At 44.0% G+C, this 144,179-nt stretch overlaps 2 protein-coding genes and 1 long non-coding RNA gene across 3 annotated transcripts; all 3 read right to left on the reverse strand.

The window, feature by feature from the left end:
- Positions 1–30,249: 30,249 nt before the first annotated feature.
- col12a1a (collagen, type XII, alpha 1a) lies at positions 30,250–92,590 on the reverse strand. Its single transcript, XM_062522576.1, has 67 exons — positions 92,459–92,590; positions 91,336–91,439; positions 87,897–88,013; positions 87,331–87,474; positions 87,086–87,136; positions 85,893–86,156; positions 85,626–85,790; positions 85,225–85,398; positions 84,676–84,966; positions 83,774–84,376; positions 82,319–82,597; positions 81,865–82,140; positions 81,043–81,315; positions 74,977–75,246; positions 73,022–73,288; positions 72,558–72,750; positions 72,340–72,461; positions 69,829–69,978; positions 69,591–69,710; positions 69,054–69,218; positions 68,749–68,895; positions 68,080–68,219; positions 67,260–67,389; positions 65,760–65,917; positions 65,218–65,226; positions 64,844–64,967; positions 64,535–64,671; positions 63,202–63,331; positions 62,806–62,945; positions 62,387–62,519; positions 61,991–62,014; positions 61,755–61,894; positions 59,614–59,743; positions 59,296–59,435; positions 58,412–58,541; positions 57,162–57,304; positions 55,509–55,638; positions 55,037–55,179; positions 54,701–54,830; positions 53,794–53,913; positions 53,453–53,599; positions 52,800–52,916; positions 51,590–51,742; positions 51,345–51,419; positions 51,110–51,249; positions 50,888–51,011; positions 50,406–50,549; positions 49,841–50,005; positions 49,714–49,752; positions 49,335–49,473; positions 47,735–47,877; positions 47,183–47,292; positions 41,919–42,077; positions 41,513–41,590; positions 39,611–39,697; positions 38,590–38,643; positions 37,938–38,033; positions 37,436–37,489; positions 36,845–36,898; positions 36,553–36,606; positions 35,972–36,043; positions 35,600–35,635; positions 35,432–35,498; positions 35,001–35,183; positions 34,258–34,335; positions 32,539–32,709; positions 30,250–31,158 (listed from the first exon to the last, which is right to left on the reverse strand). Exons 2-67 carry the CDS (start codon positions 91,403–91,405, stop codon positions 31,016–31,018), a joined length of 9,354 nt encoding a protein of 3,117 aa, XP_062378560.1. The 5' UTR covers positions 91,406–91,439; positions 92,459–92,590; the 3' UTR covers positions 30,250–31,015.
- A 2,858-nt stretch (positions 92,591–95,448) lies between these two features.
- Positions 95,449–96,980, reverse strand: LOC134067574 (uncharacterized). The gene is made up of 2 exons (XR_009936521.1): positions 96,733–96,980; positions 95,449–96,067 (listed from the first exon to the last, which is right to left on the reverse strand). It is a non-coding gene; the product is annotated as an uncharacterized LOC134067574 (long non-coding RNA).
- Positions 96,981–98,324: 1,344 nt separating this feature from the next.
- Positions 98,325–101,368, reverse strand: LOC134068075 (cytochrome c oxidase subunit 7A2, mitochondrial-like). The gene is made up of 4 exons (XM_062523581.1): positions 101,239–101,368; positions 100,145–100,234; positions 98,952–99,036; positions 98,325–98,547 (listed from the first exon to the last, which is right to left on the reverse strand). Exons 1-4 carry the CDS (start codon positions 101,260–101,262, stop codon positions 98,492–98,494), a joined length of 255 nt encoding a protein of 84 aa, XP_062379565.1. The 5' UTR covers positions 101,263–101,368; the 3' UTR covers positions 98,325–98,491.
- Positions 101,369–144,179: the final 42,811 nt, after the last annotated feature.

The raw sequence follows: 144,179 nt of genomic DNA on the forward strand, positions 1-144,179 counted from the left end.
ATGAGTGTGGGGTAAATGGATGTACAGTAAATGTGGGAAGGAATACAGCAGTTTTCTAGATTTTATTAATTTGATAGATCAGTCCTTTTACCATTAACAGTCCTTCCCTGCTTAGCTACTTATTGAAGTACTTAGCTTCAGGCCTTTCCTGTGGTCTAACTTCTACCCAGCCACAGTATAGATCTTGATTAGGGAAGGTAAACAGCAATCAAGAGCTTTTACAGTGACAGCAAAAAAAGGCTTAAACCACAGAAATGCAGGACAATGTTTGTGTTTCCTGCAACAGAGAAATGATTTAATGGCAAAAGAACATACAAGCAGAAGTGTTTCCTTTACGTTGATTTTGCCATCAGAATGATCAGGAATATCTGTATCAGAATTAGGGCAGATTCACAGTGTAGTAGCAGTTGCCTTCTAAATGATCCTACTGATGTGTCCTTATACCTCTCGCTGCCGCTAACAATGCAACTGCCAACAAAGTAGAACTAGTCTGAGGTTATTATTAGGGCCAATCCAGATTCACTCCATATATTGATTGGAGAGGACTGGCCTGCCCCCACTGCTAAAAAAAAAAACAAGTCTAGAGGAAACACTGGACAGTGCACTATTGTTTTCAAAGAGTTGGAAGGGCAGGAGAGTTTGCTCACAGACAAGCCTCTGCAGCTGTGGATGTCGGGGGAGATGGTGTGACAGTGAGGATTGTGAAAATATGAATTGTAGTCTGCTGTTGTGTGCAACATCAAACGACGCAAAAGACACAAAAGCAAAGTTGTCTTCATATTATTTGTTCCTCTGAATAGCCTGATTTATTAGTTGTTTGGCTCTTTCTGCTCGTTCAGATTTTTGAAAATTTGAAAGCAAACGCCTTGTAAACACTACCAAGTCATGTCCCGGGAAGTTAAACTAAAACACATTTCGCAACTGTTTTGCAACGCAGCCTTAATGTTTAAAGATTATGATTTATTGTTATCCCTCCAGAACTGTTACAAGTTTTCCATGTGAAATACTACATTGCCAGATCCTCAAGGTTCATTTGAGAGAAACAGAAAGCAATCTATAAATACATCTTTGGCTGCCACCTCCTGCCACTCTAACAATGTAGGCACAGCACGTAAACTATTCTATGGTAGTGAGGTAAAACCACAACAAACAAAAAAAAAGTTGAAGGAATAACTTATTATAACTTAAAATATTCTGTTAAAATCATGTCGCCTGAACTTTAAATTAACACCACGTCAAGAACCCTTTTGGAAAATTGTGCTTGACGTTTCAGCCACCGAATCTTATATTCTATATCCCATTGACAATCATAAATATACGTGAAACAGTAACACTATTGTAATGTTGTCAACAACGGATAGCGAGGGAGCTGGCTAAGTCGCTCACATGCTGTCAACAACCACTAATGTAGAACAGCACACTGTTCTCAGAGCACACAACGAACAATACTACTATTGAATATTTAAGACTGTGAGAAGCACATGTTCTCAATACATGAAGGGGTATTGTACGCCATGAACACCTTACTTTTGAATGTACTGCCATTGTGCGGTTTTCTTTCCCTGATTGTTTAAACAGATTCACCAGATTTAAAAGTCATCCAAACCATCTTCAATATCACTTCTCTTTGCACAAAAGAAACTCATGTTGCAAATCTGTAAACACATTTTAGTTGATTTCATGCTTTTATGTAACACGGAACAATATGCACTCAAATCCAGATATATTATTCAGTGAAGCATGAATAATGCTTCGTAAACAGATACCGAATTTGCTCAAACATATGAGTCATTACTCTGAAAAGTCCACTCGATGAATGATGGTGCGTTAGCCACTGTTTCCTCAAATCAATTAATGAGGGACAATAAAGAATGATTATTTGGATCCTCACCTGTGTTACCTCATCTTCTTTAAATGGCACCTGACACCAACTTGGCTGACTGTCAGAGTTAGAAAAATGGCAGTGCTGACCAATATCACAGGCTTTCCCAGTTTCCACACTTGTTTGTGTGTGTGTGTGTGTATGTGAGTGAGAGAGAGAGAGAGAGAGAGAGAGAGAGAGAGAGAGAGAGAGTGTGTTTGTGTGCGTTTGTGTATGTGTGTGTGTGTGTGTGTGTGTGTGTGTGTTTTTTTTTGTTGTATGTCTTGTCGATGGATGCTTTTCAGTTCCTCTGCGTTGGCTGCTTAAGCACTACAAGTGCTGACAGAAACTCCAGTGCTGAATCTGACCAGTTTTGTGTTGAACCATTGCTTTTTAACCTCTGCTTGGAAGAGCTCGGAACTTGAATTTCATTTATGGCTCGGCAGTGAGGTGAATCCGGTGGTTTACTCTGGAAGACTGAATGTCAGAGGGAATGATGCTCCTCTGCTGACTCTGTTGACAAATGATTCTGATTGGCCAGTCACAACTAAGGCCTGTCTGGGAAAAGCAGCAGGCTTTCTACGAACAGCTCAGACGGGAAAGAGGTGATCCAGAATTTTGACGTGTGAACAAAGCAGACATGAACTGAGCATGGCTTCTACATTCGGTTTTGATAAACAGTTTTCTGTGGGGAGGCATATGGAGGGCATGGTGATTTTTGGTCAATTATGGTGTGACAGACATGAAAAGTCGTGTCCAAACGGTAACTTATACATCAGCAGCCACACACTCTACACTCTACTGCGTGTGAAATGCTGGCGGCTATATCACATGGGGGTGCCATGGGGTCTGCATTTCATGCAAAGACACCCCGCTTGTTCACCGCTGACAACTTTTGCAGAGTAAGTTTCTTGGTTTCAGGTTGCGTGCGCCTGGCCAGATAACAGCTTCAGTTTTTCTTTTTTTTTTTATCTGAAAGAGCTAATACGTCAAAGAGGGTGAGGAAAATATGAGCAATAGAACCTCATAATGACACTTATAATGCATAAATCATACAAGTCAAAGAGCAGACCCTGGCACACATTTTCCATCTGAAGATGAGATTCCTTCCTGGTACGCTAAAACAATCAGCAATGTCTAAAATAACAAAAACTGTCTGTTTTCGTTCTGTTGGTGAGCCCTAAAAGGCAATGCCATACCTTGACTTCAGTCTATCACAGGAAGTAGATAATAAGAAGATAAGATCGCCTGGACAGAATCAGACAGCAGAATTGAAGACTATTCCGTCCTGACTCTTGAGCGTTTGCTTACTACAGTATTATACTGTACAACAGATGTCAATGATGATGTACATGGCAATGAGAATTTAATGTAAATGTCTTTAGGATGAAGTTCCATTTGAGTGGCTTTAAGAAGCACGCAACCGCCATTATTTACATCTGCAGTCAATCATGGAGTTACATTTGAGGCTCGCTCGCCTTCCATCAGAATCCGGAAATCACACCAGGTGCAAACTAAACTTATACAAACAGCTTGAAATAATGAAGTAATACAATCATAAAAAAAAATCAGGCCAGAAGGATTCTTGACATAAAAAGTTGTGCCTAATATGTTTTACGGAACTGATAATTAATACAGATATGCAATGCTGGCTGAAATGGCAATTACAAATATACTTTATCTAAAAAGCTATTACTTTATACAAGCTTTAATTATAAACGGGTTCATGGCAACACCACATTATGAATCATTCAGATTTAGTCATGTATGACAATTTTGCCAGTGACATCACTCATTGGGGCCGAGAAATACGATGACAATGAAACTGGATGGAAGTGGTGACTCTTCAGAGTCTCAGATTGATTTGTGGCGCTGTCACTGCATTCTGTAAGTTAACATTAGAGCTGAAAGCAAACAAACAACAAAAAAAAGAAACTCATTTAATTTACTGCTACTCATATGGATGTAGTTTATCCACATGTGTGTACAAAAGGACTCCAGATGGGAAGGCGCAGCAGCATATGTTGATAAAAGTCCAAGAAAACAAAAAGGCCCAACCATTAAACAAAGTCTTTTACTACGCTACTGAAATGAAAAGAAGAGAATGAGTATATCAACTGTCTTTTATAGGCTCTACATGATTGAGGCTTTGGAGGGACAAATGTGTTTTTTTCCTGTTTGGAACAAATCCTGAAATCTGCTACTCCCTGAAGGCACTCCTGGTGTGCTCACTTGCCGATTTGTGGCTTGATGAAATGAAAAGTGTTCCACATAAGGATGGAAGAATGGGTCATATTTACCGTATGAGCTATTCTGGACATTTGTGTAAACTCTTTGTAATGGCTACATGGGGAAAATTTATAATTAGGTAAGGCATGACTTAGTTCACCAGATTTTCACTTTCTTCCTATCAGAACACTACTCTCTGTACAACTTGATTGAAACATTGGCTTTCAAACTGATTCTTAATAAATGTAAACAATGTATAGTTAAATTATGATATCATTAATAACTATGATATAATACATGGAGGTCCATTCCCCGATTTGGAAAATAAACCGGCCATAAAGTCAACATTTTGAGTCAATAAGTGCAATGAGATGCAAGTATCTCAACATTTTGACCTTTTATCTCAAAATTCTGACGCTCACATGTCTTTGACTTACAGTATATCTCAAAATTTGACTTTGGAACTCAGTAATCTCTCCCAAAGAACTGACATAGCATCTCAAAATTTGATCTAATATCTCAACATCAACTAAAATGCAGTTATTACCTGATATTGCAATAATCTTCTCATGTTCCTAAAAAGAACTGGAGAACTGAAATTTGCAGTGGTTGCCAGGAAAACACTTTTAAATGCTTTTTCTGTTTGACAACAGAGACAATTCCTTTTAAATTCCTTTCTCTACAGGACATAAATAGCTGGGCCATTGGTGTTAATCCAAACAAATACAGGTTTTAATGTAGGTTTTATCCGTTCACTACAACTAAATAGATACACATCAGAGGTTGTGTGAGGTTTCATAACATTTTGTTTCAGTACTTCATCTTCTGTGTTTTCTTAAAAGATTACCCAAGTGACCTTTGGCTTTACCTCAGGTTGCTGTGCTCCTAAGTGATTCGGCTCTACCTGGGAAAATCATTAAAGCGTGATGCTGTTCTTGAAATATTTCTGAAGAACTTTCTGATCTTTCCCACCAGTCTGGCACTCGGGTAATCAGAGTCTAGCCACAGTCTAAGGCACAGATGTCGCTTGACAATCTAAACACCCATGGTCCCCCTCCATTAAATATCATGTTCTGGGGAACTAGGGGCATCCCACTCCATTAAACGCCTTCACTATTTTAAACCACACAGAAAATATTTACCATGTGTCTGATCTTAAGACACAGTTTTTGATTTAGGGTCCAATTCCAAGATCTTAATGTGTAATACAGATGTTCAGAAAGATGTGTTAGTGTTAGGTGATGTTAGATAAGGTTAATGGTGTTCTTCTAAAGTTAATGATTGCCATAAAAAGAAGGCTTTTGGGATCCTCAGCCATGACCCTCCGACACTAATCTTTCTTTAAGATCAGCTGTCTTTTTACTCGGTTTTATCCACTGTGTTTTATGTCATCCTGATGGAATGTTTTATCTCTTAACCTCGGATGTGTTCCAGAGATGGCATGACCAACATGATCTCAAAAGGAACTGGAAGAACCTCTGGAAGAGTCTATTTTACATCCACTGTCCTATAAAAATCCCCCTCCTTAGTTAGTTACGAGATGCATGTCTAAAAAGCTGATGTTTTGAATGAACGCTTTTAGTAGTGTGATGCAATGTGTTGATAGAGGTAACAAGCAAGAAACCTTATAAGCCATTATGAAGGGTGATGCTTGATGCATCAGCATTCCTGCGTGTAAGATACTACCATGTGTAAAGAGTACAAAAAGAAATAATCAAAAGCTCATTCGACCAGACTCTGGTAAGGGTTCTCTGGAGTCAGCACTGCACAAGGCCCACCACTGTTCTTGGACTATGATGAAAGAACTACTTGATAGCGTACTTTATGATATGCCATAACCACTTCCCTTGCACTGCCTGATTTGTATGCGCCGGTCGGTGCATGCCTGTCTTCGCATGCATATTCAAATCAGCATGTAGATGAAGAGGGAAATGGTAGCGCTGGAGCTCCCCCATTAGTAGGTAATGAAAACGTGAGTCAGCACGATCGTTTAACGAGGGGACACCCCATGCAGACATGAAAGTCCGTGGGGATTCTCGGCATCTGCTTTGTGGAAAATCAATTAAAGCCAAATCTTGTTAAAGTACCTGTTTTAAAGCACCATTTCCTCAGCAGACAATTCACAGCCCCTGAACACTCAACGTTTGTGGTTACTTTACAGGGACACAAGTGTGCTTGCGCTTTTTTTTTATTTGTTCCTGTGTCCCTGTCTGCAATCTATTTACACCTAAAACCTTAAATAACCCCTATCCCTGGCAACACACGGCAAAAGTATGTAGAAATACACTGGATCCTGATCCTGATCCTGGGAAAGGGTTGCCTTCTGTCTGGGATGGCTGGAGATGTCTTCACCAAACATACCCTAAGGTGTGCCATAAACACTGCTTCCGTATAAAAGACTCAGTTCAGACGCACATTGGGATCCTTGTTGATGACTGAGTTTCCCCAGCATTCCTAAGAATAAAGAAAGCAAGAAAACAAACTAGGAAATGGAAATGGAAAGCCGGGGTACGGGAAGGCCCATGAATTAGCCAGTGCTGGGAATCAGCTGTGGAGTATAGTCACTCGTTCCTCATTCCCCCTGGCAATGTTAAAACTCTTCTCTACGAGAGAGTGAATCAATCCATTACAGTTTGGACAAGAGTAAACCTCTGATTTGCACAATTAAACCACCACTTATTTCACCATTTAATCTCAATTCACATAAAAGCCACAGCTTTTAATGACAAAGTAAACGGGCCAGCATTGTGCTAAGTTTTTTTGTCAATGTTATGGCCTGTGCTGTCAAACTAAACTTTCTCTAAGGGCAGCTCGTTCTGGGCATTTGTCCAATGCTGTTGCTTTTGGGTGTCATGGCATCTTGACATGCGTGGGGGGGGGAAGACGCTGAGTATGGCATGCAGATAAGTAAGGGTGACTCAGTACTCTGTATCTGATGCATGTAACCTAAAGAACATCTGCGCCGAGTTGCCCCTGGTACTTGGCCAGCTGTCTAGGCCAGCGGGTCAGCCGACAAGAGCCACAGATGTGCGGCATGTGTAGTTAGCTCAGACTGACCAGTCAGTAATTTAATTCATGATGAGAGGGTGAGCTTACAGTGGCGGGTCAGCTTTTCTCTTATATCAGCAGCCAGTGTTCAGCTACAGTGCAGTCATCCAATTAATTAACTCTGAGTGTTATTAATATTTCTTGCATTTTATATTCTTTCTTTCCATAAAAAGGCTAATATCCTCCGTACAGCATGCTTCAGACGGATACTTAAAAGTCTACTTATTCTGCAGGCGGCTTTTTGAAATAGTGAACGAACAGACTCTAAGAATAAGATGTCGGTGCAGACACAACAGTGAATCCAAGACTTCACACATAAACATCGAGCCGCCCTGAGCAACTCTGGCAATACAGGATGAGGAAGATACCTGAGCAGCACAGACGCGGTCTCATTTCAGGGGCTGGATGCTTCAGAGCATTCGTGCTACCTAGCACTGGTCTTCTGTGACCACACAGACCCGACCTAGCTGGACCAACGTTTTTTAAATGGGACGGTCTAGCCCAAAAGAACGGCTCTGTTGCGTCATGAGTCCGAGCTTGGCCTACTGAAAAATGCTGTGTCTCATTCCAGGGGCTGCATGGTTCTAAGGCTGGATTCGTAGACCGGTTGCATCATAGTGGCGCGCCTAGTACTGTCCCATTCCGTGGGCTCCTTCGAATAAATGTTTTTTAATGCAATGATGTACAGCAAAGGACTAATGACCTCTCTGGTGATATTTGGAACGTGAAAACCTGGCCTTGGTTCCAACTATTACACCTACTGTGGTAAGGGCTGCGAAATCACAAATATACTATAAGTAGGAGCTTCCAGAAGCCCAAAAGCTATTGTTCACTTAATGTACAGTAATCTACTGTACATTTTCAACCATATGGTGCACTTAGTGTAGTACTTTGATCTTAATACACCGGAATGGAAGGGGGAGGGGGAGGGGTGGGGTTCTGTTACTTTTAAAATGAGTATATTACATATGAAGAACGACTGCAGAGAACCATAATGTTTTGTACTCTGTCTCTTAATGACATGTTGGCCTAGCATAAGCATACTTTTTATTTTAGGTGAACTCAACCTTTAAAATCGTACACAGTAGCGTAACAGATGGAAAACATTAGTTCACCTAAATCTAATATACAGTGATTTCAGAGTTCCCCCCACCAACAAAAGCACCAGACCAAACATTTCCCTCTGCAGGTTTCTTCCATAGCCTGTCATGAGGAATGTTGATTTCATCCATGATGCACAGACTCGTTTTTTTTTCCTTTTTTTATGCATGTATGTTAGAAGCTGCTGCCAGTCTTTACGTCTGCACCATATTGTCTTGAAAAGGAAGCTGGAAAGAACAAGTAGTGAAAGACGTAATGCATACACTTGCATTCTTGGTCTGCTGACAAAGACTTTCGTAGTGGGATCCAGTGCTACTGTGAATGAATTATTAGTGAAGCCAGACACACCAGACAGAGACAGTGCAAGCCACCCTGAAGAATAAATTACTTCACCTTCAAGAAAAACAAACCGTTGTTGTCAGGACATCCCAGTTTAGGCTACTAATAGTGGAGATCAAATAATACTCATACTCCTTAGAGTGATTGAAACCTCAGAGTCAATTCACTGTTGTGTCAACAATGGGTTTCAGGATATAAATATTGGCTCTTAAAATGGATAGCCTCTGATTAATCCTTTCCAAAACCACAATGTAACCTAAAACTAGATAATGACTACAAAGTGAAAAAGCTTTTTCTGCAAGAGAGTGTGAGTGTGATTGCGTATGTAGCATCAGGGCACAGTGATTTTTCTTACTCTATGCAAGCTAAGCAAGGATGGTATGGCACAACTACCCTTTGTTGGACCAGGTACAGTATGTTTCAGACTGCAGCGTGATGCAGTGGTAGAGTAGAGGCTAAGGAGCTGGGCAAGCATTCAGTAGCCTGACAAGTTGGGGATTCAATTCCCTCCTTCCATCATTGCGCCCTTGAGCAAGGCACTTAACCACCAGTTGTTCTGGGGGAATGGCCTTCCTAATATATTTTACATATGCAACTTTTTGTTTTGTTTTATGGGATGTCTTTTTCTCCCTTGTAATAGGCCTCCTGTATGTCTTTTTAGCCTTTCAGAGTGTGTTATCTTCTTGTCTATATGTCTTGTCTATTTGTCTGCTTTGTTTCCTGTGTGTAACACCAAGGACCGCGCTAGAAATAAGTACTTTACTTTAGCATGTCATCCTTTGGATATACGGTCTTGTCTTAATCCAGAAATAAATCAATCAATCAATCAATCAATCAATCAATCAATCAGTCAATCAAAAAATCAATCAATCAATCAATCAACTCGCTTCAGATAAAAGTGTCTGCTAAATGAATTAACATAAACATACTGTAAAAGTATCCAAGCTACTATATCTAGGTATCAACAGTTTGGGTTTGATTTGCTACTCACTGGTGGGTAAGCAACACAAACAGTATAGCATCTGAAAGGCATAGGACAGTAATTCAAAACAAATAATATGGGAAACACTTTCACCTCTAAAAAGTCTATCAGGGAAAACATGGTTGTGATGCTGGCAGCGATGTACATGAAAACTGGGTACTATGGAAATGATGGCTTTGCCCAATGCCCATTCCTGACTGTACATAATAGGACTTTTAAACACTAGTGAGGATTCATACCCTAACTCTGAATAATGACTGCAATTTTAGAAACCTAGTTTGGCAACTCTGAACAGCTCTCAACAACTCTTGAGTCAGAGCCGCTCACAAATTTATTGGGCTCTTCATTGTCTCATGCTAACTTGTTTCTAACAATACCCTGAGAATAAGGGAAATGGTTGCTTGCTTGCTCACAGAGAAACAAATGGACCAACGGACTAACCGCACCAAAAACATAACCTCCTTGGTGGTGACTGACCAATTGTACCACACAACATTACATACTTGTACTGTCCTAGAGGAATGAACAACTGTTCAGAACAAACTACTAATAGTAAGGAGTGTGTATGCAGCTATCGTGGACTTAAGAGCTACTCCTGTCCCCTTATATCCCAAAACTAAATTCTATGCATATGCAGCTCTATGCTGTTGAAGGCTGCATAAGGCTGAAAACTCATTGAAGTTTTCATGTTATTTGGCTTTGAAAAAGTAATGTTTGACACAATTACAGTAATTCAATGTATAGGCAATAAACATCCTCAGGATTCTACACAATATGGTTCAAGAAGCTATCAAAGATACTCAGTGTCTGCATTCTACTAATTGAAGTAGTATTAAATGCAGTAGCTGTAGCGCTGTGGTGTTTTTTTGTCAGCTTCACAGGCTTCCTGCCCCCCTACCCCCACCCCTCCTCGCCCCTACCCCCAGCACATGTGTTCTGAATTAGAGTTTTGGCAATGGGTAGAATCTGGAATCTTCCTTGAATGGATGTGGCCCAGGCAGACTTTTACTCATCCACCGCTGACAGACCTTAGTGGAAAATCTGTGTCCAGTTATGCTGTGAAAATACTCAAGTCTAAACCTGGTCAATTCAAAAGTAAGAAAAACAGCTCGGTGACAAGGTTGCCACTATGACCCATCATAAGACAATCGACCCATTGCTAGTCAACTACAACATCATACAGTAGATGGCAAAATCACAAATTCACCCGTTTTTTTTTTTTTTTTTAAAAGACCAATATTTTTCCCCCGGAGTTGCTTGGGCTCTAGTTAATTTTGTGTCCAAAAAATAATTCCATCACTCACAGGGTTTTTCTGTTGTCCTCCCACATGTCAAGATACAATGGATGAGACCGTAAATTTATAGAAGAGCACCTTGAGTGAATATTCACAAGCCTGTGTATAAAGACGTGGAGCGTAATCAGCTACACTGCCAATCAGCAGAAACCACACACTCTGGCTCCTATTGTTTTTACATTCCAATTACCAAACCTGAAGCTCATGGCGTATAGTCAGCGCCTTTCTCCACCCCTCTAACATAACTTGCCATGTCTAAAACTGAAGGGTATCATTCACACACACACACACACACAGCTGAAATGAATCAACCGCGGAGGACATTCAACATTTGATAAACATTTGAGTGATTAGGAAATAAAACAACACATGCTAATGAGATGGCAACATACCGAGGAAATGCAGGACGGCAGTTCTAACTCCACTATAACACAGCTGAGCCGTGTGTGTGGCCCAGCTTGGGTGCATCTATGTTACATACGTATAGGGAAGCGGTTGGTGTGAAAAGCGAAAGTAAGATATTTAAAGTTTAACACAAAGTAAAGCTTGCGTTTGACATGGTACAAACAAGCAAATCTGGTCGGGATTTCTCCTGTTAATGCATTTAGCTGCGGTCTGGATTACCCCTGCTTATGTTCTGACAGGCAACCGGTACCAGAATATGACCCATAACCATTCCAAAAGGTACAAGTTCCGGAAACCGTTCCAAGAAGCAACCGCTACCAGAACATGCTTTTTTTCACCGCAACAAAGACGTGTGGTGTCACCCGTACCTTTGATACTGTATGTACTGTACTTCGGAATACCTAACCTGTTGCATTAACATTTCTCCTCCTATGGTTTTGAGCGAAACCTCCCACTTTTCCCTCGACCTTCCCATGAATGCAAGTGCATGACTGAGAAAAGTGCAGCTTGCCATAGATTGTTCCTGTGGCTGGCAAAAGCGCTTGTATTCCTATGTGGTCACTTTGTAGATATCATGCCATGTTTCAAGGCGCAAATAGCAAAGAAATGACATCTGAATAGGCGGTAATTATTTTGTACATCTGGCCCTTAGTGTAATAATGATGCCATTTCTGGCTTTCATTTGAGATTTTGAACTATTGGAAAAGCTGTGAAGCTGAGAGGATATCTCTACAACATTACTTATAAACCGTGAGGCTTTTCCTTCAATAATCAGGTGCCACAGTGAGGATTTCTATTCCATTTTCATGTCAGGGTGTGACATTCCATGAGTTCCAAGATTTGTTTTTTTAACTAAAGATTAACAAATAATCAATCATTCAAACAAGTGCATTTCATAATTTGTATGATTTCATATCCTGTGCGCCCTGTGCATGTCACTTCCCTGCCGGTTTAGTTCAGTGTAACTGTCAAGAGCTTCATCAAATCCAAATGTGATATGAAGCATAAAAAATGATACGCTGCCTTTTTAGCCAAAGGTTGCACTCTCAAAAAGTCAGACGTACATTACTTTTGACATTCTGCTTATAGATAAGCAGACAACCCCCCAAAAAAGTCATTCATAGTTCCAGAAATATCAAACTCTTTGTTGGCCTCTTTGTTCTTTTGGTCATAACCTTATGAACTTTCAGCAATTGCTGCTAAGATGGAATGGTAATCGAACAGGGACTGAGAAGGGTAGAATGGTCTAAGAATGGCTGTGATGTGAAGCATTTCTCCTGTCACTGAGCATGTCCACTACCTCACATTTACACTGACATGTGGCAATACTTACAGTGAATGGAAGAGTTGTTTCCATCTGCACTGAGGTCTGCCTAGCGTTTTTAGCTCAAGCTTTACTTTCATGCAAGCCCTCTTATCGCAACCCACATCTAAAATGAATGCAAACCCCAGACGGATGGTAACCTCAAACTGGCTTGTTGTAAAATCAAAGGCGGCAAATCTATGCCTTTTAATGGTTGTGCTCATTAAATTCCAGTGGTAGAATTTATGATGATATTTGAAATAAGTCATATAAACAACTGATTGGAATTTCAGTCTATAATACAAAATAACTTCAACAGTTCTAAATTAATGAAGAGAATGATAAGCCATCAAATGCTGCAGTTGTGATAAAACACTGATACATAATTTGAGGTTACCTGGTTAAGAGAACAATATAATTTGAAAAATAAGAATCAAAGCACATTCTTCACTCTATTGAAACTTATGTTACATCATCCTGAAGTTCTCTTGTTTTCAAACTTCTCAAACTGATTTTCTGTCACATGAGATAGTAATCTATAGCCAGAGAGGGTTAAAGCGGAGCAATAATAGTAGTAGTAGTAGATAGTAATGAAGGATCTTTGCTATAGCTTTGATAGATCAGACATGGATGAGAAACTATTAAACACTGAAATGTTTAGAATGTGTCCTGATGTGAAAACAGGGAGCCTGTCTGGTGTTCTAGTTCAAACAGCTAGTTCTCATCTGCCACACGTACAGATCAAAGCATTTCATTTGTGTCAAAGGCCTAACATTAGAGGATGCATCCTGGGGCCACTTCCGAAAGAGATTAATGTCAGCAAGTTATTGGCAGGAAAGACACTGCACTATCATTACTGAGGCTTTTATGACGAGCCCATGGGAAAGTCATATTTCAAATAGTTAAGGCCTATGTCAAAAGGCCCTACAGATGCCCTTGAAAAGTGAGCTATCTCTTTGACTGAAGTCTGAAAATGTATTATATAAACAACAGTCACATCATAGCAACACAGCAACAACATCAAAATCATTAAAAATCACTGCTATATGTTGTGCAGAAAAACTGCAAGATGATGTGATGACACCATAAGAGTGCAAAGCAATGAATGTAGCCTCTGACTGATGCTGCCGACATAGTTATTTGCCCAGAGTTGATTCAGGAAGATGATCCAATGCAAGGTGAGCAACGTGTAGGCTGCTCCCACACACAATACACTCGCCTCTCGCACCAATTTCAAGTTTCTTGAGAACTTTACCCATCAGTTTCTTAAGAACTTTAATCAGTGGAACACATACAGTATGGGTTTTTTCCATACTCAACTTGACTCCACTCTACTCGATTTTGGCGAATTCCCAGGTGTTCGCTTTCCACTGTAACAAAGTACCCCCGAGCTATAAGCTAGCCGATTGCCATAGCAACCCTGAAGAAAACTACTGTAAAGTCACTAACGTCACCTTTTGGTATCACCTCAGCTCGCTTGGAACCTCAACGGAGGTGAGCTAACAGCTATCAGTTTTTGCTAATGGGAAACCAAAAAAAGCCGAGTCGAGTTGAGCTGATGTCATACAATGGAAAAGCCCCTGCAACATTGCTAAAAAAAAGTTGCCTGATGCAATATGCACATCCATATGCCCACTAGTGCCAATATAACAACATTTTAGCGCTTAGACCAACACAGTACCCAGCTTAAGCTTAAAAGTTAGTTAAAAGAACACAACTAAAAGGATCATGATCCTACCTGATCATCAGCTTTACACAGTGCAGTATCATTCTGGGCATGTAGGCTACTGTATATTGGCAATGTCAGAGACTTCATTCTCTGTATAATGTCGATACCATGAGTTTGAAGCCGTTATTTTTAGGTAATAGAACTGCACTGAGTTGCTTTAAGCCCACATTGTGTGGCTCTCAGTATGTTCAGTGGTTAGCTTGTACCACTTGACAAGTTCAGTTGTGACTTCTTGAGTGAATCTGTTGACTGTTTACAAATGTATGGCATGTCTCCTAGGCAGAGAAAAGCTGTTGCTCTCAAACACTGTCCGTTTGATCCACAGTCAGTATAGCGATGAATGACTAGATTTTCAAAGTGAAGTCATGCCAGTATTTTCAAAACACATAAATATTTTAAAATACAATTATTTTGATACATGCCATGGCTATTGTCTATTTTGTAATTTATTTTGATACATTTAAATATTTTAAATGACTTTTAAATATTTGAAATGACTTTTTGCAGGTTGGGATGCCTGACATCACACAAAGATTATTTCATCCCCAGAGACAAGACATACTATTTTCCAATTGGCTGACTGAGAGCAATTAATTCTGTATATTGCCACACCTATGAAGTAGATCAGGTATCGGGACACCACAGAGGCTGTTATAATCACTGATATAATCTATCATCTACAGTAGGGACATACCTTTTTACCAGATGTCTTAGGTTCTTCTTGCTGACCTCTCCTGACTTCATCCAAAAGTTTTTCATTAGCTGAACCCCTGGAACACTTCTGCCAAAAACAAAATCTACATCACCACATCTGAACAACTGCCATGCCTGATTTCACCATCTCATGGTACAACTCAGAACAGATAAAATACTGGAGAGGTAGGGATGTTTAAGCATGGGATTAATTATTGTAAATGAAAAAAGCCAGTTGCTTTGTCCTTGATCAACGACTAATGAAAACACTGCACTCAGTTTCTTTTCTTCTTAGCCTACTAGCATGATAGAGATGAAAAAAAAAAAAGATGAAACAGGTTGAAATAGTTAAACAGGACCCAAGACATTAGCATAATTTTACATGTACTATTGGGAATAACTAGAAAGTAGTGTTGGAACTGTGAGCCAAAATAGTTGTGTCCATAAAATGTCTGTAGAAATGGTCCAATTAGATCCATATTTGACCTGCAATGAACCAAGTTAGTTAGCTGCTAGCCCATGCTTCTCACCATTGGATTTCTGTAGGCCCTCTGGATTCTGGTTTATTTTAATTTTCTTTAGGCTACTAATTAAGTAAGAACTACACTTAAGAAGCTATTTAAGACCTGTCCAGGTACTGACTAGACTACATTATCTTACATTATAACACTTGGTAAGATATCACTTTTTGCAGTGTTAGAGAATCACTAACGAATCACCAGGTGCATCTGGGTCGTTGGTCTAGCTAGCAGCTACCTCTGATGACAACAGGAAACGTTTTAGCTGGATATACTTTCAGGAGAGGGAGAAGTTGGATAGCTGTGTGTTTGCAGTGTAAGTGTAGGCCTAAGTGATTTGTTTTGATTCCATTCCCTATGTGCTACATTACTGCAAATATTCACGTTTACGTACTGTACCTTATCCGTCTTCTGAAGAGTTGTTGGGTGAGTTGTTGGCTGTAGCGTCTGTTAGAGCTAGCCTTCTCCTTCGGTTTTGAGTGGCAGTCCGCCTTCTCATCCTGTGTAATAGCAACACATTTTCACGGCGTAGTCCTGAATCACGTTCAAATTGTACATTTTGTTGATATGTAGTGCACTGGTATGCCAGCCAAATGATTGCTACCAAAGCTATTAACAGGTGGATCGGTTGGTAAACCATTCTGTCAAACTAGGCTAACAAGGCCGCTGTAAAAATGTGACCAATCAGAGAACGTATCGCGTGAGGGTTTGTTTGTAGAGAAAAGCTCACGTGTGCGTGTTTACATCATGTTCAGCGCTTCAAATGTTGGCATTGTGAACATGAAACCAAAGATCCAAAAATCCTTTATTAAGCTTTTTCAACCGTCTCTGATTAAACGAACCGAACCGAATCCATTGTGAATAGTAAATATTCATTTTTCAGAAAACAGGTAGGCTACCAGTCTTCTTCATAGTATTGTGCATTATTAGCCTACCAGAGTGAGTGTGTGTGGATAACAACATTTGACTGCAGACTTCTGCTCTGCACATTCTTAGACCTAAAAATAGTAAATCTTGGATGTCCATAAATGTGTCAGACACGGGCTGTTCCATGACCCTTCTGCATTCATTGAATAGGCCTACTTTTTAGCTGGTGAGGGAATGGTAAGTCAAAACTAGTCACAAAAGCAGGGTTCTCAGACTGTAAATGTGAACTTGCCCTTGAGGTTACGTCAGTTTATTGTGGGTTTGCAATGTAAAAGATAGATGTATGATAATATGAACAGGTCTTTTTTCAGTCACCTGGGCCTTTATGGTCCAATATGAAAAATATGATCGCAGCAAGCGTGTTAAAGCTTCAAAATGACAACTTTCCCAGTCTCTATTTGAGGGTAGGCCTACCTACTATTTGAATATATAAAAAATGCAATATATAAAAAAACATCTACATCTGTGCTACAGTGCACCCAACCAACTCTTGCAAGTGATTTTATAACATAATATGGTAGGCTATTATTTTTTCCAATGTCCAATGGCCCCAGTGGGAAACTGCAAATGCCTTCTTGACATTGCCCCTTGTGAACCCACTATGAAATGTCATTCTAAGAATTATGGGCCATTTACGCTAATCCAAGAAGTTAACAGACCAGCATTTCCCCTATAAATTTCATAGCAATTTCCTCCTGGCATCAAGAGATCAAAAATAGTCTTTCCTTTTCATCATATCCCGATAAAAATGAGGACTCAGAAATAATTTAAATATGGGAGTCATATCATACTGGAAAAGTCTTGGGTCTTAGAGAAGGGCAGTAAAAGTCATCATACTGCATTTATGTACTGCACACTGAGTGAAGTAATCCAGCAGCATGCATGCACAGAGTGTTGCAAGTTGTTTTGGTTTTACATAGCATTGCATGCTTTAAAAGTATGGTATGCTACAGAGAATGCATAGCCTGCTGTAGCTACAATATACTGTAGGCTACATCTGATTCTGATGCATCAGAATTCAATTTATTCAAATATTCAGCTATTATCTATTATTCTTTTATAAATGTAATGAAGCCTCTGCATGCATGTGTAACGGATACCATCCAGCTTAGCTGTGCGTGTGGAATGTTAATGTAATACAAATATATGACATCTAACACATACACACTTAAACTTGACCAGTTCCTGAGAGATCTTTGCTGTCAGTACATTGCTGTCGGATCAAAATATTTCCTACCATCAAATATGCACAATGATATTTGATCCTCTTCATGCCATGATCCTAAAATCTAAAACAGTCCTTTGATATTAACCTCCTTTTTCACAGGGCCACCCTCCATCATCAGTTAAGCGTTCCCTCCCTAGCTGGGCTACATTCCTCCTCCCCACCCCACCCACCTCCCATCCCCATCTGCTTTCTCTTGCTCCAACATCCTGGTGCTTGGCTTTAGTCGTTCATGCACTGTTCCAGCAGCAGGTACTCCCTAACAGCAGGTGTAAAGCAGGCCATGGAAATGACTGCAAACTTTCAGAATATTCAGAATATTCTGTCAGTCACTGCCAATCACTCAATGAGTTGCTAAATTACACCCTCCAGCATCCAGAAATACTTTCCACCCTCCTGCATACAGCCATTCAGCTCAGGTTTTTTGGAACTGTTGATCGTGTGGTGGCGACATCAAAGGGTGTCACAACTCCATCTTTCTACTGTACAGTATGTAATGGCTGTATATTTCCAATCCAATTCCAATAATCTTGGTGTGTTCAAATTCCCAAACAAAGGTGAACGTTTGCAATTACAATACAATTTTCAGTTCGCAACAGGTCAGACTCGTCAACAAAAATGTCTGGCCGCACTTAACAGCGTACCAGTCAGTATTTAGTGAGTAACACGCATACGCCTCTCAAGTTTCTAAATTGTTGAGTCTTACTCATTCTACTACAACTGAGATGAGACCAAAACAGACTCAGGCTTGCTTTGTTTACATTATTTGAGTTCAGAATGACCTGACCTGACATATTTGTAACGGTCTATTTCTAGACTTGTTTACAGCAGTCTTTTTTTGCACTGATGATCACATAAGAGCTTGTGGTTTTATTTCCCGTTCAAAATACACCACAACGTCTTAGTAGAAATGACTGAAAATGATGAGAAAATCAAATCATCTGACACCTGAGAAATCGGAAACCTCCGGCTGATTAAAGATGAATTACCCTGATCTAAACCCTGATGATTCACGCTCGTGTTTGCACATTCTTTCCGTGTGAAAGCTAGGGAGCACGAACTGCAGGGAGTCTGATAGGAGGGTCTGCTTTTCCCACAAGTAAAAAGCCAGGATCAAGGAAATCCTCCACCACGGCCACAAAACAGCGCTGCCAAATCCACAAACGATGAAAGCATGTGTATCTCCGTCTGGCATTGCACACACAGTGATAAAAAACTGATAGCCAAAGACATGCTCACTTCTTGACTATTTTTAGGCCTCTGAAATGATTTGCTGTAGTGACTGGAAAATGACAGGAGGGTATCTGAACCGACTCCAAGCGATAATTAACACCGCAATGAGGTAAAGACTAAATGACTAATAAAAGGGAATTAAGAGGTGTTTAAATTATAAAACTGTGAATACAAGCTGTTCCATTCTTTTATAGTAAAGTTCATTACCGTTTTCGGAATGCAATGAACATGAGGACATGTAGGAGAAAATTAGCTTAGTTTAGACCAGATCTGGGCTTTTGTCTAGTAGCACAGTAGCATTGTAGGATAGCATGGAATGGCACAGGCAAATTCAAGTTGGGGGTCATTGTTTCCAATGTGATCTTGAGCTGTCGCAACACTGCTTTCATTATGTGGCCAAATTTCCTGTAATATATTTCTAATTTGACCTCACAACATACTTCAAACATGAGTGTAGTTTTAAAAGAGGGATGTTTGAGACCATTAAATAAACATTTTAACTTCAAAGGTTGATGGAAAATGTGTGTGTCAAACACAGTCCCATTTGGTATAACAGCAATTGTTTTAAGAATAGGCCTACTGTTGTGGATTAGCCTGACCAGCCATACTTCTAGGCTAGTTGTGAATAGCAGTTAGATTCAAATGTTAGTACACAAAGTGTTTTTTCTCCGCTGCTACTGTATACAGCGTGCATCTATTTCATGACTAGACATTAATATCAATATCTAAAGACTCTGTAAACCAAAAATGAAAGTTTTGTGGTTTCACACCTCAGACAGTACTGGATAAATGAAAAAAGTACTGCAAAGTAAATTATTGTAAATTAGGTTTCAAATCATTGAAAAAATCCGCAGCATACTGGTTTCAAATGCTGTGTGCAGGTCCGCTGACTGTGTGGAAGTCCAGTCGGAGCAAAGGTTCTGCCCCTCTCAACTTTCATACCTCATAGCACCAATCAGAGTGGTAGAGAAAAGAGTGGTGACAGTCCCATAAGAAACTGCTTCTCCTTGCCAGTTTCCGGGTTACATAGAGACAGTTTTGGAACTGAAAACTGTCAGTCACTGCCAATCACTCAATGAGTTGCTAAATTACACCCTCCAGCATCCAGAAATACTTTCCACCCTCCTGCATACAGCCATTCAGCTCAGGTTTTTTGGAACTGTTGATCGTGTGGTGGCGACATCAAAGAGTGTCACAACTCCATCTATTTATGTAATGGCTGTACTGTATATTTCCAATTCAATTCCAATAATCTTTATACCAGAGGTGTGTTCAAATAGTTTGATACGGGACCTTCTGATAGGCTCTATCACGTCGCCATCAGCGTAGGCCAGATGAAGTAGATCAAATAGTTACACTACTATTGCATTTTAAAAAGGGTAACTAACACATTACACTTCTAAAGTAACCTTCCCAACACATACAAACATATTCGCCGTGAATGTTCCTCTCAGTTCAAGGAATTTGTGGCAACACACTGTAGCTGATTCTAATTATCACAGTACTTCAGGAAGATAGATTAGCTAATTAGTGAAAGCACCTGTGTTTACAGGATCTGGCTGCAACATCAGTACCACCTTGGGTCCAGGTGGAGTGGAGTTCGAGTTCAACACGGGTCACTAGAGCGGTGTGATGCTGACATACGCCCTGTGGTTCCGTGCATTGCTCCAATCAGTTCAGTTCTGTTAGTTAGTTGCCTGCCGTAAATAGCCGTTGCATCTTGTCATGTGTTATGCTAAGCATCAATACTTTACTTTTTTGGCCTACCTAAACAGCACCATGTGACATAAAGCAAAGTTTACATCCTGTTCATTATGAAAAGGTTAAAGAAGCTTTATTATACATTCTGATACTTACAGTAAGGGCTTTTACTAAAACATCATAACACTTGATGCCAATCATTATGTACATTTACTGAATAATTTATAACCTTTTATGAATGTGTTTTTGATGTTTTATGAATACAAAACATGGTTTACATAAATTGTTGCCAAAAATTGTGAATTCAGTGGAATTCAGTGAGTTCATGTTTGGAGTGGTGATCCTCCATTGCTAAACTTGGCTCCAGTGGTCAGTTTACGACTACAACTGTGCACTTTCAGCTGAGACTACTGTTACGCTTGCAGTCAGTTGCAGAGTGCAGGGAAGGGAAGGGGAGAGCATGACACACTGACTCATCTCCAGCCGCTTCCACTCAAGTGATTGAACGTTTTTGCTTTTAAACGTGTCGCTGGGAGGCAGCACAGCAGCGCTGTTTCATCAGCGTACGTCCTCGCTCCCAAAAATTCATCCAGTTGTAAACTTGGCCTTGACCGAGCGAGCGCCATGGCAACGGTCCAGGAGATCCCGTTCTCAGAAGGCAGCCCTCCTGATTTTTGCTGCTGAGTCACTGATGACATCGCACACAAAACAGTTGGGAGTCATTCACGGCAGGGGGGCTTGTAGTGCAGATAAGCCTTAACCTGAACTACCACCACAGTAAAGTGATTAAAGCAGCTGTCCTGTGACTGCAGACAGAGCGCAAGGGCTTGCTTGCAGCTGCTGGCTAATTTTGGCATCTTGCAAAGGAACAAAAAGTAGGCTATTGTGGAAAAAGGAGCAAGGTTTTACTGGCATATTACAACGTGACTCAAATATTCACACTCTCGCTGTGAAAATCATCAGCCATTTTTAAAAAAATTTTGATGTTTTCTAAAGTCTGACTAATATGACGTGATGGAAAAGTGACATTCCTACTATGGGTGAGTGGCGGGTGGGGGGGGGGTGTAGGTTGGGGGACAAGACGTAGACATACAGATTTTGAATTGTCAGACGGCTTCTGACTGCTCTCTACTTTTACCGTTTACAAGATCACCCCTAGTGTTTCACAGGCTGAGATCAGACGCACACACCTTTGTGGTCCAACAGCTTTAACTGGCCGTGTGTTTACTGTACCTGTTTATGGTTGGGAAGAGTGCCTGAACTTCAGCAGTTTACAAGCCCAGGTTGCCATCTTATAAAGAGATGAATGGATCTAGAGGGGGCACTGCAAATCTATACATCCTGTTCACACAGTCTAATGGAGAGTCAAACAGCCACCGACTCAGACTACCGGCTAAATCAATTATACTGGTTAGAACTGCCATCGACTACAGTCTTCAAAAATGGAGGTAGTTATTCTATGTGAAGCCTTATTCACTGCATAGGGAAATCAGATTAATCTAAAACACATTTTCCGACCCCCTAAGGCTCAGTAGTGCTATTTTCAGACATAAGCTGAATTACATGTGGGGTAGTCATGTCATTTCCTGGTTGGAGACTGTCTGACGCATCTTATATAATGCTTGTTAATCAAGCTCACATGGGACATACAGAAACTAGTTTGACAGAAGATGGTGTCAGAAATGACATTACCAAACTGTTCCTATCTGATTGACAAAGTACAAATTTACACTTGTGCTTGTTTTTAAAAAAAAACATGTTACGTTGGCCCCATTCAAAAAAGGTCAGAGCCACCCAGAGAAACATTGCAGCAACATCTCCAGGTGCACATCATGAGACAGGAAGACAACACACGCTGCTCTCGGAGTATTTCCACACTGTGCCATAAATATCCTCTCTACCTACTGACCCGCACACTGCTCCCCCTGAATGTGACTGCTGGGTTATTGCAGGGCCTAGTTTCCTCCCTATCCCCACGACCCCCGGCTCGCTGAAGGACAGTTGGAAATGTAAAATAAAATCAGCATGGGTCCTTTTCTGTTTCATGAGCGTTGATTACTTTTCATGCTTTTGGGCTCCAGGTCAGTGGGAACCGCTCTGGTGTGTGTGTATGTGTGTGTGTGTGTGTGTGTGTGTGTGTGTGTGTGTGTGTGTGTGTGTGTGTGTGTGTGTGTGTGTGTGTGTGTGTGTGTGTGTGTGTGTGTGTGTGTGTGTGTGTGTGTGTGTGTGTGTGTGTGTGTGTGTGTGTGTGTGTGGGGGGCGGAGTAGGAGGGGAGGCAGCTGAAGTCATAAGTGTTAAAATGGGAGATACCAACGAGTCACATTTGGCAAATGGACTATACCAATGAAGAATGTAGTCTCTCAACTGTTTTCACAACAAATGTTTATGTGGAGGTGGTTTGGTAAACGTTTTTAAAGGGTCATTTGTTTTGTACACAACAACACAAAAGCTTCCTGTGACAAATTATTTTTCCATACCAGCATCCAGAGAATCTATTCACTGCTGCAGAGAACTTATTATATTTTTGTGAAGCAGTTAACTCTTTGGTAGCAGGATTAGCAGGTGGAGGATTATCATGCATTCATACATGAATTAATTCATTGGTTTATGTATTACTTCATTCCTTTATACCTTATGAATCATCAGAAATGTACATGAGTTCATAGCCTCTCATTCATGATCTCATGAACAACACATCAACTAAAGCATTAGGTACGGTCAGTACATCATTAGCATTTATGATTTCTTAAATTAATTTAAGGTTAAATGCTTATGAGTTCATGTCTGTGGCCCCTTAACAAAAGTTGTCAATGATCGCATGTGTTTAGAGAACTTCTAAGTTGTGTTTAAATCAAAATGTGGGTAGTGATGACCACAATTTTGGAAAAGGAAAAGAAATCGTCCTGATCATTCTTAATAAATCATAATGATGTGCCCACTGTACCACCTCATGCGTTAATGTGTTCATGTTTGAGATCACAAATGACAGACTATGAACTCATGTCAATTCCTGATGATTCATGAGATATTAAGGAATGAAGGGATACATAAATCAAGAAATCATGATAACTCATACCTACCCTTACCATATAAGTGTTTCCAAATAGATTTTCTACATCCTCAGGAAAGGTCAACCAGTAATAGCGTATATGTGACGTGAAAACAGCACATTCCATCTGACCTCATTTATAATCTGAGCAGGACAAATAATTACACAGCATTCTTTCTAGCTTGAATACCAAAAGATGTCAAAAGGTCATGGAACAAACTAATGGTATTAATGATAATAAATGTAATTTTATAGTGTTTTTCGCTTAGCACACTCAAAGTCACCGAGTTTTATTGTCTTGGGTATGGTCCATTAACAATGATTGATTGTCGGTTGTATTGGCTGGCATGATTTAGGTCTGATTACATGAGAGGTCAGCAAAGGGTTTGTTTGTATTACATTTTAATAATGAAATTAAATTATTCCTAAACTACCACAAACTATTCAAATCTCTCAGGGGTTCAATTGTTCTGAAATACTTATAGCCAACAATAACATTGACAAGGAAACTGCTATTTTCTGGTTTGCATCAGTGTTTGGGTTGATGACACAGTAGCCAGTCACTAACATTTACTTAATTGATATTTTAATTTTATTCAATAAAGTGTATGAAGTGTCTGATTGTATTTTTTCAGAGCTATTGACAGTGACATGTAAAATGGTCCCTGGTTCAAGATGATCGCTAAATAACACACCACTTTATAGTCTGCATTTTGCTCCTGCCTGTGGTTTTATTTTTCCACCTCTATCATGACTTTAGTGTCAAGCTACTTTCATTTCCTGGTCTGTTTTATCAGTTTAATCTTAATCATGGGGGTTAGATTGTATCGTTTGTTTGTAATGTGCACTTATTGGAGGTGTTATGTCAGATGCCTCTTTTGCCAAGGTGTATGTGTCTTGAAATAACAGTAGGGTCATATTTCTTGGTTTAGCTGAACAGTTCAGTCAGAAACACCTGAGGCCTAAACATTATTTAAAAAATCTTGACATTAGTTTGTTCGTCAGGTTTTGAGTTCTCAATGACAACGTTTGCTATACCCACACATAAGAGCTTTTAACAAGATTAGGGAAATATTCTTGAAAGATTGGAGTCTTTTAACAAATGCCCTCCCCATTCAAGCTTTACTCAAAGGACTACAATTTTCAAGAATCTTTCTCAAATCTTGTCAAAGTCCTCTGGTGTAAGGACGGCCTCAGTCGCCGTCAACGCAAGTGAGCTGACCAGCATCCAAACCACATCTCACCACTCTCCGTTGAGTTATTGCACGCCACTTTTTTCCATTATCCAGGCGTGAGGCATTGCTTATGGAGACTTTTACGAACTGCGTGCCAGTCTGGTCAGAGGCAAATAGTTGGCAGCGAGTTTTTGATTTGAGATCATGATCCACTGAAGTCTCCAGAGACAGGATGGGAAAAGGATTAAAAGTGCAAACAGACAACATCCCATACTCCTCCATTGCCTGTCATTCCCAAAGTTAACAATATGTCACAATATGCCTTTTTCAAATGAGGCACTCGAGGAGTGAATACAAATCTGATTTATATTACAGCCTGCCACAGATGTAGAAAAGGGGCATTGAGTTTCCATTTCATTGTAATCCATAAAGACAAAAGCTATGTCTTCCTTTAGTTCCCTTTGGTAGAACTTTAATGATTAGTCCTACAGGCTCAGAGGAGGCCATTAACAAGTTTCCCAATATTCGACATAAAACATACTGTACTCCAGCTCTTTCATCTCAGCATGGAGAACCGGCTTTTACGCAGAGCCTGCACGACATGCAGCCGGCTGCAGCAGAGGCAGCCTCACGTGTAAAGCGCTCTGGTTTACATTAAGACAATGTGCTGAATTCTCCATAAGCCTCACATGTAAGTCAACGCCATCACTTATGTTGCCCGTCATACACGACCCAGGCAGGGTGCGGCATCTACATACAGCCCTGAATGGATGGAATGCTTTAGGCGAGAGATGACATTGGCCATGGAGGGGTTCTCATGCTCCAGGGGCCCTCTGCTTTGAGCGCTCACATCACATGGAGGTGCAGAAGACATTAGGCAGGAGGAGGCAGAAAAGCCATCTGCAAAGTCCATCACTGATAAAAATGGGACCATCATTGAGCAATATCATCCCCTTGGAATGCCTTGTGCCTGCCGTTTCTGGACTAATTTACCTTTGTTTTGCTGACATTTCATTACATAGGTGTATATGGAAAATGATTCCAAAGTCGTCAGTTACTGTATGTCTAGTGGTACGATAACAATGTGTTAATCCTTTTATGTTTTCAAAATAATAGGTGGACAAATGGCATTCAGATACGTTTCATGGTCCATTTTTATAAAATAATGTGACTGAGTATCTGTTACTGTAGTTGAGAGTATCATTGAGAATCCATTATTTATCAGAGATTACAGACTATCACATACATTATGTACATTATGTGCACCAACGCATGAAACTAAAATGTCTCTTCAGAAGGTCCCTCGATACTGACCATGGCTGAGCACCTCAGGACCTGTGAACTGTATATAAATTATAAACTAGAAAGGCACTCAGAGAGTGTAGACCTCCGCCAATCGAAAACATAACCGCCTCCTGGATCCAGACGGTGATATGGATCACTCCCAAAATGATTTATTGTCGCTTCCTTGGGTCATATAAGACTTTCCCTGAAAATGTCATGGAAATCCATTCATAACTTTTTGAGTTATCAACAAACAAACAGACAGACAAACAAACAAACCCTGATGAAAACATATTTGGTGGAGGTTATGACTAAAATGTCTCTTCAGAATGTCCCTTGATACTGACCATGACTGAGCACCTCAGGACCTGTGAACTGTATATATAAATAAAAATTACTTGACTTGACCATGTGGACATACAGTATAGGCTACTGTATTATATTTTTGACCTAGTTTCAATTTTGTTCCAATATTTGAGTTCTTTGAATTCAACGTGGAATTTAACAATCTTGAATTGTTGTTGAATGGGATGCTTAGTTAGAATGTTCATCAACTCACAGCATGGATAGTATGATCAATTCTGAAGTAGCAGAGGATTAACATCAGTTGCTTGTTTTAAATGATACAGGAATGACTTTTCTATGCCAAGTCTGACAAAATAATCGTTTGGGGAATGGGGAATACGGTTAGCTCTCACTTTCTGGTTTAGACTAGCTGGGACAGGAAGATAAACACCAACATTTACTCCTCCAGCATCCGATTAGCACTGACTTAGTCACAGCCCATCTGTTTAGCAGAGGTCCTACTCCTCTTACTCATGCAGTCCCTCGGGCTTTACTTGTACGGCAGGGTGTCTTGGTACCGGACACAACCTCTGACCCTTTGTTACATTGGGGAAGGCTTCCGCGCCGATTTCTCATCGGCAGATTCTCAAGTGTTTGCAGGACGTCCTCTTGCTTTCCTCCTTGTAAGGGCCGTGCTGATTCACTTGGCTGAACACTCAGCCTCCAGACCCCCCCACCACCCACAGAGCCAGTCGGCTGAGAAGCGAGGTGGGTTAACGACAACCACAGATCTTTCCCCTACTCCATCAACAATTACCCAAACAGAGGGACTCACCTATTCTGAGACCATTTTTGGTTGTGAATTAAACAGAAATTAAATACTGACTTCTAAGGAAATGCAGGGGGTTTCAGGCCAAGATGCTATTACTGTACTCATAGTGTTTATGGAAGATAAATAACCACTCATTTCAGGAACAGCAACAGCATTCGAAATTAATGAGAAGTCCTTCCATGAGATTTAACAAATAGAGTGAGATTTATTGAACCGTCTGAGACATAAGCATATGTGGCAGAATATACACAGACAAGAATGATATAAGCTGGTTTTAAGTTATTAAAATGATATATTGCACTGACCACAAAGAAAAACAATGCTCAAACACCTACGTATATGAACTGTGTTCCTATTTCAAAGGGATGGACCTGCAGTATATTCCACTCTGAAACAACTTTACAATCATAAAATCCATTCTTTGTTTGAGTTACCGGACACATCCAGGGCTCTCAAGTCGTCCCATGTTGTTTGTAACAGCACTGGAATGACCCTGTGCTAGTCCCGACTCAATCCATCTTCTGGGCTGTGGCCCATAACAGCAGACATTTCCTTTTCACTTCAGAGCTAAGGTTACAGGTCCAAATTAAAACTCCTCTGGGACATATGAATGTGTTAATGTGATAGGACTGCATTTTACAAGTCCCAAGAGGCCTGTTAACTCCTGGCAAATACTACTAGACAGTGTTATTCTTAAAAAACTGGGTTAGAATGGAACAACATAACACATACTACAGTAAAACTGTTTAGAGTTGTTTGTATCATATGCTAATTGACAGTAGCCTTGTAGTCTACATTACGTTTAAGCCAGTAGCTATATCATACTGTACATAATAATGAAGGAAGTAATGTTTCGAAATGATGAGTCTTAAAAAAAAAAAAACATTATTCTCATGATTTCTCTCACTGACATCTATCAAATGAAAGCCACCAGAGTATTAATTTCCCATAATGCAGTTCCACTAGTATTATGTAGAGCAAGTATAGGCTCTTTTCAGAGAGCAAAGGCTCCAAACCAATCAAAAGTGAGACCTGTACGAAGGTCATCCTCTCAAAGACTGCTCATCTTTTATTCTGAGCCCTGGGACAAGATAGTTGCTCCAAATGGTTCCAAGAACCTTCATTACGAAAGGTCATTAACAAGCTTTCTTCCAGGAAACTGAAAACATTTATGCTCAATTTAAGTTTCCCTCATAGGCTCCCAAGCCATTAGAACAATTTCTGAAAAAAAATGTACGATTGACGAAAAACAGACAATTATTGCATACCATTGTAGGCTGTTACCTGATTATTTTAGGTAAATGAGATGAAAAACACTTAGGTCAGTGTGGTATTACACAACCAGACCAGCTAATCGACTTAGCACCTCTCAAGAATCAAAAACAAACCTCCCTGTGCTGTCCTGCTCGCCGTCATGATGCTCTGATGATCTCATATCACGTGTTTACAATGTTTAGACTGCGGACCCGGTGGCCCACTCACTGATTCAGAGTTCCTCTGCAGCTTCTTCTTGGTGAAAAGTGCAGACACACTCCAAGAGAATGGGAGAGTTCACAGCGGAGTCTCTTTGTAATGCAAAGCAGACTGTTCAGGTCAACTTTATGTAACTTTAGGGAACTGTCCAAATGAAGATATGTGTTTGGGCCCATCCCAAAATACTGTATATCTTATTCCCTCATAGTATTTTGATAAATGTTGATATCTCCAGATTTCAGTCCACTTTGATATGTCATGATAACAAAAGGAGGACTAGAGGACAGGAAATGGCAATGTATCTGTCAATCAGACCAAAAAGCCAAAAATTAGACAATTTAGTGGACTCTTTATTAAAAGAAAATCAAAAGTAAATTAACTGATCCCAGGAAATGATAGATAGTTAGCTAGATAGACAGTTTGACACCAACTCATTACAGCCCTTTGATAAATGTGTTTGGGCCTGTCCAACTAAATTAGGACCACATGCCTATTGGATAACTCTACATTTGAAATTCAGAACAATTCTACTTAGAATTGATTGCAGTTGTTGCAGTCAAACACCATCAGGGTTTTAAAAATATATGCATGCAGACTCTTCAACCAAGGATGACTTAAATTGATGACAACATGAAAAATGTTTGAAGAAAGCTTATGCAAAACACTGTATTTAGAGAAGTTTGAAAGGGATTGGGGAGAGTTGTGTTTGTTATGAATGGCCTCTAATAAAAGTCAGACAGCAGAACTGTAGCATAAAAATAGATTATCATCAGCTATGTACTGCTTTATGCTGTATTAATAATGTCATATATTTTATGTGCATAGGTTTAAAAGGGTCGTTTGGAAAATGTTCAACACATCTGTCAAAGCAATTGTGCAATCAAACAAAATAGCACATTTTGTCTTGCGCTCCACATTCAGAGAATGTTATGTAACGTTACATTCCAGACTACAGGCTTCGAGGCCCAAGCGGACTCCTTCAATAGTTTTCTTCTCCACTTTTTTTTCTCCTGACAAATTCCTTTGATCGACAACTCAAGAGAGTGTTCAAAGATGACTTTAAGGGCACAGCTTCAAGGACAAGCATCAGTGACCTTGTTGAATGTTTCTTTTTTATATATAGATCAAAGACTGCATAAATGTCTTCAGTTAGATGTCGTGCACAAAATGTTGGATACTGGTATCTTTCCTTTTAACAACAGGTTTCATGATAGAGGTTGAGGTTAAAGTGATAAACATGAACTCCACTCTTTTTTTACAAACATGCTATAGTGTCTATATACTGTAGATATTGCCCAGAAAGCCTATTCAAGTTTTGAAATTAAATGTGCTCCCAGCCCCCTCCTCCTCCCTCTCCTGGGACTAACCCCCAAGCCCCCCACCCTTACACCCCGGTCTGTCATGTTCTTCCGTTGTCCTGTCTTATACAGTATGTTATGTTGTGTCTAGTATATGTCAATATGCCTGCATGAAGAAATTGTCCCTCGGGGATAAATAACTTTTTTTTTCAAGCTTTCTACTTGAACTTACTACAGAAAGAGTATGAATTAACACAGATGACCAATTTTCAGTAGTTTTATTGAAAAATGCCTCCTGTGGTCCAGAAATAAATAAGAAAAATAAGGCTGTGGAATTCACAATATGCAGTTAAAACAACTGAAGCAATCCTATGTCTATAGTCCTGCACACAACTTTCAACTGCATTGGTATTGATATATAAAAAAAACTATATTCTGGTTTAAAAAAAAAAAGAATCCTTACTAAATATACAACACAGACATGCAATTCCCCCATTGGTAAGAGTCTGCTGTGAGTTGGTATAATAAAACGGGTAAATAATATTTTGACAGAAAGAATGAAATAAAGCCACGTTTTGTAGACAATGAACTGCAGGTGAACATGAACCGACAACCCTCTTTACTTAAAATGGACAACAAAAACAATGGATGAGAACACTTCCGCATTTCAAAATACGATTTATCAAATGGACACGTGGAGACTAGTGGTTAGTTTCACACAAACAGGTGAAGTTTGATGTTAACATCCTTAGTGCATTTAACTATGGCCTTAAATGATCACAGATGAAGACATGTTAGAGGCAGCAACACTTGACAGGACATTTGGCACACACACATAGGGCTTTTGGATGAAGTTATGATAAAAGTAAGAAATGTGAGGAGAATGACAAGCTTTTGTTACTGAATCTCATGTTTTATAGTGCTGTGACTCTTTACTATACATCTATCCACATGATCTTTTGAAAACAACCAGAATTTTAAACAACTTCCAAGATTCAGAGAAAACAGTCTTCTTGGCTGATTACGATTCTATATCCTCTCGGTTTCCTCTCTTGATAGAGATCTCTTTCCGCGCTGGTTTTGTAAATAACCGGGAGACTGTATTTCTGTATCGTCCGTCGCCCCCTCTGGTACGGAGGCTACACGGTTGTTGGGCGCAGGCTGGTAGCCGTCTGGTTGGAGATATTGGGTTGTCCAATTGAACAGAAACTTAGTTTTGGATGTTTTTTGCATGCATGAACTGTCAATGTTTTGTATACTGTAAACATACCTCAAGTGTATGGAGAAACATTCATCTTTTCATATCACTACAAATATAAAACTTACAAAAAAAAGGATTCATGCTCACTTACAAACCATACTTATCTCAATCTAAGAGACATTTCCTAAAATAATCTTACTAAAAAAAGAATAGTTTTACTTGTAGTGAAAAAACATAGAATAATTAAAAATCTTGTAAAGATTTACCACCAGCCATTGATTCCCTAAGAGCCATCAAGGCCCTCATCCTCATATCATATTGAGGTATAACATGAACAAATTAATTAATACAAAATAAAACAAGAGTAAACACAATCGAAACAAAAAAAGTGACAAGATGTGACCTACTGTGCACCAGTTATGCAAATACAAAGATGTCATGGTTACATGTACAGATGGGCACATGCTACATTGGGAACCTGAGCAAAGGTTGTGTACATCACTCAAGGCAAAAATAACAAACAGAGGTTATGTTGGCAGTCAGCAAGCAGCGCGTTAAAAGGCACAAGCTCTGGATGAGGGGTTAACTCATGGTTTCCCTTTTTTTTATTATTATTCAAACATCATTTACAAGGCACAATTAGTTTATTTACAGATATGTCTTCCAGGCTGAAGATGTTTGGTCTCTGAGGGGAATGCAATCATGCATTTTAACCACTAAATATCACAAAGCAGATTCGGAGATTTAGCAGCTAAAGTTGAACACTCCCCTTGTCTCAGCTACAACATCCACTTGGTTAGTAGTTGGACATGCTCTTATGTCAAGAGAAGCCCTGTAACACTGTTTCCTACAGTTTGGGATGCAAACAGGCCACCGTATGTTTGCCAACTCTGCCGTTTCATAAAAAAGAGTAGCTGTGAGATGATGTTAGTGCCAGTCCACTTCTCTCTGGGGTTTTGTTTTGCTTGATGCTTTGTTTGTTTGTTTGTTTGGCTTGGATTTTAACGTCGCTCAGCAAATGTTCATTCATCATGTCCATGGTGGTTATCCTTAAGGATTCATCAGCGCGTGCGCTACTATCTCAGAAACAGGACTTTTTGTTCAGGTTTTCAAACTGTAAGCAGCACAGGCGGCTCTAGAAAGCTTACTATGCTGTACCTGCAAACAGGTTAAAATTGGGGTGTTAATTGCTTTTAATGGGATCAGACTCATTATTGTCTTCATGCCATATTCAAATAACATCACTCAACATAACACCAATCTGTTAGCTCCGTCTCCATAAAATACATGCATTCATTCATCACTCTAGCAGACAGACCCCCCTAGCCTCATGTAAGACTTGGTGACTCACCCTGGTACCCTTGTCCGTTGTAAGGAATACCGACACACTGGGAAGAATCACAGTACCCTGGGGGTCCCGGGGGTCCTCTAACTCCTGGGGATCCTTGCCGACCAGACTGACCACGTTCCCCAGATGAGCCAGGAGGACCAGGGGGGCCGGTCTGCGATAGGCCTTGTGGTCCTGGAAGAAAGAGAGACAGGGAGTTGGAGGGGATAGGGTGGTGTGTGGTGTGTGTGTGTGTGTGTGTGTGTGTGTGTGTGTGTGTGTGTGTGTGTGTGTGTGTGTGTGTGTACAGGGGGTGGAGGGGGCTTAAGACGTGCCGTCAGCAGCTTGCTGACATCACTCTCGCACCGTCCCGAGTGGTCGTGATGCGGGGGGAAAACTGGTCTCCTGCACTGTAATTTAAATGTTTAGATGGCTCAATTAAAAACACGGCAGGGGAAAGCATTCCGTGCTCGGCGGAGTTACCCCCTGCCCCCTCCGTCTAGACAGCATAAAGCAAGTTTGGGATCTCCCCCCGCCGCCCCCCTCTCTCTCCCCCTGTCTGCCCAGACTCGCTCCCTTAAATCAGCACATGTGCTGTCGATGAAAAGCTCCAGAGAGCAGGCGCTCGTTGAAGGAACAATCTGATTATCCGCCCCCACCTCCAGCCTAAGCCCACCCCCCCTCCCCACCCCCCCACCCCCCGAACCCTCAACCCCGACTTCTTAAACAATGAGTCATCGGTCGTAAGCTTCCTCCTACTGTACCGCATTCACACACATTTTGCCATCAGTTCATTCACAGAAACAAGACTTTGGCAGTGTCTGTGCGAGCGAGAGTGGACTTAAGCTGCCTCCGCTTCTGCGCTCCTCTGCATTATAGATGACATCTCTGGGACTGCGGAGGGCTCAGAGCAACACGCTGAATAGTCATTTGTACGTGGGTGATGGTCATAAATGCTGATTTGAAAAATGTCTCTTTTTTTTCGGCCAAAATACTCAGCAGACGTCATGCAGGAGCTGTTGAAAACCTCATCTATATCTCCTCTCATTTGAAATCCCACGGAGAGTCAGGAGTCATCATCTCCATGACAGAAACAGTGTTGGACTTGACATTATTAGGGGCTCAATTGGGTGAGATCAGTCTTCTGAGTTGTGTTTTCTCTAGCCTCCTTGACCGATAAGGGACAGCGTGCGCGTCAGCTGTGCGTGTCCATACACGGCGATTGATGACACCCTTGATTTGCTCAAACGTCTGCCCTCGGGTCACTCAGTGGCGAGAGCGACATAAATTCAGGATTAGAGAAGTGTGGCTGGCAACGCATCTGACCAACTCAGACTAATTTATGACACACAGCTGCCCAAAAGCAGGGTTCAAGAAATACACAAAGGTAAATCTCGACCGCCCCCCCCCTCTCCACCTCTCTCTACCACAACGAGACAGTTTCAACTGTAATGTTTTGCTTTCCTGCGCTTTTTTTCCCTCTCTGGTCCGCGCGCGTTACACAACTCTAACGTCTGGGTTGGGGAATGTTGCTGTGGGGGAGAGACAGAGCTCTTAGCCTCTCAGCCTCTCAGCAGGGGGGAGACACACGGAGACTCCTCATGCTGTTGTTTAAGTTGTTAAAGAAAAGTGGCACCACACACAACGCAAAATGGCGTTAAGTGTGAAGGACTAGCTTGTTGGCGTGAATGGATGTGTGGGGAGAGGGGTGGTGTGGAGGGGTTTGCGGGGGTTGCGTCGTACCAGGTGAACCAGCTGGTCCTCTCTGTCCTCGCTGTCCGACTCCTGAACTTCCTCTCTCACCCTTCTCTCCGGGCATTCCTGTGTGATGGACAAGAGGAAGAAGAAGAAGAAGAAGCCAAAAACACTCATTAGTGCCGAAGAGACCTGAGCAAATGACTGTCATGTGATCCTATAGCTCCACCAGAGCATGTCCTCCCTCAGACACTAGTCTCGTTCTCTTATCTTCCACAGTGACTAATGCACTGAGATTTACTGTTTGTAGATATTCAAGAAATGCATCAGTGAAATTGTGCTTTTACAGCCAAATTGTGCAAGAAGTTACAGTACAGTCCATGCCAACACGTCTAATTCGTATTTTGCAATGCCTGTACTGTAGATCTCACTTCCTCTCAAAGAGAATCCAACAGTTTTGTTGGATGTGAAATCCAAAAAAAGATTCTCTTAAGGTATTTCAAATCATACATTAAAGCTCTTTAGAATCTTGAATGAAGATTTCAAGGATTGAGATGTTATTCAGTGACTCTCAGTGAATCTGAACAGGTCTTTTACAACTTTACAGCCGTAAAAAGCTGGTCGGTTACTTTTCAGTGGATTGCACCAAAGACAACAGATTTTAGGAATACCTCATAAACATAATTATCCCAAAAGGGAGATATCCAGTTTAAATGCATCATAGTTCTTTTAAAGGCCAAAACTTTAGGCCAAAACCCTCAAATAAGCAGCCTTGTGGACGAGCTCCTCACCTCTCTCGCCCTGTGGTCCTGGTAAACCGGGGTTTCCAGGGAAACCGCTGCGCCCACCCTGGCCCGGCTCTCCGCGTGCACCCTGGTTGCCGGTCGGTCCGGGAGGTCCGGGAGGACCGGCCACGCTGCTACGGTAACCGCTCGGGATCTGGTTCAGCATCATGTCGATTCTGCTCATTTGTCCTGTGAACAGTTTACACATTTACATTCATTCCTTTAAACAGGCGCTTTTGTGCAAAGCCACTTACAGATGTCAATGATATTACGGGGTTATTGTGCCCTGAGTACCGGTAATTGGGTTAAGATCCTTGCTCAAGGGCGCTACAGTGGGTATTGAACCCTCAAACCGCTTTAGATGTACACATAATACACAATGTGGCCTGTCTTTGATGAACGCACGCTTGAGAGGTATACAATGAGGGGGCACTCACGGTTGACCAGTTGCTCACACACTTGTCTGGCGACGTTGCGCATCATGTTTTGGGATGCGGTGTCTCCCTGACGGCGAAAAAAAGAGAGTTTACTCTCCGCACTTTGATCACTTTCAAGCTATTTTCAAAAGCATGCAACAGCAGACACATGGTGCGTGTTTTACTCACTTTCTCTCCCTTCTCTCCTTTCCCACCCAGCGGGCCCTGAAATGTGAACCAACATGAACCAAATGAGGAACAGGGTTCCACAAAAACTTCCCCGTTCAGTTCATTTTATGGTCTTTTTCAATGTGAAACGAATCAACACCACAGTTTCTAATTAAGAACGGTTGCGATTCCTCAAGAGACTTCAAATGGCATGGAACGTTTTATGCCATGTAATGACTGCTAGTTAACACAACATTTCTCATGACTGCTGTTAATAGAGTCCTCCGTTCTTGCGCAGCTCAACTCAAATCTATGGCTTTCAATGCATTAACGTGTACAGTATCCATAGGTCTGATTACACCAAAGAATCGCGTGACCCAAGCGTAAACATACAGGAAGTCCTGGTTCTCCTAGTTTTCCTGTATTTCCTTGCGCCCCCGGCATTCCGGGTGATCCCGGGCTTCCCTGGAAGAGAAAGAGAAAGAATACACTCATCAGCTGTCACTTTGTTAGTCACGCTGGGTAAAGTCAACCATCACAAACCCTCCAAGCTAACAACTGGGGCTCTGTAAGCATTAACATATGATGGAGAGGGGGGGGGCGGGGGGGGACAAAACCACAATGCTGGTGGTGCAGGAGAATACAGAGACAGCACATAGTATAGCCATGCGAATACAGGGGCTGGCGAGCCGCCTATTGACATTGAGGGGCCATTAACTGGAGGCTGGAGGAAACCACAGCACAGAAAATGAGATGCACGCTTTATTCTCATCATGGGAATGCTGCTACAGGCGTGCAGACTTCGCCTCCCGAAAAAAAAAAAAAACGCCGAAAAAAGAGAGCTAAGCTCTGGAGCCGAAGGGGTAATTGCTAAGCATCCATCAGAGAGGAAAGTGCACTTGTTTTGCATAAGGACAGGGGAAAAGAGGAGTGGGGGGGGAGGAAAAGTGGGGAAGGGGGAGCGTGGCACTCACCATTGGTCCAGGAGAGCCTCTGGGTCCGGATGGGCCCTCGGGGCCGGCTTGTCCCTATAGAGGCAGAGACACAGAACCAATCACACACCGCACACAAAATGGACTCCGCTTGAGTGGTTAAATTAAGGGGCGACAGGACACGAGAGGAAGTTTTGGTTTGGTTGCAGGCATCTCAATTTGGGCATTGCTTTGTTGTTGTTGTTGTTGTTTGGTTGGGAGTTAAGAGTGTCTGAAGCTGAATGTGGAAAACTGCCGCTGTGGGTGGGCACGTCCCATGTGCTGTGAGTCTTACCCTTGCTCCACCAGGCCCAGGAGGACCAGTCGGACCAGTAGGCCCAGGAATACCCTGTGAGGAGAGAGACCAGCTGCTGTCAACACTCAAAACACTACTGTACATGTACAGTATATTCATCAACAGCAATGCAGCAGCTTCTTCCACTTATCACCTTCAATCTCAAAGACACAACCATTTAAAGCAGCCGAGCTGAACATGTTCAATTTGTCGACATGGCCTCGAGGGGTGACCTTGACATATGTGCTACTAATAAGCTATGAGTGATTCCATTAGCGCCACAAGCGTCTTCATAAATCAGGATTCATGTATGTCTGAGACAGCAGTGAGCATAAATCAAATCACTGAAAAATGTCGCTACATCAGAGAAGAAAGCAAATGTACACATAGGACTGCTCCCCTTTCATCATGCTCATTTAAATGAAATATATGAATGTAATTCTTCTCAAGAGCTTGCAGAGCACTGAAATAAGATTGTTTTTGATTCATAAATTCAAGTGTGTTCTGCACAGAACATGACAGTATGTTGGAATGTGTGAGAATCTAGAACAGAGCAGAACATTCTGCCCAGCCAAACTGCCCTGTCCTTACCTGACGTCCCATGATTCCAGCATCACCAGCATCTCCTTTTGGTCCGGGACGACCCTGTGGTACGAGAGACAGCTGTGAGGTGAACGTTCTCATCGCAGCCCCAACATCTACAAAAGCTACTACACACAATCTATTTCACCACAATCGCTTTATTCATCTCCCCCCCCCCCCGTTTTCAGGCATCACCTCAAGGAAAAGGGAGTGACTGGGCGACATAACTCAACATAACTCAACATAACTCAGCTGAAATATATGGGCTCGAGAGCTCTGAGCCGCCGCGCTGTAAATCAGAGCCCTGCAGAGCTTTCTCCTCCACAGCATCTCCCACGGAGCGCCAATGGATTAGGAAACGCTAATAAACGTCATTGACTGTGTTGCAGACTGAGAGAGAGCGAGAGAGAGAGAGAGAGAGAGAGAGAGAGAGAGAGAGAGAGAGAGAGAGAGAGAGAGAGGGGTCCGATAATGTTTACATTTTCCCAGCCGGGGGTGTTGCATGACTTACGGGCTCTCCTGGCAGGGACAGTCCGGTGGGTCCTTGTGGGCCAGGAGGCCCCATTGGACCGAGCAGTCCTTGCTCTCCTCGTGGACCGACAGGACCCTGAGCAGAACAGAGATATAAATATATCACACTGCTGGAAATATGAAACAGGAGGCAGTAAAGCCATCACCGCGCAAAGCCCTCCTGACAACTGCCTCCCCAAAGAAGCACAATGGTGTCCTATCTTGAGTAATGGCAAATTAAAGACACCTTGTTTCTCATTAGATCTAGGCATCTTGGTGTATTTGAAACACAAGGAAGAAGAATGCACTCTGTGATTGAGTAGATTAAGTGAGTTCAGATGTGTGTGTGTGTCTATGTGTTTGTGTATGTGAGTGTGTGTGTTTATGAGTGTGAGTGTGTGTGCGTGTGTGAGTGTGTATGTGTGTGTGTGTGTGTGTGTGTATATGTTTGTGTGTGTGTGTGTGTGTGTGTGTGTGTGTGTGTGTGTGTGTGTGTGTGTGTGTGTGTGTGTGTGTGCATGTATGTGTGTGTTGAGTACACTTGATGCAGGCTTCGTGCAACACTTGGTGGCCATTGTTCCACAGCTGTGCATGGGCTCTGGCCTGCTCGGAAGGGAGTACAGTACAGGAAGTGATTTAATGGGGTTACTCACCGGAGGGCCAGACTCGCCTCGGTCTCCTCGCGGGCCTTTGGTACCGGGGGCTCCCTGAAAAAGCCAGCGCAGAAAAGCAGTCAGCCCTGTACTGCCCACCCCCCCTGGAGACAGCTCCACAACGTTCAGCTGAGACCCTCAGAGCAGAGCCCTCGGGGATTAGAAGGTCATGGACCATGTGCGTGGACATGCATGCTCAGTCCAAGGCCCCTTTGAGTCTCTCCTTGCCATCCATATCTCCTGCTCTGCCTCTGTTAGCATTTTCTCTGGCATGGATCTGTAAAACTTTGCCTGCTCCAGATACCTAGGGTGCTTGCAATTATAATGCTCACTTTCTCCAGATACCTAGGGTGCTTGCAATTATAATGCTCACTTTCTCCAGATACCTAGGGTGCTTGCAATTATAATGCTCACTTTCTTAAGATACCTAGGGTGCTTGCAATTATAACGCTCACTTCTAACGCTCACCTTCTCCAGATACGAGTGGTGTTATTCACTAACGCAACGTTCACTTTTCTTGGTCAAAATGCAGGTGTAGTGAGCTGAGAGGAGGTGTCCCCTCGTTACTTACTAAATCTAAGATACCTAGAGTGCTTGCAATTATAATACTCACTTTCTCCAGATACGTGTGATGTTATTCACTAACGCAACGTTCACTTTTCTTGGTCAAAATGCAGGAGTAGTGAGCTGAGAGGAGGTGTCCCCTCGTTACTTGCTAAATCTAAGATACCTAGAGTGCTTGCAATTATAATACTCACTTTCCCCAGATACGTGTGGTGTTATTCACTAACGCAACGTTCACTTTTCATGGTCAAAATGCAGGAGTAGTGAGCTGAGAGGAGGTGTCCCCTCGTTACTTGCTAAATCTAAAGAGCAGGCGTGCGTTAATGGCCAGAGGGATAAAATGGCCCTCCATCCCTGTAACAGAACACCTTTCCACATCATCACAAACAGCATGCTGAGTGGGCCTGTGATGACTTCGGGGCCCTGACGACTGACAAGAGAGCTTTAATGGATTTACCTGAGGGCCGGAGGGCCCCTGAGGACCAATGCTATCCTGTGCACAAGTGCAGGAGTGGGGCAGAGCCGGACATTTAGCCTCATCTCTCTGGGAGGGGAGACAGTGGGGGGGGGGAGGGGAGACGGGGGGGGGGGGGGGGGGACAGGAAGAGAGGGGTGGTGAGGGGAGGGGAGAGAAGGGGCAGAAGAAGACAAAGAGAGTGAGAGATGAGAGTCGGAGAACAAAAAAAACACACATTTTGTGGGCGGTGGAACTCCTTGAGGCTCTCCCTCTGGTAGCCGAACAGAGGGATCAACTGACCCATGGGCCCGGGGTTGGATTGGTTGCTTCAGACGTCGGAGCGCCACATCACTGGTCAGAGGGAGGCAGGAAATGACATTCCGCCACCCCACTTGAGTTTACGGGAAAAGATCCCAGAAACTGTTCAAAGACATTAAGCTGAAGGAAGCACAGAGAGGTTCTGCTCATTGAAAAGAGCCAGGAGTGTTGCCATACAGTGAAATGGTTCACTGACTGACAGGATTTAAAGATCACAACATATGCTTCCTTTACATAGAGGAGCATTGTCAACGAGGTAGTTAAATAAGAATAACACATTTGTGTTATTAGTACGGAATTAAAGAATGTTATTATATTGCCCTGTAAGGGAATGTCAAGTGATTGAGAGCAATGCTGAATCCAATTGAGACTTCTCTTCCAAACTGGCACTCTTTTAATCCAAACATCTAGTTAAATTCACATGCAACCAAGAACTACATGAATGAATAGAAGTACTGTGTAAAATGTAACTAGGAAACACAAAATAAGCTGGACCCATTCATTTATCTTCTTTATGCCTGACTGGCTTTGCAAATATGGATGTCAAGACTTTTGTTGTTGAACCTTGATCAATTTGGTAGCTTTGCAGAACAGCTGGACTCAATCATCTCTGTGACACTGGAAATACATCGAACCACATTACATGCCCTAGACTTTAAAACATGGCCGCTACAGCTGCATTACGCTTCATGCAAATTACATAATCTGAAACGAGTCAAGGAAGCCAGCAACTGTAACTTTGTATACTTTCTGAATAAATTAGCAATGGCAACCTGACTGCATGACTTAAAACAAACTGTAAAGATCATTACACCTAACTTCTTAACGTGGCTTCATGTCAAAACCACAGATTTAAAATGCTAACCTAAAGAAATCCTCATAGTCATAACTTAATATGAAACACTTTCTATGAAACATGATCATTTAGAAAATGATGATCATACACATTGACTAGCTATCACTTAGATGCTCCTGGTTGTAACCACACTGACACACATAAACCTGCTATGTCATCCAGACCCTCTCATACAGCTTTCATAGGCTAACCTAAAGAAATTCTCATGGTCATCCCTTAACGTGAAACAGTGTCTATGAAACATGATAGTTTACAAAATGATGATCATACACCTTGACCAGTCATCACTTAGATGCTCCTGGTTGTAACTACACTGACACACCTGCAGCATCATCCAGACCCCTCCAGACAGTTGGATGCTACTGTACATCTGCATGGGAATATACACAGGCACGTGCACGTATGCAATTCATGTGTGCACGTAATAACATGCTGCAAAGCACAAGAAGACACCGAGGACACTTCATCTATCATTCTTTTGTCTCTCCACAGGCAAGCTGCCCATTCCTCTCTGACAAGCCTCCTTTGATGTAGAGCAGGCCTGGTGACACCCCTAACAGCTTCATCTGTGGGGATGGCAATGCTGAGAGAAGATTTAGCTCTCCCCCTGCCAGGGTTAAGTGATCCGACTGCACAACGACAAAGCAAAACTCTCTCCACTCTCTCTCTCTCTCTCTCTCTCTCTCCCCCCCCCCAGCAAGACTCTCTGCAGCAAAAGCATCACTTACCATAGCTGGCAGGTCACAACATCTGTCTCTGGTGGTCCAACCCAAGCTGCAGACAATATCAAACATCTGGAGCTGGAACTGCACAAAGAGAGGGGGGAAAAAAAGAAGCACAAACGGATGTTACAGATGGCTTCCATTGACTCCAAGCGATGGGGAATGCAAAAACATGGCCACATGCGCAGGCAGAACCCACGGTGCATGGGGCAGGTAATAAACGAGTGTCCTGCGCAACTATCCGTCCAGCGTTGGGCATTCTGCAGTGCCGCGGCTGGACTCGCCAAGATTTAATAGCCCATCGACGGACAAAACGCTAAAGCATAACAATGGAGTTCTTGATTCGTTCAGATAGCTCTCTGCTCTTCCTTGGAGATCGCTTAGAGCCTTTTTCCAACAATCTTTCACTTACTGTTGCAGACTCCCTCTTGCCGCCACCACCAGACTTCATCCTGCCGAGCACCTCGTAGCCATCTGTGGAGACATTCTTTGCCTCCTTGATTTCTTTTTCGGCAACCTCCTGACAGTCCACGTTCAGCTTAACACTCTTCGGGGTGACTGTGACATGGAGCTGGAAAACAGCAAGACATAAACAAGAGCGGTTTTCATTTTTTCAATCCAAACGGTACAAAAATAATTGGGACTGTACTTAGTCCCTTCTCAGAAAACCATTCATGAGACTGAAAGAGAGAACAAAAAAAAAATCCCTTCAGAGCGCAAACTAGATTGAAAATGAACTTATTCAACCCATCTCAGAGTACCATTTTATTGCAAACTATATATAGAAAGACTTTGCAATTAACAATAATGCTCGTAGAGACTTAGGCCTACAATTAGATAAATTATACATTATTATTACACTATGCAAGCCAGCGGTTAAATGTGAAGGGAAATCATGCGTCAGCTGTTTTCTGATCAATGATGCATGGCGAAAAAAAAAAAACCCTCTGAATCCTTCTGCTTGTTTGCATTTTCATGTAACATTTGGGCCACACAAGAGGTGCAACCTTCCAACTAATTCTTTCCGTGCTGTTCTGGAGAACCAAAAGGATTTTTTTGTTGCCATTTCCTGTCAAGAACAGCTTCACCACATCTTGGTATTATGTCATTTTGTGGTATGCCATCAAAAGTACTCTTGTTTCCATACTTTCCTACGCCGTAGCAATTCTTGGTCTACCCATCTGACAAACAGTCTCTTAACACAACTGACTTTCTTACTTTGCAGTGAATGGTACCAACCCACAGACTGTAGGTCATCTCTTTTGGCAATTAGCTGAGGACTAATCAACTTCCTTGGCAAGAGAACCCAGTTGTTGACTGGCCACAAGTGAAAAGTTGGTCCAGGGCTGTGGCGTGGATTACAGTAGATAGCCAACCACCATGTTCTTTGAAGCTTATTTCTCTTAATGATAGAGAGTTTAAAAAGAGGGTCTGTACAGTTTCAGATACTGATTATGACATAATTATGTCTAGGAAAACCATACCGAGTTGGATAGTATCATTTTCTGCAACATATCTCATTTCCATCCTGGTATTAAGAAGTAAGAGTGAGAATCCCTCCGATGCGCAGAAACGCATCCAACATTTTGCAGAGATTCGCAATCAGTAATGTCGGGAATATGGAGAAAACCCTCTTTGGAGAATAGGAAAATATAACACGAGAGGAGAGTAATGATCTAACCATCGAAAGGGCCACAAGTCACACACCCTCTCTAACCCCCACAAGCTTTCGGCTTTCTGGCTCGGCTGACATGTTCCGTTCTCACACTCAGTCAGATTCTCCTGACTGGCTTCTGTGGGTGTCTGTGAACACCCAGCATGTGGTTCTGTTTTGGGCTTCTCCTGTCAGGCTTCCACCGGGCCTGTCTGTCTGTCTCTCTCCATTTCATACTCTCTTGGCCTGGCGAGCCAGCTCTTTTCCTCCATTTTCTCGCTGCCTTCGTTCTCGCTCAGTGACAATTACTATTCTCCACCGCCCCGGCGCTTATCACCACCGCAGTCTCCGTTAAACTTTAACGAGAGCGCGAAATCAGGTCTAATTTAAATCCTGGTTAATATTAACATCCATCAGCCCCCCCTCCCCATTTTCTTTGTTGACAGCATGATTCACTGGTTGATGGTAACAAATAAAGTTGAAATATATAGGTCAATTTGTTTTACTGCAGTTCAATAGTATAAATTATAATGGTCAATGGGGACATGTTTTTTGACTAGCCCGGAGATCGGAAAAGGTTTCCCAAGTGTAACAAGGGCCCCAATTCCATTCACAGTTACTGCTTTGATTGCTAAAGCAGTTTCACGATTCATTAAGTCTTCTTGTATACTTCACTAAACATTGGGATTTCTTTAAAGAGCGCTGGATAAAGGGGCTGCAGTATTAAAACCTCGATGTGAGAACAAAAGACAAGGCCAAGATGTGGTACGGCAGCGTATGGGTGGACTGACCGAAGCGAGCGCCTTTAAGAGCTGCTTTGATTTCTAGGAGCCCTCTCCCCGCTCTCATTAACTACATGGGAATACTGGCGCCCGTTCATCTCGGATACACCAACGGAAAGTTTGAGAGTCTGGAGTCTTTAGGGATAATAATACAGCAATTGTAGAGTTTTTGAATCCTGAATAACATCGAGATAATAAAGTGTGAACGTTGTTATTTATTGTTGTTGTTAACACCTTTTGTTCCAACAAATGTGATCATCTAGTTGTCTGCTCAAGCCACTAAACTACAGGTAAGTATTCCAAGAAAAGGACTGAGGCAAAGTTTTTCTTGGCAAACCTCCAAAAAAGTAAACCAAGGGGGCCCTGACAAACCCCTAAGTATTTGGGATCCCCAGAGGGTCAAGTCCCTATTTACAGAGGCCATGATTTTGGGGTTTCCTCCGATGATCGTCAGGCTGAAATGGATACAACTCCAGGCCTCCACCGTTAAGCAGGACTTAAAGTAGTCACCGAAATACTAAAGCTGTCTGTGAAAATACACAGTAACCGCATGATATAAGACACTGGCCATAACCAGAGACACTCATCAGCAGACCTCAGCAGTCAGCAGATAAGGCCGTCTGTAAGGAGAGAAATCCTGCTTGTCAGACAGATGCCAGTATGTCTCTCCAATCCATACACTGTCAATGTTATGGCTTCCAAGTTACCATAGCTCCATGGCTTCAGTGTTCTGTTTGACTTCTTTTTTCTCTCTCTCTCTCATGTTGGTTAAAGCAGCCTGTAATCTTGTGACCTCTGTGGTGAGTTTAGCTCTCCCATAGGCCTGGGTGGCTGGAGCCAGTTGAGGTCTCTTTGCGAGGCCCAGTGGTGACTGAGGAGGAAGCCACTGAACACACAAAAGACCACTGCAGCACACCAATGGTTTCTGGACCCAGAGTACGACAACTGCAGCCCAATAAACCGACTGGCCGGGGCTCAACTGCAGCCCAGGCCCTGCAGCAACAGTGGGGACTAATAGTGTTCCACCAGCCCTCTTTCTGATGTTCTTTAAAAGACTCTTTAATTACTTTTCTGTCTGCTGTGGATGGCATGTTATGTTCAGTGTACAAGGTCACCGAGAGAGTAACAATGAAGCAAAAAACAAGAACAAGAGAAAAAAAACAAACAAAAACAAGCAAGAAAAGGTTAGAATCACGCAAAGGATAGTAAACATTTCCTGCCATCATTAGTCTTAACTGCCATTTGATGGTTGTTGTTCTCTGAACAAGCACTGCTGGCATGATGGACTCAAACAAAGAAGTGTGGGCTCAGCAGAGCATTCTAAAGCACTGTTTCCCTTGTAAGCGTTACATCATCATGATCATGGGTGAACTGAACTTTATTTCGACAAGGCCCTCTGCAGAATTCAAAAATTCGACCAAGAGAGGAACTATAACTCTTTTACAAGTTCTTCTCTAAACACTGTCAGAAGAATGAAATGAGTGATAGATGGTTCCTAGCCTCATGCAGTTTCCCCATACCTAAGCCATGATGCTTTCCTGCTCTTGGGAACCATGCACAGGGAAAGGGCAACTGATCCCATATATTTCTAAAGTTTTCCAAGTGCATTTCAAACTATGTGGTGAATGAGTCACGACGCCACATTACTCTATGGCATGTTTATGTGAGTGAGCCTGAGGTTTCCTGACCTTTGAGGCATGTCTTCATGTGATATGACATACAGAGTTCCACACGGTTCTAGTGTTTCTATTCTGAGGAATATCTACCAGCGCAAAAAAAATAAAAATGCTTTTATCCATAAAGGTTGGACATTAGAATCATGTAACTTATAAACATACTGATGCAAGAACGAAGCCTGAAATATCTGATGGTGGCAAGCCATAGGCCTTGGTGTGTGGGCGCTAACATCATGACAAGGTGAAAATCCAAGTCAGCAAATACAAGCAGAAGCAGTGGCAGAAGCCTTCAATGTCCACAGATGCCAATACTATCTATCACTGGCTTCTGTTCTCTGTACGTTTTTGCTTGCTTTGCAACCGCAATGTACTTTCCACCAATCATTATATTGCTGACATGAAAAAAAGAAAAGTGTGATTAACATTTTTTGGATGACCAGTGGCCAATTCAGTTAGAAATCTGTTTCCAACCACAGAGGAAGAACAACAAATAGGGGTAATTTATAGCCTTTACTAAACAGCCTTATTAATAATCCCAAGTGATCATGTCAAAACATCTTGCGTCCACACAGAGGGGGTATAACACACACACACACACACACACACACACACACACACACACACACACACACACACACACACACACACACACACACACACACACACACACACACACACACACACACACAGACACAGACACAGACACAGACACACACAAAAAAAAAAAAAAAACCCTAAATGATTGTAAAGAATTCCCACTGTTTCCAGTGGTGAATGATTAAGAATGCTGAAACAAGATACTGCTTGTCTAAACATGCACTGATCCATTGGATCCCAGTGCCATTAGTCCAGTGCAGGGCAGCCACTGGGAGTGTGGTGAGCAGCTCTACGAGGCCCAATTACTGAAGTGTTTACAGCTCGCGACAGGTCACGGGGGTCAGCAAAAGCCTGCTGACAAACAACTGTGTATTTACAGACTCTCTGTCCTATTCATCAACATGACTCCACAGAAACAGGACTCGTGTAAACCAAGTGGCCAAAGAATTTGTTCTGACTTTTTTTTTTTTAAAAGAAAAAAGAACAACTGTTATGGATGCAGTCACTTAGTGACCAACAAATATTAATGTTGGCAGATTTGCATTGTCCTGGCACGAACAGACAAACTAAGCACGAAACAGACCAACAGAAATAGAAGGGCAGAGACCCTTCGGAATGCCCGAGGTCCTTCGAATGTTCCTGAGTGCCAGCGACATATTTGAATACTTCAAGGTGCTGAACGTGATAACATTTCTGGAGCGCTTAAGCTAGCAGGGTTCACTCTCTGATGACTATCATGAAAATAGATGCACTGATTAAAACGCTGGCTCCGTAATCAGGAACAACAATTTCAACATGGCCCAGCTACGCTGACCAGTAAGGAAACTTTGAGAGACGGGCGCCACTGCCCGTTCATTTTTTGTGAGCTGCATAATGGAAGGTAGGGAAAAGACTGCTTGAGTCTGGTAGCAGTTATCAAGAAATCGCTGGTCAAAGCTCCTTCGAGGTCAGTTTTAATGGCGCTTACCTTGTGGAAGCTCCCATGGAAGATCTTCTTCACGGGGTCACTATCAAATGAAACTGTCTGGAGCTGACCTCTGGTGTCCTTGTTGTAAAACGAGAGCACCTTGCTGGATGCTAAAAGGAAGGGAAAGAAGGCCTTAAGATCAGCAAAATGTTTCCAACATGCATTCACAACTACAGTAGGCGCGGCAACGGTAACATTAACAGAAAAGCAATGCAACGTTGGCATTTTCCTAAACATTGCCAAGTTTGACACGGAAAGTGTCAGGAAAAATGCGGCAGGCACAGCAGAAACCGCTCGGCACTGACAGTCAAATTGTGCCAGTGTTAGATACAGATGCTCACTCTGAGGTTTGGGCCTCCTCCTCTAAGCAATTAGTGTGGAAGATCAATGCAGCGCTGCAGCCTGGGACCCATTAAAATGGCCCAACTTTCTACACACTGTTATTTGGTACAGAGTCAGGGGGGGGGGATCAGAGACTAGTCTACAGTGGGTACAGATGGGGGCCATGTTAGTGATACGCTGCGCACTAGCCACAGAAAAGGGGGGACTCACGGTTCAGGGTGAGTCCGACTTCAGGGTTGTTGTTTCCATCTGCCAGCTGCCATACGTCAAACGCTTGAGTCGGGGTGTCGGGCAGGAGACGGAGGAGCATGATGATGGTGAACGATGGTGGCAGTCCGTCTGGGTGAATCTCCCTAGAAGAAACAGCAAATAAAAACAGCGTTAGGTCTCTACTCTTTTCTTTCTCAGATGTTGTTTTGAGTGGTTTCACTTTGTTCGCTGGAAGGACTACAGATACTGCGGGGGGATGTAGTATTAAAATTTGGCACAAACAATTCTTTTTTTACTAAATCCAGAGTGCCACTTCAGTGTGACTGCCTTCCAAATACATATGCTGGTGTCATGCTGCTCACTACAATAAACAAAAACATTACGCACACATTTCTCAGCCCACAACATAACATCCAAAGCTGAACATCTACTCCAGAGTCCTTTACTCAGACAGGAGACCACGAGGAGCCACCATTTCTGCTATATAAAAAAGCCTTGTGAGGCTAGCCATTAGTTTCTCTAACTCAACCGTAAACAAGCCATTGAAACCTCCATGGTATTATTTTCAAGGGTACCAAGACAGGTCACGGATGTCCTCTACTTACACTAGTACGTGACCTTATGATTGGCACATGCTCACATGATTACAGGCCAGCGCTAAATGCTAGTGACATATTTGAAGCATGCTGCACCATAGCAGCTACAAGTTGACCACAGCAAAAGGCTGAAAAATAATCACAGCTGTTGGTGGGCGGTGTCAAGAGAGGGATCCCCTGCCCAGAGTCAGCACTGGAGAGCAATGGCAAAGCCCTTGTTCACATATGGTCTTTGGGGTCAACCTCCCCTCGGTCTCTTTCTTCTTCTTTTTTTTTTTTTTTGGGGGGGGGGATAAGTGATATTTTCTCAGTTGTATCATCATCATCAACCCTGGTGTATTCCAGGATCTCCACTGAGTCATCTCCAAGACGTTCAAATCAGACAGGGGTGACCAGACGGAATCCCACCGTCCCCACAAACCCAAATAGACACCAAATTGCTCCCAGGTTTAAAAAAAAAAGAAATTACAGCACATTACAAGAATTTTCTCCCTTCTTTCCCCTCTCCTCCCCTCCCCTCCCCTCCCCTCTGGTGTGAGAAATGTTTCCATTTGTGGAGTTTCCTATAGCACGCACAAAACAGAAATCATTAAGGACAAATTAACTAGAGACCACTTTGGCCAGGAAGGCAGGAAGGCTTCGGCGGGATTCTTGAGTGAGACTGCAATTGCCTGAGGACATTATTTTTTTCTTTCACAGTTACAGTAAAGGCAAGGTCCTGACCTCGGGGTGCTAGGACTGCTTTCAGTATGACATGTGTGGGAGTGCACATCGTGGGACCATTGTTATCCCGAGAACAAATCCTTTTTCTCACAGTCACACTTCAGGTCGGCGAAGCTGCGGCAACAAACACGCTTGGCCAAGCGCGTTGCTAATGTGAGTCAGGAGGACTGCGGTCTTTGTTGCTTTTCAAAGGCCATTAAAAATAATGGCAAACATTACAAGACAAGGGAGAGCCCAACGGTCTACCACAGGAGATTTGGAGAGAACAAAACGCCACCTACTTTGTAGGCCCGGAGATGAATGCATCCTTGTGAAGTCTGTAGGTGATGAAGCTGTTGAACGTGCCGGGCTCCATGGAAATCCCGTTCGTGGCAGCGAATGTCTTATCAGTTACGTTGAAGGCCTCCAGCATTCTGAAACCTGCCAATAACATTTCATTCAGTTGGACTCCCATAACCCACGCTACAATGGACAGATGTCTTGATACAAACAAAACATGTTTTACTTCACAGTCATTTACATGTTATCTGGCATGCATGTCCAATAATGCACAACCTGCTCTAAGTCACAGGTAAAGAGAACCTATAGATTCATAAACTGAAAAAAGGTTTTGGTTTTTGACCATCAAAAAACAGGAATACTTTCTGTCCTCATTCTTACCAGGTGTTGTGAAGCCATCCAGGTAAATCAACGGGCAAGCTGCAGGACAGAGGAAAACATGGTATGAAATAATTCCATGCTTTCAGCGGTGATTATCTTTCTATAATGACCTATGATAGGGTCTTACTTGATGTTGCAGTTTCGCAGATAAAGGTGATGAGATTGTCCTGGATCTTTGTGAAAGCATCAAAGTCATCAACCACAAAGACATGTCTGTCACTTGGCTTGCTTCCAATGTTTCTCAATTCTACAACATCCACATCTGCAACTCCGATGACAAACACGCTGTAACCTAGAGACAAAGACAACGTATTTAATGTAAGACACTTATCACTGAAATACAATCACACCACTAACACCTTTTCATAAATTATGTCACTCTATGGGCATAATACCAATAAATCAAAGACTTAAGAACAAAGCTGATAATCTCATTATCAGCATTTGTCAGAGGTACCATGGACCTATACCAATTTTACACTCTTAAAACAAATGTGTTGTCCCTATCTGGACACAGAGATGTGTTAAAAACAAACACAAGTCACATTCATTTTAAGAGTGTAGTCTTGGTGTGGTGGTTGTGGTGTGTGTGTGTGTGTGTGGGGGGGGGGGGGGGGGGGGTGTTCTGCATTGTTGATCAGTGACCAATAATCATTCATCAATACAGCAGGTTTGAGCCTCAGCTCACTTACCAGAGGTCTGGAGTTTCATGGCGCTCTTTTTCACGTCATCTTGAGCACGTCCGTCCGTCACCACCACCAGGACCTTGGGCACGTTCCTCCTCATGCCGCTGTCGGAGGTGAAGACCTTCTCGCCAACGTACTTCAGAGCAGCACCTGATCCACACATGGACATTTACTGACTGGTATGATATCACTATCTAAGGCAAATGAAACAAAACCTAGTTGGAGCAGCTCAGTAAAGCATTATACCACTCTGGTAATGGGAATGGACGATCAAAACTACATATTCAGCAAGACTACATCTCACTGTCTATCTCTCTCTCTCTCACACTCTCTCTTTCTGTGTGTGTGTGTATATATACATATTTATATACGTGTGTTTGTGTGTGAGTGTGCAGCCTATACATAATTACATATATTCAAATAACAAGGTAGTATTTGCATGCAATATACCTTAGTTATTAAACAATGGGTCGTGATTCGGAACAAACCTGTTTTGGTATTGCCTCCTCTGTAGCGAACCAGCTGAAGAGCAGCCAAGGCCTTCCCTTTGTCCTGGTACGTGTTCAGCTTGAATTCGGTCTTGGCCTCGTCACTGTACTGCACGAAGGACACCTGTATCCACAAAGCAACAGTCAGCACACCTGATACCTGATGGTGCAGAGAGGAGGTATTTTTTGGCTGAAGTGTGAATGAGGGGTTCTGTGGCGCACCTGCATGCCGTTATTGTTGATGACATCAAAGGAGCCGATCATGCTGAAGACAAACTGGATGACTTTAACGAAACTCTCGTCGCCAATACTCCAAGAGCCGTCGATGAGGAAGACCAGGTCAGCTTTGGCACCTTTGCAGACTGTGGCAGACAGAAGCACATTTTGAGCGTGCTGTGTCAATACCAATACACGGATAAGCGGCTTACATTAAACACACGGTGGTTTAAAACCTTACCCTCCAGGGCTCCAGGGATGGTGGGTGGTGGTGGGACAGTCGGAGGCTCAGTTGGTGCCTCTGTAGGCTTAACCACTGAGAAAAGAGACAACAAAACCGTTATTGTACCAAACCACATCCAATTTAGCGTAGAGTAGAAGTCAAAAAATCACTTCATCACTTCATCATCACTTCATCATCAATTCATCATCACTTCATCATCACTTCAATCACTTCAATCACTTCATGCATCCCAAAGTCCTTACGAGTTCTCTCCTTGACGCTGACTCCAGGGCCCTCCAGGCTGGGCGTCTGGGTGAAGACGGTGGTGTTGTACAGAGCGTCCGGCGTCAGCCCGTCGAAACAGTACTGGCTCTCCGCTGCCGTGATGGTCACCTCCTGGGCGCCGCGGTTTGCAGCTGTGAGAGAAGTATAAGTATAAGTTTAAGTATATATCCCTTTTTTGATCCCGTGATCGAACCGGCAACCCCCCGGTTACAAGCCCGAAGCCCCTAACCAGTAGGCCACAGCTGCCCCTGAAAGGAGACACACCGAGAAGCTTCTGTCAGGGGACACAGTGGACCAGACCAGACCAGACCAGACGCACCGCACGAGTCCAGGACACTTTTGCACGAGTACGGAAAAAATGCCGTCGCGCTGACTCACGCTGGTTCGTGGGGTAAAAGCGCCTGATGAAAACGAGCTCTTAATCATGCAGCTGCATGGCTTCATATCGCATTTTGGTTCATTAAGAGCGCACTAACGACCTCAAGCGCTCTGGCTTTGCTCAGCCTAACGATCATTTATCCAGAAAGAATCACACCAGAGCATACGGAGGATACAGAAAGCGCACCACTGGTAAATGGTGTATATCTTCTACAAATGACTTCTCGGCAGAATCGACAGGCGGATGATGAACAGGTACGCTACGGGGACGGAGCCCATGGCGCTCTTCATTTGAAGCAGCAGCCTCCCTCTAACACACACAAGACTGCCTCGGCTTGGCAAGCCGCTGCACTTCCATCTGTAATTGCTACCATATACAGACTTAAATATTCCAGCATAGCTCGTTTTTTTTTTTTTTTTACAATCCTCCCCCAGTCTGCGAGGCTAATAAGAACCAGGGGGATCGGAGCGCAGTTCAAATGAGCATAATGTATTATTGTTAGACTTTATAACAGCTGAACCTTGAAGTTATTAGCTCCTCGATTATCTGGGCATGCAAACCAAGAACTACAGTAAACAACTCCGAGGTTTGCGGATTACTTCTGATCCTTGGGCACGGTACATGTCAATAAACATTATATACGCCTGGCCATGAGTTGTGCAAGTCGTAGACTGAGAGATGTTGTGTGGAAGAGCTAATTACGGAATCAGCTAGACACATAAATCAAAGATCGCATTACAGATCTAATAGCGCAAATTAGCTTTGTATATTTGATGAGGATGTGTAAGGATGTGTTGCCATGGACTCACGGTCGAATGGGTTGACTTTGAGGCGGTAAGAGGTGGCAGCTCTGTGAGGCGTCCATTTGACGCAGTAGGAGTCGTAACCAACGTTGTATGTCGTCAGGTCAGTCACGTTCAGATAAACTGTAGAGAGAGAGATGGGACAGTTTTATGTCTTGTGCTATAAATAGCTCTCTATGCACATCAGTGATACATTACATATGTTAGCAAACTCTACAGGTAAAATCAATTCTAAATCAGAGAGGTTTCAATGGAAAAGAGCTTTATGAGAGGTTGGTATGGAAAATAGCTATGTAGAGGTTGGTACGGAAAATAGCTATATGTAGAGGTTGGTATGGAACAGAGCTACTGTATATGTAGAGGTTGGTATGGAAAAGAGTTGTATATAGAGGTTGGTATGGAAAAGAGTTGTATGGAAAAGAGCTGAATGTAGAGGTTGGTATGGAAACTAGCAATATGTAGAGGTTGGTATGGAAAATAGTTGTACTGTATGTAAAGATTGGTATGGAAAAGAGCTACAGTATATGTAGAGGTTAGTATGGGAAAGAGCTGTACTGTATGTAAAGATTGGTATGGAAAAGAGCTACTGTGTAGAGGTTGGTATGGAAAAGAGTTGTATGTAGAGGTTGGTATGGGAGAGCTGAATGAGAGGCACGTACGAGTGGTTCCTTGGCCGGGCAGAACTCCGCTCAGGCCGGCGTCGTACTGAGCGTACAGCTTCAGATCGTAAGTGGTGCCTGGCTTCAGGTTGTGCAGGTGGTGGGTGGTCACATCTCCCACGTTGGTCTCTATAACTTCATCAGTTCCTACAGCAAACAGAAATATTGCATCAGTTTATGACCATTCTTGCAAGATGTGAACTAGAGACTGGTATATGGATACTGTTCTCAGTGGAACATGACGCAATCATACCTCCTTCAAAACACACTGTTGTTATTTTATGTATCATTTTCTGCTTTTGTACCCAAAAAGCGAGCGGCATTACGAAGCACTCACTCACCTTCTGGCTGATAGACCAGTTTGTATCCATTAACCTTGGCAGGGGCGGCGTCCCAGGACACCCTGAAGCGGGTGTACCACTCATCCGACACACGCAGGTTTCGGGGCGCCAGCAAACCCACTGTGCGTGGAGCAACAGAGCAACAGACAGGAAAAAACAGGTTGAGAAATTGCATACAAGTAATTCACTGCCATTACAATGGGCTCTGGCTCAGGGGCTTTTTTTTTTTTTTTGGAGAGTGCCTGCGACTTGATAGAGCTCATCCAGGGTCTTTAAGCTTGGCAAATCAGATAAATGGGGGGGAGGGGGGGGGGGAGAGAGAGAGAGAGAGAGAGAAAGAGGGAGTGGGGGCTGAGAGAGAGACAGAGAGAGAGAGTGAGAGAGGAGGATGAGAGATGAGGGCGTACTTAGAGAGACAGACAGAGAGAGAGAGAGAGAGAGAGAGATGAGGGCGTACTTAGAGAGACAGACAGAGAGAGCAAGAGAGAGAGGGAGGGGCTGTGCTGGCACACCTAAAGAAGAGTCTCTGGGTCTGGAGGACAGCCAGTTCAGATGGTCTGGCAGAGCGTACTCCTGACCCAGGGCCAAGACCAGAGCCTGCTATTGTTTCAGTAATCCGCTCTGAAGCCGCCTGCCTCTTGGTCTAACCGGGGAGTCAAATTAGAGCCGCAGAACCCCACAGGGGCAACAAAGTGGCCAGAGAGAGAGATGGAGCTCCATGCATCACAGACACATACTGTACTGTCGACTGATTTACAATGCAGATGCTCTACATAAAGTATGTCCACATGTGCGTATGTAGTGTGTACACAACACATGTATGTACATTAGGCATGCAAGGTCAAATGCTTGTATGTATGTATGTATGTACTGTATGTATGTATGTATGTATGCATGTAGTTCGTACATGTGTGACCGTCGCCGGCCAGCTCTCCTCCAGGTCCATCTGGGTAGATGGCAACCACGTTGATCTTGTAAGGGGTGTCAGGCTGAAGGTTGGGCAGGATTACGCTGTTCTGATTCCCAGGTACAGTTGTCTACACAAAAACAACAACAAAAACAAGACAACTCAAAACGTAAAAAGAATATACCTGGCAATATTTCTACGCATACACAGTACATGACACATCTACTATTGTGAGAACTATAAGACAGCATTCTATCTAACTGGTTTGTGTGTGCTGGTGTTAACTTGGCAGGTGTACTGTAGAAAAGCTGTGTGTTAACCCTGGAGGCCACTTACGAATTCCTCGATGGGATCGCCGGTGGTGGGGGCGTAGCCAATGCGGTACTGCTGCACGGGGCCCTCGGCGTGCTCCCAGCTGACCGTCAGGCTGCTGGTGGTGGGATCGTACACACGGAGGTTCCTGGGCCCACTGCGTGGCACTGACCCACACATGTGAGAACAAAACAAAACATTAAAAAAAACAAAAACAACAACAACAATCATAGTTGAGCCTCTTAATCCACTCAGTGGACCATGATGCAATCATACCTAGTAAAAACACACTGTTGCTATTTAATGTATCATCGCTTTGGACAAAGGCGTCTGCTAAATAACCATAACCATAACCATAACCATAACCATTTTCAGCTTTTATACCCAAAACTCGGCCAGCATTAGTTTCACATTACTGCTCTACTGCTTTACACTACTACATGCTTTACTGTTTATTGACTGTCTCAGTGGTTGGTACACAAGGGCTGTTCCTTACGCGTCTTGCCGTCGTCGGTCACGGAGGGGCCCTCCCCGTCAGCGTAGAGGGCCACCACGGCGACCGAGTAGGCCGTGTCCGGGGAGAGCTGCTCCAGCAGCGTGGTCTGGACGTTCCCTGGCACCAGGACCTACAGCAGGAGGAGGAGGAGATGCCAGGGATGAGTCAAAGGCACTTCACTTCGCCACACTCCACACAGTTCTTCAAAACATGCTTAAACACAGGACAGGGCCCTGATGTACTTGGCAGGCTTGAGATCAGTTCACTACTCTGTTCTTGACGGAAGGCTGTCACACGTCACGATACAAAAATGTGCTGAAGACTTTGAATATCCGACGAGACTTGGCATGTCTGAGTTCAAGGGAGGTTTCCTGTGTGAGAGATCCACGGGTGGATTAAAGGAAGCAGGACCCTTGTTGAGGCCATCCACTGCGCTCTGCAGCTGACCTTTGATCTCCCCGAGTCGCCGACATCTGTTTGCGTTGCCTCTCGGAGACATAGCTCTCGTGCCAAACGACTTGGCCTCCGCTAACAGCCACTTGCGTTGCCGTTGCAAAAGTGAAAGGGAGCCCAAGCATGCCTTTGATGATGTGCCTCGGGACTGAGCATGGCTGTGCCGAGGAACAAGTGACGAGGTGGCGCTCGCCAAAAGCCCTCAGCATGTTTTTTCTTCCCCTTTTTCTTTTTACCCAGCAGCAGGCCATGTCCAAGTCTAAACAGGACCACTCTTGCCTTGTTGACAGGAGGTGAAAGCGAGGCAACCTCTTCTGCCTTCTTCTTATCCTGCCTTTGTCTCCCACATTCAATGTGTCACGGCTGAGATGAAGCAGCTCGGGATCACTTCTCATTTGGCCTGCGTGGAGTTTGACCCCGTGGCCTGTTGCATAAGGCTCAAATAAGCCCCCTTGTCCCTTAACCGTTACCTCTAAATGCTAGTAGTGTCCTTGAGCGCGCACGCTTTTAGTGATGTGTTGCAGACTTGCAGCATACACCCTCATGCATTAGCGAGACTCGGGCTACATTGCGAAAGATGTGGAAAACTGGCCGGTTTGTCGGAAAAAGCCAACTCCAGAGTCTATCTTTTCCCCTCACGCAAAATGCTACGGCCTTGGAAGACGCAGCATCATGGCTAATAACGTAAAGTAAAAAAAAAAAAGCACACCAATGGTCTATAATGTAATGTTCTTGCGCCTTCAAATAAAAAAAAAAAGCACGGCCTTTTGTTCCAAATGTTTCCGACAGATGTTGCTTTTCACGCAGTGTTAATCTGCGCAGTTATGGCTGCCTGTCGGCCAGTCTGCCTCCGCGAGCGCTTTACACCCCTCTCTCCGTGGGTCACATGTCACCAGCGAGGCCTTAACGACCGCAAACAACTCAACTAAAACAAGCACAACGTCGTTAACAGTGTCCACCCCACAAACAGAGGGTCCTTTTTTTTCTTTTTTTGTTTTTTGCTCGATGTCCAACATATGTGCAGGGCATCTAGCGCCAATTTATGAGTTGAATAATGGGAGCTGTAACAATCCTTCTAGGGAGCTTCTTGTAAACCACTGCTCTTTGACCCTTACTCTTTGACCCCTGCTGGTGGGCTTAATTAGAGAGCGCGGGGTGGGGGGGGGGAGGTCTGGGGGGGGGGGGGGGGTGGTGACTCACCGACTCGGAGGGACGGTCTCCTCTCAGTGGGGCATAGACCACGCGGTACTGCAGCACCTCACCAGAGGCCGGCTCCCAGCGCGCATTCAGGGTGTTTGTGGTGGGGTTGTAAACCTGCAGGTTTCTGGGAGGGTAGCGCTCCACTAAAACACAAAGAGAGATAGAGAGAGAGGGAGGAAGAGGGAGGGAGAGGGAGGGAGAGGGAGGGAGAGAGAGAAAGAGAGGGGGAGGGTTGAGGAAAGTGAGAGTTGTCATGCCCCATCAATCACACATGCATACAACCCTCCTGAGAACAACAATAAACAGTTATAGCTCAGAGCCAATAAGCTCTGGGTTCTAAAGGCAAAGGTTCTAACCTAAAAGTTACCTGGTATGCGCAGACTGTATCTTTCACCACAAAATATAATAACAAAACATTTTACCACCGTTGGTGAAAATTGCCTTTAAACTATAACAGACTAGCAAAACTTAAGGTTCACTGCCATGCAATAAACTCATAAAATACACAATGGAGCACAAGAGTTTTCTTTTCTTTTTTTCAACCTCATCAGGCACTTAAAGGCTCTGGCGTAAGTGATAGAGAATGGCTCATTGTTTACCAGCATTGGCAATGGCAAGACGCCAAGAAGAAAGCCTACACAGTTGAGTAATAAGTCCATAAAACTGTTAAAATAGCAGCGGCCTGTTCTTTTACCACGGGGCTCTCTACATGAGAGGCCATTCAAGATGACACACGTACAACACAGACATATTGCTAACAGAGACATCGACAAGGGAAAAAGTGACCCTCACTACATCACAGACCGAGCCAAAGAGTGCTAAAATGAAATGGCTCTTTGTTGTTTCCATCAATGGGAGCAGTGGGTCAAACGCAATAAAAAAAAAGGGCCCCCTGTCACGACTCTCCCAAAATGGAAGCCAGTTTCTCACATCTGCCTCTGACGGCGATGGCATCACTAGCAGTCATTACACCCAATAAACGGAGCTCATTAACTCCAGCCTGGAGACACTTTTATAGGGCTGCTAACGCGTAGGCATGGCATCCTGAGTAATCAATCCACTGGGTCTGAGTCGTCTGACTCATGCTGAGATACAGGCACAGACTTAGCCCCTACTGAGGCCAGCCCAGCAGGCTGCTATGGATACAGGCTGCATGTTTGGAACTCCTGACAAACCAATCGTCCACAGGATCACTGTACATGTTTATCTGGATGAGGTGCCATTGTGTGTGTTTGGGAATGTGGACGTACGTGTCTTTCCGTTCTCAGACATGCGCTTGCCCTCGCCCTGGGGGTACACGGGCGCCACGGTGACGGTGTAGACGGTGTCGGACATGAGGTTCTTCAGAACTGTGGTGGTGGTGTTCCCACCCACCTGAGCCTTTAGGAAGAGACAAGAAAACAAGCGCTGTGTCATGAGTCTCCTGCCACACAGTGTCTGAGTTAAAAAATAATCTCATGTTATCTATCAGAGACAGGCATCATCAAAAAGCTGTGCCAGTAAAACACCACCTGACAGTTTCACATACATGGATTACGCCTAGTCCTAGACTAAAAGGTTTATGTTAGTGGAGATTTTCATTGAAGTTTTATTTGAGTCTTGGACTAGGCTTAACCCATTCTACAGGCCCCTTGCTCTACAAGTCAGATATCAACAATAACCATCACAATAACTATGTTGAATGTTTCATTGTATCACATGTGTATCACAAGACGACAGTTGAAAATTAGCCGGCTGGCTAACACTGGAACATTTTACAGAAGTATATAAGTATAAAGTATAAGTATTTATCCTTTTTTGATCCCGTGAGAGAAATTCCTTCTCTGCATTTATCCAAAATTTAATCGAATTAGTGAACACACACAGCACACAGTCAACACACAGTGAGGTGAATCACACACTAACCAGTGAGCTGCCTGCCCAACCAGCGGCGCTCGGGGAGCAGTGAGGGGTTAGGTGCCTTGCTCAAGGGCACTTCAGCCGTGGACTGGTCGGGGATCGAACCGGCAACCCTCCGGGGTTACAAGCCCGAAGCCCCAAACCAGTAGGCCACGGCTGGCCACAAGTGTAAATGAATGTGAACACAAAATCAAAAATGTTAATTTAATTTCACACTAAATGATCAGCGTCATACCGTCTCCTCCACGCCACCTGCTGCAGGCGCGTAGTAGAGCTTGTACTGGCGGACGTTGCCCTCGGCCGCCTCCCAGGTCACCTTCAGAGTGCTGGTGGTGGGGTCTGTGACCTGGAGGTTCCTCACGCCACCCAGAGGCTCTGCGGGAGCAAGACGTTCAGCACATAAACACCATCGCTCAGACACTCAGACACTCAGACACTCAGACACTCAGACACTCAGCAGTGGCGAAATCGGGGGAGATAAATAACAAATAAAGGAATGGTGAGACTGATTAGCATGCCATTCTGAGGACTCATGGGCTGGCTGGCCACTCACTTGTGGTGCCTTCGCCATTTAAGTCCAGGGCTTCTCCGGTGCCGTAAACAGCCGTCACGGTGAGGGAGTATGTGGTCTCCGGAGTGAGTTTCTGAAGATTCACTGTGTTCTTCTTGCCACCAATTTGAGTCTAGGGGGAGAGAAAATCAAAATGTTAGTCCTCTCTCGGACTCGAAGATGACCTAATGTTGGACATCATATTTCATAACAACAACACTAACCGGTTGGCATAACTATAACTAATCAGGCCATAGTTTGGAGAATAGGTCAATCTATTATCATGCCACTCAGTCAATCTACATTAAGCTGGGTAAATATGACATGGGCTCATTCAAACTAAAGCCCCATTACATACACAAAGGAACATGATGCTTTGAACATGACCTCTGTCTGATAAACAGCTCCATCACACAAAGCTTTCCATGTTTATTTAACTGAATGTTTGGGGAAACACACTTGTTATTCCACATAAATTCCGTAGTAAGACGGAAAGCACTTTTTATGTAGAAGATATCAACGTCTATATATGTATGTACCAAAAACAATTTTCTAAAAAATAAATGGCTGTGTGTTTAAAAAGTGTTAAAACGTCTTATTCTGATTTGCAGGTAAAGGCCCCAAACTATTCCACTACGTCCCAGAGGTGAATATAACTCAAACAGCAACTGTGACAAAGGAAACTTCAAATGGACTCCACGGGCTGCTTCCGTTGATGATAAAACGCTTGAATTACTAAAGAATGCGGGCTTGGCTTTGCCACGGTGACCTCTTTGAAAATGGAATTCATTGGGCAGCAAAAAAGAAGAAGAGGGGAAAAAAGACGGGAAAAAAAACACAGTGAACATTCTGAGATCTTTTTTTCAAAAAAAAAATAATCTGCTGCCCAAGGATGCAAAGAACACTGTTGCATTTTTGTTGTTCTATTAAGAGAAGGGACCTCGGTCCACTAATGGCCAAAACAGTCGGAAGAATTGTCAAGAACTTTAGAGCTGGATTTACTGCCCAGCCCCTGGCTGCAGGACAGACACTGTTAAAAAAATAAAGAACACAAGGTCGCTGCTATACACAGATGTCTGGCCTAGAAAAAGAGAAATAGGCTGACTGTCTATTATGAGTGTGTGTGTGTGTGTGTGTGTGTGTGTGTGTGTGAGTGAGTGTGTGTGTGTGTGTGTGTGTGTGCACGCAGACATGAGGGTATGCCTGCATGTGTGTGTTCAGGAGTCAAAAGTGACTCTTTGCCAACTCTGTGGTGAGGCAGTCTGAAAATCGGTGGAGACTTTAACTTGGGTGAGACAGTGAGAATCTTATCAGCAGACACTGGCAAGCTCTGAAATGGTGTCAAATCTTTCCAGTCGGCGTTAACCGGATTTTCATCGCCTGATGCACAAGGGCTGTGCGTGGAAGAATGTGTCTGTATGTATGAGTGTGTGTGTGTGTGTGTGTGTGTGTGTGTGTGTGTCCTGTCAAGTAGACCTTTTCCGACAAATTGGAGATAGCAATAGCTCCCAAAGCGCCGTATATGTGATGAAAGGAACGCTGAAAGAGCAGAGAACTTGGCGCGCTGCTAGGAGACAGCCTCCAGCTTTCCAGCGGTGTCTGAGTGTTTAGCAAGCAATTTCATCAAGCCAGTCTGCTGATGGCTATCATGACAAAAAGGGTTTCCTCTCATTTCAATGGGAAAACATTCCGCTTGCAAAACACCATGGAAATACGCCATCAACAAATAACTAACTTAAGCACTGAACACTATACGAGGCACTTTTTTTTACGGTGACAGCATGCAATGAAAACATCATTGAGAGGGAAAACATGCCTACTTTTATGGCGAAAAAAGCTGTTATCAAAGTTGTTATCAAAATATCAAAATTTGATAATGGAGCATAAAACCTTAATGTAGCTAGTGTAAAACCACAGTGGAAAGAATAATAATAAAAAAATCTTTTGAAATGACCCAAGACCAATATATCTCAGATAAAGGCAAAGCCAAATGGATTCCTCCCAGGCCATTTACCATTTAGCCGAAGGAGATAACACAGCCTTGTGCAAGGCTCTACTGAGATAACAGCCTTGTGCAAGGCTCTATTTTTAAAAACCACCTCTTCTAGAAAGTTCTGGGAGACTTGTGGTGAACTGACACTCACCATTTGAGTTCTGCCGCCTGCAGCCGGTACATATGTGATCTTGTAGTTCTGAACACGGCCTGGGGCGTGGTCCCATTTTAGGGTCATAGTGGTGGTGGTCTCATTGAACACCAGCAGGTTGGTGGGAGGTCCAGTGGGGGCTAGATGAGGAAGTAAATTAGACCGATCAGTTACATCTTTACCACTCTCTCCGCACTGAATCCAACACCTCATCTATTCATGACAAAAACACTTACCAGGAGTGATGACAATCTTGGGAACTATATGGGGAATGAGAGGAAAGAAAGAGCCACAAGACCACAATTACTGATGCTTACACACACAGGCTTGAAGACACCGTTTAAGCTATTCAGTTAAATGTTGGGGTTTCTTACAGTGAGCTATTCAGTTAATTCAGTTAAATGTTCTATTCAGTTAAATTGCTCTACTCAGTTCAATGTTGGGGTTTCCCACAGCGAGCTACTCAGTCAGTTCAGTTAAATGCTCTATTTAGCTCAATGTTCTATTCAGTTACATGTTCTAAGCAGTTAGAGGTTCCATTCAGTTCAATGTTCTAAGCAGTTAAATGTTCTATTGCTCTCTTCAGTTCAATGTTCTATTGCTCTCTTCAGTGCACTGTTGGGGGTTCTTACGTGTAGGCTGGGTCCCCATCAGGTCCTCGCTCTCCGACTCGTCTGGGTAGATGGCCGTCACAGACACGTCGTACGGCGTGTCCGGCTCCAGGCCCTCCAGTACTGTGGTGGTGTCCTCAGCATTCAGGATGTCCTGAAACAGGAGAGGGAGAGATGAGTGACCAGACCTATCAAACCTAAGGCCAGACACGAAGGTCTTTGGCATTATTTGCCCTCAATGGTGCCTTCCAGGCAGCGCTGCCTTCAAGGCACTACTCCCCTCAGTTTAGGGGTAGGATGAGGGTTGAGGGGGTTAGGGTTAGGAATAGGGTAAAGGTAGTGCCTTTTAGGCTGTGGAAGGTGCCGTTGGGGGCAAAAAACACCATTGAGCCAGACAGAACAGCCAGCCAGCACTCTACTTTAAAACTCCGGTTGCTTACGTATTGGAAGTTGGCCTCGCCCTTCTTCGTCCAGCCGATGCGGTAGAGAGCAACATCAGGCGCTCCGTGCTCCCAGTGGGCCCTGAAGCTGGTCTGGGTCACCTCCGAGAAGCGCAGGTTTTTAGGTGCAGGGACAACATCTGTCGAGGAGGAGGTCAGTTAAAATGTGTGAGGTGATTGATCTATCCGCCCCGATAACAGAAACATCTAGCGCCTCCACCAGACACACTGATACACTTTACACATCTTTATCCAGTCATTCATGTACAGTCTTGTCTTGTTTAAGTAAGGTATTGTGTGTATCTGACTGATAGATGTGAGATAAATCTCAACACAGGGCTAATGTGAAATGTGAAGCCTCACGGTAGCTCTTCACGAGGAAAACATAGCCCTCACCTGTGACGGCTCGGTTCTGCATGGGACTGCCAGTTCTGGAGTCGTACACCGGTGTAACCGTAACATCATACTCCGTCTGGGAGATCAGGTTATCCAGAACCCGTGTTGTCACATCCCCTCCAACCTCGAGCTGAAAGGAAAGAAATAGTCAATATTGTGGCAAAACCCAAAAGCCCTTCAATATCCTTTCCACTGGGTGCTGAGTAACACACTCTAAAACTATCTAAGACATTTTCATTAACACCAGGAAAAGCAATCAGCTTGATGAGTGATATTACACTGGAGGGGACCTTGCTCATTTTGAGAGAAGGGAAATAAATTGTCTAGGTCAAAAACAAACATCCCTTTAAAACGCAAAATGGCAAAGGAAATATGTAATGGGGGGTTTTAAAGGCCCATACGTGTCCCAGAAAATGTGCCATACCCGTCTGTGTCAAGGCTCTAGGCACATGGAGCTGGACAAAAAGCTGGAGTAAATAGTAATGCAATCTGCTTGCAGTAGTAAATCCTCAGGTGTGGCCTCTCCGGACTGAAGAGGAGCTTCCTGTTTCCACAGCGAGCGGAGGCCGTGAGCCATCGGCCCAATGGCACATCATCATCCATCAGGTAACGGGAGACTTCGCCACTTTTTGGGCAGTCAGCGACTATTCAGGATTGTCTTGAAGCCTCAATCCACCCGGGTCTCCCCGCGTACGTGCGTGTGTGTGTTTAGCTCATCTCCAGCGCTCCAACAAATAAGACTTCCAGCCGCAACCGCGCGCCATGATTTATACCTCAGGATGCGATACAGGGCCCGAGCCAAGTCTGCCATGGCCAGCAAACTTCAAAAATGGCCGAAGCTCTCAAAACACAAGATATATGTCCACGCAAAAATGGCTATTGGGATGGAAAGGAGGACGACGCGACTAGCGCATTTCATTTGAACAACACTCGGAAAAAATCTCTGCGCCGCACACATTCAGGTCACGTCTGCTGTCTCCATCTCCATCTCAATTGTTTCCCACCAGCCCCTCCGTCTGTCTCCCTGCACAGGAGTCTCGGAGCGCTGCCGGCACAGTCTCCGTCTCCCCACCAGCTGCTCCTCCGATCCAGCCGCTCGCCGCAGAAGCTGCATCGCTCGCTCGCGCGCGCGCGCGCGTGCGGAATCCATGTCAATCAGCGCTGCGTCTCCGCCTTGGAAGGCGGCCCAGCGTGTTACGTGCACGAGACGAGACGAGACGAGATGCGCAGCAACGCTTTTTTCCCAGAGCATCTCCCACCCAAAAAAAAAGGTTGTCAACCTCCCTGCAGTGAATTTGGAGAGGGCACTGAGAGCCCAGCGGGGGGGTCTTACCTCTTTGGCGTCGGCGTCCTCGTGCTTGTAGCTGATGATGTACTTTTGCACGGGTGCGGGCGCCGCGTCCCAGTCCAGGAGCATGGAGCTGTGGGTGACGTCGGTGATCCGGAGCTCTCCGGCCGGCGGCATGGGCACTGCGGAGCAGAGAGAGATAGAGCGATAGAGAGAGAGAGCGAAAGAGAGAGGGAGGGAAGGAAGGAGGGAGGAAAGACAGGACGAATGCAAGAGAGATTAGAATCGACAAAGTGGAGGAGGGAGCCCAGTCTCGGCGGGGATGTTACGTCACATTGACCTATCTCCACGCACATGACCTATCCCCGCGGGTTACACCCGTATCTGTCAGGGGGTCGCTGGCTGCTTGGCCGTGCATGGCGAAGACCGACAGCGTGTAGGCCGTGTTGGGGATCAGCTTCTTCAGTTGGATGTCCGTCTTTTTGGTCCGGATCTGGGGGGAGGCAACAAGGAGAGAAAAGCGCTTTAGGGCGAATGCCGGATGTCAGGCAAGTCAGGAAGCAAGCGCAGCGCAGCACAGTGCTGCGTGCTGAGTTTTTGTTCCACAGCGCAGTATTTTCCATAACAGTGGGTGGGCAACAGTCAGGCGCAGTGGACAGACATGGAGGCTGTTCTCAAACACCTGTTTTCCCAGGGCTAATGAACCCCTCGGCCCGTGGCCAGTGGACAGGAGTCGGCTGCCAGCGCTGGCTTTGACACTTAGCTCGCTGAAATGTAGTGTATCTCATGTCTCTGTTTTAGCATAAGACATGACTTTTTGAGTGGAAAAATCGGACACCAGCAGGCTGGAATGAGCTAATTACTTGGTCCCTTTTGGGGTGGCCTTGAGAGGAGCCTCCAAATCATGACACTACACATAAACATGCATAAATTCTGCAAATGTTTGGCAAGAGACACGACCACAACAACAGCAGACAAATTCAAAGCTAAATACGGATTAAGATCAAACTCGAATAAGCAACTAAACATTGACTAGCAGTGTCTAGCATACTTTTACTTTGAAGATCTTAGTCCAGATATGTCAACAAACCCCTTAACGGCATTAACAACATTTGCAAGTATGATCTCAGCATATGATCTTGAGAGTATGATGTCAGTTTCCACCTCCACGCCCTCCACCCCCTCCACCCCTTCTGCCTAGTCCCGCCCTCTGTTCCCTGAGGATGCGTGGCATGCATGTATGTATGGACGGACGGACGGACGGACGGACGGACGGACGTACCTCTGCCTCGCGCGTTGGTCGGGTGGCGTTCAGGGCACTGTAGAGCAGCATGTAGCCCGTGGCACCGGGGGCAGGCTCCCACTTCACCCTCATGGTGGTGGTGCGCTCGTCGTAGACGGTCATCTTACGCACGGCGCTAAGAGGCACTGCAGAGGGGGGTCAGGGGGGGGACAGTCTTTTGTTTCTCTCGTGCTCGTTCTCCGCAGACTTTTCTAGATGGACACCCTCGGGTAAGAGCGCAGGCTCCGAGGGACAAGACGACGCTGTGCCATTCACAGGACGGGTGGCAGCCACATGGGGAATGGATGGCACATGGTGGAGGTGGTGGAGGTGGTGGTGGTGGTGGGACACGGCGGATGCCACAGTGATGGAGCAAATGCAACATGGAGGACGTGGATGGAAAGCATGGTGGGAGTTGATGGACAAACAACAGCGTGATGAACGACATGGGGGGGGCATGGGGGGGTGGGGTGGGGGGGGACAGATGAGAAGCATGATGATGATGAACAAGCACATGGACAGTGGATGGGGTGGCGCTACTCCAGAGCACCTGCCTCATGTCATGCATCACATCCATGTCCAGTGAATGAATAACTGATTGAATAACTGAATGAATGGATGGATGAATGAATGAATGAATGAATGAATTGATGAGTGGATGAAGAAGCTCGTCATGACTCGTCATGTCCAGTTACGACTGCACCGCACAGAGCATCGCATCACATCAATGCAGACCATCCTTGGGCATGAACGCCATGCCCTAGAGACAGACTGCAACATCCATGCAGCAGTGTCATGCACAACACAAACACATTTCCACAAATGTATTTTTCTTTTTCTGTTATGATCCAAAAAAAGCTGCAAGACGTCATGTTAGGTTTGGGACGTAAGTGCAAATATCCATGTTTGACAAAAGCACAAATTAAAAGCTCAAGCACACACACACACACACACATAACATACTGCCAAATGACAACACAGGTTATTATTCAATTCAATTTCACAGACATTTACACAACATGGTAGAAGTGGGAACAGCTAAAAACCCTATGGAATAAGGCTACACTACAAAGAAACTTAACTACAGTGTTCATTAAGAAATCACTGGGTCTCTTGAGTGAGCGCCAGTAATTGCTACAGTTATGCATCCTATAAAAGCCCAGCCCAACGTTTGCTGCCATTACTCTGTATGACAAAAACTATATTTTCTGGCGATCCAGCACTCGTCATGCTACCATATGTTCTAGTTTTCCTCCAACAGTTGCCAATTGTAATGAAGCCAATGGATCTGCTATACGGAACTGAACAAGGACATGTATATTTGAACACTGCACTTGAGTTCATTTAAGAACATCAGTAAACAGCTTGTGAATGGATTGGAATTTCTCACTGTCTCATCATTCCACTCCTGGAGTGGATAGGAGCTGGATGCAACACACTGGAAGACAGCTGCTTCGACGCGGCGTGAGAGCGGAGGAGATTACTTACGAGTGGTCTCGGTGCCCTTGAGGGGTTCGCTGCTCTCCTCCCCGACGACGGCGTACACCATGACCACGTACTCGGTCAGTGGGTCCAGGTTCTCAAGAACAAGTGTGGTCACCGCACCGTCCACAAACACCTACAGATGGCAGACGAGGGCAGATGAGTCATTCATTTTAACTGTGGGTGAGACCGCATCGAGGCCACAGTGGAGAAGTTTCTCTTCGCTGGGGCACTTCACTGACCGCTGTGGGATGGATTTCCTGTCCCTCAGTGATTACACAAAAAAACATTCCTCGCCAAAATGCAAATCCAGCACAAAGGGAGCCTTTTAATCATGCACAAGTGTTTTTCATTAGTGCTTACAGTGAGCACTGATCATGTACAGCATACTCCATGTTTCTTTCCTCATGTTACTCTCTCATGTTTAAACAAGGATGAAACATCATACAAACCGCATAGGATCTACACACTTAATAAAGAAAGCTACATCTTGGCCTCTTTTAGTTATAACATTGACAAAGCCAAGAGGGTTCAAGTCCAAAAGGCTTGTGCTCGCTAGCAATTTTGGTGGTCTGGTCAGCTAACCATTGGTGGAGCCTAAAAAAGAACGAGGAGTTCCACATTCCCCAAAGCAGTTGGAAATCCCAAATACGTCCCTAATAAATCTGCTCATAGCGACTCAAAATGATTACTTTGGCCCAGGTGGGCCGTGCGCAGCAAACACGAAAATGAAAGACGACTGTGTTCTCACATCCTTGGAAAACCGACTGCGGCGTGCGGCGTGCGGCCTGCCTGACTCTGACGTGCCTGACTCTGAGGTGCCTACCTGCTGCGCTTGGGTTCCGGCCACGGTCATGTACTCGACGCGGTACTTCTCCACAGGGCCGTCAGGGGCGGTCCAGGTGGCGCGGAAAGAGTAGTGTGTCACCTCCGAGGTCACCAGGTCAGTAGGCCCCGCCAGTCCTCCTGAGGGGGTGGGGGGAGGGGGAGAGGGAGGGGGGAGGGGGGATCATGAGGTAAGTGAGAGTTTGCATGCCAAAAGGTGTACTGCAGGCTTAAATTGCAGGGTTTAGACTTCACTTAAAGTGAAACCATTGCGTCTCTGTGAGAAAGTAACCTTTAATCATCACAAAAGTACAAGACAGAAATAAAGGGTCCGTTCAGTGGCTGACATCTAAACGTCTTATTAACATATTTCAGTGGCTGACATCAACATGGTTACCTCCGTATAGTGCTACTGAATTATTTTCTATTGTTATTCAATCACACCAGCATGAAAAATATCTGATAGATGAGGGTACTATCTAACTGCCTGAGAGACCCATCTCATCCCATAGCATAGCATGTGTTTGCATACTCTAAATACAGAAACAAAGGCACTAAATATCATTATTATTATCATCATTATTTAACACACCCAACCAGTAAAGAATCAGGTGAACAGGTATGGGGAAAAAAAGGAGAAAAGGAGAAAAAATGGTGACGTAGACTTTACCTGGACCTTTCACGCTGTTGCAAAGATTGACGGTAAGGTCATCGACAATGTCCAGCAGGAATGAGAAGTCATTGACATTGTACATGTGGATCTCTTCAGGATCAGAGGCGATGGACCGCAGCTCATTCTCGTCAGCATTCTTCACACCTTTGAATCGGGACAGCATATATACATCAGCCATGCATCATTGCTCACAGTAATAACCCATCACTCTTAACTACAGATCACATCTGTGGCTTTTTTTCAGTGAGTTTTTTAATGTAAGAAACATGGTGTGGTATTTCTCATTACAAAAAATTGCTTACCAATAGCATATAACTCAATGTTCTGATCACGCAGATTCTGAGAGTTGACAATGATGTCGTCCTGGGACTTGCCGTCAGTGACCAGCACTCCAATTTTACGGGATGCTTCACGCATTCCAACGCTGGCTTTGAAATTGTTCTGGAGGATGTAGTTCAAGGCCAGCCCTGTGGGGAGACAGAAGATATATGTCTGCAGTGATTCATCGTCTCTGGTCCGGGACGTTTTTACGCCGTGGAATTCACCTCTGTGGCTGTAATAGCCGTAAACGTCAGAATGCATTTCAGGTGAATTCTACCGAGCTTATATAACATCTTTATGTTGTTGTTGTTTTTTTTTAAAGATATTTTTTTGGGCTTTTATGCCTTTAATCAGATAGGACAGTGTGACAGGAAACGAGTGGGAGAGAGAGTAGGGTGGGATCCGGAAAGGACCACGGGGCGGGAATCGAACCCGGGTCGCCGGCGTGCGGTGCAGGTGCCCCAGCCAGTCGCGCCACGACTGGGGCCATATGTTGTTGTTGTTGAGCCACCATGTACCTGTCAGGGTGTTGCCTCCCTTGTATGGCAGGTTGGCCACAGCATCCAGAAGTTCAGCTCGGGTCTTGTGTGTGTTCAAGTGCCACTCGGTTTTTGGGTCTCCACTGTACTGAACCAGACCTGGGAACGGATCAAGGGTAAGTAGTTAAAATTGCATGGATTCATCTACGCATTGGCAGTCCATCACAGAATGCGGAGGCCATCAGTACGTAAATCCATTGATCTGTGAGAACCTTACCAATCTGGACGCGGTCCGGGCTAATGTCAAAGACGCCGACCATACGGGCGATGAAGGCACGGATCGTTTTGAAGTTCAGGCGTCCGATACTCCAGGAGCCATCCACCAGCAGGAGGATGTCAGCCTGAGCAGTGGTCTTGCAAGTCACATCTGTGTGGTCAGAGGATATTCAATTAGAATGGCCCCCAGACAGAGACGGACAGGACATCTATTGGGCAGCATGTAAGGAATTGATTGATTGATTGAAATATGACCAACGGAATTTAGAGGAAGTAGAGGAGTATGAAAAGGGTCAGGGGAACAGACTGGGGTGAAAAAAAGAAAGATATTTTTTTCAAGGATAAAAGTCAAGGCAAAGCATCAAACACTTGTGACACACGACACTTCAGGGGCCATTTTATTTCAAGATTGAGACAGTTTCAGTTCAGTTTACATAATTTTTCCTACAAAATCCACAGCGCATTCATTTCAGGCATGACGTCAAATATTTAATTAGGCTTTTGTCTGATCCCTTTGAATGATCTTCCAGCTCTGTTGCACGAGAAAAGAAGCCCCCGTGACATGTGATATATGAGGGTCTTTATGCGAATTATAGAGCATTCCTTCATCCAACGCTTGCCCCAGTTTTTCCAGACACCTGCACGAAGAGAGAGGGGGGGGGGGGGGGGGGGGCAAACAGCACCCGGCAATAAGGCAGCAGATGTGCAGCCATGCAGCCGTTGCATAACCTGTCGCTGTCCTGTAACTGAAAACAGGGTTACATGACATTTGATTTACCGCCTCTCACTGGTTTGAGAAAAGAGAGGCAAAGGCGAATTATAAACATATGGAGAGTGAAAAAATCACAACACAACAACCCCTGTTGAGTCCTTGAAGTGTGTAAAACATATGTCTGTAGGACAGGCTTCTGATTGAACTGCTGAGATGCTGTAAAGCACTGAGGCTATTTGAGACGCGGAGCAAGATTTATGGAGCAAAACAGATGCTTGTCCCATGCAACAGCATGTAGCCTCTTCAAAAAGCTAGGCTTGCTCATGTGTGTTTAACTGTAATAGTTCCTGCAAATTGTGCCACTGGTGCAGTTCACTGCTTTCTCTAGCAATTATCTGGCGAAGATGAGGTACTCTTGTGACTGAGTCTGCTAATACAGTAGTATTCTGGTGATGAATGGAATGCCACAAATCAAGACTGGCTTTATTTTTTAATAAGCAGAGCCCCCATCCAAGCGCCATGAATTTTGGGGTTTGAACGCTGCTTGGCGGCTATGAACAGGAGTAGGAGAGGAACATTATTAAGGTGTTTTGGTAACCTGAAGTAATGATTTACTCAACCCATAAAAAATCATGAAACACCTGTTTCAGCACTGAGGGGTGGTGGACATCTTTCCAAATATTCACTCTGGTAGAGAGCCACCCTTCTTAACTAACAAGTAAATGTCAGACGAAAACTAAGACAACAAATTAGACTTTATCAAAGGCCCATTACAATGTTTTGTAATGAAAATGAGAAATGTTACTGATGAAACCTTCCGTTTGAAGCTCTAGACCGCCTTCTGTCCACATCTGTCCAGGGCAGACAAGCCTGGCCACTGAACCTGTTCCCAATTAGCGACGGCATTCCTGCCCCGCGATCCCTTTTGCTGTCCTCTGTCGGACATGTCACATTTTCCCCACCTCACGCTACGCCTCTTCTGTGTGCTCGATCGCACCGGTTGTAAAACGTTAGTAATTGTGAGCAGACCACTGAGCTCTTAAGACTGAAGGTCTCACGCCTCAAGTCTCATGCCTGATTAAATATTGGACTCGCAATGTGGATTGTCCATTAAGACCACTTGTCCGTGACATCGTCAGCTCTGAGGAAAGCCTTTCAAACACTCATCTGTTTATCTGTGTAGGAAGACAATTTCCTGGTTCAAAACTCGGTTTGAGTTCTGTTTAACAATGTGACTCAGAAGAACTCACTCACATGGGAACTTCACTGTGGTTATCCTACACAGAGCATGATCATAGCACTAGGAGGAGGAGCATACACTTAGGCCACAGGATCTAAGTGGGCGTGAGCAGGACAAACGAAAACACCTGCACACTATCTTACTGTACATGCTCCCGATTCAATGGAAAAGTACGACGTTTCGACCACATCAGGTATGACGAAGACCTGAGTGGTCGAAACGTTGTGCTTTGCCATTAAACTGGGAGCATGTAAGACAGTGTGCGGATATTTTTCCTTTGACTACCGTGATTTTCCGACTATTAGCCGCGGCTTATACATTGATTTTGCACAATTTCTTCATTTATGAGGTTAATTGGGGGGCAGTTAATATGGTGTTAATATGGTTTTGTTTCTCTTAACTTGCATAAAACACTGTCCTGCGGCTTATACACAATGCGGTTTATATGCTGGAAATTGCTGTACGTTTGTGCCCATATCCAGCACCTGTCGAAATTCTATAGATGTGCGCACATTCCTTTACTACAGCTGTGAGCGGGACAAAACAGCATGACGCAGTACCTGGAGTGTAAAACGGTATCTCAGGTGCGTCAGACAGAGTGGTCTTCTCCTCTCCAGCCAATGGCATGCTCATTCCTCCATCGAACATGCCAATGACATTTACGCTGTATTTGGTTCCAGCCCTGCGAAAAAACGAGCAGAAAAAAATTGAGAGACCAATCTACTACAATCCAGTGCATGGCTATAATCTACATTATAATCTAGATAATGTGAAGTACCTCAGTTCTTCCAGAACAACTGTGTTGTCAAAGGGTCCTACAAGAAGCTCTCCAAGGTCTATATCATCACCGATGGGATGGAAGGTGACTTTGTATCCTTTCACTTCTCCGGGGGCGGGGTCCCAAGTCACCCTGAAACTCGTCCTAGAGGGTTCAGATGTCTGCAGGTTTCTAGGAGCTTTGTACGGTGACACTGGAGGGAACAAAACGATCACATAAGTGCAATATATGTGATATTTTTGTCAAAAAAAGCAAGTAATGCCTTAGCAGCTGTGTGGCTTGTCATGGATTTAATGCATTTATTATGATGTATTGAGTAAAACCAAAAAACTGAATACTATGTAAAGCATTAACACAGAAACTGAAATCGTTCCATGATCTGACCTCCCCCACCACACTCATGTCAATCAAAGGTCTATGGGCACTGATCAGTCACACGAGTGTTTAATTATGGACCAACGTACGTGTCGTTCCTACTCCTTGCCTTGCTTTTCCTTCTCCGTGCTTGTAGACGGGAATCACTGTGATGTCGTAGGTGGTCATAGGCTGCAGGCGTCGCAGGACGGTCGTGACGTTGCCCCCTGGCGTCTTGGTGGCCAGCTGCCGACCCCCGACCTGCGGCTTGTACGTCACCCGGTAGTTGACGACGGGGCCGGGGGCCGGCCTCCACGTGACGCGCATGGTCCGCTCCGTCTCCTCGGTAACGGTCAGCGCTCTAGCAGCTGCGGACACTGTGGACGGCAGGAAAAAGCGCCGCTGTTAGGCACCGAAAATTACATCCTCTCAGGGATCAGTGGGACTTTCATAAAACAACACGTTCATTTAGCCCGTGCAGGACGAGAGCGCCGTGTCTCCCTAAACGGTGTGAAATTGCAATCTTTGAGCAATTGGAAAATCTAAATCCCCGGAGATCACACTGAATACCTTTTCCACATTTCGGTGTGCACGCATCCGCCAAGATAGATCTATCTAATTCCATGGCCGGATGTGAACAAAACCAGTCATGTTGAGACAGTGGGTTTCCAAGCCAAACACAGACATTCTACGACTGCCCACAATGTTCTCTTTCCATATCACGAGCCACGCTATGGTATTGGCAAGGGAAGGCCGCTGGAAGAATCCTCAAGGCCCATGAAGATCCTTGGAACATGATTCCAAATCTGGATGGGGTTTTTTTTTTTAACATGGCTCCCAAAGTTTTCACATCATCCTGAACGCTATGGACCCAACGCACAACTGCTGGTTTCAGACTGTCGAGAGTGCAGAGACCACAAGCATAAAACATACAGTACTCTTGAGGTGCACTCAGGTTGTTTTTCTGTTCAAATTGCTCTCTGTATGGTGGCCAAAATCAATAAATAAAGTGGGCGACACATTTTTCCGTTAGCACATTTTGTCCTAGCAACCAGTGCATAAATTCCCAAATCCGAGTCCGTTTTAGCCCCAGTGTATGCTTTTCTCATTTTGATCCCCACGTGAAGTGAAGCAGAGAAATAACACACTCTGCCCCCACCGCCTCTAAACATGTCTGAGTCCCACAGCCCCCTGATAACACAGAACAGGTGTGACGCAGTACGTCATTGCCCCAGCAATGTTTTTCTTTCACACAAACATCACACATTCTAACACGCAGACAGAGAAACTAAAAAAGGACAGGACCTTGCCCTGGCATTTCTAAACGAACAGAAAATTGCCAACTGGCCAACAGAAATGACGCCAACTCCGCGCTTAAAAGAAAGAAGTTATAACTGTCACCTTTTTCACTTTTTCCACATAAAGCTAGGCTCTGGACGCTGAGGCTGACGTTTCTGTCTTAAAGGTCTGTGTTTTTCGACATTCCTCTAAGTCTCGAGACTATGTTTCTTTAAAGTGGGCTAGGATATGGGCCTTTGGACTCTAATATATGTCTGAGCACAGCATCGTGCTTGTGTAATCATTCCCTATTAGTTCTCCCCAGCGTCTTTATTGTCACCGATAATTAATGTCTCGAATATTTTTCACACTTAAGTGTGCATATACTATAAAAACAATACTAGCTATAAAAAAAAAAAAGAATACGAAAAACAATTCCAATGTTTTTCCATTTTTTAAACATTGGTGTTCTGGCCAATGAAACCAACTAGGGATAGTGTCCAAACACAATTGCCTCGGCTCATAACGACTTTGCCTCATTACCATGAGAACATGTTTCTGATAAACTGATATTTTTCCCCAACTTCTAACTAAATGTCTATGTCCCATTAAGATGCTGTAAAGCATTTTCACATCATACATTTCTGGGTTTTAATTTTTTTTTTTGTCTCTATTCTTCCTTTTCAGGCCTGAGGTAACCTGGGGACGAGAGAAACCCATTTCAAGCAACAAGGGGGAGAGGGTCCCGGCACCTGGTGGACGCATTACGAGGGTGGAATGGACTTACCATCTGTGGTCTCCTCTCCCACCAGAGGCTCCCCCTCTCCGTGGCCATACGCTGCGTAGACGGAAACCTTGTAGCGGGTCTCTGGCGTCAGTCCGTCCAGCACCGTGGTGGTCACGCCCCCGGGGACGCTCTTCTCGCCCGCCTCGTCAGAGTACAGGGACTTCCAGGTGACCCGGTAGCGGCGCACGTTGCCAGGGGCCGCCGTCCAGAGCACGGCGAAGCTGGTCTCGGTGACGTCTTTGGTGACCAGGTCCGTCGGGGAGCCAAGTTCTGCATGGGAGAATGAAGCGGGGGTTAGAATGGAAGAATTAACTCACACAGACACAGACAGACACACACACACACACACACACACACACAGAGAGACACAGAGACACACACACACACACACACACACACACACACAAACACACACACACACACACACACACAGAGAGACACAGAGACACACACACACACACACACACACACACACACACACACACAGATAAATATCACATGACAGCTAGGTTAAGGGAGCCAAGGAAGCAGTCTCGGCTGACATTAGCAGCAATCAAACTCCATCAAATTTTTTTGCAGAGGCTCAATCCCTTAATTTCTCTGCGGCGAAGCAAAGATTCGTCCTGGTCCAGACAAAACTGCACCAAAGCCCCTGACAGGCGGGCTTCTCATCCTGCTTAACCCTTTGGGCCCTTTTGAGCTTGTACAGATTGACTCTGTCCACAATCAGCCTGCCCCTGGGCGAGGGAGTGAGAGAGAGTGAGAGAGAGAGAGAGAGCTGCAAAATCCATCAATCCATCAGGCATCGCCGGAGTCATTTCTTTCGTTTTTCCATCAGGCACGTAACCCGACCTACTAAATGCTATTTTCAAAAATTGCAGATGGTGCGCCCTCTCTCTTTCTCTCTCTCTCTCTCTCTCTCTTACTCTCTCTCTCTCTCGTGCGTGCGTTCCCTCGAGGAAGAAGGCCACAGGGCCTGGCGGAGGAAGGCAGCAGAGGAGGAGGAGGAGGAATAATGGGATGTGAAATGGTGGGCGACGGGTCTTTGCGGCGGCACTGATGACGCCCATTGAGGCGGCCGCTCTCTGGCAGCTCCAGCTCCAGCTCCCGCTCGCTCTCTCAACACTTCATCCAAGTATGCAGATCAGGCCACACGACGGCTACCTGTCTCCAGCCCCCGGCCCTCGGATGTGGGCTGGCGTCCCTCGCCTCACTTTCCACTTGTAGATGAAATGTTGGATTTCAGTTGCAGGGGCCACAACGCCAGTGAGTGTGACTCCAAGAAGTAGTCAGAGGAGACCACAAGGCCCAGGAGTTAGCGAGTGCACACGGGTTTCTTTCCGACTCGGTTATTGAGTCTGAAGTTCTCCGTTCGCAGCTACAAATCAAATGAAATGGCTGTCTCATTTGATATATAAAGACATACAATAAGCTTACGAAAATGACACCATCATTAAGTTTCAAGCACCCTGCTAACTACGCGGTGCGTTTCAGTTACCTAACTAGTTTATATGAGTTGTACATCTATATTTCTCCACGTAACACAGATGTGGAGGTGGATGTTTATTCAAGGATTCAGTATGTGACAAACCTCCTTGCAAGGGGACTGAATTACATTAAGAAAAGATTCAGATTTGAAAAAAATAAACTCCATGAGGAATTCCAGTCTTTCGAGTGCCTGTCTAATATATTGTGCCGTGGTAACAGCGGATGCCAAGTGGATCTGATCCAGGGAACGCCTCTCCTGCCAAGCTCCTCGAACTGAATTTACCGACGATGCACAACAGGGACCAGCTCATATGATAATGACTTCTGCAGACAAAGAGACACTTTTCCACCATTCAAATGGAGAGTGCCTCGACTCGGTGCAATGTGATGTTTGTTTACTATGCATAATGCATTCTCTTTTTTTCAAAACACATAAAAGCCGAGAAAGAATAAAATATATAGGTAGGCCTACTAAAGATATCCACAGCTGTCACATAAAACTCTATTCAATTTCCATCAGTGGACAGTGAAGTGAGAGTTCCTTCAGTGGATCAGGCAAACTTGCTTAAAGACACAACGTTCCTTAGTGGATTATGATGGCTTTGCTGCCAATGGGTGCTTTCTTTTCAGTTCAAAGCATGTCAGTTTGACATACAGTAATTAACTAAGCTCCACATTCCACCAGGGCCATCAATCTTGGTAGCCAGCCCACAAAAACACTCCTCCTTTCTGGAAAACAATTAATGAACCCTAATTCTAATGGCCCATAAGGAAATCAATCCCACACTAGATGTGGCTAGTGGCTTGTGTCTTGTATCTTTTGGCATGTACTGTATTAGCAAATCTCTAAAATGTCTGAGATTCAAAACATGGCCTATCTGTGAAAAGAAGGCCCTTCAGCAAATTCCTCAGGGAGCAAGTCTTTAAGCGTTGAGTTATGTTTGGTCAAAGTAGCTTGTGGGAGAGCCAATGACATATAACATGGGCATCCTACCCAGTAGGACAGCTTTAATCTTCTCAAATAAGTACCTGATGTTACCGAGAGCGGGCCAACATCTCTCTCATTCTGTCTGCCCTTGATATTTGGTTGTTGATGCAACCCTGCAATTTATAGTGGACAACGGCCAACTCTCTACAAGACAAACAGGCCTCTTAGAGAGAGAAAGACAACATCTTTGTTCAATGCAGCCTGTTTAATTTGAATATATGTGGTCAGCAGTAGGTTATTTCGGGACAGTTTCCCCCATTGAGATACCCTGATGAGCCCATCAACCATGCCACTCTAATGCCGAAGGCTCTTTTTGAGTTTCACGACTTCCTCTGTTTTATGGAGCCTGTTCTGGGTCCACCTGGGTGTTCGTTTGGTCAGGCCGCCTCCAACTTCACCGGAGGCCACTGGATGCCCTTTTCTGCCCCCCCTCTCCTCAGACGACCTCGTCATTAAAAAGGAGCCGGCCGTGGGTCATAACTCACAGGCCTGGCACATGCTCACGTCTGCTGCACGGCCAATTTTCCAAAAGGACCCTTTGATAAGAGATGAAACGCAATTCGCCACTTCTACTGCTGCAGTCACCTGACGGCTTCACTCTCACACACACACACAGAAGAATAGTTTTCGGTGATTAAACATGAAAAAGGGCCTGAATGCAATGGATGGGAACCAACTGTACTCGCTCACCCTCTGAGACTCTGACACACAGTGAGGGTTTGATGCTGACTAGGAAGAAACCGCTGGGGCCAACAAACCACTGTTTTTCATCAAACCATCCCACACTCAGCCACAGGCACTGACGACATGGAGTAACGAGCTAAGCGTGCATAGAATTCTGCTCGGATCACGCAGAATTCCCGAGCTGTAATTATGTCTTCCCACCAGCGGGGACAGCGGTCCAGTCGGCCGTGTGTCATAATAATCCACTCCCACCACAGGCCCGGTTCCCTCAGACTGCCGCTTGCCCGTTTGCGCTGACTGGACGGATATGCCTCCCACTGAGCGTGCCCAGAGGCTTGGCGGCACCGGGACAACAAAGGGCGACCTTGTTTCTCACGACGACAGGGAGCCTCGGCGTGGGTCAAGTCGGGGGGGCTTTGCGTCACTCACACAGACGGCCACTGTGATGAGTCAGCAAGTCCACACGTCTCTAAACAGGCTCTAAACCTCCATGGGGCTACCGCTTTCAGTCAAATGGGGGGGGGCGGGGGGAGTGGGGGGGTGGGTTACCCTGAGGAATTTTTATGGCCACTGTTCATGGCTTCACCTCATAGGGAGAGAGTTAAAGTTTAAGCCACGGTGACTTTTGATGGTGGAACACTTCGCTGTTGTTCCCAAAAAAATGCCTCTGTGGAGAACAAAGTGCCCGGAGCTTAATGTCATCCCTAATGGCCAGACTGCTGCCAAGGGAGAAGCAGAGCCAGCCAGAGACAAGGAGTCCGCTCTGTCTCCTTGGAGTGGGAGATCACTTCAATGCCTCTGTGGGCCTTTTGCTTTGAGGTGAAATGTCTTCATTCTGGCATCGGCTGCTTTCATTCATCCACATTTGACAATCCAAACTCATCTAGTCTACCTGTCAAACTAACCAGGAAGAAGGAAAATGGACAGGCCCTCTACGAAGGTTAGTGGCTTTAAGTCTTTCTTATTAATTTGACTTGTCAGTAACTTGAACGAAGAGAGCATGATTAGGCTCCTGCAGAGAGGATGTGTAACAGACACCACCGTTAGTCTCCTTGTAGCAACTTTGGCAAATTCGCTCCCTTTGCAGCCTTCACCGCAAATCACACATCTACGCGCTCAGGTCTTACTGCCTGGGGCCTCTACGTGACCCGGCAACTCTGAGTCTGTAACACAACCCAGCTCTGCTAATTCTTCTCCTGACCCCTGAGTCCACACATGACAATCACATTACACATCTAGGCTGCTGACAAGTCGAGATGTAGATTTAGATCAAAGTCTGTCCCTGCTGATCAAAGCTGCTCTGGCTGTGATTTTGACACAAGTGTCCAGATATCCTCCAGATAAAAACCCCCCTGGGATGACCTCTCTGATGCTAAGCCGACATCCACGTGACGATTCAGTGGCCTGTCGGTTCCAGGTGAACGGACCCCAGTGACCATGTGGCCTCCGATTGCCCCAGGATGTTAGTCCTGCCTGACCCCTGGTCAGTGGCCCCTGTCCATCAGAGAGGACTTTACTCCTGCAGTGGCCAACCAGGAACAGATGGGTCCACTATTTGTTATTCTTAAGGGTCAACACACTGGAGCCTGACTCAGTCAAAGCAATGGGAAAAACACTCCTTTGACTAGTGACAAGCTAAGTGAGACAGTCTACACTGGTGTGTGTGTGTGTGTGTGTGTGAGAGAGAGAGAGAGAGAGAGATAGTGTGTATGTGTGCATGTGTGCGTGTGTGTGTGTGTGTGTGTGTGAGAGAGAGAGAGAGAGAGAGAGAGAGAGAGAGAGAGAGAGAGAGATAGGCATTAAAGAATAGCTTTTAATGGAGGAGAAGGCTCTTCTCAGGAGAAATTGTGTGGTAGGAGCAGGCTTCAGTCTTTTCTCTCTTTTCAGAGTGCTTATCCAAACCTTTATGATACATCTAAGAAAAAAGGCCGCACTTAGCATACAAACATGTTTATGTTTATGCTTATGTTCATGTTGAAAAAAAAAATGTTTGTATGCAGAGTACGGCCTTTTTTCTTCTTCTCAGGAGAAGCCCCAGTCAGGAGCCAGAACAGCAGCCTGACGGAAAGGCTTGTGTTGCTTTATGGGCTCTGCTGTTGCCCCTCCCTATTTCCGCACCTCAGCCTACTGGGTGGGAGCTAGACCTCAGCCCCGCCGCGGCAACAGATGGAGCACACAAAAGCCGTGCTCCTGAAGCAACATGTGAGGAGGCTTTGAAAACTCAGCGCACACACACACACACACACACACACACACACACACACACACACACACACACACACACACACACACACACACACACACACACACACACACACACACACACACACACACACACACACACACACACACACACACACACACAAAAACCCGCTCGAATCTGTTGCACGCCTCTGTTAAAGTGGGAGGTAAGGAAATGGAGAGACACACAAAATGTGGTGTGCACATGGCCAGGCAATGTTGAATGTTTGCCTGGGATCCGTGGAATGGAGGCTGGAGTACTCTAGCAGGGGCCAGGAAGTTTTCCCCAAAACAGCACAGCAGTGGCTGTCATCTTTTTGCTTAGATAAAATGTGATCAAACAGAAAGCAGCCTCCTAAGTAGCCTTGACAGTAACGAAACCAAAAACCCTCAGCCCACCCCGAGGCCTCTATGCCAGACACTATCCATCAGATGGTTTCAGCCTCACAGGATGGCAGCAGGAAGAACAAAATGAAAAAAAAAAAAAAAAACTACAAGTCAGACCACAATACCACCGCCACAAAATCCCCACTCGGTCTGCTTCCCGGCACCAGTTGTGCTTAGAGCAAGAGCTTCTCAAAGACGTTGACATCGCGCCAAAAAAACCCACAGACAGACAAGTTAAAAAGCTGCAACATTCAACAGCAACATTTTCCCTTCCTTACCTTCCAGCGTGGTGCCTTTGCCCAGAAGGGGGTCGCCGAGTCCGGAGGCGTACTGCGCGCTCACGAACAGCTCGTACTCGGTGGCCGGGTCGAGGCTCTTCAGCTGGACCGTGGTGGTGTCGCCGTTCACGCTCACCTCCTGCCTCTCTCCGCCCTCGGCCGACTTGTAGGCCACTCTGTACTGCACCACGTTCCCCGGTGCCGCCTCCCAGGAGAGGCGCATGGTGGAGATGGTCTCGTCAAACACCCGCAGGTTGCGCGGAGAACCGGTAGCTGTAGGGGTGTTAGGGATACAAAAGGATCGACGTTATATTTTACATTCGTTCATTTAGCACAGTGATTCTCAACCGGTGTGCCGAGGCATAAATGAGCATGAGAATGAACACTCTTGTTATTGCCTGTTTTGGCTTGATCTTTGGTGTGCCTTAGGCCCTAAAAAAGCACTGTCCCCATAACAACTCGGGGTTAAGTGCCTTGCTCAAGGGCACAACGGTGGAGGCCGGGAATTGAACCCACAACAAGCCACCATTTCAGGGTACTGCATGCTGCACGCTAGGGATATATCAACCCCTCTGGCTTTCTCTCATTTTCCAATTCACATCATTTTCCATAAGGTGTACAATACACTAATGATCACCTAGCAATAACCCAACAATCCTGATCACAAAAGTTTATATGTTTTAATTGGTGAAAAAACTGCTTTTAAAAATTCTCAATCCTTGACTCAGCTGCCAAAATCCCTCACTCAACACCTTAACAAACTTGATTGGTAACTCCACAGGTCAAATGTTCACCCTCCCAACGAGTGGGAGTGACACTGACCTTCCTTAGTGGTGCCGTCAATTTCCATGGCTTCTCCAGGGCCAGACGTGTACTCGGCGATCACCGAGACCCGGTAGGTGGTGATGGGAAGCAGCTCCTGCAGCACAATAGAGGTGGTTTTACCGTCCGTCTCCGCCTCCAGCCGCTGCTGAGGGTTCGAGATGGCGTAGTAGAAGAGCCGATACCTCAGCACTGATCCAGGCGCCGCTTGCCATGACACCCGGAAGGTACTAATCGTCTCCTCTGACACCCTGAGGTCTCGAACGGTCCCTTGTTCTGAAACAGACATGGCTCTTGTCAAACCGTGCTCATTAGGCAATGGTGTGGCTATTTGGCCCTACTTAACATTTTCACAAGTTGAATGTTCAGAACAAATCAATGCAAGAACCAAAACACACACAATTTCTTCCTCCTCTCTTAGCGGTTTGTGAGTGCTGAGATGTTGGCTTCTTACCTTCTAGTGTAGTTTCCTCGCCTGCTAGAGGAAAGCTGTCTCCCTTGTCATACTGGGCAATGACGATGACCTCGTAGGTGGTCAGAGGAATGAGGTGTGGCAGGACGGCGGTGGTGGTGTCCCCTGGCACCACCAAGGAGATGTAGTCACCGGCGGTATCCGCGGCAGGTCGGAAGCGCACAAGGAAGGACTGTACGTCTGTGGTGTCGGAGACCCAGGTGGCACGGAAGCTCCTTGAGGTGATCTCAGAAAACCCAAGGTCTCTTGGAGGCACAAGGCCTGTGAAGGGGAAATGAGATTAAAGCCAACTCTACACTTTCATATTGATATCTAGCCTGGGTATTCCCATAATGCCTTGCGCACGATTTGATTCACGCTGCTATGGCAGCCTGGAAACTACCGGCCTAATTTTTGCCTCAGACAGGGGACCAATCACAGAACAGAGCTATGCACAGATGCATTTGATAGACATCCGTGGCGCCCAATAAACGAATCTGGGCATTTTTTCAAATACAAGAAAATTAACGTTGGTTCCCAGACCACATCTCATTGAGAAGTGGTGGCGGTAGCCAGGCTAAATGCTAATTGATACCTGCTTAATGATAGAAAGCTGAAATATTCTTCCTTTCACACAAATAATGTGCATTTGATTAAATTTGAATAAAATTATTACATACAGCAAAAAACTGAGCCCTAATAGATCTGTTTAGCAAATCTTTCCACACAATTACAAGTACAATATATCAAATTAAAGAGCAACAGATTGTGCCACAGCAGTGACAGATACAGTATGTTGTTGAAACCTCCCTTGAAACCTCCCGCTGATTTACATTCCCTTGTCCAGACAGTCCATTACAAACAGCTTAAGTCAGTGTTACTAACGTGTTGCTACTGAGGCAATGAAAGGCATCCTCCATTGTGATTTTAGAAAGCAATCCCCAATGCTGCCAATTAGGATAGCAATTAGGTCAAACTAACAGTGAGTGTTCTGTTGCCATAGTGTTAAGAAACTTAGCGATAACACATGCTGTAACAATATCCTTTGAGATTTAGGCATCTGGATCTCCTGTACTTAAGGCCATGCTCGGCTAGGAGACTTTAAACAATCAAAGCCACACTTGTGTTTGCCAGACGAAAGCGCAGCTGGACAAAACAAGCGATCTCCAAGATTGACATGAAACAGATCAGGTCTGCTCACATGCACTTCACGAGCACAATATTTATTCCATGCTCGGTCAGTTGAAGCAGGGAAGTTGTTTTTCCTATTCTATTCTATTAACAGTCCAGCAAACTTATCCACCTTTTACTATATTGTCCAGGCAACTTCTCAACTTTTCTAAGTAGTGAAAGTAATGAAGACATCCACTCACTACAGAATAATAACCCAATACCTGTGATAATAACCATGGAGGTCAATACAAGCCATGGCAAAGAATTCATTTTCAATACACTTACTTTTCCTCTTGATGTTTAGCAGCTCCTGCTCAATCCTGAGGCAGATGGACTGAGTGAGCTCCTTTGAAATCCTCTCGAATGCATCAAAGCTGTCCACCTCGTAGACGTGCGTATCGGTTGGGTGGTTGGCAATGGCCTCCAGCTCAGAACGTACAGCGTCTTTCACGCCCACGGCGAAAATCTCCACGTCCGCATTGCGCAGGTTGGTGGCCGGGATTTTGAAGGAGTCAGAGGACTTGCCGTCGGTGATGAGGACCATGACCCTGGGGACGTTGTCACGAGCCCCCTTGACGGGCAAAAAGATCTTCTCCCGCACGTAGGTCATGGCCTTGCCAGTGTTGGTGGAGCCACCCCGGTAAGGGAAGGTCTTCACAGCCTTCACCATAGAGGCGATATCATGGTGCTTGCTGAGGGTGAACTCAGTGTGGGGGTCCCTGCTGTACTGGACCAGGCTGATCTGCACCTTGTTGGGGCCGATGTCAAACGAGTTGACCAGCACTTCGAGGAAAGCTCTGACTTTGGCAAAGTTAGCCAGCCCTATGCTGTAAGATCCGTCCACCAGAAGGACCAAATCTGCCTGCACGTCCACTCCAAGAGAACAATCTGTGAAGGAGAAAAAACTTGTTCTTATATATATATGTGCTTATATGTATATATGTGTATATATACACACTGTACTACAGTAATTTCCTGCATATAAGCCGCATTGTGTATAAGCCACAGGACAGTGTTTTATGCAAGTTAAAACAAACAAAACCACATTAACACCATATTAACTGCCCCCCTGTATTAACCTCATAGCGGAAGAAATTTAGCAAAATCAATGTATAAGCCGCGGCTAATAGTCGGGAAATGACGGTATACTATACTGTATAATTATCAGATAGGAGCTTTAGGCTCACCCATAGAGACTTTGACAGGCTGGGTCTTCTCCATAGCGTTGACAGGCTCACTGGGGCTCAAGCCCTTCAGAGCAAACAGGCTGATCTCGTACTCGGTCTCAGGTGACAGGTCCCGGACGTTGACGGACGTGTATGTGGGCCCCGTGTAGAGCTCTTGCCTCTTGTTGCCTGTGATCATGGGGATCAGCTGGAGTTTGTACCCTGTGATGTCACCAGGGGATGGGTCCCATGTCACCCGCATTGACTTGGAGGAGATCTCCGTGACCTCCAAGTTTGAGGCCGGTTCAACAACTGCGAAGAAACAGAGAACAAGTATGAGTAACTCTCAAGTCTCTGGAGGCACTTTGACTCTGGAGGTACGTTAGCCCTTCCGTTTGAGGTGTAATGGGACAAGTTAGAAAAAGTGTCAATACACAAGCAATATCAGCCAGATTCATACAACGGCTATTCTCAACCAACTGATCCATCAAATATGCCATACATGCTCTGATGCTGCCTTTAAACTGCACCATACAGTATGAATGGTGTGTTTAGTTAGCATCTACTTACGTTCCTCCCTATTCACAAGTGAACTTAGCTGGTCCTCAACTCCTGCGCAGACTTCATTGATAAGCTGGCGCTGGACATCTTTGATTACGTCAAAGTTGGGGACATTGTAGACATGTTTGCTATGAGGAGCGGAAGCCATTTCTCTCAGCTCATCCTCGTCGGCTCCCTTGATACCTACAAAGATAAAGGAGAAAGTTACGCATAATTCATTTGACATATCCTGGATATGAAGAGTTCAGATGCAAAACCCTCTAAATCCGTCTGATCCGTCTGTATACTACGTGTGGAGAGCATTCACTCACCACTGTTATCTCAGTTTTGCCGGCGTTATCTCATTTTTGGCGGAGGTGGCGTTTTAGAGGCTTTTGCATGTGCTACAAGGTGTTACTCTCACTACTCACCCAAGACAAAGATCTCCACTCCAATATTTCTCAGTCTCTTTGCGTACTCCTCCACTGGGTCCTGGGATTTCCCATCTGTGATGACCATGGCTACTTTGGGGAAATCTTTTCTTGATCCAGCTGCCGCAGTGAAACTATTTTTCACCAAATAATCCAATGCATCACCTTGGAGAATAGAATACACAACATAACGAACATTGATGAGCACGAACACGAATACGAAACAATACTGAATACTGGATACTATTAACTATACACATTATATACCTGTCATTGTGTTGCCTCCTTTGTATGGCAAATTTTTGATGGCTCGCAGAAGGTCTCCACGCCTGATGTGCTTGTTCAGGTTGAACTCAGTGCGAGTGTCGGTACTGTATTGCACAATTCCCACCCTGGTCTTATCCTCTCCAATGTCAAACGCTCCAGCCATGGCACCAATAAAGCTGCGGATATGCTTAAAGTTATCGCGCCCAACACTCCATGAGCCGTCCACAAGGAAGACCAGATCCGCAATGGCACTGACCGAGCACTCTAGTGACAAGGAAAACGCAAGGAAGAGCTGGATTAAAACAGGATGTTTTCATTATTAGACCATTTCCCTTGTGACAGTGAAAACTGCCTTTTGCATTTGGATAAACACAAAATGTAGATTCCCTAGAATGTTCTACTGGACGTATGACCAGACAGAAACGCATGACTAAAATTGGAATAAATGATTGTCTAGTCATTTTGATCCACTGGAAACATTCCACCTAACATCTGCCTGTGCACACTAGGGTAAACTGTTCTTCTTCTATTCCCAAATATGTAATCTAGAAATCTGTAAAGAAAATGTTTCTAACCAAATGTGGATAGATTGTTGGTGAATAAATACATTCTTTCCTCTTGAGATAAATTCACCTGTCTCATTTTTTAAAAGAAAAAGTGTTTTTATGCAGTGTCAGAACTATGCACAATACTCAACTGACAAAAACCTCAAGGCCAAAACTGTAATGTTTTCCATTTCTCTCAAAAAGTATGCCTGTGCCTGTACTGGCCATGCTTGGAACTGGCACATAAGTGACCTCAGCTCGCTCTATGCATTGTGGGAATACAAGGACCTCTTCATTCAACAACGCTGAAGTGGACAGGGTTCTTTTCAAACTCTCCCTCCATTTTGATGCCACAACTGCTTTCAATTACAGACTAATATGTGTGTTTCCAACCACTGTCTTTGCCTCCCTGCTACTCTTTCTGTTTGGGCAAGGATGAATCTATTCAGCCAAAGGGGGGGCGTGGGGAATGTGTGAATCATTTATGGGAAATACATACTGCTGTCCCCTGGAAAAAGCAAACAAAAAATCCCATAACATCTGCTAAGTGGTTGAGGAAAATTATGTGTTCTCTTTTTTTTTTCTTTGGAGAGGGAAAATATTTCAGTGAAGACCATCAAAATGGGAAGTCGGGGCTGAAATACTCACTAACTGCATCAGACGGCCTCTTTGGAATTCCACTTGTGTTGCTCGATTGAACTGAAAGAAACATTTTAAGTTATTCCAAGCAATGTGGATCATTCTTTCGTCTACCATGTTGAGTTCAGATATAAAGATACTGACTGCTCATATGGATACGTTAGAATGACATATTGTTGTTATATGTAGTTACGAAATATGGACAGTAATAGGAAAGGAATGTTAAAAAAAATTTCTTGAACATTATTACTTACTTGTCAGTTGGCCAAAAATGGGTATACTCTCCTCTGACCCAAGATAAGAGTGTATAGACACTGAGTAGTCTAAGTCTGGTGTAAGGTCAGTTATGGACATAGTTGAGGCTGAGGCTGGAAGACTGAAATCTTTGGATGGTTCATCTGCAAGAAAATAATCATACCCATTAATAGAAATACATACATCATTTTCATTTTTTTTTTTTAAGTTTTTTATCAGAACTATGTAATGTTATTTTGCTATTATGCTACTTTATGTATGTAATTTTATGTAAAACAAACAGCATGGTACCACATTAGAATGATAGAGGAAGACTCTTTTAAGATTGAAAATTAGTATGGGGAGTCTGCACTTTATTTCTACTGCACGAGAGGCGTGCTCTCTCAGAGGATCATGACTGTACACTTGGATAATCCTTCAACCAATCAGACCAACGCTTCGGTGCATCTTTTGGATAAGCTAGTTTGTGATTGGAGCCAAAGGTTCTGGCAGGGAACAGAGGAGATAGATGTGCATGTTTCCAGCCTGAGGTCAGGCAGGGTTTACCCAGCCTAGGAAGACTCACCTGTGTCTGAAATGACTTGAATCTTGAACCCATGAATCCGTGCTGAAGGACGCCTCCAGGTCATTTCTACTGTGTTTTCATTTAGGATTTTAAATTTCAAGTCTGAGGGAGGCTCCACTGTGAACAAAGAAGTTATCGATGTTAGCTCCTCTAGTACACGTGAAATATGTATTAAATTTGTATTTATTTGATAGTTTAAGACAAAATATTTTTTCCCAACGACAAACACTTCACGATTGAAGCTGATCGTTTTGTTGTTGGGCAGGACAAAGCCAACAAAGGACAAGGTGACGAGAAGGTGACACGAAGTGACATATATCGTAGTGAGCCATTTTATGGTAAAATGGCTTTTGTTTGAGTTGCAAAAACCAGGTAACTCATGGTATGCAGCTCAAGCACAGAAAGTCAAGACTCAAAACATGAAGTACAGACTACCTCCACACAAATATAGAACCCAATGCAAACATTGAGGTGACCATACACAACATGCTGTATGCAATCAATTCAAAGCATGCCCAACCAGCCCCAACACATAAACCATGTACAAATAAAGTTGCATCAGTACAACATGACAATACAATGTTTTCATTCCCAGGTCATTGATTATACAATGGAATCCAAGATGCCAGATCACAGTAGAAGTGGAACTGACATTATATTCTATAAAGTTCTATATGATATATATATATACAGAGTATATATACATATATTTCAAATGTAAAGGTGAAATCCTTCTATGTTTAAACTTTAAACATGCCAATGGCACACATCCATTGCAAACCTCTTAAAAAGAATACACATTTGTCATTGAAGACTTTTGTGTACTTCCTTTTCATTCAGAATGTCTACACCAGATGCCATGAGACATAACAGGATACTACTAAAAAAAAATGAAAGGAAAGTTGAAAATGAACTGCACATTAAAATAATATAAAAATAAATATGACAGATGCATTCTGGGGAATAAAAATAATATGCACATGTCCATACTGAGGTTGCTGTCGCTGCATCATGCACAGGTACATATAAGAGGTGTGCAGACCAAAACAAAACAAAAAATAACGGACAAACAATTCCATGTACGACAGGAACCACACAGAGAGACCATAAATATATTTTAAAATGATATTCCCAGGACACTGTTTGCATGCCAGCAATATCAGAAAGAGTTAAATATCATGATATTTCCAGGACACTGTTTGCATGCCAGCAATATCAGAAAGGGTTAAATATCATGCCATAATGAGAAAAGCATTATGATAATAATAATAATGCTTGATATTATATGGAATGAGTATTACTGTCAGTGTTATGAGTGCATTATGAGTATATATGCATCAGTATTATTGTTAAGGAATGAGTGTTTCAGGAATGTGTTTGTGAGGTTGCAGTGTCCTGTATTTTATGAGTAAAATTTCCATTGCAGGTATTACCTATTATGGGGTAGTTAAAGCAAATCTACAACTTGCATTTAGTTACGAATTAGGGGGAATAAGAATGTCTAGACAGCATGGGATTGTCTTTGTTGATGCATGCAATGCCTGGTTTGTTATAGTAAGTGGAATGAGCATGCAGTTTGGATTAGGCAGCTGGAGTGAGCTACATGTATGTTTGCAGGTGGGTTGTGGCCAGAGGGTGGGGGGGTGTTTAGATGATAAGAGTGTGAGGGCCAATAAAGGGAAAAAAAGAACATCATCAATGGGGGGGTGCAGGTTAGATGATGAGTGTGAGAATATCTTCTCAAAATGGGGGGGGGGGGGGGGGGATGGTTAGGTGATGAGAGTGTGAGAATATCATTTTAAAATACTTAGAAGAGGAAGCCATTACACATCAGGTGCACAGGCAGACGACACACATGACCGGAGCAAGAAGCTTCGGCCATGGAGACCACTCAAAAAAAGAGGCTCACCAACCTGGCACGTTCAACTGTATGTTGCTTTCCTGTGTCCAAACGAGCCCTTTGCTGGACCCACACACATTGTGCTGTATGGGAGTAGTCTTCACCAATTCCCAAATAGTGAACTGAGCACCATTGCCAACGAACCATTAAAATGTGTATACCATGTGACAAATGACTCGCACACGTGATGACACAATTGATTTTTGCTTGAATGTGTTTTGTCCAGCTTTTTAAATGATACGCATAGTGCACAGTATTCATGAATTTAAAATGCCGGACATACAAATAGAAATACACTTGTTGCTTTAGGAAATGTTATTATTGTTTGTTGACATCCACCAAATGCTTTTCTTCATTGCCACTGGAGTGCCAGAGGATCCCACTGGCTTAGGAAGAACACCTCTCCCTCTCCCAAGAGGGCTCGCCTGGCCTGGCCAGTGTCAATAACCTCTGTCTCAAGTCAGCCAGGCATTCATTTTGGCCTGCGCAACTGCCAGGCAGCTAGCAGAAAGGGCTGGAGTCTCCCAGAGAAGGAGAGCAGATGCCAAAGTAATTCCACACAACATGTGCTGACATTAAACATTACTGCATATTAACTTTCCATATGAATTGCAACTCAGCATTTTTGAAAATGTCTGAAAGAAGCCTAAAAGGCTCTTTGTCTTTGTGCTGTCTGAGGACTAATTTGCTTCTCTCATATTACATATTTCCATTCTGTTGCTGAAGATATATGGGGAAAGACATCTGATACCCCAAAAAAGTTTGAGGGGAAAGAAACAGAAGTTTCCATTTTGTCTTCCAATTTACTGTAGAGCCTATACAGATCAAACATTTTTTGAAGAGAACGATATCTTTGTTAAAAGCTTGAAATGTTACTGCTTAATTTGGCATGCCTGAATGTAAATTAAGGATGAAGAATATGTTGAAGGGATTCCTGATAAGTGAAATATAATAAAGGTGAAAGTTGACAAAAGTTCTCTTAGGTCTAAAAATGTGTGATTTTTACCTGATTAAAGCACCTGATGGGGTTTTGTTTCGTTGGATGGGTCTGACAGTCACAAACTAAGAGAGACTGACGAGGCTACCAACTCATATTGATGACTTCATAGGTATGTTGGGACTACATTATTGGCTACTGACTACTAAAATGATCTCAGGAAATGTGAAAAATCATTCTGCTTCAAATGTTACCCTGCTCTGAGTTTATTTCCTCATATTTAACTAATGGAACTATACAAATTGTTACATTAGTTTATGTCCCGAGATCTCATTAGCAAATAATTAATGTTAAAGATAATCAAGGGTTTCAGCTAATTTGTTCAACACTTTGCTTGTTTGTTTAGCTGAGAATACCCCTAATCACAAATACATAATAACCAATCATAATAATATGCACATTATACATAAAATAGACAGTGAAATGTTGACCATGTATTTCTGGGTGATGAATCACCGAAGAGAAAGCTGTTTGGAATGGTAGGCCTAATCATAGAGGCAGGGAGAGAAAAGAGGGAGCAAAGAGGGGGGAGTGACCATTACCTTGTGCATCTACTGAATTCAAGAGCAATGCAAGGAGGGTGGCTGTAGCCACCAATAGTCTTGTCTTCATTTTCAAGCAGGAGGTCAGCAGAACATGAATAAATCTAGAAGACACATCAATGATTTATTAATGAGCCTATCTAGCATTGAAGACTTCATGGTTAAATATATGCCTAGCTAAATAACGAGGTAAGAGTAGACTAAATTTAGACGATGTGGAACAAAAAAAATGCACGCACAGGGAACAAACAGGCGAGCTTTTATTATGTAAGACAGCCTTTGCCACCTAAAAATCAAGTAAGAAAAAGGCTATCCCTCACAACGAGAAATGTATCTTGTCCTCTTGAATAAATTATATCATGAGATTGTGTCTTGCAAAGGCCTCCTACCTAGACCATTCTAATCAGCCATGAGTGGCAGTAGGCCTAGGCTATACTAGCCTAATTTAAAGAAAGGTTGGCAGCTCGGGGAGAGTTAAAATTGATATCTGAATTCATACTGTATGGTTATTGAGCGCCCCCGAGTGGTTATCTAATTAGACGTCGATTGGCAACACTGAGGTGATATTTAGCCTTTTAAAGCATGCAGAGTTCAAGACAACAAAATCTTAAGAGAGGTTGAAATTGTTTGATAGCGGAAAACAAACAAACAAACAAACAAAAATAGGCCTACTAGACTAAATCTAAAAATGGCCCATTTTAAAACGAACCAAACCTTTTGTCTAATTGAAACTGCCTGATGAATGTTGGACCGTGCAAGGCTATTAGAATAAATAGCCCAAATATGGCTAATAGGCCTACATAAATAAGCAACTAGGTTGAGTAAGAAAGTAAGTAGCCTAAACAAATAAATAATTTGGCTGCCCATAAAATCTAAATTTTACCCTAATTATAATTTGTGGAGATCCCATGACATAGCCTAGGTTATGTGGTAAAAAGAATAAGCAAGCCTTCAGCAAAGCCCTGAATTGTTTTTTTTTTTAAAGAGAGAGAGAGAGATAGGGAGAAAATAGGCTGCTTACCTGGACTTAGATAAATTAGCCTAAAATCACACCTAGAACAGTGATAAATAGCCTAATTGGACAGATTAAATAGTCTAACTGGCTACATTATTTTAGACTTACCTGATAGGTTGGGAAAGTATAAGGACTATGCGTTTGCGGAGATGCCCCCCTCAGAAAACCGGTGAAGCTCCTACTGGGTGCTGAGAGACGACTTCTCTAGTTGACTGCTTGAAGCTCAGTCTGCAGATGGAAGCTTCTTGAGGGACAGCCTCTTTTCAAGTGGGACGGACGGAGCTTTCCTCAGTCGCCTATGCGACTTAATAGGGGGCTGTTCCTGCCTCTCACTTTAAGAAAGTAAGTGAAACTCTGCTTAACTCAACTGAGTCCTGCTACAAATGGGGCAAAATGCCCAAGTGCATGGAAGCACTCCCTCCCTCACGTCCGAGGGATTTATTTCTTAGATGTAGGCTATTTCTTGATGCATCTATTTCGGTAGCCTAGATGCAACAAGTGTTGGCTATAGCTAGCCTACTGCTGTCCGTTTCTTGGTGTTGATTTTTCACAAACAGGCTTCAAGTTGCTATCAATAAAGCAAACAGGATAAAGCCCGTTCACCGGTAATTAAAACTGGAATTCACTAATGGGCCATTTCACTTCGATACAATATCCCACTGCCCTTTTCATTAATTTTTTTTGTGTCCTGGCTGGCACTGAGCAATGTAGGCGAAGTTAATTCTCAGTGCCAAAGATGACAGACGTTTGCCCAAACGTGTCTGGCATCATTGGTGGGGTGTTCTTTTTTTTCCCCCCCCAAATCGCAATTCTGTAGGCAACAATAGGTTTAATAATGATGATCATAGCCATCAAATATAAATGCCCTGTTTGCAGCATTTCTCATATAGGCTATTTTTAAGTTTGTCATGAATTCATAATAATGTACTAGATAAAAAAAAAATAATAGGCCTACAAAATAAAAAGGTAGCCTACTATACAAAACCAAAAATGGTTCTATTGAATGCTACATATGGTATCGCTAAATGGTTCTTTAAATCATTTTGAAGAGTACATCAAAGAAAACCCTAAGGGTCCTTTAAAGTATGGATGGTATAGCCTAGTACCCAAGAATCCCAGAGTATGGACATGCTGCCCTCTAGTGAACGTACTGTAAATGCTCAATATAACAGTGCTGGGATAGTTCGGGCATTTTGCATGACACAGCAACTACGGCTGTGTTCGAAATTTTGTGCTAAATACTACATACTGCATACTGGTCAAGTATACACTGTGTACTGCACACTACGCCCCCCACCCCAGTACGCAGTAGCCGTCACCAGCAGCACAGCGTACTAAATCACTGTTTGAAATGGGTGGTAAGTACTAGTCGCATACTGATACTGACGTGAACCTAGCGAGCAGTATGCAGTGTGTGAAAAATTAGATTTTACCAGTATGCAAAAGTTCCCAGGATGTTGTACTAATGGTGGCAAAATCCTCAGTGTACCAATGATGCTCACTACTCAGATACTGCATCCCATAATGCATAGCGATTATTTCCAGTTTCAGAAAAAATCAACAACGCTGGCAGACAGCGAAAGGACAAGCCTATGGCAAACCGGAGGCGAAGAATACAAATGATTATTGTTTGGGTGTTTTGGTATGGAACGTTTCGTGGCTTCTGTTATTGTGGAAGTTTGAGTAGCCTAGGCTACTTGTGTTCATGTGCAAGTGAAATAGCCCAGCTTATCCAAAGTTAACATGAACTAGCTGGCGTTCAATGGAAATGAATGATATTAGAAAGCTAAGTCGTAAGCATCAAGCTTGTCTAGCTCTTGTTAACGTCGTTATTAAAATTTACCAGTGTTCGCTTAATTATTAGTTATCGTTCTTGGTGTGAACGACCCTCTCCTTAGTGTTCTGTATAACTGTCAGAACTCTATTCATAAGTTTAGTCAGCGCCGCAACAAAGCGTTTAGCCATACCAACTTTGTCAGCATTTTTGGTCGACTAGTCTGTGACCTTTACCATCGCTAGCGTATCTGATGCACCTGTGGAAAACAGCTGATGGATTAGTAAAATCAAGTGAGCAAGCTTACGGTGACGTTGGTCATTTTAACGCAATACCGCAATGCATTCTAGAGAGCTCAACGTAGATTTTAATCAATATCCTACCATGTTATAGTTAGGCTATGTGTTCTGTTCCAAGTAGCCTATTTAGAGGTAGACTTGAAGAAACTGTCTAAACTAATCAATTTAAAGTGAGCGCAATTACGTCTGATATTTTGGGGAATTCTTCACGTTTATCCCGTTAGTGACACATGCTCAGGCTATAATGATTTGTGTTCGTTGCTAAACGAAGCGAATCTAAATGTGGAGTACTGAGCATGTTCCTCCAGTCTAGTTGTGTCCAGATATAGGCATTTTATAGCCTACAGTGATGCATCTACAGCCTAAAGCACGCACCGCCACCTACTTGCAAGAAAAACGTATTGGCAATTAGTCGAACTACCTCATTCATTTGTATAAGACTGCAGTGGGAAACGAGTTAAGCTGAAATGCATTTATCATTGCATTTCAATTCTAGCGTTCTTGGAAATTTAGAACATCACAAGTTTGCTTTTGTTTATGTAAAGCACGTTGTATGAAATGGGCTATAGCCTATAAATAAACTTGACATGGCAGGAGGATTGTTCTGTTTACTTATCAAATCAGCCAGCTTTTGGGCTACACTGGAGTCTGGACATCTGGAGAAAGCATAGCCTACCCATGAAGAATCTCTGTGTGATGTTTCATATATAATATGTTTATGGATAAATAAAATCACCTAAGCTTATTAGGATATAATGGAATTTAAATAACAGAAAAGAATACTATGAATTGATACAAAAGTTATAAGAGTTAGGCTAAGAGGATGCACAAGCTGTGAAATCAGGTAAGTGCAGTGTTATAAAATTATTGTTGTGCTGCCATCAGAGTGCCAACAATGTTCATAAAACATTTCTCTAGTGTTGATCAGTGGAGAGAGTAGCACTTCTGTGTGTCCTACCGTTTTGATATGTCTTAGGCTACCTCTCTGTGGTGAGAGCCAACAAACAAGCAAGGAGAAGAAGGTCTGCAATACTGATGGTCTTTAATCTCGTTCTTCAGCAGGAATTCAGAGTGATTAGACCAATATGCCTAGAGAAACTAACAATATTGTAGCCCACAGTTGTCTTTTCTTATGAAGGCGTATGCAACCATGGTTAATGGATCAAAAAGGTGTCATTATTGGCAAGACTTGGGTTTGCAACTAAGTGAAATGTGAAATTAAGTAAATGTAACTGTGCTACACTGACAATTGATAATCCCATAATGACCACTGTATGACAGTTACCTTACAAATGACACTAAACATTGAACAAAATACTTTCAATTGATTAAAATGTCTGAACTTTAACATCAAGAAAAACAACAAGTGCACATTCTCTCAGAATGACCCCAGGGGACAATATTGCTAACTGAATGGCAACACTATTCTATCTATTGTCCGTCTCCTCTTTGGAGATGTGGATCTGCAAGAACGACTTCTGTCAATGCCCTTGTGGACACACTTGAAGTGGACTGTGATGGAGGCTGGGGGAGAGACTGGAGGTTGTCATCATTCAGTATTGGTTATCCAGTGCCACCTCCTACAGGGTTGTTGCAGAAGCCTTCGATGTTCCCAAGACCACTGTGCATGACGTTGTGCCAGTCCTAGAGATAGAGGTTACATCTTTTACCATCTTAGACACTTTCTTATAAACACTCATTTAAAATCAAATATTAGTAAGGAGAAAATTATTTTCTGCCATTACCATTTTATTTTCCATCATTAGGCTATACCAGAGCCCTAGACATTCTCTGGTTATACCCAAATCCGGCTATGATATCACTTATCAAAGAGCAGTAGGCTTAAACTGGGAACTGTTTTGAACCAGGTGCTCATTTCTCAGTAGATACCAAAGCAACTTAGCTATCAAAGATTTTCACATTACACTTTTGTAAATTAAACTTATTTTTTAAAAGTACGAATAGAGTTCTGTCAGTTATAACTGACAGAATACTTAGGAGATAAGGGCCGTTCACACCAAGAATGATAACCATAACGATAACTAGGCTATAAATAAACATTGCTCTCGTTAATGTGAATGACGACGTTACCTAGAGGCTAGAAAATCGTCATGCTATTTAGCGACTTAGCAAGCTAACAGGTTTCTACCATTCATTTCCATTGAGCGCCAGTTAGTTTACGTTAGCTTTGGTTAAGTTGGGCTATTTATTCACTTGCACATACACAAATACAGCTCTACAGTAATAAAACTTCCACAATAACAGAAGCCACGAAACATTCCATACCAAAACACCCAACTAATACTCACATTTGTGCTCTTCATCTCCGGTTTTTGCCATACTTGTCCCTTCGCTGTCCGCCATTGTAACTGAAATTTTCTGAAGCTGGAAACAATCGCTATGCATTATGGGATGCAGTATCCCATCAGTATAACATCCGGGAAACTTTTGTGTACTGGTAATATTACATTTTCCAAACACTGCATACTATTTGCTACTTCACGTCATTATCAGTATGTGACTAGTATTTAGCACGCAGTTCGAACACAGCATACGTCACAGCACTTTACTTCCTGTTTCATGGTTGTGATGTCATCAAAGTGCGCTGTGCCATGCCGCCATCTAGTGGTTAAGGAATATTTCACACCCATTATTATGATATTAAAAGCCGCGCGGTTGAAAATTGACACAAAGTCGTTTGGGTGATCCATGTGATGAATTGTGTTTTTCTTTTCATACTTTGTTACTTTATGAATGGTGGTGTATTATTTAGGTACCATTTTGAATGTCATTACTCTGACATTCAAGAAATAACGGCTGCCGTTTTTCGTGATCCATGGGCGCTTAAGTGATCGTTTTTGATGCCGGACTATTTTCTTCAGCAAGTTTCTGGGGTCACGAAAGTAAAGTGTTTTTCTTCTCAAAACCATATGCGTTCAACAGAGTGATATATTTGCACCACAAAAACGTTGTCCAGCTGTCAGTAGCGCGCAGTGATAGGAATCGCGAAAAATAAGTAAGTGATAACGAGGTTTGAATTTTTCCTGGACAACGTTTTTGTGGTGCAAATATATCACTCTTTTGAACGCATATGGTTTTGAGAAGAAAAACACTTTACTTTCGTGACCCCAGAAACTTGCCGGACTACTTTCTTCAGCATCAAAAACCGGCTGGATCTCGGCTCACAGGACGCTGTTGCGGGTTAAGTCAGTGCTGATGCACAACGTTGCTGACGGGGAACCCATATAACTTCGTGTCTTAAAACCCGAACTATCCCTTTAACCACTATTTAACCAGTTGGCTTGAAATGGGGCTGTTTTTAATCCATTGTTTTTTAGAGTGTGGTCATATAGTTAGGCATAAACTGTCTGGTTTAAAATTGTCAATCAAATAACCAAATCAATATGCACTCTCCACTATGTCTGGGAAATGTAAATAAATAATTCCCCCATTAAAAAAACAGGCTATAACCATGCTGTCATGATGTATATGACATAAGCATTTGGATGCAACATGCTATCTGACATATGGGGGATTTAGTGACTATGATTACTGTACATGTACACTTTTAACGCTGTTTGTACTAATATATTATTGTATATATTAATGTCTTCGAATAAGGTTTCTTTTTCTTTAGCCGGATTCATTTTCATTTTCCTTATTCTCCAGAGCTTCAAAGAACTCCTCAGGTCTTTGCTGTGACAGGCACAAGCACGACAGTCAGCACTTGTTTAGTGTTGTTTAACGCGTGGTTGCTATGCAAAATGCGTACATGTTGGCAGGTCTGCATATTGAGCAAAAAGATGTGTCGAAAATAAGTACCGACAATTTGAAACACCTCTTGAAAATTTCTGTCACTTGTTCTTGCTCACGTTAAACAAACAACAAACAAACAAACACACACTGTAGAGATTTTTATTTACTATTTGTTGATTGCAACACCAATCAAGTATTGATCCCATTCACATTAAATAACACTCATTAACGAGACACAAGACTCCCTGATTACAAATATGTACATTGGCAAAAAGTTGTTGTACACAGGAGTAAGTCAAATGAATCAGTCTTTCAGGCTTTCTTAGGACAAGCAGCTTGGAACAGCTCGTATAAAAGGTAAGCAGTGCCTGTTCAAAAAGAAGGAAAAACAGATAAGATTAATTTTCCCCCCATTCATGTCAAACTGGTAAATATACAAAAAAAAATACAATAAAAAAAAATGTTCATAAACAGTGAGGTAAAGTAAATTGAACAGATCATACACTGACACTACTCTACGACTAAAGTTAAGGATATCTGGCTTTCGGGTGAATTTTAATGTTTCAGTAAAGAAAGTACTGAAACATTGAACTGTTGGACTTTTAAAAGTTTCAACGTTTATTTAAGCATTTAAAAGTTTAGAGAAGGTGCCATTACGTTCACCTGTAAAGGTTATAGTGGATTTTAGGTTCATCATGAACTTTCACCCGAAAGCCAAATATCCCTGACTTTTTGTGAGCAGTGTATAAAGTCAAAACTGAAGTTCACCAACCAGTAATAGTCAACGTCATGGTGGCCCTGTACAGAAGAGCATCTTTGGTACCTCCCTTCAGATGGATGGGAATACCATTGTCCTCCTAGACACCGATAGAAACATATTTTATTATGGAGATCAGGGTGTTTATGAGAGCTGTAGTGTATGAGCACCTATGACTACACATGAGCTAATATGCATGTTCACTGTTATAAAAGCAGGGAATTAATGTATGCTCTCACACTAGGGGAAACGCCAGCTATTAGACTATGTGCTGGTGGCCTAAAACCTAAAAAAAAAGCCTTGGGCTAACCCGTCTGTCATCGAAATAAGCCAATAATGACACTGCAATATGGCCCAAATCTTTGAAATCGCACCACCTCTGGATCATATTGCAGGTAAGTTCATGTACAGACGTAGATTGCAATGAAAACATAACACAGGATTATCCCTTTAAGATAGTCCATATCATCGTCAAGGGGGTCCCCCATAACAGATTTAAATGTACAGTGCAAATGATTGCCTCAAGAAATATGTCTCCGTTTCAGCGTACAGCAGAAATAATTAATTACCTTTTAAAAAATTTTTTTTTAAAAAAAACCTCTGAATAGAAATGTCAATCAGACCAGTATAATACCAGAGGCAGAATCACTCAATTTCAACATCCAGAATTCAACATATGTGACCAATGACCATGTTAAAATGAACATAAAAGAAAACAAGGTGTTATCGTTATCAATTGCAATTAAGTGGCAGGTAATATCAAAGCAGTCTATTCTCTAATACTTCTTGGAATGCAGACTCAAGAGCGTGTGTCAGCATCTACCACAGTAAAACAGCTGCTCAAGCAAAGCCTTGAATCAGATATTGTTTGCATGTTCTGCTAAGGGTACTGACCCATCACACTGCATTCATGCATTAGTTATCACAGCCTTCACTACCAGAGAAACCCTGGTTAGCATAACTGTATACTTATCTGGTTTTCTACAAAGGCAGAAAAAAAATATCACTCTAGAGCCTGGGGATAAAATGAAGACTTAACCGTAACTTTATCATTACCATCATATAACATCAACAGAACTCATTTTGTTCTGAAAACAGTATAACAGAATAATAAATGACCATCAACAAGGGATGCACATAAGTATAAGAATCTGGTCACATTAATGGCAAAACAAAACAGGCCATCAAGTTTCCTCAGCCTGACTCACCTGAAACATCTTCTGCTTCATTGGGACTTTGTTGTCAACTTGCCTACAGACACTAGTGCCAATACTCCTCCTGGAAATATGCCTGAGGGCCTGAAAACACAAGATGCATGAAATAAGGACTTATTTCAGATGACAGCCTTTAAGACACAACTACAACAATATGCTAAATACAGAGCTTACAAATGTGTGGGAAAACAGTAGCCTAATATTAATATAGTGAGAGACTTATCACGTATATCAGGATGTGTCGTGAGGGGGAGCACGTAGCTCTGCCATCCCCATAAGGAACATACATTAATGTGAATTAGCTACGTCAAGAGGGCTATTAATAACTCCCTACACAGCAATGAGGATAAATACTTTAACATGAATTAACGTCTATTAACATATCCGTTTCTAATTGAGTATGTGACTAGATCAATTCAGCTATGCAGTATTTTTTATAGATCAATAGCTGCTACAGCTATGCAGTATTTTCATGTCAAGTAGTTGTTAACCTGCACTACGGCCGTTAAACACTTGGCAATGACGATTACGACACAAATTCTCAAATTGTAGCAGGTAAACAAAACGTTTTGAAACCACTTTCTTTGAAACCGGTGATTTTCGTAAGAAGGTCACCACAAATGTGGCTAAGAACAGCATCTTAAAGACAAAACAACATTGGTGTTGCTTAATACGTTAGCAGTAATGCTGATTCCTAGTGCGAAGTTCAGGTTTGCGAATGTTAGCATAACCTAAATCAAATTACGAAATAAATATGTTTCGGCTTTGCTTTGTCGGTAGCCTACATTAGTTCTTCGGTTGTTGTCAAGAACCAATAAACTAATCTTTGATAACACAAAAGAGTCACGATGCCATGGACACATCATTTCCATTAGACATGTTAACGTTGTAATGTTAACGTACTGTCTATAGGTTAACCATAGGGGTTAACTCAACGTTAGCTAACTTAGCATAGTGAGGTAACGTTAACATTGACCCACTGATGTTAACTCACACGAATGTAAGACTTATACAAAAGGGAATCATGTTCACAACAGCAATTTTTCAAAAGTTCACATAGCAAATATAAAATAAATACAAACACCCACCATAAAGTGCCTGTACATGGCCATTTTCTGTCTTTTTGACTTTAACCGGAGCCCGAAACACACAAGGACACAAAACCGCTCTTCCGTAATATCCCAGGTACCCTTGCGAGTACTTTCTTCTTCCTCTTCTTTTGGCGGCTGACAAACAGCTTTTGGTGCATTGCTGCCACCTTCCGAATAGGAGTGTATTCCGAGAGGGGGCCAGTCAGTCACTATTTCTGGATGATCACCAGTCCCAGCGCATCACAGTCTACATTCATAATCTAGGGTGTTTGATTTAAAGGGATATTCCGCCATTTTTGGAAATACGCTCATTTTCCACCTCCCCTCGAGCAAAATAATCGATATTTACCTTGCTCCCGTTCATCCAGCCATTCTGTGAGTCTGGCGATACAACTTTTAGCTTCAGCCTAGCATAGATCATTGATTCGGATTAGACCATTAGCTTCTTGCCTGCTAGCTTCATGTTTAAAAGTTACTAAGATTTCTGGTAATTTTCCCATTTAAAACGTGTCTCCTCTCAAGTTAGAAAGTGCAATAAGACCAACTGAAAATGAAACCTGGCGTTTTTCTAGGCTGATTTGACATGGAACTACACTCTCATCTGGCGTAATAATCAAGGCAACTTGCAAACGTACCATAGGCGCAGTGATATCGTATGCAGCATCTGAAAATAGTCCCCATAGACAACAAGCAGTAGTAGTGCCAGTAGTTTGCAAGTTGCCTTGATTATTACGCCAGATGAGAGTGTAGTTTGATCTATGCTAGGCTGAAGCTAAAAGTTGTATCGCCAGACTCACAGAATGGCTGGATGAACGGGAACAAGGTAAATATCGATTGTTTTGCTCGAGGGGAGGTGGAAAATGAGCGTATTTCCAAAAATGGCGGAATATCCCTTTAATACACATGTGGAAAGGGACCCGATGAAACCTATGAATAAATGGCCTTCAGTGTCTGATTTGTATATTTTTTAAAGACTATAACAGACATTGGACATCGCCTACAAAGCCTACAACTTTCAGGTTGTAGTGCACAGTATCATGATGTGAAAGGATGTCAGGGCTGTCAACATTTGAAATCAGCTTGGAATGACTGTTATCTATTGTCCATGCGGAGCATATGCAGAAAATGTTTCTACACACATACACATCTACATTTCTACACACCTAAGTCACCTCCACCACCTCTAGAGAGTTACAGACCTCGATGGCAACATCTGGAATAAATCTACATGCGTCTACAATAAGACGAAACTGGAAACAACATTCATGGGAGGGTTGCTAGAAGGAAGCCTCTCAAAACTGCCCGGTTGGTCTTTAATTGCACATCACATACAGGAGGCCAATTTTTATTAGTGTTTCAACTGGAAATCTGAAATGCACAAATTATGTGTACATACATCATGTATGAGCCAAGAGTACATTCGAGGGGGGGGGGGGGGGGGTTAAATTAGGGTTAAGCATTTTAGGCCAGTGGTCTCTGGTAGCCTACTGAGCTAACATAAGTTTTGGGACTGCAGTCGCATAGACCAACATCAGTTACATCAGTTAGCGCTGCTGTGGGTCAACCAACCAAAACAATCGAAAGATCTTCTCTTCTCAAAGGAAACCACAGAGCAGATAGATGGTATGTGTTAACAACAAATGTCTAGACTGTGCGATCATTGTTCCTCGTTCAGTAATGCAGCAACAACCTGTCTGTTTTGTGTAAGGGCAAAAATATCTAAGTGGCAGGGACATTGAAACCATTTTTTAGACCCTCAAAAAAACATCAGGTCAGATAAACACATCTAATGTGCATAACTATCTACAGTAACTAATGACTATCATTACAGACCCACCACATTTCACTGCTTGATTAAGTGAAAAACGTCTAAGCTAACATGGACATCACCATAGTTTACAGTACTCGTGTACTTTTAGCATACGTGGTTTCTGACTGAAATTAAGTTTATATGTGCCAACATGTTTGTGGAAGTGCAGCATAGGTTATGACCCCAGTATTTTAAGGATACATTAATGATACATTATTCATTCACAAAGAAAATTGGTGTCCTTAAAGGTTGGATATATCCTCATTTTATTACTTAAGGCATTAAGATTAATTTCCAAAAGATGATTTTATATCCATCTTTTTAGTCCAAGTTCAAGTTCAAGTTCAAGTGTTTTTATTTGTCACATACATTTTACATGTAGTGAAATGTAAAAAGGGTCCATTGCTCTGCATAGAAGTAAAAGAAAGAAAAATATACATAGTAAATGAAAGAAGTATAAAAATAAATAAATAAATACAAGTTTAAAATAATTTCTGTCTAAGGGACAAAAAATAATTATTTAAAATGTGCTGTGTTTAGCAGTCTCACTGCCTGTGGGTAAAAGCTTAGTCTCAGTCTCTCCGTCCTTGCATTAATGCAACGTAGCCGCCTGCCCGATTGTAGAAGTGAGAAGAGATTAGAGTTGGGATGAGAGGTGTCCTTCATTATCTTCACCGACCTTGCCCCCACCCTCTTGGTGTAAATGTCCCTCAGGCTTGTGAGGGGGGCTTTAATAGTCCGCTCTGCAGAGCACACCACTCTCTGCAGGGCCTCCCGGTCGTGTGCGGTACAGTTACCATACCAGGCAGTGATGCAACCTGTAAGAGTGCTCTCCACCGCTGAGGAGTAGAAGGTCCTTAGGATGGCGGGAGAGACCTTGAACTTCCTCAGTCACCTTTAGCATGGGGTGCCAACACTTACAGCATGACTGTAATGTAAAGTAACTGTAAAGTGATCGACCCCTCGATGGTGACTGGCAGCAGAGCAAGCCAGACCTTCTGAAATCCACCACCTGGTATTGGCCATGTTGAGTTGTACAGGTGGTTGAGTCTGCACCATTGCACAAAGTCCTCCACCAGGCTCCTGTATTCCTCCCCCTGCCCATCCCTGATACATCCCACAATTCGTCTGAAAACTTCTGCATGTGGCATGACTCCGTGTTGTAGCAGAAGTCAGACATGTACAGGGTGAACAGGACTGGAGAGAGCACTATTCCCTGTGGAGCTCCGGTGCTGCTGATGACAATGTCATAGAGGCAGTCCTTCAGTCTAACAAACTGTGGCCGCTCTGTCAGGTGGTCTGCAATCCAGGATACTAGGTGAGCATCCACACCCATCTGCAGGAGCTTGTCACTCAGTCTGGGGGGTTGGTGATGAGGGGGGAGGGGAGGCGGTGAGGGGTTACCATGGCCTTGGTCACCCTGAGGGGGAGGGGGGTGGGGTTACCATTGGTCCTGTGGGGGAGGGGTACACCTGGCGGGGGTAGGCTACTTGTTGCACTGAGAGTGAGAGGGGGGGTGTGAATAGGCGGTTAAGCAAGTAGTGTCCGGGGGTGACCACGTCCGTCCATTGAAGCTGGCAGTCAAACCTGTTGTAGAAATGGTTTAATTGGTTTGCCCTGTCTAGATCTCCCTCCACAGAGCTGCTACTCTTCCCCAGGACAGTTATGGTCTTCATTCCATCCCAGACCCCCTTCATATGTTCTCCTGCAGCTTCTGTTCCACCTTCTTCCTGTAATCTTCCTTGGCCTCTTTCAGCCTGACTTTGGGTTCCCCCTGTACATGTCTCAGCTCTGCATGGTTCCCCTAGGGTAACTTTAGCATGCGTGCCAACAATTTCAGCCATGACTGGATCTCCACACACACACACACACACACACACACACACACACACACACACACACACACACACACACACACACACACACACGCCATGTGATATTAAAGGCTTTTTAATATTTTCTAAATCTCAGAGTGCCTCTGCAATTTCTTTGTTCTTTTGGACATGTTTGATCAGCGTTTCATAGGAGAATGATGATAGATGATAGGTGAATGATCCAGGCCATTCTTATCTAAGTTCTTGAGTGGGAAAACAAAGTTCCTAGTTCCTAAGAAACATTCACTATTGCCAGACACCACCCACAGCACACAACAAAAGCACACATTGATTTTCTCTGAAAATCATTTCATTACTTAGAATTCCTTTTATGAGGACATGAGTCAAGACAATACACTAATTGAACTTGAACTCTTTACCCTCAAAAGTTATCAAAGATTTGTTGATTACAGAAGTTGTAGAACAGTTTGAATTATTGTTTGGTTTGAAGGTTACAAAATAAAATTTCTTTGACACATTAGAATGATAAAGAATGTAAAAAAAATGACTGTTACCCCGTTCGCCCCTACAGTACAATAACGTGTCATCTGCATATTATTACAGTATTCTGAGTCACTCTGGTACATTTCTTGAAACATCCTCGACATTTGCAAAATAATAAGTGCATTTCTCAGAACAATTCATACAAATAGCAACACACCTTGGATTACATGCATAAGCCATTCTCTTGCTCAAAAACCTTAGTTCTTCTCTCTATATCTGCGTCAATGAACATGTCAGTGCCATCAGAATGATAAGTCCTTGTGTCATTGTGTATGGATAACACAGTCAAATGGCTTAGTCATGCACTTTATAACAGTGTCTGGAGGGATGTTCTGATGTCAAAATGGATACATTTTTGATGACAATCACTGTATTGTAAATTGTACGTTACACCTCAGTCAGTGTATGTGGGAGTTTGATTGCAAGAGACTGGACAAGAATAACATTTACACTTTTACTGTTTTTACTGTAATTTGTTGACAGACCATGTCATTGCGATACAGAAAGGAAAAATTATAGATAGATAGATAGATAGCTCTATAGATAGATAGATAGATAGATACTTTATTGATCCCCAAGGGGAAATTCAAGAACCCAGCAGCATAAGACACCACACACAACATACACTACAATGTAAACAGGATAATACAAAGCAAATCAACATGACTAAAAGAGCAGTAAAATACTAAATACTAAAGATAAAGATGTGCATGAGTGTAATGAGGTACTGGAGGTACTGTGATCCAGTATGAGGTGTGTGTCAAGTTGGTAGTGCAAATAAGTCCAACAGTGCAACAGTGCAAGGTTAAAGTCTAGTGACCAGCAATAAATATGTACAGTAAAACATATTAGCATATTAATATAACAGTACTAGATATATGGACAAATAGATAAACATAACATAGTAATATAAGAATTATAGCAGCAGTGCAAGGATAAGTTAGATATGGGTACAGGCATCAGTCATTGGTCAAATATATGGACAACATAAGTGAAGGTAGTAATGTAAGAGTTGTAGCAGCAGTGCTGTGCAAGGATAAGTTTGATAGGATGAAGGTATCCGCCACAGTCCAGTCAAGGGTAGGTAGGGCTGTGCATGTGGGCTAATGTAGCCAGTAAAGTAAACCGTGTCAACAGTACACGGCGTTGTACAGAAATGCCAAGTAAGAGTAAGTGTATAGGAGGGTGGAGGTGCAGATATACTATGCTTGGAAGTCCAACTCTCCTTTTCCCTTCAGTGAAGCATTAGTTGTAAGGCCCTACAAATGACTTCCTCGGTCTGTCCGTTGTGCACGTCAGGCTCTTATGCTGTATTATAGTGCTGGAGAGTGGATGACAGTCATTATCCAGGATGTTGAGTAGCTTGTTCAGAGTCCTTTTGTGTGAATGCACTCCAGTTCAGCTCCCACAACAGGGCCAGCCTTCCTTACCAGTCCGTCACCCAGCATCCCTCTTCTTAGTGCTTCCTCCCCAGCATGCCACAGCATAGAGGAGGACGCTGGCAACAAGAGACTGGTAAAACATTCAGAGGAGCTTGCTGCAGATGTTGAAGGACCGCAGCCTCCTCAGGAAGTACAGCCTGCTCTGCCCTTTCTTGTAGAGTGCTTCAGTGTTGACTGACCAGTCCAGTTTATCGTCCAGATGTACGCCCAGGACAGGTACTTGTACAGTCATGGCTGAAAGTGTTGGCACCCATGCTAAAGTTGACTAAAAAGATGGATATAAAATCATCTTTGGAAACTGATCTTAATGCCTTAATTAATAAAATGAGGAAATATCCAACCTTTAAGGACACCAATTTTCTTTGTGAATGAATAATGTATCATTAATAAATAAATGTTCTTCCTTAAAATACTGGGGTCATAAGTATTGGCACCCCTATGTGCTCAACTCCCAGAGGCAGGCAGATTTTTATTTAGACCACTTATGACCCCAGTTCTCCTGCAACTTCTTGGCCTCTTTCAGCCTGACTTTGAGTTCCCCCTGTACACGCCTCAGCTCTGCATGGTTCCCCTCTCTGAACGCCATCTTTTGCATCTTTTCCATCATTGCTGGTTATCGCGCACAGTTCTTGTGGCTTGATGGCGAAATTGTTAAGGTGTGTAGTGGAAATGGCCAAAGCTTTTGGTGACGATAACATAGTCAAACTAGAAAACACTCAGAGAGCGCAAACCTCCATCAAATGAACATATACAGTACAGAAGGTGAATGTAATTGTTTCTTCCTTGGGTCATTTCAGACCTTCCCTGAACATTTCATCGAAATCCATCCATAACTTTTTGAGTTACCTTGCGAACAGACAGACAGACAGACAGACAGACTTACAGACAGACAAACAAACCCCGATGAAAGCATAACCTCCTTGGTGGAGGTAGAAACGGTATCTTTGTCCCAACGCATGGTGACGCGCATAATTGTTGACATTCACGATAATGTCGAGGGGAAGCTGAGACAAATCATGCATGACTACAAGTACTTCTTGGCATTGGATGAGAGTACAGATGCGATGGATGTTACATCACATCTGTACTCTCACATGTTACATCGCATCTGTACTCTCATTATGGACGTTAGGAAATATCTGTAAATTCTTACAGTTTTTCTCAGTCGCTTTGGTACATTTCTCGAATCATTCTTGAGATTTACTAAACTCAAGTGCATTTCTCAAAACTATTTGTACAAATAGCAAAACACCATGGATAACCTGCAAAAGCCAGTTTCTTGCTCAAAATCCTTAGTCCATCTCTCTAAACTACATATTTGTGTCAATGAACATGTCAGTACATCAGAATGTCAAGGCCCTGTGTCATCATGTACAGATAAGACAGTCAAATGGCTTAGTCATGTTGTCAGTATACTCTGGAGGGATGTTCTGATGTAAACTATGGCTAAACTATGCCATTTTTTGTAAATTGTAGGTTACACCTTAGTGTATGTGGGAGTTGGATCGACAATATTCACATTTACGCTTTTACTGTTTTATACTGTAATTTGTTGACAGAGCCTGTCATTGTGCTACAGAAAGGAAAAGACAGCACTGCATATAAAGGGAAACAAATGAAATAAAGTAGAAACTTGACCATAGGACAATCTTGTTAGGGAAAACTATAAATGCAGTGTTGTAGGAATTACAGTGCAGACTTCCTACACCTCCTGATGTTCCTGTCTTTTGGGCCACAAATTCTCATATGACAACATGTTCAACCATTTTGCATGTAAAGACTTATACTATGAACTAATGCCTAAATGTTGTGGTGGTGAGACTATTTAGCTGAGAATTGTACATGATAATTTGCATGGATGTACCAAAACATTTGCAACTTGATCAAAGGAATGAGAAACTGCTTTTTTGATGTGCACAAGTGACACAATGATCTGAAGATTGAACAGGTAGTTTTGAGAATGTCGGAGCAAAAATGCACTGAATATGAGGCTAGTTGTTGCACTTAATGTTGGGCCACTGTTATTCAGTTTTGTGCCATCATTGAATGGTGATTTATGTGAGCCCTTTGCACTGAAAAAAATTATAGGCCTATATCACTCATGTGGCTGTAAAATACTTGTATTTGTCGTTAGGGAGTCTAGACATGTTTAACATGCATTTGAGCATGAAAAAAATAAATGAATGTATGTTGGTTCAATAAGCATACAGACATATACATATTTTGTTCTTATTTAGAATGATTTTTGTAGCTTCTCTCATGTCAGATTAGCGGAAGTGCATGCCCACATTTGGCCCTCTGATGATGATGATAAAAAACACTGTGGCCCTATTAGTGATGAAAGTTGCCCATCCCTGGCCTAAATGTTGTGTGTGTGTGGGGGGGGGGGGGGGGGGGAGACTATTCAGCAGAGAATATAATCATTTGCATGGATGTACCAAAACATTTGCAACTTGCTCAAAGAAACGATAAACTCATTTTTTGATGTGCACAAGTGACACAATGATGTGAAGATTGAACAGGTAGTTCTGAGAATTTCAATTCTGATCTGGAAAATGTACCAAAGCGACTGAGAAAAACTGTAATGGATGACTCACATGTTGGACTTTGTCAAGTGTTGGTACTTGTCATGTCCATCAGAGGTGGTAAAATAAGAGAAAAACTGCGAAAAACTGTAAATGGTTAAGAGGGCCTTAGAGAGAACCTTGCGGATTACATTATTCTATCAACACAGACGGTTACATCGATAGTCAAGGTGTTATAAGTTATTTGCCTCGGTGGAGTACTGTGGAGTGGGTAAGACTGTTTTTAGTGGCAGCGAAGCACCTACTGTACCACTGACTTGTGCTACCCTGCAGCAAACATTGCAACTAGAATGACTGGATGATATGAGCTGAAAACAGTCTCCACTGATTAATATCTCTGGACTACCCCTTTACTGTAAGCAGCAACTACCATGTGCAATAGCTCTGTTGGTTCCTTTGTAGTAAGATCTTTTGATTGTCATGTTTGGCTGACTGATGCAATTGACGTTGTTCCATGAAACTGCATGAACTAGAGAGAGCATACAGTCATGGCTGAAATTGTTGGCACCCATGCTAAAGTTGACTAAAAAGAGGAATATAAAATCTTAAAATCTTTAGGAAATTGATTTTAATGGCTTAAGTAATAAAATGAGGAAAATCCAACCTTTAAGGACACCATATTTTTGACCCCAGTATTTTGGGAAGAACATTTATCTATTTATGATACATTATTCATTCACAAAGAAAATTGGTGTCCTTAAAGGTTGGATTTTTCCTCATTTTATTATTTAAGCCATTAAAATCAATTTCCAAAAGATGATTTTATATTCCTCTCTTTAGTCAACTTTAGCATGGGTGCCAACAGTTTCAGCCATGACTGTACTGTATCTCCACACACACACACACAAGCACACACCATTTAATCATCAATGGGGATATGAACCAGCTTTTTTGCAGAGAGCTTATCTCCACACACACACACTCACACACCATTTCATCATCACCCATGACATATTTCCAGAGAAAATGCCAAAGTGTGCTTGCTTCGACGCACCGCGAAAGTGCCCCGGCAGGAGACGCGACCGCAGCCCTCACATCAAGGCGCGAGTCGACATGCCAAAGTTTGGCCAAGGTACAAGGCAGGAGACGCGACACATTTGGCAGGAGACGCGACCGCTTGCCCTCACATCAAGGCGTGAGTCGACATGCAAAAGATTGGCTAAGGTACAAGGCCGCTTCACATTTGGCAGTGTTGCCTTTGATTGCCGAATTTTACACTGACATGATTGACTGCCCAGGTTCATCATCGGTATGTCCCAGAGCATCACCAATGTAAAAGTGTAGACGTAATTTCAAACAAAAAAAGAGATATGAGCCAAAACGCATTTTTGCTAGTTGCGGCGCCCCCTAATGACCAAATAACACCAAATGTACTGAGTTTACTTTGGATGGTGTCAAAAGTCATCCCATTAAATAAATATCTTGATACGTCAAAGCGTTTCCGGAATTTGAGCTTACTTCCTGTTTGGCGGCTTTGCAATAGAATTTTATTAGCTGCCACGGGCGGACACTTTGACGTATGGAAAGAAAATGTACACCCCTGACAGCTCATGGTCTGTAGACCCTGTGTGCCAAGTTTCGTGACAATCGGACAAAATATGCAGTCAGGGTCACTTTACTTACAAAATTTAAAATGGTGGAAAATCCATCATGGCGGAAAGTGACGTCATAGTGTGCGTTGAAATTGTCAGCCTCCAACAATTTTAGCGGTATAAGCTTTAACAAAATTGGCCATACAGATCAAAAGTGTGAGCGTAGTTGCAACTTTGACAAGTTGGTGGTGCTAGAGCGTGAGAGTTGCCAGCATGAAACTCAGTGCACTCAATCACGGTATTACCCTCTATCATCGTCAAATTTCATGACTTTACGCCTTACGGTTTGGGCTACAGCTTCCCCAAAAGCAAAACGGTTTCCGACGGACCGACATAGCGGTTTATAGAGTCGCGCTGCACGCGACTAAAAATTATCAATATTATCCACATTCACAATATGTGCACTCATCAACACTCTAGGAACCATTTCATACCACTGGTATTGATATACATTTTAGACAATAACCTCCACCATCATCAAACATATTCTGAATGCCTTTAAAAAAAAAATTATATCGCATGGTGCAGTCCACCTCATTGAGTTCACAGAATTAGTTGACCCACCTCTTATTTTAACCACCTCTGATGGACATGACAAGTTGAAAAAAAATGACCAACACTTGGCCAAGTCCAATATGTGAGTCATCCATTAGTAGGCTACCATCCAGGGGTGGAGTCATGTACAGCGGTGATGTGCTCTTCCCAGTAACGCGTAAATCTGCCTATTTAAGGAAGACCCTTATCACAAGTCTTGCATAGGAGTCCATGGGTTCAAGTCGAAGGTATGGGCATCATTTCTTAGATTGCATTCTTGAATGCTCTTTTCACTGTTACCCGTATAACTGCATGTCAGTTCTAGTGAATGTAGAGGTCAGACAATTATGTGATTTAAAGATATATATTATAATGTGTTTTAAGGAGAAAGTATTGAGAGATGTATTTTGTTTTCAGCCATGGATGCCAAAACACTCTTATTCTGCCTGACTGCAGTGATCCTCTCTGGTAAGAACTGGACCTGTACTAATGAACAGTAATGGTTGATGCACTGTGTTATGACCTAGGGGTAAGGTCACAACAAAAGGGGTAGTCGAGAGGTTGGATTTTAACTAAAATATGGGTTTATTAACCAAATCAAATGAACCACATTGCAAACATACAACATCCATGCATTACTGACAACTGACTGGACCCATCTCACAGTCTTTGTTGTTTGTTTGTTATTGGTTCATTTGATTTGGTTAATAAACCCATATTTTAGTTAAAATCCAACCTCTCGACTCCCTCTTTTGTTGTGACCTTACCCCTACGTCATAACAACTGCAAAAACAGTTTATAAAATGCAATCTAACCACGTGTTATTAATCTTATATCAAGAACAGAAAATCTAGTTGGTATTGTTTTTAGTATAAAGAGACTTCATTTTTGAAGAGTTTGACATCTTTTAAGAGATCTCATCCTGAAAACAAGCAAATTTGTCTTCTTAAACTAAGCCAAAATGATCTTTAGAGAGAGTGTAAGTCTCTTCATACTAAAAACAATCTTAATAAGTCAAGTCAATCTTAATAAGTCAAGTCAAGTCATTTTTATTTGTATAAGTATATACTTTTATGATCCTGTGAGGGAAATTTGGTCTCTGCATTTTATCCCAATTTGTGAATTAGTGAACACACACAGCACACAGTGAATACACAGTGAAGTGAACACACACTAAACCAGAGCAGTGAGCTGCCCGCCCAACAGCGGCTTGGGGAGAAGTGAGGGGTTAGGTGCCTTGCTCAAGGGCACGTCAGCCGTGGACTGGTCGGGGATCGAACCAGCAACCCTCCGGTTACAAGCTCGAAGCCCTAACCAGTGGTGCCAAAACGGAGCGGCGTAGTCGCCAGCGTACCCGTGACAACAAGATGAACAACAAATTTACAAAATAACAAGATGACAAGACAAAAGATGCCAGATGGAGCGGCGTAATCGCCAGCGTACCCGTGACACCAAGACATACTAAACAAACAAAAATCAAATAAATAATAAAAACAAACAAAACCAGAAAAGTCCTTGTTAACTTAGTCCAATTGACTGCATCCAAGTTATAAGATCAATACCACTTATTTCATTTTATTTTATATTACACATTTTGCTTTTTTGCAGTGTGCCATTTTCATGTGAATAGTTGGCTTTTGTCAAAACGTCATGAACATACTTAGTACATTCTAAAATATCTAGTTTCCACAAAATAAACCTCAAAGAATAATTTGGTCACTCAAAGCATTAAAAGTAACTTTTTTCAGTAAACAAAGGCATCTAGCATGATACTAAATGATTAATATGTAAACAGTGCCTGTAAAGACTTATTATTTATTGATCAACATTTCATGATAACACCATAACCACACGATGTAATAAACATGCTTTCAAATAATTATTTTTGTTATTGTTTCAAAGTATTCATTAAATAACTTTTTGTTATAAAGATATAGGGCAACATTTTGGGAAATTAAGAAGCTAAATTATTGAATCAACTCATACTATATGTGAAGAGCATTCACTCACCATCATTATCTAATTTTTGACAGAAGCTACCCCTCTCGTCTCCGTGCAGTAAAGGACTCACCATTTAGCTTAGCTTAGCTTAGCTCATTGAGGTGGGCAGAACCAACAAGCCATATCACCCAAAAGTGACAAAAGAACACCAACAGTCTCCCAATTTATGTGCTGTGACTTGTAGTTACATGGAACATATAAGCTCCAAATACCAATGTAAAATGAGACACATTTTTAAGCATTTACCATCTGTGCCAAAAATATAGCTTTCTGTCGACTGCATACTGTATGTCCACTGGAGATATGATGTGACATTTGTCTATGTCTATGCAACATTCACCTCATGACAGACGTGACCAAACAGTCAAGTCTGTTTCATTGCTCACCTCACAAAACAAAACAATTGCTTGTGACAAGTCTTTAAGTTTTAACTCCGCCTCATTGGAAACCCCAGTTTCAACGGTTGGTCTGTAGTGTCGTTTGAGGCGTTGCGCAGGTCATCTTCCCCGTCCTTTGATTCTGCTGTTGCACATGTTGACTTACCTGTGGTTTGACTGGAATGTTCATGCCGTTTCATCTTACTGTTGCTCACCTCGTTTACTCTGCTATTGTGCATGTACAGTATGTGCACCCATCGGCCTGTAGATGGTGGTGTTGAGCGAGGGTTGGGTTGATGGTAGAGGAGCGGAGCTACAAGTCAGGACTGTCTTACACACACACTCTCTCACAAACACACAAACACACACACACACACACACACACACACACACACACACACACACATGAAAACACACTCACATGCACAGACACGCGCACACACACAAATAAAGACACACACACACACACACACACACAGGCATGCACACACGCACACACACACAGGCATGCACACACGCACACACAGCACACACACACACACACACATGAAAACACACTCACATGCTCAGACACGCGCACACACACAAACACACATATAAAGACACACACACACACAGGCATGCACACACGCACATACACACACACACACACACACACACACACACACACACACACACACACACACACACACACACACACACACATGTACACAGCACACATACGCACAGGCTCACACACATGCAGGCATGCACATACAAGTGCACATACTATAGGGTGACCAGTCCTCCCCGGTTTCAGGCAACAGTCCCCGTTTTCGGTTACCTGTCCCCGGGAAAATACAGAAAAACTACCTACAGTATGTCCCCGTTTTTTGGATATAAAACTTGTATGTATTTCAGTCAGATTGATGGTCGAACTGAAAATGTCCCCATTTCCCCCCCACACATTATTGGTATTATGTCCCCGGTTTTGGTCTCAGACATCTGGTCACCTTAACATACTATCAGTATCGGTATACAGCCGTTGAAAGATTTTAAATTCAGTAAAGAAAAACTGAATATTGATCCTTCATCTATTGATCGTTCATCCTGCATTTAGTCTAATGGCTTTACAGAGTTTGCCCACTAGATGGTGCAGTGTTTGCAGCTTGTTTATTCATGGTTGATTTTCATGTGAAATGTAATAAGAAATAAACCTGAGAATATTTATCCGACATGCTTGATTTTTACCGCAGTAAATTGCCCACTGTGGTTTAATGATATATCGTTAAACGTCCCATTGTGTTCTGACCATACTGACAAGAGCTAAGTTAGTTAGCCACAACACTAACACTGTCAACATCTAAATCAATCTTTACCTTACATGATTCTGTCGGATAAATTCATTACTGTGGCAAAATAGTTTAGTTCAATGTAATAACAAAGAGAAACATGACTAGCTTGTGTAGTTCAGTTATGTGTAGCTTTTAGGAAAACACTCAGCTATACAGGAAAAAGAAATTAAGATGAAAAAAAACAAAACTCTGTAGGCCTAGTCGTGAATTTGATCATATTAATATGTAGCCGAGTAGCCTATGTGATTCCTACAGTGCAAAAATGACTCCATCCCGATCCCGCAGTGTTTTTTTAGCCACCCGCTTCCACCCGCATCAAAGTTCAGACTGCCCGCTTCCGCAAAATCCCAATGCAGCCCTTTCCAAGGACATATACTGCATGCTTAGAAAATCACTGTGTTTCATTTTACATTAAAATGTTTACACATTGTCATTATACTAGTCACAAAATGTAAATAGGACAATGTTGGAGTTTTTTTGTTGTTGTTACTTTTGGGAGATAATTGGGTCTGCTAGTTGGGTCTGACCACCTCAATGAGCTATGCTAAGCTAGGCTAATGGTGGGTGCGTGAGACTGAGTTACCTCACACACAGAGACGAGAAAGGTATACATCATCTTATCTAACTCAGGGGAAGACAGTTAACAAGCTAATTTCCCAAAATGTTGGTGTGGTCCATTAAGCTTAACATGTTTCACCAAGCAGAAAATTCACCTGATGTTTTCATCCTTGTCTGGTTTCAGCAGTAAGTGGGTGTCCTGTTGGTCAAGAATTTCTGACCACCTTCTTGGCAGACTATAATGGAGGCTCGGCAAAACTTGAGCTTGCTATTACTGCCCCAAGAAGAGCAGCCACAGTGAATATATGGTCTCCTACTTACACACAGGAAGTGACGGTGCCCAAAGGGAGCACATCAACAATCAATTTACCTGCCAAACTGTTAGGTCAAGGGTTGTCAAAACAAATTGTTCGCATCTCCTCTGACAGCAACATCACAGTGGTGGCTTCAAATATAAACCCTTTAAGTGGAGACAGTAGTGTCATTCTCCCAACATCCAACCTGGGCAGGAAGTATGTAGTGTTCACACCGACTCCTAAAGTTTCATCTGTTCTTGTTGCTCTCGTAAATGGTGACAGAGAGAACGTGGTTGAAATCATGCCAGCTGCCAACATGAAGGTCAATAAGGACAAATGGAAAAGTGGAGTAAAAGTAAACCTCAAACTAAAGCCTAATGAAGTCTACCAGTTTATGAGCCGTAAGTCATTCACTGGCACAAGGATCACATCTATGTTTCCTTTGGCTGTTTTGGTGGGAAACCAGTGTGCAAAACGGCATAGAAACTGTGAGCACGTATATGAGCAGCTAGTCCCGGTGGAAAGGCTTTCTGATCACTACTTGATTCTGGCAATGCTTGATACTAACAAATCGGGCAAAGACTACGCCTATGTTGTTGCAGCTGATGACCAGACAACTGTTACCATTTCTGGGAAACAAGAGAGAGTCCACAAACTTCATGCTGGTCAAAGCCAGGCAATCCATATGACAGAAGGTGAATCTGTTGTTGTTAGAAGCAACAAGAAGATTATGGTGATGTACTTAAGAAGAAACCATCCATACGATGAGTTTCTGATTAACATCCTTCCCACCTCTGAGATGTCCGATACATGGTCAGTGTACCCACAAGACACCTATGAAAACACGGCTGTAATCGTCTCTGAGGCTGAGGGCTCAAACACGATCAGCGGTGTGGACAATTGGAGGCCTTTCCCCTCTGATAAGCGGTATGTGTGGTCCATGAAGCATCTTGGACATCGCAAAGATCCTGTGAGCTTTTTTGGAAAGGCCCTCATGGCTGTTTATGTCTTTGGTGGTAAAGCACAACACGGTTATGGCACAACTGGAGTGTGCTCCTCAGGTAAGCTTTAATTTAAACTTTAATATGTAACACTGTACAGTTAAGAAGAAAATATTCATACCCCTGGTAAATATTGATTTAATGTTGATTTTCTCTTGACTAATAAGTTTGTTCTGACTGAAAATGTCACATGCCAAAAGGTTGTAAGAACATGTGGGGGAATCTTTTTAAAAACATTTTTATGAAAAATGTTATTCTTTATGAAAAAATACTCTTTTAAAATAATCAATGGACACATCTTTATTTGCATTCATAGCTCTCAAAATGGTTCATGGGTCATTCCACGCCAAATCAACCAGAGCCCACGCACTTGCGTCTCAAAAAAATCTGAAAAAAATACCATGTGTGCCTATGTTACCCAGGAGACACTCTGTAAAATGTTTTTGTGCTAAGATCAATACTTTTCAAGTAACAGTCAGTTTTACAGGGGGAGGGGGGTGTCAAATTTGTTCTGCCTCTTTTTTTTGTCAAAGTTCACAAGCTCATTGCTCAAGAACTAGAATCCGTAGGAGGCTAAAATTTTGCAGGCTGGTGCATAAATAGGAATAGTATGCAGTAAAATCATTACGAGTAGTCTGGATGATCCTGCATGGTCATAGCAGTTCCTCAAAGTTGATCAACATTTTATTGGAGTTTTTGGCTGTGTTCTGTCACATTTTTACTCAACATAGACTCTTGGGTTTTTTTTCTTATTGAGATAAGTAGAAACACTCTCCGAAAAAGCAATGAAGAGAAAAGAAAATCCATCAGGGACTGAACAGCAGACCTCACAAGTTTGAAAAATAAATGTGGATCTCATATTCAGAGCACCCTAACACCTTGTGGGAATATACAAAGATTTTTTTTATATTTTTTTCTATAATCTGCATTACATCTTCTTTTTAAAAACACCAATTTGACTTGTCTTATGCAAATCTTTCTTTTTCATTTCCCACCCTGAACAAGGGCAAAATGCACCATAGAGATCTATTGAGAGATTTGTTTTGTATAGAGTAACCACTAGGTGCCACTAAAATCACTGAATCACTGAAATTGCCGGTTGGGGACAAAACATATTGATCTCAATGGTGCATTTTGTCCATGTTTAGGGTGGAAAATGAAAAAGAAAGATTCGCATAAGACAAGTCAAATTGGTGTTTTTAAAAAGAAGAGGTAATGCAGATTATAGAAAAAAATATAAAAAAAATCTTTGTATATTCCCACAAGGTGTTAGGGTGCTCTGAATATGAGATCCAAAATTATTTTTCAAACTTGTGAGGTCTGCTGTTCAGTCCCTGATGGATTTTCTTTTCTCTTCATTGCTTTTTCGGAGAGTGTTTCTACTGATCTCAATAAGAGAAAAAAATCAAGAGCCTATGTTGAGTAAAAATATGTCTTCTGTAAGCCTAAACAGAGCCCAGCCAAGAACTCCAATAAAATTTTGATCAACTTTGAGGGACTGCTATGACCATGCAGGATCATCCAGACTACTCGTGGTGATTTTACTGCATACTATTCCTATTTATGCACCAGCCTGCAAAATTTGAGCCTCCTACAAATTCTAGTTCTTGAGCAATGAGCTTGTGAACTTTGACAAAAATAAGAGGTAGAACAAATTTGACACCCCCCTCCCCCTGTAAAACTGGCTGTTACTTGAAAAGTATTGATCTTAGCACAAAAACATTTTACAGAGTGTCTCCTGGGTAACATAGGCACACATGGTATTTTTTTCAGATTTGTTTGAGACGCAAGTGCGTGGGCTCTGGTTGATTTGGCATGGAATGACCCTCATATAATACCTACCAAGCCTCTCCATGTCTTCACAATGACTCTAGACAGCACCCTTTTAACAGCAATCCGGGTATTGAGGAAGGATTATTTGCCATTAGTCTGGCTTTGTGCTCACTTTTTTTTTTTTTGACTGTTTGAGATCTGGACTCTTGCTGGGCCACTCTAAAATGTTGATACTGTTTTCTGTTCATAATGTCTTGCCTTTTTGGCTATATAGTTTCATGGTCCAATGCTGCTTATTAGGGCAGGTCTCTAAGCAGACTGGCTGACCTTTTCCTCCAAAAATCTTAATGCAGTCCCTTTAGTATTATAATTTTCTTTGAGAAGGTCACCAGGTCCCATTGTCTGCTATAGCTATTCTGCTCTGTGGGTAAGGTGTTTAATGAATTTCCCTCACGGGATCAAAAAAGTATTCTAATCTATTCTATTTTTGGTGGTTGAAAATTTCACCCCATCCCAAAATGGACCGTTTCGCCATCATGGATGCTGATCTTGGATTACTCTCCTACAAACATGCACAACTCAGCTTAACCTTTTAAAGGGCACACCTGGACAAAGACTTTAGTTTTCGCTAACAGAGACATGGACTGAGATTAGCATAAAAAAAAGAAAGTGTCAAACCCCAATGATGCCATGTCTATTTCAAGAGTGGAGGTGAGAAAATTATTATTTTGGGATGTTTTTCAACCAAGGGGATCTGATGACCCTCTCAGAGTAAATGCTAACACTAAAACAAGGAGCTACATTAAGATTCTGGAGAAAAAGATCATGCAGATATTTTTTTTTGATTCTACCATATTGTCTTGTAACCTTAAGCCATGTGGCAGTGTCCTTTTCAATCGTTACGAACATATAGGTCAAGATTTGCCAGGGGTATGAATAATTTTGATCCTAACTGTATTTACCCTTTACTGTGCTTTGAAAGTTGTTCATGATTCTAAGTATAAACAAAATCAACACTAACTGAATACAGGCAGGTACTGTATTGCATGATAAAAAAAATAAATGATGATTGAATTGATTGAACAGTTTGTTGCCAGTTGTTTGATCACTTCTTCCAGTCACTGTTTCAAATCCTCTCAATATATATTTTTTTTAATTGAAAAAAAAAAATCTTCTCTTTTTAGCTTTTGAACAACCTCCACTACCTGACCCTTGTGATTGTATCAAATGTCGGGAGAAGGAGGAGTGTAGGGGAGGTGTCTGTGTTCCCACATCAGAGGAGACCTGCTCGGCTCTGGGTGATCCCCATTACAGGACCTTTGACGGGAAACGCTACAACTTCCAAGGCACCTGCACCTACACCATGGTCGAGGTTTTGAAAGAAGAGGCAGGCCTTGTTCCCTTTACAGTCCTGGCCAAGAATGACCGCAGAGGCAACAAATGGGTGGCGTTTGTCAGGAAGGTTATGGTCAATGTGTACAATCACACTGTGACCATCAGCAAAAAAAGGGGCAGAGTTGAGGTAAGAAACAAAAGTTGTGATTTTCAAATATAGGTGGCTGGCTGATTTACAAATGCATCCATCCCTAAACGTTACCTAAAGCAGCACTATGCAAGTTTTTTTTTTTACCTTAATATACCTTCAAGAGACATTTCATCGATTAGAATTAAGCTTTGTGTCTGTAGAAAACCAGTCATGTTTTTGAATGGTCGGTTGCTGGGTGGTCGCAATGTCGGAAATTGTATCATTTTTTGCATGAGGGATACCTTTTTAGTATCGGCAAACACTATAGTGTATAATGTTGCTGAAGTATATGGTGAACCAAAATGAATAATCTAAAAGGTTTTAGATTTGTTGATGTCCTAATACCCAACTTCTTCACCAGGTGGATGGCGAAATGGTTTATCTGCCTGTGAGTCTAGCGGGGGGAGAGCTCCAGGTGGTTTGGAGAGGCAGAAATGCCGTTGTGACAACAAAGTTTGGGCTGAAAGTCACATACGACTGGAATATGATGCTGCACATCACAGCACCAAGCAGTTACTTTGGTACGTTGGGCGGATTGTGTGGGGATTACAACGGTGACCGCAGGGATGAATGGACCGGCCGCTCTGGAAGTCGGTTTTCCTCAGCCCTCGAGTTCGCAAAGAGCTGGAAAGTGCTGGATGGGGATTTGTTCTGCCATGATAGCTGTCGTGGGAAATGCCCCAGTTGTTTGGCTGCCCAGAAAAATAAATTCAGTGGTGTAAAGTTCTGTGGCCTCATTACTGACACCAACGGTATATTTTCCAACTGCACACGTGAGGTCGACCCTGACATGTACTTCAACAATTGCGTGTATGACACCTGCATCAATAATGGCATCAGAAGCTTCCTTTGTGACAATATGGAAAGTTACGTGGATGCATGCATGGCCAAGGGCATCAGGGTTGATGGCTGGAGAACTTCTGCTAACTGTCGTAAGTGTATCCAAGTAAATAACAATATCATGTTCTACATCTTTAAGAGTAGTCAATACACTATCAAACTGATACAGTACTTTACAAAATATAACAACAATATAATGTATAAAACACATACCGACAAGACGAGGCTGATTTTGTGTTGTTACATTCTGACATTTTTCCACCATTTTTGCTCACAGCCCTAGACTGTCCTGCAAATAGCCACTATGAAGCATGTGGGCCGGCGTGTGCAGGCTCCTGTGCTGAGAGACATGCCCCATCCACCTGCAAGGAGCCCTGCGTAGAGGGCTGCCAGTGCAACAAGGGCTTTGTGCTCAGCGGTGAAACATGTGTGCCAGTAGGCTCATGTGGCTGCACCAGTGGAGGGCGCTATTACCCTCAGGGGCAGACATTTTGGGATGACAACAAGTGCACCAAAAAATGCACATGCACATCTGGAACCCTGCAGTGTACTGCCGCCACATGCAAGAGTTCTGAAGTGTGTTCTTTGAGGAACGGTGTGAGAGACTGTTACCCGCTGTCTTATGGTACCTGCCATTGCTATGGTGACCCACACTACCGCTCGTTTGATGGCAAGAAATTTGACTTTCAAGGAACTTGTACATACTACTTGTCCAAAGTAATCAACAATACAGATCCCTCTCTGGAGTCTTTTGAAGTGCAGGTCCAGAATGAGAACAGGGGCAGGAACAAGGTGGTGGCATACACCAAGACTGCCTTGGTAAAAGTGTATGGACACACCATTCTTCTGAGCCACGACAATCCCGGCCGAGTGATGGTAAGTTCTTTCATAAGATAATCCTCAGTTCTGACATGTTTCTTGGCGTTTTAAGCCCCCAACATTGTCTTCAAGGCAGTGCTGCCTGGAAGGCACTAAGGTTTAGCATGGGTTAATGTTAGGTTAGGGGAAAAAAACTCTAGCTACTGAAAGTAGCCAGAATGCACGGGCGCACAGATCTTTGAACCCCTCTGAATTATCTGAACCTGGAATAGAGGGTTAGGGTCAGGGTTAAGGTTAGGTGCCTTTAAGTTGGCGCTGCTTGGAAGATGACATTGGGGGCTTAAAACACCATTGAGCGACTGATATCACCACTTCATGTTAAACTAGCAATGGATATGATGTTTCGCAGTCCATGGTTAGTTTTAGACAAAAGATAACATGTTCTTTTTGTGTTCCACGGCAAATTCTGTGTAAGACAGCTTCCTTAACTGACACAAAATTTTGTCTTCCAATAAAGCTAAACAACATATTTGTAAACCTACCACTGACACTGGAAAATGGACGACTGTCAATATTCCGTAGTGGCCGGGCTGGAGTGGTTAAAACTGAGTTTGGCCTTGAAATGCAGTTTGACTGGACAAGCTATGTGTCAGTTACTGTCCCAAGCACCTACAGTGGAGTGCTAGGTGGCCTTTGTGGAAACGCCAATGGCCATGGGCACGACGACATAGTCACACCCAACAAAACCCCTGCCAAAAATCCAGCAGAGTTTGGTGAAAGCTGGAAAGTGAAAAATGACTCTCGGTGCAAAGACACATGCGAAGGCAAGACGTGTGTTGAGTGTGACATCAACTCAAAGCAGAATGAGGCATTCCGAAAAAACTGCAGCATCCTTACAGACAAGACTGGCCCCTTCAAGGACTGTCATATCAAAGTGAATCCAGAGCAGTACTATGAAGACTGTGTTTATGACATGTGCATGTATAAGGGCCACTCCTCTGCACTTTGTGATGCCCTGAGCACGTACACCTACGTGTGCCAGAAGGCAAAAGCCAGGATCAACGTTTGGAGAACAACTTCACTCTGTCGTGAGTACAAGAATTTTTCAAGAGAGCAGTTAAGGCCATTTAGGCCATGTGTTTGATCCACTTTGACATGATTTAAAGCAATCCAAGTTGTCATCTTCTCCATACTCGTTTCAACTTTCACACAGAGATATGTATGGTTTGTTTTTGGCAGCACTGGATTGCAAAGCAAACAGCCACTATGAGGTTTGCATGTCCAGCTGTTCGTCCATGTGTCCCGGACCTGAGGAGCCCGAGGGCTGCGAGAACATGCCCTGTAGTGAGGGCTGCGATTGCGACGACGACTTTGTGCTGAGCGACGGACAGTGTGTGCCAGAAGAGCAGTGTGGTTGTATGCACAAGGGCCGCTACTACCAGCAAGGCCAGGTGTTCTTCCTCGACGACCAGTGCAAAGGTCGTTGTGAGTGTGGAAACGACGGCAAGGTGCAGTGCCAAAGCAATTTTTCATGTGGGCTGGATGAAGTGTGCCGCATCGATGATGGGACCAAGGGCTGCTTCCCCACCTCCAAAGCCACCTGCTCAGTATTGGGGACAGGATACTTTCACTCATTTGACAACAGGAACTTCAGTGTTTCTGGCAATTGTGTGTACAAAATGGCAGAGGTCACCCAAGATACTGGTAAGAGGGTTCCCTTCAGTGTGGTAATCCATCAGGAATCTGCAGCCAATGATCCAATAGTTACCCGTAGTGTCGAAATAGAAGTCTATGGCCACAAGATCGTCATGCTTCCTGGAAAAATCTGGGAAGTAAAGGTAATTGTATTATCTTCTAAATAATTCCATTTCTGATTGTCATTTGTACTCTAACCTTCTACTAACTGCCTAACCTACTTATGGACATGGCGTAACGGTTATGTACAAAAGCCCTGAGTCAATGAACAGATTTTTGTTATATTACCTTCCGATCCTTTCATTGTTTTGCCATTTCTTTACCTCTCCACTGACAGCTGGATGGTATCCGAGTAAATCTCCCCCTCGAACTGGACGACAGGAAGGTGCAAGTCCATCAGAACGGAATCATCATTCTGCAGACAAACTTTGGCTTGGAGTTGACATATGACACCATCTCCATAGTCACAGTGGAAATACCATCCTCTTATAAAGGGGTGCTGTCGGGCCTCTGTGGCAATTACAATGGCAAACCGGGCGATGATTTTGCCTTACCCAGTGGTGCCCAGGCCTCCTGGGCAGAAGCGTTTGCTGAGGGCTGGGTCGTGGATCAGATGGGTGTGAAATGTCAGACAGGCTGTGGGACCCAGTGTCCTACTAAACCAACAAGTAGTCCCCAGGAGGTCGAAGAGCTGTGCGAAATCTTGAAAGACAAAAAGGGTCCATATTCAAAGTGCCATGCAACTGTACCACCACAGGACTACTTTCACAAATGCGAGAAAGACCTTTCTGCCCAGGGGGGCAGTAAAGAGGTCCTCTGCCAGCACTTGCAGAACTACATTGCTGTCTGCCAGAAATCTGGGGTGTCAGTTGACAGCTGGCGAAATGCAACGTTTTGTCGTGAGTGGCATAGTATATATGTATAAATACATGTTCTTTCTTACTGCAAAGAATGCTTTCATCTGATGTATAAATGGTGTGTTCATGAGCAACTGGGAAGTGTGAAAATTCTAGAGTTTAAGGGGTACACGTCAAACCTGAACTGGGAACTTCCTAGTTTTAAGTGGGGGCTTTGGAAGAGCTCCCAGGAGAATGTTTTGACATCACTCAACATACAGTAGTGAACGCTCTCACTTCGGAAGTGGGGAGTTCTAAAGTGGGAATCTTCCCACTTCTCAGCCGCATGAACACACTATAAGGCATCCTGAACTGCAAGCATTGGGATATTGTAATTACCCCTTTCCTTTGCACACATTTTCAATATTAATTGAATTCCATTTTCACTGTGTATCAAACTACACCCTGCCAAAACATTTTCTTTTCTTTTCAAATTATCTCTGTCATAGCTATGAAGTGCCCAAAGAACAGTCAGTATGAGCTCTGTGCCGATGCCTGCTCCACTACCTGTGCTTCTCTCAATACGCCTCAGATGTGCTCACATTGCCAAGAGGGATGCGAGTGCGAAGATGGGTTTGCCTTTGATGGTGCAGAATGTAAGCCACTGGGGGAATGTGGTTGTTGGGTTGATGGATGCTATTTCAAGGTTTGTATGTGTGTGTTTGTGTTTCTTTCTTTTTCATGTTTTGAGTACCAATTTCAGTATAAAGACTAATGGGTACCCAGTTTACCTGGGGTACCCAGGTTACAAACAGCACCAGCTACTGTCAGCTTTAGACACTACTTTTCATGGCGAAGCTGGATTTTCCAAATCGTCATGTCATACATGTATATGGTATTAGTGTAATGTTGTGTACGCACCGGCTGACTGTGGCAAGGAGTGATATGTCTAATGGGGACATGTGCTTTCCTGCAGTCTGGGGAGACAGTAATGAAGGACGACTGCCTGGAGAAATGCACCTGTCTTGATGGTGTGTTTTCATGTGAGAACACAAGTTGCACAACAGAACAAGTCTGTGACATTAAGGACGGAATAAGAAACTGCTATCAAGAAGGTGAGTCCCCTGTCCATATGTTATTAGATCATTTTGAGGAATGTTCCTATTCAGGCCAAGATAAGATTTAGAACAGGAAGCATGAGGTAGCCTGGGAGAACCCTGACGAACTTCCGGCAAATTTGGGATTTGCTCAGCAAGTCCGTCTGGCCAAGAGCCCATTCAACCCCATTTCCAAATTTTCCCAACTGAGGCACCAATCACAAGCGTTGAGGCGGTATTACATATACAGTACATGTACATATTACATAAGTTATTTTGTCAGGACTGAAAAAGTCGAAAAGTGAAGTAAAAGCCTAGCTGAAGCCTTTGGGCTGCTGACACTGGATGTGCAATATTGCTATCCAGGGTTCCAGGGTTCTTAAAGGGGTGTGGCGGGGTGAGATAGCACTTAGCTAGCCCAGTTCATTCATTAGAATCCAAACAGAGATGAAGTTAGAAGCAACCAAACACCTCCATGTTTTCCCTATTAAAGTACAGTTACGCAAGTAGTCACAGGACCAAGTATGGTGAGACAAAATAATACGTGGTGCATTTCTAAGCAGGTAAGAGGGATAACTATATTGTGTGGCGGAATAACATTTGGGAGCACTTCGACTCACGCAGTAATATCACCACTCTTGCATTTTCAGTTCATGAGGATATTACTGTGCCGAGTAGAAGTCATCCCAAGTTATTGTGCTATTTTGCCACAATATAGTTATCTTACCCGCTTAGAAAAACGCCAAGTTGTATTTTGTCTCACCATCTTAAGGATCTTTGACTAAACTGAACTGAACTGAACATGATTTGGGGCGCTATTTTCCGGGATGCAAAATTTGGCGAAAAGCACATAATCATCACAACACATATGCTTATTCCTATCGTTGACTCAGGTTTTTTGCCGGGCACTTCACTTTTACTGAGCAACAAGGGCTGTGGAAATTCGCGACCTAAAGAGGATTGCTTTTTTCAGGCTATGTTTTCAATGATAACTATTGTCAGTCAATAGTGAAAGTAACTGTGTATAATTGTTTTGTCGTTGACTGAGGTTAGTATCACTTTGCCGATGAGTTAAAATAATAGGCAACTCAAGATGCATGTAGACTATACTCTGCTAGGTTTTAGTGAAGCATATAGGAATACCTGTTCCATACAGTCTCACGTGCATGCAGATTCCTTCAAATGCGCCGATGACCATCAAAATACCAGTCCGCTGTTTGAAGTCACGCCTCTTGTTGTGAAAGTGAATGACAGATGTCACTCTCATTGCTTATTAAGGATTTACACCCAAAACACCTCTGGTTAATCAAAAGGATTAGTACTACTTTCCTGAACAATGCGCCAGACAGAATCAACATGAATGTGGGTTGGCCGTGCCCAAAAAGAGCTATTCGTTTTGCACGAGTGACCAAAAGTCTAAGCCTATAATAATAGAGGCCTTACTGATTGTCCATCTTATTAATATATCTGACTTTAATGAAAATGTATGTTTTTGCCAGCTTGCACAGAGGAGACTGTGGCTGATATTGTCTTCCTGGTCGACGGCTCTGGGAGTATTGGAACTGAGAACTTTCAGCGTGTCCGGGAGTTCCTCCACGGTCTGGTCGACGGCTTTGATGTCGCTCCCGATCGTGTTCGCATCGGTATGGTGCAGTACAGCGACACTCAACGCACAGAGTTCAGTCTCAACACCCATCAGAATAAAACAGATGTTCTCGAGTACATTGACAAGCTGCCTTACATGGGAGGGGGCACGATGACCGGCTTGGGGCTGGACTTCATCCTGAAGAACCAATTTGTGGAAAGCGCAGGAAGCCGTGCCAAAGAGAAAGTGCCCCAGATTGCTGTTGTCATCACAGACGGCCAGTCATCGGACAACGTCGGGCCATCTGCAGAGAACCTGAAGAAACAGGGGATCACCCTTTACGCCATCGGCGTCAAAAATGCAGACGAGAAGCAGCTGAAGGAGATTGCCAGTGCGCCTCCTGACCAGCACGTGTTCAGTGTCACTGACTTCACCTCTCTTCAGAACATCACTCATGAGATCGTCCAGGAAGTGTGCACCGACGCGAAGGGACCCAAGCCTACCGAGCCTTCTACAGGTAGTCCAGTTCACTTAGTATCTTAAGACAGTCATGATGATTTGAAGGTTGTGAAGGTGTCTTGTCTTGCAAATACACAAATACTTCCCCCTCAGTGTATGAACAAAGAATAGGTACATGCATTTCCAACACCTAGCAGAAAGATTTTGTGTGTCCTACGTGAACCTCACAAAGCGCCCGACATTAGTCAAAGTTTGTGTGTGAGAATTGTCAACCTGATTGCTTTTTCTGACTTTGACCAATATGCACGTTTCTTCCAGTTTGCTCAGACAAGACTGTGGCTGATATTGTCTTCCTGGTCGACGGCTCTGGGAGTATTGGAACTGAGAACTTTCAGCGTGTCCGGGAGTTCCTCCACGGTCTGGTCGACGGCTTTGATGTCGCTCCCGATCGTGTTCGCATCGGTATGGTGCAGTACAGCGACACTCAACGCACAGAGTTCAGTCTCAACACCCATCAGAATAAAACAGATGTTCTCGAGTACATTGACAAGCTGCCTTACATGGGAGGGGGCACGATGACCGGCTTGGGGCTGGACTTCATCCTGAAGAACCAATTTGTGGAAAGCGCAGGAAGCCGTGCCAAAGAGAAAGTGCCCCAGATTGCTGTTGTCATCACAGACGGCCAGTCATCGGACAACGTCGGGCCATCTGCAGAGAACCTGAAGAAACAGGGGATCACCCTTTACGCCATCGGCGTCAAAAATGCAGACGAGAAGCAGCTGAAGGAGATTGCCAGTGCGCCTCCTGACCAGCACGTGTTCAGTGTCACTGACTTCACCTCTCTTCAGAACATCACTCATGAGATCGTCCAGGAAGTGTGCACCGACGCGAAGGGACCCAAGCCTACCGAGCCTTCTACAGGTAGTCCAGTTCACTTAGTATCTTAAGACAGTCATGATGATTTGAAGGTTGTGAAGGTGTCTTGTCTTGCAAATACACAAATACTTCCCCCTCAGTGTATGAACAAAGAATAGGTACATGCATTTCCAACACCTAGCAGAAAGATTTTGTGTGTCCTACGTGAACCTCACAAAGCGCCCGACATTAGTCAAAGTTTGTGTGTGAGAATTGTCAACCTGATTGCTTTTTCTGACTTTGACCAATATGCACGTTTCTTCCAGTTTGCTCAGACGAGACCGTGGCTGATATTGTCTTCCTGGTCGACGGCTCTGGGAGTATTGGAACTGAGAACTTTCAGCGTGTCCGGGAGTTCCTCCACGGTCTGGTCGACGGCTTTGATGTCGCTCCCGATCGTGTTCGCATCGGTATGGTGCAGTACAGCGACACTCAACGCACAGAGTTCAGTCTCAACACCCATCAGAATAAAACAGATGTTCTCGAGTACATTGACAAGCTGCCTTACATGGGAGGGGGCACGATGACCGGCTTGGGGCTGGACTTCATCCTGAAGAACCAATTTGTGGAAAGCGCAGGAAGCCGTGCCAAAGAGAAAGTGCCCCAGATTGCTGTTGTCATCACAGACGGCCAGTCATCGGACAACGTCGGGCCATCTGCAGAGAACCTGAAGAAACAGGGGATCACCCTTTACGCCATCGGCGTCAAAAATGCAGACGAGAAGCAGCTGAAGGAGATTGCCAGTGCGCCTCCTGACCAGCACGTGTTCAGTGTCACTGACTTCACCTCTCTTCAGAACATCACTCATGAGATCGTCCAGGAAGTGTGCACCGACGCGAAGGGACCCAAGCCTACCGAGCCTTCTACAGGTAGTCCAGTTCACTTAGTATCTTAAGACAGTCATGATGATTTGAAGGTTGTGAAGGTGTCTTGTCTTGCAAATACACAAATACTTCCCCCTCAGTGTATGAACAAAGAATAGGTACATGCATTTCCAACACCTAGCAGAAAGATTTTGTGTGTCCTACATGAACCTCACAAAGCGCCCGACATTAGTCAAAGTTTGTGTGTGAGAATTGTCCACCTGATTGCTTTTTCTGACTTTGACCAATATGCACGTTTCTTCCAGTTTGCTCAGACGAGACCGTGGCTGATATTGTCTTCCTGGTCGACGGCTCTGGGAGTATTGGAACTGAGAACTTTCAGCGTGTCCGGGAGTTCCTCCACGGTCTGGTCGACGGCTTTGATGTCGCTCCCGATCGTGTTCGCATCGGTATGGTGCAGTACAGCCACACTCAACGCACAGAGTTCAGTCTCAACACCCATCAGAATAAAACAGATGTTCTCGAGTACATTGACAAGCTGCCTTACATGGGAGGGGGCACGATGACCGGCTTGGGGCTGGACTTCATCCTGAAGAACCAATTTGTGGAAAGCGCAGGAAGCCGTGCCAAAGAGAAAGTGCCCCAGATTGCTGTTGTCATCACAGACGGCCAGTCATCGGACAACGTCGGGCCATCTGCAGAGAACCTGAAGAAACAGGGGATCACCCTTTACGCCATCGGCGTCAAAAATGCAGACGAGAAGCAGCTGAAGGAGATTGCCAGTGCGCCTCCTGACCAGCACGTGTTCAGTGTCACTGACTTCACCTCTCTTCAGAACATCACTCATGAGATCGTCCAGGAAGTGTGCACCGACGCGAAGGGACCCAAGCCTACCGAGCCTTCTACAGGTAGTCCAGTTCACTTAGTATCTTAAGACAGTCATGATGATTTGAAGGTTGTGAAGGTGTCTTGTCTTGCAAATACACAAATACTTCCCCCTCAGTGTATGAACAAAGAATAGGTACATGCATTTCCAACACCTAGCAGAAAGATTTTGTGTGTCCTACGTGAACCTCACAAAGCGCCCGACATTAGTCAAAGTTTGTGTGTGAGAATTGTCAACCTGATTGCTTTTTCTGACTTTGACCAATATGCACGTTTCTTCCAGTTTGCTCAGACGAGACCGTGGCTGATATTGTCTTCCTGGTCGACGGCTCTGGGAGTATTGGAACTGAGAACTTTCAGCGTGTCCGGGAGTTCCTCCACGGTCTGGTCGACGGCTTTGATGTCGCTCCCGATCGTGTTCGCATCGGTATGGTGCAGTACAGCGACACTCAACGCACAGAGTTCAGTCTCAACACCCATCAGAATAAAACAGATGTTCTCGAGTACATTGACAAGCTGCCTTACATGGGAGGGGGCACGATGACCGGCTTGGGGCTGGACTTCATCCTGAAGAACCAATTTGTGGAAAGCGCAGGAAGCCGTGCCAAAGAGAAAGTGCCCCAGATTGCTGTTGTCATCACAGACGGCCAGTCATCGGACAACGTCGGGCCATCTGCAGAGAACCTGAAGAAACAGGGGATCACCCTTTACGCCATCGGCGTCAAAAATGCAGACGAGAAGCAGCTGAAGGAGATTGCCAGTGCGCCTCCTGACCAGCATGTGTTCAGTGTCACTGACTTCACCTCTCTTCAGAACATCACTCATGAGATCGTCCAGGAAGTGTGCACCGACGCGAAGGGACCCAAGCCTACCGAGCCTTCTACAGGTAGTCCAGTTCACTTAGTATCTTAAGACAGTCATGATGATTTGAAGGTTGTGAAGGTGTCTTGTCTTGCAAATACACAAATACTTCCCCCTCAGTGTATGAACAAAGAATAGGTACATGCATTTCCAACACCTAGCAGAAAGATTTTGTGTGTCCTACGTGAACCTCACAAAGCGCCCGACATTAGTCAAAGTTTGTGTGTGAGAATTGTCCACCTGATTGCTTTTTCTGACTTTGACCAATATGCACGTTTCTTCCAGTTTGCTCAGACGAGACCGCGGCTGATATTGTCTTCCTGGTCGACGGCTCTGGGAGTATTGGAACTGAGAACTTTCAGCGTGTCCGGGAGTTCCTCCACGGTCTGGTCGACGGCTTTGATGTCGCTCCCGATCGTGTTCGCATCGGTATGGTGCAGTACAGCGACACTCAACGCACAGAGTTCAGTCTCAACACCCATCAGAATAAAACAGATGTTCTCGAGTACATTGACAAGCTGCCTTACATGGGAGGGGGCACGATGACCGGCTTGGGGCTGGACTTCATCCTGAAGAACCAATTTGTGGAAAGCGCAGGAAGCCGTGCCAAAGAGAAAGTGCCCCAGATTGCTGTTGTCATCACAGACGGCCAGTCATCGGACAACGTCGGGCCATCTGCAGAGAACCTGAAGAAACAGGGGATCACCCTTTACGCCATCGGCGTCAAAAATGCAGACGAGAAGCAGCTGAAGGAGATTGCCAGTGCGCCTCCTGACCAGCACGTGTTCAGTGTCACTGACTTCACCTCTCTTCAGAACATCACTCATGAGATCGTCCAGGAAGTGTGCACCGACGCGAAGGGACCCAAGCCTACCGAGCCTTCTACAGGTAGTCCAGTTCACTTAGTATCTTAAGACAGTCATGATGATTTGAAGGTTGTGAAGGTGTCTTGTCTTGCAAATACACAAATACTTCCCCCTCAGTGTATGAACAAAGAATAGGTACATGCATTTCCAACACCTAGCAGAAAGATTTTGTGTGTCCTACGTGAACCTCACAAAGCGCCCGACATTAGTCAAAGTTTGTGTGTGAGAATTGTCCACCTGATTGCTTTTTCTGACTTTGACCAATATGCACGTTTCTTCCAGTTTGCTCAGACGAGACCGCGGCTGATATTGTCTTCCTGGTCGACGGCTCTGGGAGTATTGGAACTGAGAACTTTCAGCGTGTCCGGGAGTTCCTCCACGGTCTGGTCGACGGCTTTGATGTCGCTCCCGATCGTGTTCGCATCGGTATGGTGCAGTACAGCGACACTCAACGCACAGAGTTCAGTCTCAACACCCATCAGAATAAAACAGATGTTCTCGAGTACATTGACAAGCTGCCTTACATGGGAGGGGGCACGATGACCGGCTTGGGGCTGGACTTCATCCTGAAGAACCAATTTGTGGAAAGCGCAGGAAGCCGTGCCAAAGAGAAAGTGCCCCAGATTGCTGTTGTCATCACAGACGGCCAGTCATCGGACAACGTCGGGCCATCTGCAGAGAACCTGAAGAAACAGGGGATCACCCTTTACGCCATCGGCGTCAAAAATGCAGACGAGAAGCAGCTGAAGGAGATTGCCAGTGCGCCTCCTGACCAGCACGTGTTCAGTGTCACTGACTTCACCTCTCTTCAGAACATCACTCATGAGATCGTCCAGGAAGTGTGCACCGACGCGAAGGGACCCAAGCCTACCGAGCCTTCTACAGGTAGTCCAGTTCACTTAGTATCTTAAGACAGTCATGATGATTTGAAGGTTGTGAAGGTGTCTTGTCTTGCAAATACACAAATACTTCCCCCTCAGTGTATGAACAAAGAATAGGTACATGCATTTCCAACACCTAGCAGAAAGATTTTGTGTGTCCTATGTGAACCTCACAAAGCGCCCGACATTAGTCAAAGTTTGTGTGTGAGAATTGTCCACCTGATTGCTTTTTCTGACTTTGACCAATATGCACGTTTCTTCCAGTTTGCTCAGACGAGACCGCGGCTGATATTGTCTTCCTGGTCGACGGCTCTGGGAGTATTGGAACTGAGAACTTTCAGCGTGTCCGGGAGTTCCTCCACGGTCTGGTCGACGGCTTTGATGTCGCTCCCGATCGTGTTCGCATCGGTATGGTGCAGTACAGCGACACTCAACGCACAGAGTTCAGTCTCAACACCCATCAGAATAAAACAGATGTTCTCGAGTACATTGACAAGCTGCCTTACATGGGAGGGGGCACGATGACCGGCTTGGGGCTGGACTTCATCCTGAAGAACCAATTTGTGGAAAGCGCAGGAAGCCGTGCCAAAGAGAAAGTGCCCCAGATTGCTGTTGTCATCACAGACGGCCAGTCATCGGACAACGTCGGGCCATCTGCAGAGAACCTGAAGAAACAGGGGATCACCCTTTACGCCATCGGCGTCAAAAATGCAGACGAGAAGCAGCTGAAGGAGATTGCCAGTGCGCCTCCTGACCAGCACGTGTTCAGTGTCACTGACTTCACCTCTCTTCAGAACATCACTCATGAGATCGTCCAGGAAGTGTGCACCGACGCGAAGGGACCCAAGCCTACCGAGCCTTCTACAGGTAGTCCAGTTCACTTAGTATCTTAAGACAGTCATGATGATTTGAAGGTTGTGAAGGTGTCTTGTCTTGCAAATACACAAATACTTCCCCCTCAGTGTATGAACAAAGAATAGGTACATGCATTTCCAACACCTAGCAGAAAGATTTTGTGTGTCCTACGTGAACCTCAAAGCGCCCGACATTAGTCAAAGTTTGTGTGTGAGAATTGTCAACCTGATTGCTTTTTCTGACTTTGACCAATATGCACGTTTCTTCCAGTTTGCTCAGACGAGACCGCGGCTGATATTGTCTTCCTGGTCGACGGCTCTGGGAGTATTGGAACTGAGAACTTTCAGCGTGTCCGGGAGTTCCTCCACGGTCTGGTCGACGGCTTTGATGTCGCTCCCGATCGTGTTCGCATCGGTATGGTGCAGTACAGCGACACTCAACGCACAGAGTTCAGTCTCAACACCCATCAGAATAAAACAGATGTTCTCGAGTACATTGACAAGCTGCCTTACATGGGAGGGGGCACGATGACCGGCTTGGGGCTGGACTTCATCCTGAAGAACCAATTTGTGGAAAGCGCAGGAAGCCGTGCCAAAGAGAAAGTGCCCCAGATTGCTGTTGTCATCACAGACGGCCAGTCATCGGACAACGTCGGGCCATCTGCAGAGAACCTGAAGAAACAGGGGATCACCCTTTACGCCATCGGCGTCAAAAATGCAGACGAGAAGCAGCTGAAGGAGATTGCCAGTGCGCCTCCTGACCAGCACGTGTTCAGTGTCACTGACTTCACCTCTCTTCAGAACATCACTCATGAGATCGTCCAGGAAGTGTGCACCGACGCGAAGGGACCCAAGCCTACCGAGCCTTCTACAGGTAGTCCAGTTCACTTAGTATCTTAAGACAGTCATGATGATTTGAAGGTCGTGAAGGTGTCTTGTCTTGCAAATACACAAATACTTCCCCCTCAGTGTATGAACAAAGAATAGGTACATGCATTTCCAACACCTAGCAGAAAGATTTTGTGTGTCCTACGTGAACCTCACAAAGCGCCCGACATTAGTCAAAGTTTGTGTGTGAGAATTGTCCACCTGATTGCTTTTTCTGACTTTGACCAATATGCACGTTTCTTCCAGTTTGCTCAGACGAGACCGCGGCTGATATTGTCTTCCTGGTCGACGGCTCTGGGAGTATTGGAACTGAGAACTTTCAGCGTGTCCGGGAGTTCCTCCACGGTCTGGTCGACGGCTTTGATGTCGCTCCCGATCGTGTTCGCATCGGTATGGTGCAGTACAGCGACACTCAACGCACAGAGTTCAGTCTCAACACCCATCAGAATAAAACAGATGTTCTCGAGTACATTGACAAGCTGCCTTACATGGGAGGGGGCACGATGACCGGCTTGGGGCTGGACTTCATCCTGAAGAACCAATTTGTGGAAAGCGCAGGAAGCCGTGCCAAAGAGAAAGTGCCCCAGATTGCTGTTATCATCACAGACGGCCAGTCATCGGACAACGTCGGGCCATCTGCAGAGAACCTGAAGAAACAGGGGATCACCCTTTACGCCATCGGCGTCAAAAATGCAGACGAGAAGCAGCTGAAGGAGATTGCCAGTGCGCCTCCTGACCAGCACGTGTTCAGTGTCACTGACTTCACCTCTCTTCAGAACATCACTCATGAGATCGTCCAGGAAGTGTGCACCGACGCGAAGGGACCCAAGCCTACCGAGCCTTCTACAGGTAGTCCAGTTCACTTAGTATCTTAAGACAGTCATGATGATTTGAAGGTTGTGAAGGTGTCTTGTCTTGCAAATACACAAATACTTCCCCCTCAGTGTATGAACAAAGAATAGGTACATGCATTTCCAACACCTAGCAGAAAGATTTTGTGTGTCCTACGTGAACCTCACAAAGCGCCCGACATTAGTCAAAGTTTGTGTGAGAATTGTCCACCTGATTGCTTTTTCTGACTTTGACCAATATGCACGTTTCTTCCAGTTTGCTCAGACGAGACCGCGGCTGATATTGTCTTCCTGGTCGACGGCTCTGGGAGTATTGGAACTGAGAACTTTCAGCGTGTCCGGGAGTTCCTCCACGGTCTGGTCGACGGCTTTGATGTCGCTCCCGATCGTGTTCGCATCGGTATGGTGCAGTACAGCGACACTCAACGCACAGAGTTCAGTCTCAACACCCATCAGAATAAAACAGATGTTCTCGAGTACATTGACAAGCTGCCTTACATGGGAGGGGGCACGATGACCGGCTTGGGGCTGGACTTCATCCTGAAGAACCAATTTGTGGAAAGCGCAGGAAGCCGTGCCAAAGAGAAAGTGCCCCAGATTGCTGTTGTCATCACAGACGGCCAGTCATCGGACAACGTCGGGCCATCTGCAGAGAACCTGAAGAAACAGGGGATCACCCTTTACGCCATCGGCGTCAAAAATGCAGACGAGAAGCAGCTGAAGGAGATTGCCAGTGCGCCTCCTGACCAGCACGTGTTCAGTGTCACTGACTTCACCTCTCTTCAGAACATCACTCATGAGATCGTCCAGGAAGTGTGCACCGACGCAAAGGGACCCAAGCCTACCGAGCCTTCTACAGGTAGTCCAGTTCACTTAGTATCTTAAGACAGTCATGATGATTTGAAGGTTGTGAAGGTGTCTTGTCTTGCAAATACACAAATACTTCCCCCTCAGTGTATGAACAAAGAATAGGTACATGCATTTCCAACACCTAGCAGAAAGATTTTGTGTGTCCTACATGAACCTCACAAAGCGCCCGACATTAGTCAAAGTTTGTGTGTGAGAATTGTCCACCTGATTGCTTTTTCTGACTTTGACCAATATGCACGTTTCTTCCAGTTTGCTCAGACGAGACCGCGGCTGATATTGTCTTCCTGGTCGACGGCTCTGGGAGTATTGGAACTGAGAACTTTCAGCGTGTCCGGGAGTTCCTCCACGGTCTGGTCGACGGCTTTGATGTCGCTCCCGATCGTGTTCGCATCGGTATGGTGCAGTACAGCGACACTCAACGCACAGAGTTCAGTCTCAACACCCATCAGAATAAAACAGATGTTCTCGAGTACATTGACAAGCTGCCTTACATGGGAGGGGGCACGATGACCGGCTTGGGGCTGGACTTCATCCTGAAGAACCAATTTGTGGAAAGCGCAGGAAGCCGTGCCAAAGAGAAAGTGCCCCAGATTGCTGTTGTCATCACAGACGGCCAGTCATCGGACAACGTCGGGCCATCTGCAGAGAACCTGAAGAAACAGGGGATCACCCTTTACGCCATCGGCGTCAAAAATGCAGACGAGAAGCAGCTGAAGGAGATTGCCAGTGCGCCTCCTGACCAGCACGTGTTCAGTGTCACTGACTTCACCTCTCTTCAGAACATCACTCATGAGATCGTCCAGGAAGTGTGCACCGACGCGAAGGGACCCAAGCCTACCGAGCCTTCTACAGGTAGTCCAGTTCACTTAGTATCTTAAGACAGTCATGATGATTTGAAGGTTGTGAAGGTGTCTTGTCTTGCAAATACACAAATACTTCCCCCTCAGTGTATGAACAAAGAATAGGTACATGCATTTCCAACACCTAGCAGAAAGATTTTGTGTGTCCTACATGAACCTCACAAAGCGCCCGACATTAGTCAAAGTTTGTGTGTGAGAATTGTCCACCTGAAGGCTTTTTCTGACTTTGACCAATATGCACGTTTCTTCCAGTTTGCTCAGACGAGACTGTGGCTGATATTGTCTTCCTGGTCGACGGCTCTGGGAGTATTGGAACTGAGAACTTTCAGCGCGTCCGGGAGTTCCTCCACGGTCTGGTCGACGGCTTTGATGTCGCTCCCGATCGTGTTCGCATCGGTATGGTGCAGTACAGCGACACTCAACGCACAGAGTTCAGTCTCAACACCCATCAGAATAAAACAGATGTTCTCGAGTACATTGACAAGCTGCCTTACATGGGAGGGGGCACGATGACCGGCTTGGGGCTGGACTTCATCCTGAAGAACCAATTTGTGGAAAGCGCAGGAAGCCGTGCCAAAGAGAAAGTGCCCCAGATTGCTGTTGTCATCACAGACGGCCAGTCATCGGACAACGTCGGGCCATCTGCAGAGAACCTGAAGAAACAGGGGATCACCCTTTACGCCATCGGCGTCAAAAATGCAGACGAGAAGCAGCTGAAGGAGATTGCCAGTGCGCCTCCTGACCAGCACGTGTTCAGTGTCACTGACTTCACCTCTCTTCAGAACATCACTCATGAGATCGTCCAGGAAGTGTGCACCGACGCGAAGGGACCCAAGCCTACCGAGCCTTCTACAGGTAGTCCAGTTCACTTAGTATCTTAAGACAGTCATGATGATTTGAAGGTTGTGAAGGTGTCTTGTCTTGCAAATACACAAATACTTCCCCCTCAGTGTATGAACAAAGAATAGGTACATGCATTTCCAACACCTAGCAGAAAGATTTTGTGTGTCCTACGTGAACCTCACAAAGCGCCCGACATTAGTCAAAGTTTGTGTGTGAGAATTGTCCACCTGATTGCTTTTTCTGACTTTGACCAATATGCACGTTTCTTCCAGTTTGCTCAGACGAGACCGCGGCTGATATTGTCTTCCTGGTCGACGGCTCTGGGAGTATTGGAACTGAGAACTTTCAGCGTGTCCGGGAGTTCCTCCACGGTCTGGTCGACGGCTTTGATGTCGCTCCCGATCGTGTTCGCATCGGTATGGTGCAGTACAGCGACACTCAACGCACAGAGTTCAGTCTCAACACCCATCAGAATAAAACAGATGTTCTCGAGTACATTGACAAGCTGCCTTACATGGGAGGGGGCACGATGACCGGCTTGGGGCTGGACTTCATCCTGAAGAACCAATTTGTGGAAAGCGCAGGAAGCCGTGCCAAAGAGAAAGTGCCCCAGATTGCTGTTGTCATCACAGACGGCCAGTCATCGGACAACGTCGGGCCATCTGCAGAGAACCTGAAGAAACAGGGGATCACCCTTTACGCCATCGGCGTCAAAAATGCAGACGAGAAGCAGCTGAAGGAGATTGCCAGTGCGCCTCCTGACCAGCACGTGTTCAGTGTCACTGACTTCACCTCTCTTCAGAACATCACTCATGAGATCGTCCAGGAAGTGTGCACCGACGCGAAGGGACCCAAGCCTACCGAGCCTTCTACAGGTAGTCCAGTTCACTTAGTATCTTAAGACAGTCATGATGATTTGAAGGTTGTGAAGGTGTCTTGTCTTGCAAATACACAAATACTTCCCCCTCAGTGTATGAACAAAGAATAGGTACATGCATTTCCAACACCTAGCAGAAAGATTTTGTGTGTCCTACGTGAACCTCACAAAGCGCCCGACATTAGTCAAAGTTTGTGTGTGAGAATTGTCCACCTGATTGCTTTTTCTGACTTTGACCAATATGCACGTTTCTTCCAGTTTGCTCAGACGAGACCGCGGCTGATATTGTCTTCCTGGTCGACGGCTCTGGGAGTATTGGAACTGAGAACTTTCAGCGTGTCCGGGAGTTCCTCCACGGTCTGGTCGACGGCTTTGATGTCGCTCCCGATCGTGTTCGCATCGGTATGGTGCAGTACAGCGACACTCAACGCACAGAGTTCAGTCTCAACACCCATCAGAATAAAACAGATGTTCTCGAGTACATTGACAAGCTGCCTTACATGGGAGGGGGCACGATGACCGGCTTGGGGCTGGACTTCATCCTGAAGAACCAATTTGTGGAAAGCGCAGGAAGCCGTGCCAAAGAGAAAGTGCCCCAGATTGCTGTTGTCATCACAGACGGCCAGTCATCGGACAACGTCGGGCCATCTGCAGAGAACCTGAAGAAACAGGGGATCACCCTTTACGCCATCGGCGTCAAAAATGCAGACGAGAAGCAGCTGAAGGAGATTGCCAGTGCGCCTCCTGACCAGCACGTGTTCAGTGTCACTGACTTCACCTCTCTTCAGAACATCACTCATGAGATCATCCAGGAAGTGTGCACCGACGCGAAGGGACCCAAGCCTACCGAGCCTTCTACAGGTAGTCCAGTTCACTTAGTATCTTAAGACAGTCATGATGATTTGAAGGTTGTGAAGGTGTCTTGTCTTGCAAATACACAAATACTTCCCCCTCAGTGTATGAACAAAGAATAGGTACATGCATTTCCAACACCTAGCAGAAAGATTTTGTGTGTCCTACGTGAACCTCACAAAGCGCCCGACATTAGTCAAAGTTTGTGTGTGAGAATTGTCCACCTGATTGCTTTTTCTGACTTTGACCAATATGCACGTTTCTTCCAGTTTGCTCAGACGAGACCGCGGCTGATATTGTCTTCCTGGTCGACGGCTCTGGGAGTATTGGAACTGAGAACTTTCAGCGTGTCCGGGAGTTCCTCCACGGTCTGGTCGACGGCTTTGATGTCGCTCCCGATCGTGTTCGCATCGGTATGGTGCAGTACAGCGACACTCAACGCACAGAGTTCAGTCTCAACACCCATCAGAATAAAACAGATGTTCTCGAGTACATTGACAAGCTGCCTTACATGGGAGGGGGCACGATGACCGGCTTGGGGCTGGACTTCATCCTGAAGAACCAATTTGTGGAAAGCGCAGGAAGCCGTGCCAAAGAGAAAGTGCCCCAGATTGCTGTTGTCATCACAGACGGCCAGTCATCGGACAACGTCGGGCCATCTGCAGAGAACCTGAAGAAACAGGGGATCACCCTTTACGCCATCGGCGTCAAAAATGCAGACGAGAAGCAGCTGAAGGAGATTGCCAGTGCGCCTCCTGACCAGCACGTGTTCAGTGTCACTGACTTCACCTCTCTTCAGAACATCACTCATGAGATCATCCAGGAAGTGTGCACCGACGCGAAGGGACCCAAGCCTACCGAGCCTTCTACAGGTAGTCCAGTTCACTTAGTATCTTAAGACAGTCATGATGATTTGAAGGTTGTGAAGGTGTCTTGTCTTGCAAATACACAAATACTTCCCCCTCAGTGTATGAACAAAGAATAGGTACATGCATTTCCAACACCTAGCAGAAAGATTTTGTGTGTCCTACGTGAACCTCACAAAGCGCCCGACATTAGTCAAAGTTTGTGTGTGAGAATTGTCCACCTGATTGCTTTTTCTGACTTTGACCAATATGCACGTTTCTTCCAGTTTGCTCAGACGAGACCGCGGCTGATATTGTCTTCCTGGTCGACGGCTCTGGGAGTATTGGAACTGAGAACTTTCAGCGTGTCCGGGAGTTCCTCCACGGTCTGGTCGACGGCTTTGATGTCGCTCCCGATCGTGTTCGCATCGGTATGGTGCAGTACAGCGACACTCAACGCACAGAGTTCAGTCTCAACACCCATCAGAATAAAACAGATGTTCTCGAGTACATTGACAAGCTGCCTTACATGGGAGGGGGCACGATGACCGGCTTGGGGCTGGACTTCATCCTGAAGAACCAATTTGTGGAAAGCGCAGGAAGCCGTGCCAAAGAGAAAGTGCCCCAGATTGCTGTTGTCATCACAGACGGCCAGTCATCGGACAACGTCGGGCCATCTGCAGAGAACCTGAAGAAACAGGGGATCACCCTTTACGCCATCGGCGTCAAAAATGCAGACGAGAAGCAGCTGAAGGAGATTGCCAGTGCGCCTCCTGACCAGCACGTGTTCAGTGTCACTGACTTCACCTCTCTTCAGAACATCACTCATGAGATCGTCCAGGAAGTGTGCACCGACGCGAAGGGACCCAAGCCTACCGAGCCTTCTACAGGTAGTCCAGTTCACTTAGTATCTTAAGACAGTCATGATGATTTGAAGGTTGTGAAGGTGTCTTGTCTTGCAAATACACAAATACTTCCCCCTCAGTGTATGAACAAAGAATAGGTACATGCATTTCCAACACCTAGCAGAAAGATTTTGTGTGTCCTACGTGAACCTCACAAAGCGCCCGACATTAGTCAAAGTTTGTGTGTGAGAATTGTCCACCTGATTGCTTTTTCTGACTTTGACCAATATGCACGTTTCTTCCAGTTTGCTCAGACGAGACCGCGGCTGATATTGTCTTCCTGGTCGACGGCTCTGGGAGTATTGGAACTGAGAACTTTCAGCGTGTCCGGGAGTTCCTCCACGGTCTGGTCGACGGCTTTGATGTCGCTCCCGATCGTGTTCGCATCGGTATGGTGCAGTACAGCGACACTCAACGCACAGAGTTCAGTCTCAACACCCATCAGAATAAAACAGATGTTCTCGAGTACATTGACAAGCTGCCTTACATGGGAGGGGGCACGATGACCGGCTTGGGGCTGGACTTCATCCTGAAGAACCAATTTGTGGAAAGCGCAGGAAGCCGTGCCAAAGAGAAAGTGCCCCAGATTGCTGTTGTCATCACAGACGGCCAGTCATCGGACAACGTCGGGCCATCTGCAGAGAACCTGAAGAAACAGGGGATCACCCTTTACGCCATCGGCGTCAAAAATGCAGACGAGAAGCAGCTGAAGGAGATTGCCAGTGCGCCTCCTGACCAGCACGTGTTCAGTGTCACTGACTTCACCTCTCTTCAGAACATCACTCATGAGATCGTCCAGGAAGTGTGCACCGACGCGAAGGGACCCAAGCCTACCGAGCCTTCTACAGGTAGTCCAGTTCACTTAGTATCTTAAGACAGTCATGATGATTTGAAGGTTGTGAAGGTGTCTTGTCTTGCAAATACACAAATACTTCCCCCTCAGTGTATGAACAAAGAATAGGTACATGCATTTCCAACACCTAGCAGAAAGATTTTGTGTGTCCTATGTGAACCTCACAAAGCGCCCGACATTAGTCAAAGTTTGTGTGTGAGAATTGTCCACCTGATTGCTTTTTCTGACTTTGACCAATATGCACGTTTCTTCCAGTTTGCTCAGACGAGACCGCGGCTGATATTGTCTTCCTGGTCGACGGCTCTGGGAGTATTGGAACTGAGAACTTTCAGCGTGTCCGGGAGTTCCTCCACGGTCTGGTCGACGGCTTTGATGTCGCTCCCGATCGTGTTCGCATCGGTATGGTGCAGTACAGCGACACTCAACGCACAGAGTTCAGTCTCAACACCCATCAGAATAAAACAGATGTTCTCGAGTACATTGACAAGCTGCCTTACATGGGAGGGGGCACGATGACCGGCTTGGGGCTGGACTTCATCCTGAAGAACCAATTTGTGGAAAGCGCAGGAAGCCGTGCCAAAGAGAAAGTGCCCCAGATTGCTGTTGTCATCACAGACGGCCAGTCATCGGACAACGTCGGGCCATCTGCAGAGAACCTGAAGAAACAGGGGATCACCCTTTACGCCATCGGCGTCAAAAATGCAGACGAGAAGCAGCTGAAGGAGATTGCCAGTGCGCCTCCTGACCAGCACGTGTTCAGTGTCACTGACTTCACCTCTCTTCAGAACATCACTCATGAGATCGTCCAGGAAGTGTGCACCGACGCGAAGGGACCCAAGCCTACCGAGCCTTCTACAGGTAGTCCAGTTCACTTAGTATCTTAAGACAGTCATGATGATTTGAAGGTTGTGAAGGTGTCTTGTCTTGCAAATACACAAATACTTCCCCCTCAGTGTATGAACAAAGAATAGGTACATGCATTTCCAACACCTAGCAGAAAGATTTTGTGTGTCCTACGTGAACCTCAAAGCGCCCGACATTAGTCAAAGTTTGTGTGTGAGAATTGTCAACCTGATTGCTTTTTCTGACTTTGACCAATATGCACGTTTCTTCCAGTTTGCTCAGACGAGACCGCGGCTGATATTGTCTTCCTGGTCGACGGCTCTGGGAGTATTGGAACTGAGAACTTTCAGCGTGTCCGGGAGTTCCTCCACGGTCTGGTCGACGGCTTTGATGTCGCTCCCGATCGTGTTCGCATCGGTATGGTGCAGTACAGCGACACTCAACGCACAGAGTTCAGTCTCAACACCCATCAGAATAAAACAGATGTTCTCGAGTACATTGACAAGCTGCCTTACATGGGAGGGGGCACGATGACCGGCTTGGGGCTGGACTTCATCCTGAAGAACCAATTTGTGGAAAGCGCAGGAAGCCGTGCCAAAGAGAAAGTGCCCCAGATTGCTGTTGTCATCACAGACGGCCAGTCATCGGACAACGTCGGGCCATCTGCAGAGAACCTGAAGAAACAGGGGATCACCCTTTACGCCATCGGCGTCAAAAATGCAGACGAGAAGCAGCTGAAGGAGATTGCCAGTGCGCCTCCTGACCAGCACGTGTTCAGTGTCACTGACTTCACCTCTCTTCAGAACATCACTCATGAGATCGTCCAGG

Source organism: Sardina pilchardus, chromosome 20 (genome assembly GCF_963854185.1).
Source record: "Sardina pilchardus chromosome 20, fSarPil1.1, whole genome shotgun sequence".
Classification (NCBI taxonomy): Eukaryota; Metazoa; Chordata; class Actinopteri; order Clupeiformes; family Clupeidae; genus Sardina; species Sardina pilchardus.

What these genes read in the sequence shown, in the direction of transcription:
- col12a1a (XM_062522576.1), bottom strand. Translation starts at nt 91,405, where the DNA reads ATGAAGACAAGACTATTGGTGGCTACAGCCACCCTCCTTGCATTGCTC. An exon ending in CAGGCGGCAGAACTCAAATG is followed by an intron (nt 59,744 to 61,754) that starts GTGAGTGTCAGT and finishes CTCTCCCCCTAG; the next exon opens with ACTCAAATTGGTGGCAAGAA. An exon ending in AGGACCAGCTGGTTCACCTG is followed by an intron (nt 32,710 to 34,257) that starts GTACGACGCAAC and finishes TCTTTCTTCCAG; the next exon opens with GACCACAAGGCCTATCGCAG.
- LOC134068075 (XM_062523581.1), bottom strand. Translation starts at nt 101,262, where the DNA reads ATGGCCATGTACAGGCACTTTATG. An exon ending in CCATGTACAGGCACTTTATG is followed by an intron (nt 100,235 to 101,238) that starts GTGGGTGTTTGT and finishes TTGTGTTTTCAG; the next exon opens with GCCCTCAGGCATATTTCCAG. An exon ending in CATGACGTTGACTATTACTG is followed by an intron (nt 98,548 to 98,951) that starts GTTGGTGAACTT and finishes CTTTTTGAACAG; the next exon opens with GCACTGCTTACCTTTTATAC.